Source organism: Amblyomma maculatum, unplaced genomic scaffold (genome assembly GCF_055883805.1).
Source record: "Amblyomma maculatum isolate TAMU_Amacu unplaced genomic scaffold, ASM5588380v1 scaffold_13, whole genome shotgun sequence".
NCBI lineage: Eukaryota > Metazoa > Arthropoda > Arachnida > Ixodida > Ixodidae > Amblyomma > Amblyomma maculatum.
Window position 1 is genome coordinate 37,301,363 of NW_028146738.1, and position 144,179 is coordinate 37,445,541.

The 144,179-nt window shown below is 46.9% G+C and overlaps 2 protein-coding genes and 1 pseudogene across 2 annotated transcripts; 1 reads left to right on the top strand and 2 right to left on the bottom strand.

The window, feature by feature from the left end:
* Positions 1 to 2,304: 2,304 nt before the first annotated feature.
* Positions 2,305 to 40,500, top strand: LOC146172582 (xaa-Arg dipeptidase-like). Its single transcript, XM_084586050.1, has 7 exons — positions 2,305 to 2,458; positions 5,900 to 6,107; positions 11,681 to 11,829; positions 15,427 to 15,576; positions 20,245 to 20,386; positions 38,070 to 38,315; positions 38,668 to 40,500. The coding sequence occupies exons 2-7, from the start codon at positions 5,900 to 5,902 to the stop codon at positions 39,009 to 39,011; spliced, it is 1,239 nt and encodes a 412-aa protein (XP_084442176.1). The 5' UTR covers positions 2,305 to 2,458; the 3' UTR covers positions 39,012 to 40,500.
* A 22,094-nt stretch (positions 40,501 to 62,594) lies between these two features.
* Positions 62,595 to 79,070, bottom strand: LOC146172583 (uncharacterized; annotated as a pseudogene).
* A 542-nt stretch (positions 79,071 to 79,612) lies between these two features.
* On the bottom strand, positions 79,613 to 114,856 carry LOC146172584 (uncharacterized). The gene is made up of 2 exons (XM_084585812.1): positions 113,894 to 114,856; positions 79,613 to 79,713 (listed from the first exon to the last, which is right to left on the bottom strand). The coding sequence occupies exons 1-2, from the start codon at positions 114,837 to 114,839 to the stop codon at positions 79,613 to 79,615; spliced, it is 1,047 nt and encodes a 348-aa protein (XP_084441938.1). The 5' UTR covers positions 114,840 to 114,856.
* Between the last annotated feature and the right edge of the window lie 29,323 nt (positions 114,857 to 144,179).

Here is a 144,179-nt window from a genome sequence, read left to right on the forward strand (position 1 = left end):
AGTAGGTATTGTTCGAGAACGAAGCTGCTGAGGACTTATTGCATTTGTTTGGAATGTTTTTGAACATACAATATTTAATAGTATACCGGTATTGATATCTACTATTCAACCGTCCGCAGCAACTAATGTTCTACCAGGAATGCTATAGTAGAGCGTTTCGAATTTATTTGGACCACGTGGGGTCCTTACTACGTTTGCTGAAATCGCGCGGCACACTAGTCTTTTCGTGTGTGCTCAGCATCGCAATGGAGACGGAATCGAACACGTGGCCTAGGGATCAGCAGCAAGCCATTGATCCGCCGTGGCGGGTGCAATATTGGGGTTGTCATACCAATCGAACTGGAAGATATTAAATGCGCTATTCGAAATTTATAATATTCGCACAAACTTACAGCCTCCTTTCATTTTCAGAAGTACAGAAGCGTACACTGTACTATCATTTCAGAAGATACAGTTGTATTAGAAACATTGAATTTTATAGACACTTAAAAAGCACGACATGAAAGTGCAGCTTTGGAAAACAAAACAGCGCACTCCTGACAAACCGACCAAGGAAGAGATTACAACATGGCGCTGAATTCAACGGGTTATTATATTGCAGAGCAACAAAATATATATGTTCGAAAAGTGGGCGGGAAAGCATGGGTAACAGCTGCTGAGTTTGCACGCCACAGAAAGATAATGTACAAAAAGTTGAAAAGACGCGAGATAACAAAGATGAACATAACAAAGCGTGACAACAAGCTAGACAAAATAATGGAAGGGCGCGATAAAATGAAGTCAATAGGTAAATACCACTAACAAATAACATTATGCGATGACACAAAAACAAAATGCAGAAAAAGAATAAAAGGCCGTTAAAAAGGAGCACAACAATTAAAAGCGATAAAAGCCAATACGAGCATTATAAATAGAATACCTCCAACAACCAATGCTAAAAGGGCACTAAGAGCTAAAATATGCATAATTCGCAATCCTAAACAATAAAATTACTCTGTGCACGGCTCAAATAGTCTAGCACAATCGAGGGTGTTCTTGATTGTTTATGTTATGTTGCGCTAACAAAACGTGAGTCTCTGATTCTGCATTGAGCGCGAAGGCGCAGATAAAGTTGAATTTTTTTTTCAGCTTACCCAAAGTAGAAGGGCATCAACGCTATTCATCTATGTTTCACAAAAAAAAAAAAAAAAAAAGATGTCATGCATGAATGTAAAGTCGTGAGCAAAAGCCGTATACAAGACTCAGCCGATGGTGGAGCGCGAGAAAACTGCATCCCAACTTTATCTAGCAACAACTATCTATGATCGACACAATATTGGCAGTGCCTCATTTTATTCACATGCACGTGCCCATGTCACTGCCGGGGCGGCGTAGTGGTTACGGCGCTCGACTGCTTCTCCCAAAAATGCGGGACCGAATTTCGATCTCGGTGGCAACTTTTCGATGGAGGCGAAAAGCAAGGCGCCCGTGTGCTGTGCGATGTTAGTGCACGCTAAAGAACCCCAGGTGGTCGAAATTTCCGGAATCCTCCACTACGACGCCTCTCAGCTTTGAGACGTTAAACCCCACAAAACAAACAAAGCATGCGCCGGTGTCGATGTTTCTTATGCTGTCGCCAGATGGCCTTTTGATGCATTTTTTTCGAGCTCTGTCACTAGCTGAGTGTTGTATACCACTTTTGTTCAGTACTGTACGTTCCTTTGTACATTGTGAATTTCCGTGGTTTCCACTGCTGTGTGAAACAAAAATATTTCCGGGACACAGTCAAAACCTCAGTCGGACGTTTAGGCCGGAGAACGTTCCAGTGTGAAAACCTGGGGACGAATTTAGCTGAATTGAACCTGCGCTTTAGTTTCTGCGCGGCTACCTATGCCTTATCAATTTTAATGTAGTCGGAGCTATTTAACGGCGCACTTTCCCTTCCACGATATAGTTTGCTCTACAAGAGCACGCTTCCAGTGTTTTGTCACAAAGCGGGCTAGAAAAACACATCAGCCGCCTTCTCAGCTGAATACATGTCGACATCTCGTTATCGTCCGCCGTAGAAGTCGGTTGTTTTCTCTTTATCAGAGCATGTGCCCTGCCTGAGTAGGTTATCTCCTAGAGCTGCGACGCCTTTAGGCTTGGGCGAACGGCCTCAATGTTTTATCTCTGACGTCCTCAACCCGTCTGTGTTTTCCGGTCATGTCGACGCAGCGCTTCGTTCTAGTTCTGTACGCACCGACAGGTCATCATAGCAGAAAGCCACTCGCGCGTTGAGTTCTATGCGGGCAACAGCTGTGCGGGCTACCTGCAGGCACGGCTTATTATTTCTGCTCTCTCGCTGTATTCCACACGGTTTCCAGCACTGACCCGCACATCTTGTATAGTGGAATTCTTCATTGCAGCAAGCGTTCACCTGTAGCCCCATCATATCGCCATATCACTTAGCTGTAGCTCGAAGTGTACAGCCGTGAAGGTAAGTCTGCGCAGGTAATCTTTCTCCAGGCATAGAGGAGAGCCAAATTTTTCCGGTTCCGTTCAGATTTTGGTTCAGTTGGATACTCTGGTGCAATGTCGTTCTTGCTCTGAGCCGTCCATGCAAAGTGTGGGCAAAAAAGGATCATGTCAGATTCGTTAAATTGTTTTGTGCGTTGCAAATTGATGAAACAGAGTTTTAGTCATCCAATGATAAGAAAATATAATAAAGAAAAAATCTGGTGTGTTTTCGGAACACATAACGGAATGAAACATATCACAGAACGCATTCTCTATTCCTGGTGGTTCTACTGCTACAGTGCAACTGCCTCATCCTATCCGACGCCTCGAATGCATTGTTTATATTACTACAAATAACCCACAAATATCCTCTGCATGTAGATGTACATTGTCAAATAAAGCAACAAAATAAGTCGACAGCATTGGCCATCGTCACCCAGCCATCGTTGCATGCGGATGTGCGAAACTAAGTTATATCAGTAGGTTTTCTTGTGCAACAATTTTCTTAAATCTACATGTTTTATTTCAGTGGAGGTGACTCTGATTTGCTCATTGCTTTACTCCAAATGTTTTTACTTAAATAAGCTTTTCCGCACCAGCGCCACCTATCGGATAGCATACCCACCTCTCAATGACCATTGATATTCGCCGTGCGCAAGCAGCGCGTGAGACTGAATTTCAAAATATTTTATATCCATTGACGCAGCTGCCATTTAACTTGCCTGCGTGACAGAGGTATTATGGCATTATGGCGACTTTATATAATTTATACAATGATTTATTGAGAAGCTTTAATTTACACTTCATCATTCAGTAAACTGCATAATTAATAACGAATTACATAGGTGCTTTCCCGGCCGCTTTCCCCTAAGACAGGTAATCTGAGTCCATAGCGCTGTCTACCCGTACCTGGCCTCCTTCCCATGAGTGAATCCAAGCTTGGAGTCACGATCTGATTCGCTGGAAAGTGCACCTAGGGTTACTCTCAACTGCCAATAACCTTTCAATATTCACTGCTTTCACTTTTTCATTTTTGTAATTCAAACGGCAAAGGAGTGGATGCCATTCGACTGTGGGAGGTATTCAGAGAATGAGATAGCTTAGTGAGATTCAACAACGACCGTTTAAGCTTTTCATTTACAAATCAACATGAGCTTTCCAGAGGCAGATTGATATTCCTGTATGTCTTGCAGAAAGGCATTTTCTTGAGAAAAGTGCGTAAGAAAACTGCCTTTTTTGGAAAAACAAAATTACGTGTGTACTAGAGTTGTGGCAATAACGTAGCTGATGTGCGGTGATAGGTAGTGAAGAAAGAGTAGGCCAAATAAACACTAGCTGACGTGAGTAACCACATTTATCACGCGGTAAATATCATCTGTCCCTGAGCCAACGACGGCTGACATGGGTGGAAGTTAGTCAGGGTTATTTCTGAACCTCAGCTACCATTGAACAGTCAGAGCTAGTTGTGTTTGTTGGGGATTTAACTTCAGGAATCATTAGACCCAAGAATTTGGCATCGGCGCTTCAGTTACGAGGCTAGGTGTTTTTTGTCCCCACTCACTATGTGCGATTGCAGAGCAATTCGGTTCAGTTCCTGGGCTGTGTTCACGACAGCGCACCCATCGCTCATTGAGATCATGAAAAAATTGTTGCACGACGCACTTCTTAAGTGTGAAATGATGTCTTAGCAAATCATAAGAGCTTGGAAGAGCGCGATGACAGGTGCTATAAGGCCTAGATCGTGGCACATGTTTCCTGATACATAAGGCCAGAAAATGGCGTGGAGAAGCACTGGTGGAGAGGTTCACGTCCCGTGACAAAGGGTAGTAAGGAGGACTACTATTGACGAGGAAGAGAGATAGTTATTATTGAACGCGAGCACAAATTCTGTACGAGCATTTCGTGTAAGTATATTAGCAGGATCACCTGACATAGGGAACTCTATATTAGTCAATAACCCGGTATGCTGCTAGATGGCGCGGGAGTCAAATTGTTACTAAAGCCCCTTTAATTGTTACTTCCTTAAAAAGAAGCCTTGCTTTTGTAAGTGTGCGAAAATCGCTGCGAGGACAGAAAATGAGGCGATCGAGGTGAAGGTATTTGCGGACAGCGCGTTGTTTTTATTCAATTCTGAGCTCAAGATATAACCCCTAGCGCGTTTTTTTATACTTAGCCCATATGCCGGTGTACAGCGTTGCTTGAAGATTGAATTTTGTGAGTGAGAGCATGGAGCCCTTTGTTACATGAAATACCTCGTTATTTTGAGATAACACGCTCGAAAATATATCCAGAGGGAGGGGGAAAGGGATTGCCATGTAAGCTGCGATGTCGTTTGATAAGTAGTGACAGGAGCTAGTGAACCATCCGAACGAAACTCTTCGAAACCTTGGCAATAAAACTCTTTGGAAAAAAAAGTAGTGTCAGCCACCCTGTGCAAGAGTAACCTTGAAAGGCATGTTATTTGCCGGAGTAGTCAAATTAAATTTAATAATGAACCATTTAATTCCAAAGATCTGGTGTAAGAGCAAGAGTGAGTTCGAATCTGCCTGTAAGACGATGCCATTGTTTGGCTTCGTCATTCTCAAACCAGAGGCGCATAGTTAAAGAGAACTCTCCTTTGTGTGAGGGAACGAATATGCTTGTTGCGGTTGTGCCCCACGTGAGCCTTTGTCGTTCCCGTCTGTACCACGAAGCGCTAGCTTTTACATCGTTGTCTGTTGTGTAAGCCGCAGTCTAAATAAAGCAGTCAGGACGCCAAATACTGGTTTTATTTTTCTGCTAGCTAATGAGGCATTAAATATTACGCGGATCTCCGTAGGATTTTTGCCTATGACTGCAAAAGTATTTCAAGTGATTTTTTTTTTCTCGCTAGTTTCGGTTTGGTTTCAGCAGCCGAGAGATTGCTGTGACGTCACAATCAAGACTAGGTCACGTACGGCATGAAAACACAGCGATATATTCACGTGCTACTCCCTTGTTGTGATTCTTGTTTTTGAGGTAGGCTAGTTTTAGCGTTGTAGTGAATTTAAAGGCCACATGAGCAATTTTACCACCGTTTGTTTGCCTGTCACGTGGCCTAGACTTGATGTTGACGTCAGAGCCATCTCTAGACTGTTAAAACTGCAACTGCGAAAGAGTCGAAAAAAGAAATTCGATTATAAATTATCCAATGGTGGTAGGCGGATATCAATGGTGATCCATGCACAGTAATGCCTTAAGTATCATTACAATGGGTAAAACGAGAACCCAAAAACTAGGTGTCTGTACTAATTTAGGTATTTTTAAAGGTAGCGGCGTGGGTAAACGGTGTATTGCTCCAATATTTTTCTTTGTAGCTGTTGAGCTGACTGTTCATCAAACAATTCAGGGCGCAGGCTTATACGAAGCTACGCGGCGCGATTCAATAGTGTGTCTGTTTCAGATGGAACAGTATCGCTGCATCGTGCAAGACACCATCACATCGAAAGCTGACGCCCTCACTGCAATGGGCAAATACCTTTGGCGTAATCCTGAACTTGCATTTGCCGAATTCAAGGCGCACGACTACATCACTCGCTATCTGGATGATGAAGGGTTCCAGGTAGCGCGTAACTACGCGCTCCCCACAGCTTTCCGTGCTGAGTTCGGAGGTAAGTCTTGTCTTAGGCAACTGCACGATCTCATGAAATGGAGGTGTGCATATGGAAGAACACAGGTTTCCGAGCTGTTGTCTGCGCTTCGAAACTTCAAACATTTAAAACGGAGAGCAGTGGCTAAACATCTGCGATCATCTGTTAATAGACGCCCTTCAAGGAAGACATATTTGTTTACCAGTCTCATAAAGAAACCGTGCTGAGGCAGAGACCTGGTCAATTTGGTGCATCAAATTTCAGAAGGGAGAGCAAGGCAACAAACAAGACTATCTTTTCACAAATCCCCATATATACAACACGATAAACGAGACAAGAGAGAAAACATATAACGACACACATCAGCGCAGTGTTTGTCATTATGTGCTTTCTCTTGTCTTGTTTATCGTGCTCTAGATATGAAACATTGTCACCAACTCGCCCAACAACTGACCTTAAAAAATACACTGCTTGACATCAGAGTACAGCGTGAGAGACAGAGCAAGTGCAAATTGATAACCGAACGGCTTTACTGCATAACGAATGGCTTTTTGTACAGAGCTGGAATCATGCCACAAAACCATTGTCAGGCATGCACGGGATCACCTCCACTTTGCTCAATACCTCGCATCCGCAAGTTTATCACACTTATCTCCTTTCTCGTTAGTGAGCGCAACTCATGATGTATACTTACTTCCCATTGTCCGCATATAGACACAAAAGTTGGAAAATGTCCTTTCCAATTAATTATTTTTCCTTGCCTATCGATATCGTTTTGTCAAATAATGTCTTCTAATTTGTGTGCCCTGGCTACAATGTTTACTTCGTGTTTCTTTAAATTCCCAGGGGGGATCATTTTACCATAGGTGTCACTATGTTCAAGTAACCTCATGATCACATACCTATCCGATTGTCCAATATATTGTTTTCTTGGGATCTTATATATGATATCTTTCGCATTCACATTTTCACATTTTTTCTTGTCTTCCACGCCTTCAGTTCTCGTTTACTTTGTTGCAAAGGCTGATCCGTCTTCTTTTTTTTTTCATCGGAGGGAGGGAGGGAGAACCAAACACAATTTTCGCCTCGCGTTTATTTGTCACTACGCTTAGTCCGAGCGACACTTTGTGAATATACGGTATAACGGTCGAGCATTATTTTTCTACTGGTTGCCCTAATTCCGCTTTTCTCCTGATGATTTTAGCAGCTTTTCTGCCACTGATACTGTCAGGCTATCGGAAAAACAGCCGTCAATAAAGCTACCGATTAGCATACCATACTGTCAGCCAATTTGATTATGTAGGGATTCACAATTGTATGCCCATGCAGCAAGAGATAGTAGTTTTTTTTTTGTCTACGAGAAAGGAACATCACCAAGTGCACCCTCGGCTGCACTCACCGAAACTGAGATACGTGTGAGTAAACTTCAGATGCAAGGTTAGTGGGGAAATATGGAAATGATCGCGAGCATGCGCGATAATACTTTTTTGATATGACGTCGTATGTGAATTAAAACACGTCCTTCGGTACGTAGTAAAATGGTCCGAAGATTGAACTTGTGCCATCTGTTCTGTGTTCTCAACTAGCGTAATAGAGGGTTTACAAAAGTAAGTCTGGCACCCATGAGGAGCACGCTGATCCCGTGATGGCGGCCATATTTTGATCGTTTCATCCGTCAGCTCCGTGGCCTTCCGTCAGTGCCCGCCGTTCTCTCCGCGCTTGTCACGTTGTAACCTAGTGTACTGTGCTTGGACCGACCTTTCCATGTCAAGAGAAGACACTACCTGGTCGAGAGACCTCTCTTCTGCCCCTGGCGGTTTCTGTCAGCGACGCCTAGATGCGTATTTTGACAGCCGAGGCGTGGCGGGTCCCACCGGACGGGCTGCTGAGGGCCGTTACCCACTGCTCTGCGAGTAGTACAAGGGATCCCTCGTTGGTCCGCGTAACGTCATCCCTATCGAGATACAGTATTTGAAGTTTTATAATGTGGAGGATTTTTTTTTTGTCTGTATGCCTTTGCTATTTACTTTGAAGCCTATGCGAGACTATCGCGAGTTTGCTCGGTTTGCGCATCACCGTCGCTTCGTAGAAGAAAGCGAAACTTATCACTGGATCCCTGTTGGCTTTCCGGGTCGGTCTGACGCTCTTTGACTGTCCGTGTTAAGCTCTGACGAACCGAAGTTGTCTTCTGCGTAATTGATTAATTAGAAATAATAGAAGGTGCTCAAAGGTGTCAAATGGCTCGGAATGGAAAGGCAATGTTTGCTGATGCTTATTGGTGTAAAAAATGTAAAATAATAATTAGAATAAAAATAAATGATATGATGAATATAATAAATAAATAAAAGAAACATTAGCTAGGGTTTAGCTTTATTTATACCCGGTATATTGTGTAAGCAAAGTCGAGGTAGCTTCCTCCTCTCTATATGTTCCTTCTTCTTCTTTTGCTTCTTTTTATTTTGATTTTCTTCTTTTTCTTTTCCTTCTTTTTGTTTTTCCTCTTCTTTTTCTTTTCCTTCTTCGTCTTTTTCTTCTTATTCTTTTCCTTCTACTTCTTTATATTTTTCTTCTTCTCTAAAAGTCAAAGCTCAAACGCAGCTACCGGCCGGGTTTACGCGACGGGCTGAAACCTCGCGTAGTATTGCTTACGCAATACAACTAAAAATTTAAAACGTGAAGAAAACATCATCCGTGCGCGTGTGTGCGTGTGTGTGCGTGCGGAGAGAGACGCTATCGCGTCACATCCTTAAAGGCAGAGCTTAAGTGTCGCCCTAATTTTTTTTATAACAGTAGGATATAAATATAATTCTGATTTTATGAACCCAGCCAGTTGCACCACTCACAAACACTGCGCAGTAAGGTGAGTTGACTTTTAAAATTTCTTTTCGTCTCAGCCGAGTTCCTCTTTACCGAACCTTCACATCTCAGCGCTTGTGTATGAAATTAAGGCTTCAGATGTATACTATCTGACAGAAGAAATAAACAAGAAATCGGCATATTTACAAAATCAACTGAATTTCAGGTGGCTGTCAATTAGAGAACCATCGGCGGACTCAATAAAGCACACAAAAGTGAAACGCAAGCTTCGTTATTTTATCGGCCGCGCTGGTAAGTATTTATAGGCACAGAATAGAAACCTGAGCGGCGCACTCTGGACACGTACCGGATTTCGCACGCATCAGGTGATAACAGTTTTCGAAACAGGCTGCAACATGAGCATATATGACACGCTAGTGAAATGTCATCTTCTCCTGCTTTACAAGACGCCCCGGGTTTTGCACCCGCTTTTGCAGCCTAGACAACCGTTTTGCTCTCTGCACCAAGCACTACTATTTCGTACGAATGTGAAAAGTAGCTTCGGTAATCATTCCCTTGTCATAAGTCAAATACAGAATGGCGAGTGCAACCTATGTACAAATGGTTTCAAATGCACCTATTTGCCCTATACGTTCGTTATAGAGGCATTGCTCCTTCTCCCGTGTCTTCCATTGCAGCATAAGCTTATCCTTCAAGTTCACAAGGCACCAGCATGCAAAACAACCTTGCTGGTTTAGGTGATATTACGTTCTGTGATCTAGCTCCCAGTCAGAGGGACGTGCAGTAATGCTTTACATGATAGAAGTGACACCTGTAAAGCCAATTAGCATTGCAAACGAGCGGTCGCAAACACGCGTATATACATTGATTCCGTGCCCGTCTACGACGGTGCACTGGCTGCAGAAGGGCACGCAGCAACATGCTGGCATTGCGAACAAAGCGTCGTGCTAGCAGCGGCTACTGAGATGAAGCTCAAGAGCACAGATTGTTGGGCGAGTTGGTGCATTGTAGACACGTTCTAGCGCATATGAACAAAGACGAGAGAGATGTGGACAACACGAGCGCAATGTTGTCTTCATCTCTCTCGTCGTTGTTCATATGCGCTAGAACGTGTCTGCAATGCACCAACTCGCCCAGCAATCTGTGCTCTTGGACTACTGAGATGTTTGAAACAATCGCTTGTGAGCATTCCAACGCAGCTTGCGGTGCATGCACGGCTTCCACGCACGTTGGCAGCACTCTGTGGGAGGCGCGGGCGGACGCATAAAAACGTGGCCGCCGTGCACAGTTTGTGTTTCTTTCACTAGATGGCGCTAACTTTTGTAAAGCGTGTGTTGTCCTAGAAGATGAACAACCTATTGACCCACATGTTAGCGTTTCTGGACATGGGACGGGAAAGAATAAATTACAAAGGCAGAGCGTTGCGCCGTCGTATTATTTCTCGTACAGAGCTTCGCTCCTTCCCTCTTTAAGTAAAAAATTACATCAGGCAACTGAAAGACAGGCAGCAATTCATCAGGAAACCCCGGCAGTGTCTCGTACATGGAGTTGATTCTTTTGGCAGACTTGATTCCATTTATATAATCAGCCCCTTTTGTTCCTTGGGCAAAAAGTTAACACTTACAAAAAAAGAAAGAACAAAACCTGCTTCATCTCGCGAGGACATTCCTTTCTCTGGTTCTGAGTGCAGCTATACTCTAAGAAGAAGCACAGAGAAGGATCATACAGCTGTCCGCATTTCACGGACATACAAAACATATTATGCAAATCTATAAAGCTGCTGGCACATCTTTGTCCCCCCTGCACGCATCTCATTCTTCCGACCATCAACAGGCCCTTGCGGAGCGAGCGCTTCTTTACGCGGCGCTTTGTTCGGCAGCAGTTCGGCGCGCGCTGACCCCTTTGATAAAATGTCTTCGCTTGTCGAAGGACCAGGAAAATCTCTCGCAAGCGCAAGGTCGAAAACGACTCAGCAGCGCGACGTCGATGGCGTGATCCAACGAGCCAATCCTTTTCGTGTTTTCCTATGTTCCCACTTCTTCTCCTACGAAACTCCAGCGCGAGCGCAAGTGGAGTTTTGTCTCGCTATTGACGCTGGAGTGGCGTCTGTACACAGAGGCCTCACTATAGAATCTTTGAGAGAACGGGTCCAATGTGCAATCGCATTAAAAACGCGATCATATTCGCCTGGCTTTATAGAGTTCCTATCTGGCATCCTCCTTGCACGCACCTAATGCTATGTAAGACAGGCATTCCGCTCTGAAATGTTCAACACTAAATGCTGAAGAGAACGACGACAACGATGTTCAACGCCTGACGGTCAGGCGTGCGTTAGTATTTACTCTTTTTTATTTTGGTTTTTCATATTTACACTTCCTTCTATATTCCCTAGCATTTATTTTAATTTATTTTTGCGATGTAGTTATACATCTCAAAATCTAATATCTCTGCATCCCAATTCTTGGCCGATCCCCCTGTGTGGGTATGTGCCATAAAATTAGAGAAGAACAACAACAACGACGAGAACGCTCGCTCCAACGATCGTGCGTGTGCTGACTCAAGCTCTACGACTGATCGCCGAACGTTCCCTTGACTGTTCACGGCGTAGTGCCCTGTGCAAGGCCATCTATTACAGCTATCCTTTCCTCAATTCACATAGTCGCCGTAATCTTCCCAACCAGACATTGTAAATATGTGGCTCACGCTGAAACAGTGCAGCCATTCTCAGCGCCTGCTTTGTTAAGCGTTTTTATGTCATGCGTCACCACTTATTACAGGCGGAGACGTGACGGTTGTTGTCCTGTGCGAATACGACGCCCTCCCCGGCCTTGGACATGCCTGCGGTCACAACCTTATCGCACAGAGCTCAGTGGCTGCGGGTATCGCGGTTAAAGAGGTGCTGCAACAAGCGTCGCTTCCCGGCAAGGTGAGCGTCATCGACGAGGGAAATAACGGGAATGTTGTTTACTCGACGTATCCGCGCTTCCGGGGGAAAATTCGTGCGTGTAACTGTGACTTCGATCGAACTGCTACGATACCTCATATAAAGGCCGGGCCCGATAGTGCGATTGGTGCGCTTTCCTTCAGTCCCGCAAAACGGCCCACGCAATGGAATGTCTGCCCGCCAGTTTACATTTTCAGTGGTTTTCGGTGCTCAGACTGTCACCCTGCAACCGTAACGATCAGTTCGGGATGAACGTGAATAGACTTGGACAAATGCTACGGAGAAACTGAATGTTACACCCGATATTATGAATAAGGAAAATTTTGCAAAAACTGCTTAGTTCTCGAAGGTTTTTTTTCTTAGAAAATTCTACAAAGAACCAACACGTCGGGAGCCATTGACTCCCTCTGAATGATATCCATTTCAAGTGAAGATGTGAGACTAAAGCACACAAGCTGAATTGCTAACTAAAAAAGGCCCAGAGGACAGTAAAACTTCAAAAGACGAAAAAATGTCACCCCGGGAGGAAATTTCTAATAATCAGGAGGCGTGCAAAAGCTTTCAATTTCATTTCATATCAACATAAGGAAGAAACCGTTCTTTATTCAGCGTTCAGAGTCGTGTCATACCATTTTTCCTCCACTTTAGCATGCAACTGATAGTCAAGTTGGAGGCTACTTTGCGATAGGGATTCGAAACAAGACGTAATGTTGTCTGTGTATTATTTGTATGTCATTAAATGGGTAAGAGGTGTCCACCGAGAAGTGAGAGAGACAATGCGCCTTTCCTTTCATCCAAACAAAGCAATTTTTATTTCGTGGTAGGCTTAGATCGCCAACCTCTGTGCCAGTCTCAGTGCTGAACCGTCAAGCGAAACCATGCTTATATATATATATCTCTTTCGATGAAGTATACCTTAAATAGACTGCGCTTTGTAGGTAGTTTTGTAAAAAACGGGGGTTTGTGAATACAGGATCGGCTTTGTAAGCCTAAGCCCATAAATAAATGTTTCGCTAAATACCTTATGCAAAAGTTCGTTTTTCAAAGAGTATAGTTACTACAATCAGGTGCGGTGAATATGGTGGTTGTTTTACTAGTTGTAGAGTTCCGAATGGGTCATTATTTCAAAATCATGGCCGAGCGTATTTCTGTGAAGAAAATTCTTTCCTTGTTTTGAATATCTATCACGTTCCTCTTCACAGCAGCAAGTATCTTTGAAGATGAGCCCTCAGAATAATACCCTGTTACTCTGGTTGCGCAAATGAAAAAAAAAAATCAGGTCATGGAATAACGCGCAAGCCGGTTTCTTGAATTGATATCTTCATGTCACTTTTGTGTTCTATATTCATATCGATAATAATGCAAAAGCATCATGTACTATAACGAGACAAGCAGGTGGCGCGAGTAGATTCACTTTTATGTTCGCAGATGTTCATTAAATTGCGGCGATGAGAAGAAAATTAAGCAGCCGTTATCCACGAGCAGCCACGATGCTTCAACGAATACACTCAAACCCTTTTGCGACTGGTGCCAACGCCACCTCAAACAATCCTCGGCCCTGAACTGTATGCGATGGCAGTTTTCCAGGCTTGCTTATGATACCGCTGCTCTTCGTACATCATTGCAGATGCAGGGTAGAACTAGGGGAAGGCGATGGATGCAAACTACGAAAAGGAACCGAGCAAGAGTTGAGGGGGAGCATCAGTTCGCAAGATAACGCTTCGACAAGACGGCTTCCTCTGGGCAAGACAAGGCCCCTTGTCGAAACACTGGCTTGAGAACTGCTGCTCCCCCTCAACCTTTTCTTGGTTCCCATTGATATCGTTCAGGATGGTGTCGAACGATTTCATATTGGATATAGAATACATATGCTGGTAGAGTTGGAAGCTACTTGGGACAAGGATTAGAAGCGACAACTTATGCGTTTTCAAATGTATGCTTTCTCCGACTTTCGTATCGAAATTGTGTTAAAACAGTTCTTCGTACAACGTTCCACGAGCGGTGTGACTCTAGTATCATACGTTTTCTCGTTGCTAGCATACATCTTCTAGTCAACTTTACAAGGATTGAAATCAGCAACATATGCAACTCCAGTTTTATGCCTTTCCCGACATTTGTATTGAAATCGTGATGCGATGTTTCGCCGTCCAGCACTCCGGGTGTCATACGATTTCTTGTTGGATACAGGATACGCGTCCGAGTTAAATTGGAGACTCTCACGACAGGTATTCGAAATGCGTATATGAGCACCTATAACTGTATGCCTTCAAACTGAGATTTCGGCGATTACAGCTCGCAGATTCTGCGTGAAGCTTGGAAATATGCTTAGAATACGGAAACACATACACCGAATAAAATACCAGTAAAGCCAGTAGCTTTAATGCACGTCGAAAGACTCACTCGAAAACGTTTAACATGAGGTACTCTATCTTGTTACTTTGGGGTACAAGGTCGCAGGTCATGTCAACCATCTTGGTGGCGCCACTCTTGGCGACCAGACAAAAAGGGGAAGGGGAATGTGGGAAAGGTTACAATGGCCGGCACCAAGCAAGTCGAACAATATAGACCGGCAGGGGTCCGCAGATAATTCGAGGCTTCAGGCTTGCCTTTGGCTATTAGAAAGGGTTGCCGAAGCAATAGGGCTGGTACCGTGCAACTACGATGTAAGCCCAGGCTAGGCATGGAACTACGCACCAATGGGGCGCAGTGAGTACTGCTTGTCGCAGGGGCTTTAAGCAGAGGGCCGCCGCAGTAGTTACAGTTGTGGCAGCAGGCAGGCCAGCTGTGAACTGCTGCAGGGGCAGCAGTGCGGCGGGTTGAGCAGAAAGACCGCCGTTGCCGGCGGCGCGCAGGGGGACCGTGCGTCCACAGGTGCACGGGAGTAACCATGGCGGTCCATGGGGGGTGACCGCCTGTGCACCGGGTTAGTGCCCGGGTGGCCGGGGCTGCGCTGAAAGTGCAGCGAAGGATAGCGCCAACAGTAGCCCTTCTTGTGGCGTGGTTGATGTCGCTGGCTTCTATTGCTTTTCCAGCGCTTTGTGTTGTTGCCTAGTGTGCGGAAAATGTCATGTTCAGTTCGTTTAGAGGAGGACAATTTCATTCTGCGGCGGCGCACCTGCACGGCTTTCACGCCTTTTTCTACTGTTAGAGTGCTTCTCTCATATTGTTTTGGTTATTTTTTTATTTTCTTCTTTTCTTTTGTCGTGTGAGCAGGAAGTCTGACATTAATGCTCTGTATCTTCTATAAATATATGAGGATAGTTTCAGCGCCAGTTCTATAGGTTGTTTTCAGCTGTTCGCGCTGCCTCAATTTGCTAAAGATAAAAGATACCATGTGCTGAGAATGTAAAGACGACAAACCGAAATAAGAGGTGATATGAGAATCAAGACATGGTTCTGCCTTCCTCTTACTTTCGGAGTTTCTTTCTCATATATCCAGATCAAAAATAACCTCATACCAAGGCACAATTGTTGACTGACTTGCAACTACACCCATTAAACGCGATGGAGGATCATCTCAGGTGAAAGCACCAGGCCTTACTTTCAATTTTCAGAATGAAAGCCTTCCACGTTGCGCAGGTCGTAGTATTGGGAACACCGGCCGAAGAAGGCGGTGGAGGCAAGGTGCATCTGCTCAAGGCGGGAGCCTTTAACAGCGTCGACGCTGCCTTGATGGCCCACCCTAGCACTCGCAACGTGGCAGCGTGCACCACCACAGCCGTCGCCAAGGTAAGCTGAATCTCCGGTGCCCTATAGGAAGCGGAGTAACGCGATCTTTTCAAATTTCTCCTCAAAAAAGAGAGTTCGGTATTCTGCGGAGGTGCTCATTTTGCACATCAGCGTCCACTATCCAGAATGTAGCTGTGACTACGTTGGGCCATTTTTATTCCGCGTAAGATTTCTTCCCATAATATATTCCGACCCCAGGTGGTAATCGAGTACACGGAACTTTCAAAAGTAATATAATGGTAAAATCAGACAAGTACGTAAACTCAAACCGCCAAGCTGAGTAGAAACGAGGCTCCGTCCCGGTTTTCGCTGCTGGGTTATGTTTCTCTCACGCGAAAAATTATTGCTGTTTATCCAGGCTCCTGGAATGCGAATTCATCTCCTCCTTGGCTTGAAATATACCTGCCTAACGTGCATTTTAGTTTTACACTTATTAAATGCAGCATGTTATTTATGCCATACACTAGGCTAGTTTGACTTTTATGAATCGCCCCGCCTGCATTCATACATTCACATAGGTGCCTGTTAGTTGGCTTTGTATCCAAAGGAAGCACTTGGATATTGTTACTAAGTCTGGGCGTTAGACAAAAACTCAACGGCCTGTAGAGTGGCTGTTAGATTCCTCAGACATTTTGAGTGAATGAATATGACAGCGGCTGTTAATGTAAACAGACACAAGAGCTTGGTGGGAATACAGCGCTAGCTCTCAAGACGAGAGAGAAGACTCTTGTTTAGTGGTTCCGTAAATACGAATCAACCAGCCCGCTCTGCCCTCTTCTAGACCTCTAGTTATTAAAGCTAAAGGCTTTTAATCTCAGTGGCGTCTAGGGGGAATTTTGGACCCGTGATTTTCATCACATTTACCTAACATTTATTGATATACAGTGTTCCCAGCTCTATAACATGCCAGGATTTTCTTGGGCCCTATTCTCGACACGTATGGCTGCTCTTCGGTGCCATATTGTTTCTCTGATTGGTTCTCAGAATAGTCACAGGTTTCAAATTTGTGGCACGACATTTTTATCTGTGGAAATGGCTTTCTTCAGTGACATCAAAATGAAGTGTCCTTGAAAAAGGATTTTTACCACAGCTATTCATGCTGCCTTGATGGTAAATGTAAGTAATTGCGGGGGAAAAAAGAAGGTATAAATGGCAGACAGGAAAGCATATGTGCTTGTATTATGAATCGAGGGAAATCTACTCCTTGCTATCAAAGGACGCGTCCTGAAATCTGATTGGCAGACATTCGTGTAGCTGAAAATACGTCATGGATACACATCATACGGTGTTGTCAAAATGACGTTTCATGACGGAAAGAATGTGCTGTCATTGCTGTAAATGGCAGAAGTTGGGCGCAAAGTTTGGGACCACATTGCGGCCAGCGCGTAATAACATGGCGAATTTGACATGGAATATAGGCGCCTGGGAACTCATTCCACCGTATGGCCTTCGGCGCAAGAAAAGTGGAATAAACGTGTTTTCAATCAATCAATCAATTAGTTTGGTAGACAATTACTCTGGGTGGTGGAGTAAGCTGAGATATCGAAGCAGCGTCATAAGCTGACATATCTTGTTGTAATTACAGAAGGTATTGAAACAACGTGTCAAGGGTACTTTTCAGCTGCGCAGCCTTTTGGAGGAAGAGTAATGAAGAGACAAATTTACAACCGCACGAGGGCACTAGCTGTTCTCTCATTGAAAACGCTTTGCACTAATAGAACAACCGCATATCCGCGCGGTTTTTGCCAAGCGCAGCAACGGCGATCTGCTAACTCGAGCGGTTGATCAGCGCTTGACGAGGCATTTTAGGGAGCACCGCTTATCGAATTATCTCTCTGGACCGTTCGTGAGTGTGAACACCTGAGGAGTCATATGGTGCGGTGGCAGTCAAAGAACTTCGCTGCGACAGGCAACGAGAGATAACCAAGGGCTCCCTTGAACGTTCGTCCTAAACACTGTCTTTTTGTCTAGCACTGTGCATTCAGCCCAATGTTAATAAAATGAAGAGCCTTACCACGATGGAAAAAAAGCATATTTACTGGCAGCTTTTTTTTCAACAAAGTAATGTGCGTGCCACGTGCCATGTGCAGTATTGGTGAAACGTACTGAAGCCAAAGGATTTCCCTCTCAGCCTCAAAATGAAGCCGTTACGGTGCCATTAAAGCTTAAACGGTCGTGAAATGGTTTGAGGCAGTTGCGTGCTGTAATGAGGAATTATTTGCTGGCATTTTAAAGGGAATTTGGCATTTATTGATGACGTCATGGCGTCATTTGGCGGCTTAGAAGAAATTCCTTTATCTTCAGGTCTTTTGACCAGGACTGTACATGGCACATGCTTGCTTCCTACGTGTAATATATTTCGTGTAATGTTTTGCTCAGGCATGCATGCAGCATCAATATTTCCTTATTTTCTTTCAGAAAACAAATGTAAGCACTCCAGAGAACGTTATGACGATACGCTCTAACCTTATAATGTTATTTTTTATGCTGATTGCTTCTTTTCAATGCAGCCAGAAAATAATCTCCCTTTATTCCTTTGCATTTCACTGTTTCAAGAGTAAGGGATGCGCGAACGCCCAGTCGCTCTAGCTTCAAACGACGATTTCGTGAGTCAGCATTTTTTTTTCATTTTTCTCCGATTGTCTCCTTGCGTGTGTACGTTAGCCTACTTGGCATTGCCTACTTAACCTCCCTGCCATTCCGTTCTTCAGTTGCTCTGTCTCTCTTTCTTAGACATATTACGCGTTTTTCGCAGGAGCCTTACGCGCGCCAGCGCATAAAACTTTAACTAAGTGTAAAGCCCCCGGCGCGTGCCTTCAACTTAGTCGATTGTGTGTGTGTGTGTGTGTGTGTGTGTGTGGAAGGCGCTCACGCACACACACACACACACACACACACACACACACACACACACACACACACACACACACACACACACACACACACACACACACACACACACACACACACACACACACACACACACACACACACACACACACACACACACACACACACACACACACACACACACACACACACACACACACACACACACACACACACACACACACACACACACACGCACACACACACACACACACACACACACACACACACACACACACACACACACACACACACACACACACACACACACACACACACACACACACACACACACACACGCACACACTTTCTGCGCTCGTGTCCGCAATCTACACACCTCAAGTAGACAAACGATGTTAAAAACTGAGACAGATTCAGTAACCTGACTGTAGCTAGTCATAATGTGGCTGTTCGAAACAGGTGGGCAGCATAGCCAGTAGGTAATCTAATTGATACTTAAGTAGTATGAGCTTTGTCCTCGAACAGGGCCGATGCCTGCTGTGTGGGCGCCTCTTCACCAGTGCCACAGATACTTCAAAAATCTGTAGATTCCTTCTTTTACGAGGAGGTCCTTAAACGTTTTAGTTCCTGCATTAAAATGCCGCTGATAAGGAGATGTGAAAGGCTATCGGCGCTTTAGAAGCTTTGCCACTTACCATTCTGCGCTACTCGACTGCGAATATTCTGTTGCCATTCTTGCTCTTTAGCTGTAACGCTCGTCGCGTCTCGTAAACTCATTCAGCCTCTCCGTGCGTAGCTGCTGCTGAATTTCCCAGAGCAATTATATCATGATACACTAAGTTGCAACCCCGCAAGATATTTCACTCGCCCTCACTGCAACTCGAGGAGTTTGCACCGCGAAATGCACCGCAGAGGCAATTGGTTCCTGGAGCGTCGCCGTTTTTCAGGCGCCAATATATAATAGCAGTCGAAAATGCCTTTTTTGTATCCTTTTTTCCGCTTTTTGTTAACAATGCTTAACCCGATTGTGTGCTTACGTAACCTGACACAGGTCTACCGCACACGTCACGCGTGCGTCACAGTTTGACCAAAGTGGCCAATAGTCTAGAATAGGACCCCTGGACTCCCGCATTTTTCAGCGGGAAATTGTTTACGAATGGAGCTTAACGCACATTGTTAAAGTGTAAGATAACGTACCAGTGTTGCATCGGTTGTCGACCGTGATGCGAGAGTTTTCTCACCGGAGCAATAGTAACGAATTGAAGCGAATAACTGTTGCGGGCTGCCCTGTGCCACCGCCATCAGCAGCACAACAGCCCAGCGCCAAACCGTAAATTTATTATGTTCAACAAGTACCCGCCCGGAAGTCAGTTTGTCGGCACTCTCGGCTCTCTCACCGCAAATGTTCGGCGCTGAAGTTCAGTAACTTTATGCGGCGTAACATATCAGCGCTGCGATGCGGACCAGCAGAAGCTCCTGCTTCCAACGCCGTGTTTCATTTATTTCTCCGGGCAATAGTAAACAGACATTGAGCTCCCCGACGTCTTTCCCAGAGTATCTGAAAGACTGTAACGACCCCTCCCACCACACAGCTGCACTCAATTACCATCTTCTTTACTTTCACGGTGTCACCTTTCGCAATAAATTTATAGTTTTTTTCCTTCTTAACCCCTCCTCCCATAATGCCCCAGGGAGACCCTTCAACTTAAATTAAGATGTCTACTCAAAATATGAGCTTAACGCCAGGTATTTCTATAGATTCCATCTGGAAAATTTACCGATTGCCGCGTAACTATTGTTCGCTTCACTTCAATGCAGTACGCGGTAATGTACAAGGGACGCCCCACTCATTCGGCAGCTTCGCCCTGGCAAGGTCGCAACGCCTTGGACGCAGCCGTATCTGCTTACACCAGCGTGGCGATGCTCAGGCAACAACTCCGACCGGAGTATCGTGTTTCAGGTAAGCGTATAATGACGCATTAAGGGCCTGTTACACTGGCACGACACGAAGCCGGTTCGGTCGGCCGAAACCGTGTCTTCGTGATATCTACGTCTATCTCACACTCAAGGCAGCTCTCGGCGTACGGACGCCAACTCCTGTGTCACACTAGCGAGACAACGTGCCAAACCTCCTGCCGACACAGTCTTCTTGTCCTCACCATCAGTTTTTTGTCATTACACTGCTGTCATTATATAGTGGAGGAAGGGTTTGTTGTTTTTCTGCGAACACATTTGGTGAGAAGTTTGCGGCAGCCAATTTCTGACCTGCGAAGCGCAAGCTCTCGAACTTGAAGCCCGCAGCTGTGACTTTGCTTATGCCCAACAACTTAGACAACTTGGTCAAATATTTAGGGGAAACCTTCAAGCTTGAGTAATTTGTAATAATGGAGTAATTGCTCATTGGCATGCGCCTCAGCGCAGCCATGCAACTACAAAGGAAAGCTTGATTTGCGCTTGTAAATGCAAGCTACTGTGCCTGTATATATTGTCACAGAAGCCAGTGAAACTGGTTCAGCAGGTTTGCTAGGACTAAGTAAAAGCACCGGCAGCATCAGGCACGTAACCGACTGGCGGGCGAGCACTGAGAGCGAAGAAGACGAGCGCGTGCCAGTCTCCCGAGCTCGCCACATGGCGGCGCCAGTACGATAACATTGCGGCATTGCCCCTGCCGGTGGAAAAGGCATCGTCCCAATGCCGAGTGGTGAGGTCGAGGATAACCGTAGTCGGCGAGGATGCGCGTTCACATCAAGTAGTTAAAGGAAGCAAAGAAAAAAAAACACATGTACCTTGACCTAGCGGGAGTAGAAGGGCTTCATTCTGGCGACATGTACGACTTCCGATTGTGCTTGCCGTCGGGATGAGCGAACAGTTCCTTGCGGGGTCACTTCGTAGGTGACGTCGCTGAGTTTGCGTTGTACTTCGTACGGGCCGAAGTAGCGGCGCAGAAGATTCTCGGAGCGACCCCGCTGGCGAACAGGTGTCCACACCCAAACATGATCGCCAGGGTTGTAAATTACCTCCCTGTGACGAAGGTTATACCGTCGAGCATCTTTAACTTGCTGTGTCCGGACTATCAGTCTAGCCAGCTGGCGAGCGGCCTCGGCATGCTGGACGAATTGGTCGGCACCGGCAATCGATGGGTGGGCAACATCTGGCAGCAGCATTGCATCCAGCATGGTGACAGCTTCGTGACCGTACACCAAACGAAACGGTGTAAAGCGGGTCGTTTCCTGGACTGCGGTGTTATACGCAAATGTTGCATACGGTAGTATCTGGTCCCAGTTCTTATGATCTTCGTTGACGTGCACAGAAAGCATATCGGCGATCGTCTTATTGAGTCGCTCAGTAAGGCCATTCGTCTGAGGGTGGTAAGCTGTTGTTCTGCGATGACAAGTGCCACTGAGCCGCATCACTTCCTGGGTTAGAGCTGAAGTAAATGCCGTGCCTCTGTCAGTTAAAACGATTGCGGGGGCACCGTGACGAAGGACCAGATTAAAGATGAAAAAGTTCGCAATATCAGTAGACGTGCCGCTGAGAAGAGCTTTCGTCTCACAATAGCGGGTCAGATAATCTGTGGCAACTATAATGTACCTGTTGCCCAATGATAACGTAGGAAATGGCCCGAGCAAGTCCATACCGACTTGGTGAAAAGGTACTAGCGGAGGAACAATAGGCTGCAGCAGGCCGGCCGGCTGGACAGGTGGTATCTTCCGACGTTGGCAATCACGGCACGTCCTAACATAGCGCTGAACCATAGCGGCAAGCTTGGGCCAGTAGTACTTTTGTCGTACTCGTGCCAAGGTGCGCGAAAAACCGAGATGTCCGGCAGAAAGCTCGTCGTGGCATGCCTGCAAAACGTTGGTACGGAGCGGCGTTGGGACAACCAGCAGATACTGAATATCTGTGGAAGCGTAGTTTTTCTTGTAGATGACGCCGTCACGCAAGCAGAACGACGACAGGCCACGCGTGAAAAGGCGAGGTGGCGATGAGGCGGTTCCGTCGAGGTAATCGATGAGGGGCCGCAGTTCGGTGTCGTCTCGCTGCTGTTGAGCGAGATCTGGAGTCGAGAGAGCGCCGATAAAGACGGAGTCATCTGATTCACTTGAAGAACACGGGATAGGGTCTCGGGATAGGCAGTCAGCGTCACTGTGTTTCTTGCCGGACTTGTACACAATAGTGACGTCGAACTCCTGTAAGCGGAGACTCCAGCGGGCTAACCTGCCTGAAGGATCTTTAAGGTTCGCTAACCAACAGAGTGAGTGGTGGTCGCTGACCACTCTAAACGGCCGACCATACAAATACGGCCGAAATTTTGTTACCGCCAACACAACTGCAAGGCACTCCCTTTCGGTCGTAGAATAATTCGCTTCGGAACGAGACAGGGTGCGGCTGGCGTAAGCAATCACCCGCTCAACGCCTTCTTGCCACTGAACGAGAACTGCACCGAGGCCAACGTTACTGACGTCGGTATGCAATTCTGTGTCGGCGTCCTCGTCGAAGTGGCCAAGTACGGGCGTTGTTTGAATGCGCTTGCGAAGCTCCTCGAAGGCCCTTTGCTGCTCGTCGGCCCAGATGAAAGGCTGGTCGTCCTTTGTTAGACGAGTCAATGGTTCCGCTATTCGGGAGAAGTCGTGCGCAAATCTCCTGTAATATGCACAGAAGCCAAAAAACCGACGCACGGAACTTTTATCAGTGGGGGTCGGGAAAGCAGCTACGGCAGCCGTCTTCTCTGGATCAGGGCTAATTCCCTCAGCACTCACGACGTGACCCAGGAACTTGAGCTGTTGGAATGCAAAGTGGCATTTTTCTGGTTTTAGTGAGAGTCCGGCCCCGCGGATGGCATTTAACACGGCCGTCGATCGTTTGAGGTGCTCTTAGTAGGTCGCAGAGAAAATGACAACGTCGTCAAGGTAGACGAGGCACGTCTGCCATTTCAGGCCGGCTAGGACAGTGTCCATCATTCTTTGAAAGGTTGCGGGAGCGGAACACAAACCGAAGGGAAGCACCTTAAATTCGTACAGTCCGTCAGGAGTAATGAATGCGGTTTTCTCTCGATCACGTTCATCGACTTCGATCTGCCAGTACCCACTGCGTAGATCGAGCGATGAAAAGTATCGGGCGTGGCGAAGTCGGTCTAACGAGTCATCGATTCGAGGCAATGGATAGACGTCCTTTTTCGTAATTTTGTTAAGCCTCCTATAGTCGACGCAGAATCTGAGTGCTCCGTCCTTTTTAGCGACCAGCACAACTGGTGAGGCCCATGGACTTGTGGACGGCTGGATCACATCATCGCGGAGCATTTCATCAACTTGCGCCCGAATAGCCTCTCGTTCTTTCGGCGATACTCGGTAGGGGTGTTGGCGGATAGGGCGCTCAGTGGGATCAACTATAATTCGATGTTTGGTTACTGACGTCTGTTTCACTTTGGAAGTGACGGCAGAGCAGTCACGGTAAGTGTCCAGAATTGCTTGAAGGCGGCGTTTCTGGGTAAGAGACAAAGCTGGGTTCACGTCAATTTGAACAGTATGTCCAGTGCTCTCGGGAGGGTTCTCTTTGGCCAGCGAAAGGGCGCAATGGGCGGATGGCGCACTGACTTCGTCAAAATAAGCGATAGCTGTACCTTGTGGTAAATGGCGGTATTCGGCACTAAAGTTCGTTAAAAGTAGTTCAGTTCGTTTATTACTCAATGAAAATACCCCCCGAGCGACGCAGACTTGTAGGCTCAACAATAAATTCACGTTCGTTTCCGCGAGGCCTTGCAAGGCGGGGGGGTTGTCGCACTGCACTGTAACAAACAAGCTGGTGCGTGGAGGTAGAGTGACATGGTCGTCGCACACTCGGAAAATTGGCCTGTCTGTGTAGTCGTCGCTGTGCTGTCTGTACTCGTCGGAAATTGCGCGATGAGTGGAGAAAGTCACCATGAAGTCACGGAGGTCGATGACTGCGTCGTTTTCTCTAAGAAAATCAAGTCCGAGAATCAGGTCCTTGGAGCACTCTGCTAGCACAACAAAGCAACACGAGAAAGTTACGTGGTGAATCTCGACGCGAGCGGTGCACACTCCGAGCGGCGTTACCACATGCCCTCCGGCTGTCCTGATCGGGGCTCCGTGCCAAGGAGTCAGGACTTTTCGCAGAATGGTAGCAAGGCCATGACTCATAACGCAAAAATCAGCGCCGGTATCTACAAGGGCAGTCGTGTTGTGGTTATCAACGACTATCGGTATCTCGGCGGAATGCAGCTCACCGTCGACAAAGTGCGGCGTGTCAGGGATCGTCGGGCTGACGGGTCGTTCGTTGCGTCGAATTACGGCGTCGAAGGCAAGCTTCTGTGATCGTCGGGAGGTCGTCGGACTCGTTGGTGGTGTGGTGCGTCGATTGGGGGCGTCGGAGGAAAGCTTCGGCGATCGTCGAAAAGTGGTCGCATTGTTCGTCGGAGCGAAGGGTCGGGGGTCGGTCTGTGTGACCGAATCGGTGAGCGGAGGATGTTGGTCGTAGTGTCCATCGACGGCGGCCCTACCCCCGAGGGTCGCCGTCTGCAGTTTTCCCGGTGCGGACTTGGGGACTGCCTGAGGAAAGCACGGCGGCTGGTGGAAAACTGTCTCGGCGGTGGTGACCTGGACTGGCGTCGCTGGAGGGACGCAGGTGGGACGTGGTCGCTGAGGTATTGGTCGATGTCCCGAGGTCGTTCTCCATAGCGCGGCCGAGGGGCATTCGGGGAAAATCCGCGCAAGCCCATCCGACGGTACGGGCAGTGGCGCAGAACGTGACCGGCTTCGCCGCAGTGAAAGCACAAAGGCAGATTGTTCGGCGTGCGCCACGCGTGTGCTTTGCGAACGGGCGGTCGAGCTTCAGGCACACCAGTCGAAACTGGATATTGGGGTGGAAGACGAGCGGGAGGAGCAGGGTTGCAGGGTGCCAATGGTTCAGGCGCAGGGGTACGCAACACGTCGCTGTACGTCATGATCTGTGGCGCAGGCGGCTGGGGCGACGGTACTGATGGTACTGCTTGGCGGAGCTCTTCGCGAACAATATCCGAGATGCCCCCAACACGTGGATGTTGTTCGAGAGAGGGCAGCTTTTGCAGCTTTTCGCGCACGATGCTTCGGATAAGTTCGCGAAGGGCTTCCCTGTCGTTTCCGACCATTGGCAAGCGGAAGTCTACGGTAGCGATGTTCGCAGAGCGATCAAAATGTACAAATCGCTGATTCAAGGCACGCTCGATGCTTGTTGCTTCTTTCGTAAAATCAGCAACAGTACGTGGAGGGTCACGTACAAGGCCAACGAACAGCTGCTGCTTGATGCCTTGCATAAGGTAGCGCACCTTCTTTACCTCCGACATGGACGGATCCGCCCGGTTGAAAAGGCGAGTCATTTCTTCCACAAACATTGCAACGCTTTCATTAGGCCACTGTGCTCGGGACTGTAGAGCGAGTTCGGCCATCTCTTTTCTTGTATCGTTGCCGAATGTTGCGAGCAGCTGCCGCCGGAAATCCTGCCAGGTGGAAGTGGTAGCCTCATGGTTTTCGAACCACATCTTGGCGGCGTCTTCTAGTGCGAAATAAACATTGTGCAATTTTCGCTCCTCGTCCCACGCATTAAACATAGCGACCCGGTCGTAGCTGGTCAGCCAGTCCTCAACGTCTTCAAACTTGTCGCCATGGAACGGCGTGGGCATACGTGGGGTATGGCAGATCAGCTGCTGGGCACTCACGGGAAGCTGAGTGGTGGTCTGAATTGCCTCTGTAGTCATCGTGGTTCGCGGTGGGGAAACAAGAGGACCACACTCGGGTGCTAAGCCTCTCAAGCGACGGCTCGCCTTGTGCACAGGTGTCGTGTCCACGGTGTGTAGATGGGCGTAGGGGGCAGCCAGAGGCTCTTCGTACATGGGATCTACCCCGCACCTCCACCAAAAATGTCACAGAAGCCAGTGAAACTGGCTCAGCAGGTTTGCTAGGACTAAGTAAAAGCACCGGCAGGATCAGGCACGGAACCGACTGGCGGGCGAGCACCGAGAGCGAAGAAGACGAGCGCGTGCCAGTCTCCCGAGCTCGCCACATGGCGGCGCCAGTACGGTAACATTGCGGCAATATATTTCATATGCCTTCTACCACATCGTCACTCATCGTGACCTTCTTTCTTCTCCCCTTACCCTTCTCCAGAGCAGCGTAGCAGGCCAGATTTGAATTATTCCGGCCAACCTCTCTTTCTTGGAAACTTTGTAGTTAAAGAAAAAATCGTCTTGATCCGGGTATCAAACTCGGGACATAACGCCTTTCCGGGGTAGTGCTCTACCAAGTGAGCTAACCAGGACGGTCCGCGGATCAGATGGTAGGGCGAGAGCGAATCGATCAATAACTTGAAGTGGGAATGGGGTTGGTCGCCTATTTATTGGAAACCGCCGAGGTGTAGTAAGTGGAGTATTTGTTAATAAGGGAGTGATTACTCACTGACATCCACAAAAGCGCAGCCATACGCCTATAAAGGAAAGCTGTACAGCTTTCTCCGAAACTTCGTAGTTAAAGAAAAATTCGTCCTGATCCGGAGATCAACTCGGCGCCACCGCCTTTCTAGGGGAGTCGCTCTACGACCTCAGCTAAATAGGATGGTCCCCGAATCAAATGGTAGGGAGAGAGCGAATTGATCGATAACTCGAAGTGGGAAGGCGCTGGTCGAATATCTAGGGGAAACCCTCAAGGTGGAGGAATTTGTAAGAAGGAAGTAATTACCCATTGTTATTCAACCAAGCGCAGCCATACGGCTACAAAGGAAAGCTGTACATCTTTCTCAGAAATTTCTAGTTAAAAGAATGTCGTCCTGATCCGGGAATCAAGCCGGGGCTGCCGCCATTCCGGGCAGTTGCTCTACCAACCAAGCTAACCAGGACGGTCAGTGGTTCAGATGGTAGGCCGAGAGCGCATTGATCAACAACTCGAAGTGGGAATGATGTTCGAATATTTGGGAGAACCTCCAAGGGTGGAGTAATTTGTAATAAGGGAGTAATTACTCATCGATATCCACCCAAGCGCAGCCATGCGGCTACAAAGAAAAACTGTGTAACATTCTCCGAAATTTCGTAGTTCAAGAAATATTTGCCTGGTCCAGGGATTGAACCCGGCACCAGTGCCTTTCCGGGTCAGTGGCTCTACCAACAGAGCTAACCAGGACTGTCATCGGATATATGGCACGTCAAGAGCAATTGATCAATAACACGAGCGACTGCCCCAGAGAGGTTATGGTACCAAGTTCGATCCCCGGATCAGGACGGAGTTTTCTGTAATTGCCAAGTTTTGGAGAAAGCTGTACATATTTCCTTTTTACCCGCATGACAGCGCTTTGGCTGGATGGCAATGAGTAAGTACTTCCTTATTAACTTAGATCAGTTCAGTTCAGGCGTTCAGTCGTGTCCGACTCTTCGTGACCCTATGGACCATGTCACGCCACGCTTTCCGGTCTCTCACTATCTTCTTAACATCACATAGCTTCATCTGCAATGCCTCGAGAATGCCATCTAATCATCGCGTTCGCTGCCTACCCCTTCTCCGGCGACCCTCAACCTTTCCCAACATCAAATCTTTCTCCAGCGACTCCTCTCTTCTCATCAGATGACCAAAGTAGCTGAGCTTTAACTTTAGAATTTGACCCTCCAATGAGCAGTCAGGGTTTATGGTCGACAATATCGACTGATTTGATCTTCTGGCAGTCCAAGGAACTCTTAAGAGTCTTCGCCAGCACCACAATTCAAACGCGTCAATTCTTCGGCGGTCAGCCTTTTTCACAGTCCAACTCTCGCATCCATACATCACAACTGGAAGGACCATAGCACGGGTTATACGGATCTTGGTCGCTAGACTAATGTCTCTGCTCTTTACTAGGCGGTCAAGGCTAACCATTGCTCTCTTTCCCAGAAGCAGGCGTCTCCTAATTTCATGGCTGCAGTCTCCTTCCGAGGTAATCTTGGCGCCCAAGAACAGAAAATCTGTCACAGCTTCCACTTCTTGTCCATTGATGCTCCAGGACTTGATAGGGCAAGACGCCATGATCTTCGTCTTTTTAATGTTCAGTTTAAGCCCAAACTTCTCACTCTCTTCTTGTACGCGCATCAGAAGTCTCTTGAGTTCCACTTCACTTTCTGCCATTAAAGTGGTATCATCCGCATATCTAAGGTTGTTGATACGTTTTCCAGCAATCTTCACTCCAGCTGAAGACTCGTCCAGACCGCCCTTCCTCATGATGCACTCTGCATATAGGTTAAATAGGCAGGGCGACAGTATGCAGCCTTGCCTCACCCCTTTCTCAATCGGAAACCAATCAGTAAGACCATGCCCAGTTCTGACTGTGGCCTCTTGCCCTTCATAAAGGTTCCTGAGGAGACAGATGAGGTGAATTGGAACTCCCATCTCTTGGAGAGCTTGCCACAATCTGCTGTGATCTACGCAGTCAAACGCTTTCGCATAATCAATAAAGCAGAAGTAAATGGGTTTCTGGAACTCTCTTGCTTTTTCCATGATCCAGCGAAGGTTGGCAATTTGGTCTCTTGTTCCTCTGCCCTTGCGAAACCAAGCTTGCACGTCCGGAAGCTCCCGATCCACATACTGCTGCAGCCTACCTTGCAGGATTTTTAACATCACCTTGCTAGCATGCGAAATAAGCGCGATCGTGCGGTAGTTGGAACAATCTTTGGCACTGCCTTTCTTTGGAATGGGGATGTAAACTGACCTCCTCCAATCCTGTGGCCACTGCAGGGTTGTCCAAATCTTTTGACATAATGTATGCAGTGTGTTAACAGCGTCGTGGTTGAGGTTTTGAAGCAACTCAGCTGGAATACCATCGATTCCGCTAGCTTTGTTCTTAGCAAGGCTGGCTAAGGCCCATTCAAATTCACTCTTCAGGATGCCCGGCTCGAGATCAGTAATCACAACCGTCCTATGTTGGGTTTGCACATCCGGGTCCTTCTTGTACAGTTCTTCTGTGTATTCCTGCCACGTCTTCTTTATCTCTGAGGCTTCAGTGAGGTCCTTGCCTCGTTTGTCCTTTATCACGCCCAGCTTAGCACAGAAGCTTCCTTTGATATCTTTGATTGTCTTATACAGAGCTCTTGTGTTCCTTAATTGGCTGTTGTCCTCAACTACTTGACACTGTATGTTCAGGAAGGCATTCTTATCTCTCCTTGCTATTTTCTGAAAATCCACATTGAGCACCTTGTATCTTTCTCTTTCCCCCATACCTTTTGCCATCCTCCTTTCCTCGGCTATTTGCAAAGCCTCTTCAGATAACCAGTTTGCTTTTTTGCATTTTTTTTGCTTTGGAACTACCTTAGTAGCAACTGCTTGTATTATATCACGAACATCAGTCCACATCTCTTCGGGCTCTTTGTCTTCTAGATCTAATTCTTGAAATCGATTCCTCACTTCCACAGCATATTCTAATGGAATCTGATCCAGATCATACCTGAAAGGCCTTCTAGTTTTCTGCGCTTTCCTCAATCGAAGCTTAATTTTGGCAACAAGAAGCTCATGATCGGTGCCGCAATCGGCCCCAGGCCTTGTTTTTACTGCTTGTATAGCGCTTCTCCATCTCTGCCGGCAAATAATATAATCGATCTGATTCCTGTACAGACCGATGGATTAACTTAGATAACTGGTTTCAAATTGTGAAGAATTGCATAGGGAGGCACATTCAAGCGTTTTTCTAAGCAAAAACGCACAAGGCAAACTGCCCTTTGCGAGCTATTGGGGCGGAAGCAGGCACCTGGCAGAAGTTAGTGGGATCTGCAGTCGGTTACTTTTTTTTTTTTGGGGGGGGGGGCGGAGGGTTAACGTCCCTAAGAGAGTCAGGCTATCAGAGACGCCGTAGTGGAGGACTCCAAAAAGTTCGACCACCTGGGATTGTTTAAATATGCACTGACATCGCACAGCACATGGGCGCCCGGGTTTGCGTCTCGACCGAAGAGCGGCCGCCGAAGCCGGGATTTGATCTCGCATTCTTGGAGCAGTAGTCAAGCGCCCTAACCACTGTGCCACCTCGGTGGGGTGCAGACGGTTACTATTCAAGACCTTTGGTGTGTTGCGAGCGCGGCTGCAGTGGTTGAATTTCTCACCAACGGCCTCCCTGGAGCCCACACTGCGTTTCCCATAACATTGAAGACTTGTTTTACAGCATACCCCATGGCAAACTAAATGTTCCGATGCGTGAGCTGATTGAACAGCAGGACCAAGTGGCCTTTCAAAATTCATGTGGCGTCTCTGATGCGGCCCTTGAATTTTTAACAATTTTTCTTTCTTGCACTGTTGTGTGTTGTAAGGATGCTGTGTACGTACAAAAAAAAAAGAACCTTTTTAGAGGCTGGCGTAGCACCAGTATTGTGCCAGATATTTTAGCGAAATTTGACAACACGCTGCAAGGCTTTTTCCTTGACAAACGTGTGCGAAAATATTTTGATATATTGGTAAGTCCCTGATTCTTTTTAATCTTTCACGGAGTCACTCATTCCATGTGGATGTAAACTAGGTTTTGACATATTTTAAAGCTTGCTCGAGTGCTCTTTGTTTTACATCGAAACTATCCGCTAACCACTCGATTAGAGTTTTAGAACTCCAAATAACCTTTGACGCTTTAATGCTTTACGCCTGGAAATAAGAAGTCCTTATTACCATATGCTCATCTGCTTACCCACAAATTGTCAAGAGAGGGATTGATATGAACTGCTTCCGTAATGCACTGCAATCGAGTTGCCGCTACAGCATGAAGCCGAGCTTAGATAACCAGATTGAATGTTTGGAGGCGACCTGTTTTCCAAAACCGCTTTTTAGGGCGGCGGCAGAAACGTTGCTGTAAAAGATTAAGATTGGAGACGTTAAAAACTTTGATCCAAAGAAAACAAAACGTATTAATGCCTTATGTACATAGAGTTCCCACCACCATCAAAGCGTTTGCTGGAAAGCAGAGCGTCATTGTTGCTTTTTACTTCTCCCTGTAAGATTTAAAACCTGTGGTCGTGCGTTGCACGTGGCAGGAATTGTCGTCCTGTCCTCGATGCAGCATAAAAAACGCTACGTCACGTGTGCCACAGGTGGGGCATACAAGATTCTGCTTACCTGCGAAAAAATTGTACATCGGCGAAACAGGCCGGTGTATTAATGAAAGGCTAAGAGAGAACAACAGCTCTTTGACCCCTTCTGGCGGTGTTAACTTGCCTGGCCACAGCTGGGAATACGGCTGCTACCGGTGTTTTAATGTGAGCGTTGTTGGCAAGGCAAAGGAAAGGTTGGCCGCAAAATTCTTGAAGTGTTTCTTATTAATATGCAAGCGGATGATTGCAAAAGCACACCTTCTATCTCTGTGATGCAGAAGGAACTAAACTTCATATCGCAATGGCGCTAGAGCACGGCTTACCTCTAGAATGCAGTTATCTTACGACTGAGCTGCGCATGCTCTGTTACCTTTCCTGGGAGACTGCTTGACTGCTTTCCATAAAGCACAGTTGTTAGTCCAGTCGTGTGTGCCTCACCTCTTCTTTGTCTTCCGTCTTTTGACTGTTTTTGTTCAATAACTCACAATGCGCGTCAAGACACAAGAGGCCTGGTTACATGACGTCCAAAATCATGCCAGAAAAACGGCGTACCTTGGCACAAAAGATTAGCGCCGTGCTTCATTTCATGATGCCGTGTTGTGCAGTTTCCCGCTTGCACACAGGAGAAAGTTTGCACCCCGTGGTGGGAAGAAACCCCACTCTTCCTGACGGGCTTTCACAGACAAAACGCCTATGGGGGAACGGAAGTAGATATCCTTGAAGCGTGTCGGAATGAGCAGCCTTCTGCTCTTGAAAACATCAGTCTATTCCGTATAGCCTGCTCTTTGAGACGTCGAGATATGGTTTTAGCTTATATGCTGTTTCTTTTTTTGAAAACGTTTGTGTGAAAACCGAGGAGGCAGTTGGGCTGATAGTAGACTTAACTATAATAGACTGGGCTGATAGTAGACTTAGCGCTTAACTGTAGGCTATCCAGCTTACAAAGAGTAAACTTCTGATATTTTGAATTATGCCGTGCAGTGCTGTAGCAGCTGAAATCTTCAGAATGCACAGGGCCGCCCACGGGACCGAACGACAGCTGTTGGTTTTTCTACAGATGCAAATTCAGTTCTCTTCGCGAACATAATTCTTCAAATGCAATAAATTACCACACAAAAATTTCTTACGTAATGAGCAACGTTGCGTGTAGGTTGGCTTTAGAAGTTGCGACGCACATAATCCCGCACCGACTAGACGTTTGAGTGTAAGCATACTCCGATCTAAGTGCAAGAGGATCGGCAACTCTAGTCTGGCTCCAGCGAAATAATCCCTTCTTTGTCACTTCTTTACCATCTACTTAATTCATTTCGTACTGTTTTATGCACTTTGAAAATTTAACGCGCAATGAAAATCTATGGTTCATTCGCAATAACTGCAAAATGCTGTTGTCATTTCGAACGTATTCAACGGCCCTACGCATTTTGGCGGCTCGAGCTCATATATAAGTCCGAGATTATTCATTAATGATACTTGATATACATACATATATATATATATATATATATATATATATTATGTATTCTTTGTCGGTAATGAGGTACGAAGGGGCGACATGCCGCAAGACGATGTTGTGCATGAAGAACTCCGCTGCTTCGGAAACTATGGCACAAGGAATTGCCTTTGTCTCAGCGTATTGAGTCAAGTAGTCAGTAGCGACTGCTATCCATTGGTTTCCCGCCTGCAACAAAGGGAAAGGGCCAAGGAGATCCATGTCAATTTGGTTGAACGGAATACGTGGTGCTCTAACGGGCTTGCGAAATCTGGCAAGCTTAAGGGGCGGTGTCGTACGGTGCGGGCATTCACGACAGCTTCTTACATAGCGTTTCACAGCTGCGGAGAGTCCTGGCCTGTAATACATGCTGCGCATTCGAGCCAGCGTGTGTTAAAAACCCAAATGAACAGACGTTGGTACATCGTGGCAGGCGAGGAGAATATCCGCATCGAGCTCGCATGGCACTAACAGAAGGTAAGCTCTTTCTTGGCCCTGGGAGTTCCTTTTATACAAGACGCCTTGCCGCATACAGAAGGAACCAAGGTGCCGAGATAAGCGTCCAGGGAGGGTTGTACCACGCCCTTCCAGATAATCCATGAGTGGAACGATGTCTGGATTAGCTCGTTGTCGGTCCCTGAGCTCAGATGCGCTTAGGAATACTAGAAAGCCGCTATCGCCATCGCCTGCAGCATCGCCAGTGTCAACGGGTGCTCGAGGCAGCGTGTCGGCGTGTTCGTGTTTGCGGCCTGGCTTTTAAACAATAGCTATGTCAAACCCCTGAAGTCGTAAACTCCCGCGTGCAAGTCAGCCAGATGGGTCTCGAAGGTTTTCCAACTAGCAAAAACCATGACGGTCCGTGACGACTTTAAATGGCCGGCCGTAAAGATAGGGGCGAAATTTTAGAGTGGCCCACACGACTGCAAGGCATTCTGTTTCCGACGTTGAGTAATTCGTTTCGGCACGACAGAGAGTGTGGCTAGCATAGGCTATTACTCGCTCAATCACGTCTTCATGCTGAACTAGGATCGCGCCAAGAGCGATGCTACTGGCGTTCATGTAGACATCGGTATCTGCCACTTCACCGACGTGCGCCCGAACAGGGGATTTTTGAAGGCGCTCGCGAACCAAAGAGAATGCCATCTGCTGCTCAGAGTTCCACACAAAAGAGGTGTCCTTTCTTGTGAGGCGAGTCAGAGGTTCCGCAGTGTGAGAACAGTCCTCAGTGAACTGCCAATAATAAGTGCACAGACACAGAAAGCACTGAACAGCCTTCTTGTTAGCTCGAGTGGGGAACCGTGCGACGGAAGCAGTCTTATCGGGATCTGGGCGCACCCCGTCAGCGCTCACAACATGACCAAGGAACTAGCGTTCTGCATACCCGCAGTGGTATTTCTGAGGCTTCAGTGTGAGATCAGCAGAACGGAGGGCTACCGAGACAGCTCGAAGTCATTGGCGGTATTGGTAAAATGTTTCGGAAAACGTAACTATGTCGTCCAAGTACACAGGACAGATCTGCCACTTGAGGCCAGTGAGGACGGTGTCCATCATCCTTCGGAATGTAGCTGGGGCAGAGCGGAATCCAAATGGGAGTATTTAGAATTCATACAGGCCATCTGGAGTGACAAATGCGGTTTTTTCTCGGTCTCGTTCGTCCACTTCGATTTACCAATAGCCGCTTTTCAAAAGGATATAATGAAAAATACCCAGCACGTCGCAATCTGTCCAGTGAGTCATCGATGTGAGGCAACGGGTATACATCTTTCTTTGTCACGTTGCTCAATTTCCGATAGTAGACGCAAAATTGGAGAGTGCCGTCTTTCGTCTTGACCAAGACGACTGGTGAAAACCACGGACTTTGTGAAGGCTGCACAATGTCATCATCCATCATCTCCTGAATTTGCGTCTGAATAACTTCCCGTTCTTTGGCAGACACACGAGAAGTCTGTTGTCGTATCGGGTAAGCGTCGCCAATGTAATGATGCGATGTTGTGTGATGGGCGTTTGTAGAACCTTCAAGGAAGAAGCAAAGTGGTGCTTGAAGTCCAGCAACAGTTGCTCCAAGGCCCGCCATTTCTCTTTGGACAAATGACAGTTATTGTCGATGTCGCCAAGAGATGGTTCGTTTCGACTACCGTGGATGCAAAACATAGCGGATCGTGTGCAACAGGATCAGCGAAAGCGATAGCAGTTCCCGGAAATATGTGCCGGTGCTCATTATAAACATTTGTGACAAGGAGTGCAGCCCGGCCATTTTGAAGCGACGGTAAACTTCGAGCCGCGCAGATGCCTTGAGCATGCAGGACTGAATGGTTCGCCTCCGGTAAAGCATCGCCGGCACGGAAATCGTCGTAGGAAACTTCTACAAGAAGACGGCGACAGCGGCAGCGAGACGCTCACGGAGGAACCGCGAGTGCGGCATTGCGAGGACTGCTACTATCATGTTTGACAGATAGACAGAGTCTATTTCGCAGGTCAATAACGGTTCTTTACTCTCGCAGAACGTCAGTCAGAACATGTATATAAATAAATATATATATATATATATATATATATATATATATATATATATATATATTAGTGCTGAAATGTATATTCCGTCGACGTGGTGTATAGAGACGGCTTCTCGTTTCAAAAATGTTTTTTCTCGGCTGTCGACATCTCGAAGACTGGATCGGCCACCAAAAAAAGGCAGACTGGATTTGTCGGCGTCCTCGGACTCAAAACCTGTCACACTGGGAAGAAATCTAGTTTCTCGGTCGTGTTGGTGTCACTGGATAGTTTAACAGCTTGGTCTGCAACAGACATGGTCTACCAACGAGTTGGCCAACCGTCGACGTCGTGTCTTGCTGGTCTGAGAGGCCCTTTACTGGCTGCTGCAGTGCCGAATTATGACAATGATGCAGTTGAACTTGTGTGATTACACTAGATTAGGCACCACCCGTATATTGGAAATTTTATGGATTGTATTGTTTAGCACAATTGTTTGAAAGTGTAGCTCCTATTTTCTCAACTCTAACTACGTCCATATGAGCTTGTGATCATGCTTTAATATTTAATTAGCAATAATTATGCACTTTTTCGAAAAACAATACTGGAACCTAGCTGCTACAAAAAAGGAGAGCGCTTAAGCATGGCCTTATATCAGACGATGTAGCCCTTTAACACCGCCTTTCAATTCCGCAAATATTTTTATGCATTCGTTTAAATAATAAAAATATTAAAATTACTTGAACATAAGTACATATCCCAAACACACGTTACTAAGTTACACGCAGCACAACGCGTTCACTGTGGTGCCCATCTAATAGGCTAATGTGGACGCCCATCTAATCTAATCTAATGTGGACGCCCATCTAATAGGCTTGGTACCAACGACATTTTGTAACCTATCCCTTCTGTGCCCTCCTGGCTTGCGTGTGGCCTGCGTTCTAACCGGAATGCCAAGTATAACTTATTGTATCGCTATTATTTTCTGAAAAACAACACAATGGAAAACGTCGTTGCCAATTTTAGCTACATTCGCATACTTCTCGAATTCGAAAGCTTTATTTGAAATTTCTGGATCTTTTTTACCGAGCGCCGCAGGACGACATCGATGACAACGGAGACGCCGCGCTTTCAGCAAATCGAACTTCTTACGCTCACTAGGTGGCGGCTGAAGCCGATAAAACTTTATTCAGAATAAAGGTTAAGGATTAAGGCAAGTTAGCTAGCGTGCCGGCAGGCCGTGAAGACCTTTGCGACGCCGGCCCACTCGACAGCCTTGAACTGAATGCCCGGGTCATCCATCGCTGAACCATCGCTCATTCCAAGGTTTTTGAAGAGGAATATAGACTTTGAACGCCCATATCATATGGTAGAATTTGTCGTTCTCGCAACAAAAACGGCAAAAGGGATTCATTTCCTTTTTTATAAATTTTGACATGTCATTTATAGCTGTCTCCGTATTTAGCTGTCTCCAAATAACTTGCTGGTGCCTAGTGAGTGTTTTATGGGATGGTGGACGTGGTCTTCCTATTGCTCTGTATTGTGAAATGAGTTCGTGGTATGATATGAATGGCTTACTGAAGGTTTCCACTTGTTTACTCTATTCGACACTCGCACGGCTAATTCTCAAGCGTGTTAGTCGGTAACCTAACTTTCTGGATTCTTCACATGAGCTGAGGTCCATATTTCGATATCTCTCAGCAGGTGAGATTCTCATTATTTGGTGAGTATTTGTGCGGCGCAATTAGATACATTACCTCTAGCAAAGCTACTGATCTCCAACTGGAGGGGTCGCCCACAATGGCAATAGTAAATGTGATGTACGCGGCGATGGCGGCCTCCTCTGCGGCTAGCGGTCTGGATGTGAAAACCGTCTCCGTTATAACCAGACTGGTTATGGTTAGGTCAATGCTGGAGTGGGTAACCCAAAATATAGAATACTTAAGATCATGCGCGTTTTATTAGGACTTCCTGAAGCCAGCTCAGGGTCTTGAGCAGGTTACCTTACTGGGCCGAGGTGCGCCAACAAAACTGAAGGACACTGTGGCGGTGATAGTAGCGAACTTCCAAGTCGGCCGTCGAGGATCAGATATTCACTCCTGCTCTCAGCCACACTCAATTAAACCTACAGAGGAACTTCTGTGATGAGGTGTCAAAAGCCGCTGCAGCCGTGCACGTAGAGTGGCAGAAAAGACCATCGGAGATGTCAGCGCTCGTCCCTCTAATCAATTTTTCCTCTTCTTTTCTAGTCAAGCTACATGCATTCACAATAGCGATATGAAGCAAGTCAACCAGCAGAAAGTCAATCTTAAATAACCCAGTCATTTGTGCAAGGTTGAGACATTCGATATAAAAATGATATCACCTCATATCCAAAAGTTTAAACCCGCAGCTTCGAGCCTGGGCAAATAAAGATTATACATTACGTTAGAAATGAAAAACATATATTCATATATAGCAATTGCTTTACATTTCTTGCCTTCAAAACATTTCTACTGGCATGTAAGCAAACAATTCATACTTAGTTAAATGTAAGTTCCTTCACATCGTCCTGACAGTTTCAAATTACGTATTTAGCACCCCTGTATTTCGCAGGCATCCTTCGGAAAGGTGGCGACCAGCCAAACATAATTCCCGCAGAGACTACGATGGAGTTTGACGTGCGTGCACCGCAAGCATCTCAACTTGACGAACTTGGACGCAAGCTTCGGGCGTGCTTTGACGCCGGTGCCCTGAGCTCCGGATGTGACGTCAGCGTAAAAGAGGCAATGCCTGCCTATAAAAACTTGCTACCCAACGTGACCATGGCGAAGATATACAGAGCTCACGCTGAGGAACAAGGTAAGCCTTTGCCCTTGTAGTGAACTGACTGTGCGCTGTGCCTGTGTATGGTCTCATGCTATCCCAAGGACTCTCTCGAGAGTCTCTTTCTCATGCAGAAGGCGTTCAGTGTTGCGCAATTTTTATTTTTGTTTACATTTTGATAACGTGTTGTACCGGGTGGGTCTAAAATGTAGCCCTTGTTTTATGCACCGAGTGATGAAGGTGCCTTTAGTACCACGTCGCGCGGAGAGATAAGGTTTGGGCACAATTCGCGAAAGCGCAAATAGTTTCCGTTTTTCATGATTTTTAACGGTGTCAGCTTTAAAATTGCAGCTCATCATGATACGCATGTGTAACATTTTCTTTTCAGGGCTACTTTTCCCAGACGGTGACGTGTCGCCAGCAAGCAGCGCATCCACTGATGTAGGCAACGTGTCGCACGTGGTACCCACCATTCAGCCGTACTACATCTTGGAAGCCGCTACCTCTGGGGGAAATCACACAGAGGGCTATCGGGACGCCTGCAACGATGAGCGGTCCTATGGCATCGCACTCAGTGTTGGCAAGGCTTTGGCACTAACAGCCATCAGGGTGATGACCGACGCAGAGGTGCTGCGAAACATATGGAGGGAATTCGATAGCTCTCATGCGCCAGCGCAAGAGTCTACTAGATACGACAGAAGTAACTCCTTGGCAGAAGCATCCAAATTGTAGCAGACGTTAAACTAAGCGCGATCGGAAAGGATGCATAATGTCGCCCTAATAAACAGATGAAAAAATGGTGATGAAATACCTACTGCGCGGCACTTGGAAGGTAAAGAAAAAGAGGTGCTTTAAGAAAAGCTCCGAATTTGGACCACGGGAGGTATTTTGACATGCACTAAGGTTGCACAACACACGGACGACTCTTGAAGCTCATGTTCTTCGAAACACGGTCTCCGCGGCCTCCTTATACATGCACTGAATACTCGAATGCTGTGACCACAAATTCAAAGGTTGATATTTTCTGTCCAGCTCAAATCTGCGTAATTAGCTGCGAATGCCGAGCTTGGAAGTTGAAAGCTTTATTCTGAGAAGGAAACTATCTGACTTTTTGTAGCGCTATAGTTTTGAAAGGCACCGTTTGCAGGTAACTTTTCTGTGTTCGGTGTTGTGAGCAATAAATCGCGGCCGTGGCAGGTTGGCAGGTGGCATTTGGCAGGTTAAAGGACCGGGTATTGATTATTTGGCGTGTTGTGCGATGTCACGACATGGCAGGAGGCGCTGCCAACTCGGACTTCCCCTCCGAGATGGGAATCGAGCCTTCAAGGAGCTGAGTCCGACATGCGACTCTTAGGCTACGCACAAACATTAGTTGTGGTTCATCTTCGGTTAAGCATGGAGAGAAGCTCTAGCTTCATGTGGCTACGAATACCAAAGCTTTGTTTTTTGCTCGGCTGGTTTAACAGTGATGTTTGCCTCCAATGCTGGGCTCCGCTCCCCCGTTTCAAGCATACGGCTAGCGGCGCGGCGTCGCGGCTATAGCGCCTCCACGACAAGTCGCGCACAGTGGCTGTGCACGTAACCTGTGACATTTGATTTTTGGTCTTTACCTTTCCTAGTCCCCCTGTATGTTACTTAAGCTTTGACTGTGGCTAAATTTTGAATGTCATTGTAACACATGGTGGTCTAAGTGCTTACACCTCGTAGTGAAGGTACCGCTACAAAGAAGTCAACGGCCACGAGCGCGAAACGCATGCTGGAGTGAACTTAGCGACACCAAAATTTCGATACTGTACAGAACATTTGTTGCTACTTCATACTGCTTGTCTCCAGACCATTTGCCATGTACTTTCCCAATACTCTTGTAATGCGGCTGTAGTGTTGAATTTTTTTTTATCTGTGCTGTGTACTTTTGCTCACTCTTTAAGTGATTTGCACATATTTGGATTGCTGTAATGAAAGAATAGATATTCACTTAACGCGACGCTAGCTTTCTACTAAATTAAGCTCAATAGGCAGAAATTGTTCGTTTCATTTCATTTGGGAATTTTTGTGCCTATATTGTCAGCACTGTGTGGCACTTCATATTTAGCACGAATGCACGTGCTGCTTGTTCTTCATACTTCTCTCTTGTAGATGCCCATTTTAATCGCAAAGTGTTACTCACTTCAGTGTGTGGTCCGGCTTCAAATCTCCAATAAACCTTGAGCGCCAAGTCCGTCCTGACACATGGTGGAGGTGCGTCTTGATTTCCCCGCTTCCTCGTCACTGGCATCCACCTGGAGATTTGTTTCGGTCGCCGCTTGACCGCTACCACCATCGTCATGACCCAAGAGGGGACCGCCGATGTTTTTGGTTCTTGCCATTCCACCCCAGCTTCCCTTGCTACTTGGACTGTGAGCAGCCGTCAGCGCTGCGGTCTCCGCGGCGACGAAGCTGATGACTGGCTTGACAGCTACGACCGCGTCAGAACCTTAAACAGGTCGGACGACTTCCTTAAACTTATAACGTGTCGATTTACTTGAATGATATGGCCAAACCTTTTTTCGAACCAGGAATCGACAATTCGGGACTGGGTCCCATTCAAGAACAAGTTACGTAAGATATTCTGCGCTCCTGCTGTTCAAACGGAATCCGCCATGAAGAAGCTGGATACTCGAGTCGAGCGACGTCCTCACACTTTGTCGGCTTGTAAATGACACCATGCCAAAAGTCGAGCGGGTCCAGCACGTGTTTAAATGAAAGCTGAAACGTTTTTCGCAAAAATATTAGTTGTTTACGGAATTTTATGGTTTTTTGTACGCTGAAGGTTATCATACTTAAAAAGGGCAGAAAAGAACATAAACAGCAGATTTAACAAGAAAACAAGCACCACCTCCAATTAGCTTGGCCCATCCTGACGTAATTCTCGGGTATGCCAGGCCGGAATCGACGGTGTTGCCGCGTGCGCGTTGCTATCAGGCGACTTGACAGCTCGATTTAAAATGTTATTGATTATCTGAACAATGTAAAAGACCTTCGACACTTTACCTACTCGTTCGAGCAAACAGCAGTTCCAAAAAATGGCGCTACGAAGGATACTGTCGAGTACATCGACAGCGAAAGCGAAGTCAGCAATTTGCGCGAGTCGGAAATCGGCCCCTGAGTGCGAAAAGCGCACGGGCTAGCACGTTTTAACAACTGCCCTTTACACATTAAATCACATTTCAATAGCAACAAATGGCATAGACATTGTCTAGAGTGCAATCCTATCTCACAGTGCGTTTTAAAACCTTCGAGTATAGCCCAATGGCGCAATGACAAATGCGGACATACTACAGCAGCTGCCCACCCCGTCTTTGCAGCTTGGCGCAGTGCGCTGTTAAACGTAACGCCGAAATTTGTGTTGCTTCAGCCGCATCATGAATTTATACAACTTCACAGCACCGGCAGCGTCATATAAAACAAACTTACCGGAGCGGTGCCGGCAGCAAGCACGGCGGACGGGCCCGCTCTGGCCGAACGCACTCCCTGGTCGTCGCTAGGCCTTTATAATTTCGTATAGGCGCCACAGCAGACGACGCTTAGGGATTGAGCAGCGCTTTAGTAAACAGGTCACTCAAACTGCCTACTGTAATTAAATTTGCCTCAAAATGATATGAAGATATTATTAATTACGGCGCCGCCTTAGCAGAGGAGTTAATGTGTACATGAAGATCAGATGAGCCGCGACGCACCGGCGACTGCCGCTATAATGCTGTGAAGAGAAACTTGTTTGTGTCGAAGTTATCCTTCCAACATCTCAGTACGGGTCAGCGATCCTCAGTAATGGGTAATATTTGTGACATTCCGTTATGCATGGGCTTATTTATGAGCACAATAGATTTCAAAACGCTTTCTAGATGCTTGAGCAAGGGATCCACGAACAGCTTGTCAAAGGAGCGGCCAGAGCGACATATGGAGGCAGTGATGCCTTCGGACGATGCTTCAGCGCGCTGTTGCCGCGCGAGCTGCACGGCATTCGAGACACTGCGTTGTAAATGACTATTGCAAATGTAGCTTTGCTCTACCGATCATGCATTTCGTTCGCTGTACCTAAATGGTAATTGTTGACCTAGCTGAGAACGAAGGCGAGCTGTGTAACAACAGTGAGCCGCGAATCGCGTTTAAAGTTAGGTATATCCTCGGTAAAGCGTAACAACTGTGAAGCCAGCCATGCAACAATGGTATTCACCTAATTAGGTGCAAGAGCAATCACAGAGCTGCACCCGAATTCAGGTGGGCTGATTTAACTGGAATTCGAACTGGCCGCAGTCGGTGCCAAGATTCGATTATCGTCGCTGTCGCTGCCAAGATTCAATTAAATCTTCAGTACAAAACACAGCTCATTCCAAGGGCAATATTTTTTTTTTCCTTTTCATGACATAGACCCATGCTCAAAAGTTTCTGATCTTGTGGAAAATTATAAAGCACCATGTCGCCTAGACCACTGATGTTCAGAATGGAAAGCCATGCTGATAGCCACTAGTCGTTTCACGCACTCCCAAAAAGGTTTGTTTTCTAATGACAGAAGCAAAGTAATTTTCGAACATCGACCAACGTTTATTTCACAAATGAGCAAAAGAGGCTCACTAGTCGGAGGGCATCGAAGCGCGCGGAGCGACGCTCCGCAACAGCTGCGTATCTGCTTGTTGACGTCGTGGAATTTTTGAACATGCAGAACTTTCAGCCCACGACGGGAGAACTGGAGAAAACAAACGGCACCAGCCGCAGATTGCGCTGATCCGTCGATCGCTAAAGCGCAGAATAAAGCCAAGCAAGCGTGCAAAACGCACGGCCAGTCTAGCCGGCCGGCCGGCATTCCGAGATTGACGTCACATCCGCTTGTTCCCCAACTTCGGCGCAATGCCCCCCCCCGCTCCCGGAAGTGACGAGGGAGTGACAGTGGCACGTTTTTAAAAAGCGATTTCTGTTTTTCTTATCGATATACTTCGGAACAAAACAATGCAGCGGTGGAGTAGCGGTAGAACACCCGCCTCGCATGCAAGAGGACCGTGGCTCAAATCCCGGTGCCGCGCAATTCTCCAACGGATAAAAAAAGTCCGTGTGTAGATGGAATTGCATAAACAGGTTCGGGGTGCGACCTGATGCCGGTGAACACCTCCGGCAACGCACTCCCTCACCAGAAGAGGAGTTGGCCACCCTGGTGCAGTAATTGGCCGCTACCTCTCATGATTAGTTCCATAAAACCCCGGCCCTCAGTCACCAGCAGCTGCGGAACAACTGACCACGGCGGTGGTCAGATCTGTCACGCAGCAGAGGGTGCTGCGTCACCGAAAGCAGAAAGGAAGGCTTGAAAAGCAATATGCAAAAGACTAAGGTAATGTTCAACTTCCCCGGGAAGGAACAGCAGTTTACGTTAGGTAGCGAAGCACTGGAAGTAGTAGGCGAATATGGACAGGTAGCAACCGCAGATCCGGACCATGAAAGGGAAATAAGAATAAGATCGGGATGGAGCGCATTTGGCAAGCACTCGCAGATTATAACTAGCAGCTTACCGGTATCGCTCTAGAGGAAAGTATAAAATAGTTGCATCTTACCTGTACCCACCTATAGGGCTGGAACGTGGAGGCTAACTAAGAGGGAAGTTGAGGACAATGCAGAGCGTTATGCAACGAAAAATGGTAGGGGTAACATTAGGAGATAGGAAGTGTGCAGATTGGGTTACAGAAATTGCTCACGTTACTGACATTCTAGTGCAAATCAAGAAGTGGGCATGGGCAGGACATGTAGTACGAAGAGAGGATAACCGATGGTCGCTTAAGGTAACAAACTGGATTCAAAGGGAAGAAAAGCATAAGAGGGGGCGGCAGAAAGTTAGGTGGGCGGATGAGGTTAAGAATTTCTCAGGGGTCAAGGGGATGCAGCTATCACAGAACCGGGTTAATTTGAGAAATATGGGAGAGCCCTATTGCCAAAACCAGTGCCCACCAGTGCCTCCCAGTGCTCATGTCGCTGCACTGGCTCTACCTGCCGCGGCGCCGTGATACTAAACCTGGCGCCCAGCCCGTCCTGTTTGTTATTACTGCGGCTACCGGGGCCATATTGCCTGTTTCTGTCTTCGCCGACTCCAAAATGAACGCCGCTGCTACGACTCATTTGAAGGACTATTCTACCCGCTTATCCAGCAATAACCACAGTTGATTCCCTGATTATCCTCAATGTTCATCACCCCCTCCAGAATGTTCCCCAGCGCCTCATGGTTACTGGCCTTCCAGATGCTGTTTCCCATTGCCTTTTCGCCACTCAACCTCGCTGCTTCGCCAGGCTTCTTTGATGCCCCCTGCAATGAAAAAACGAACTACTGAAGTTTTAGGAGAGAAAACTGCATTCTTACACCATTAAAAAAGTCCTCCGGACCGTCCATTTAACAAGACATTAGTTTGGATTAAAGGTTTAAATATTGAGGCTTTGATCGACACGGGTGCCGCTGATTCTATTCCGACCGTATTAGGGTTAGAGCCCTTCAGCTTGGCGGCTAGCTCGGTGCCCTGCAGGCTGGTCCCACAGGGCGACATGAACAATGCTGAGATCTTCGCTGAAGGAGTAGGCCGGAGCTCAAAGGGCAGCATCTCCACCAGATGTCACGTCATGTTGACAATGAAGTTGGCAACAAAGGAGGTGGCTTGAAATTCACAGGAATAAACTCTTTATTGGACTGACTTGCGCCCGCAAAAGAACTCAGCAATCGGGAGCGGCGATAGCAGCAAGAGTCCTCGGCGGTCGTAGATCTATGAATGCGCACCCTTCAACGCTCAATTTAAAGGCGGCAAAGAAACATCTAGATAAAGCCTCAAACGTTGACCAGCATAACCTGGAACATAGTAGAAACACATGTGAGGGGCTGGAATTTTCTAGATACATCTCGACAGATCTTGCGCGTAAACAGCTTTTAAAGCTGCGTCTCGCGACGATGAGTATGAACCAACTAAGAATACAGAAACGATCCGTGCGCATGAATTGTAGTGATAAGGGCAGCATACCGGTAGCTGTTGAGAAAGAACAAGTAATAGTTCCCAAGCAATATTTTCGCTACTTTGTTGTGAAGCATGAGCTTAGTTTGCACCAATAATACAAAGCAGTGTCCAAGCACTCTTATATAACATAAAAGCGCACGTATTTGCATACCGATTTTTGCAGGATCTGGCCCGTAGTTAATTACAAGTGCGATCGAAAAAGCATAAGAAATCGCTACAGCATGCTCATATCATTGGTACCTAAAACCACATGAAAAAAGCATAGGTCCGCTAAACACTGTACGCTAACTTCTTCGTGAACGTTGAAAAGTGACAACAAATAACATGTAAACAAAAGACGAGAAATTATATTGTGTAAACAACAATGCAAATTTCATTTGCCTTCTGTTATTATGAAAGAGCTTGTGTTGAAGTTCTATCGAAAATCAGTAGATTCAACAGTTGGTTAAAAGTGGACAAACCGTGATTCATAAACCATTTTTGTAAAGGATAAATACTGGGTTTCCCAACAATTCGAGCCAAGGGTTTAAAAATAAGGTATTTGAGGTAGGCCAGCAAAACCAGTTTCATACAGCTGCTAGCCGTCTTGGGGACTAAAGACGATTATGTTTGTAATTAACCAATGTTTTAATTAGATTAACTTTATATATTATTAAATAGTCACTTTAGACAATAAATGCGATTTGCAAAGTTGTAGGGCATGTTCAGAAACCCCCTCCGTTACTTACTGTAAGGAAAGCGTCAAGTGTATCTTTTTTTCCGAGCTCCAAGGAAATACCGCGAAATACAAAAAAAAAAACACGTGACTAGCACATTCGCGTACCTCGATTGTGCTCCTCTGAAACGACGTCTCAGTTAACAAAATCAGGCGCGACCGTCACTCGGCGGCCCAGTTGCAATGGCGTGCTGACATGTTGGCAACGTTTGGAGTGAGCTCGCCGCGCTTGCTGCTACTTGAGCCAAGGCGGATGTAAAATGGTGGAGAAGGCTGGGCCCAAAAACGGTCTAGCGCGACAGCAGCACAGCCACTTTGGGGGGGGGGGGGCGAAACACTTAGATAATGAAATTCAAAAGCACAAATAAAAACGCTATAAAACAACGTAAAGAAATAAATATTTTAATGCCACGTTTTATAAAACAGGTAAACTATTTCAGCAAAACATTACGCCGCATTTTTAATTTTTTGCAACGTTCTTGTTACGCCCCCTGTTGATGAGTGTGCGGTGCAGCTTGACTTTGCAGGCCTTGTTCCGGCACCCGGCCACAGTGGCCGCGGGAGCTCACGAAGCGGTTTCTTATCGCCAGCTGTGTGCAATAGCGCGCCTGGTAAAGCTTATAAATTTAGCTCGCCGGTCTCAAAATGCCCCTTTTGGGAGTTTTCGTCGTCCTTGCTCGTCGCTTCTCTGTCACCATTTTGTAAAATTTGCACCCCGCCGCACCGCTGCGGCAGTTTTCTCGGTTTTGTCGTTTCCTTCGACGTGCGGCCAGTGCGAAGTCTTTTCCCGTCTTTGCACGCTTCGCGCTGTTCTTTTGAAGCGCTTAGCGCTTTATTTCAAGATGAGCTTGCAGCATGTGAGGAAACGATGCGCCGTGGCACATCGCGACAGCATGGACAGTACCGTCGGTGTCAAGCTACACCGCTTCCCGCTGGACTTTCACAGATGAGCTCTTGTCAGTGTCGTCTGCTACAAGGCGTCTGCTCTAGGTATGCTCCGAATGCTTTCTTTGGGCTGTTCGCTTCTGTTTCTGTAACCAGTTCGTGCGCACGAGGCTTCATTTTTTCGGGGATATTGATGTACTACACTACAGGGCACACACTTTAAGTGCTGAGCTGTGCGAAAGAGGCCCACCATTTGTCTGATTTATGGTGAGTTTCATGCAGCCGGCTATCGCCAGCGTTAACTTGATACCGGGCTCTCAGGAGCAACCACGCGCATGCCACTGACCGGAAGGCCAATTTAAAACCAATTGTGCTGTCTGACAAGTCTGAGCACAACACTGTTTAGTTTTCCAACACCGCGAAGCCAATTTGACCCTCGCAACTGGTAGTATCGAAATTCAGCCACGTGTATATGCGTGGCCTTGAGGGTGCTTTAACTGAATTCACTCAGCAGGAGTTACTGCCTGTCTTGTTATTGCTATTGTGCATATGCATGACCGTTAGGGTAACTTTAAACGCACTTCATTCTCGTCAATCTTAACCATAGAAATGTATAGCTACCCGCATGGCATGAGGACGAGCGCACGTAACCGCACTCTTGGGCGCTGAGAGCTTGGGGCAAGCATTTGCTACTATAGTTCAGATATAATGGAAGTATATTGTACTGCAGTTAGCATTGACAGGAATAATGACGCATTGGCGTTTGGAGTATGCAGTATTCCTTACGGCGCAATTGTGAATAACGTGCACGTTGCATCACGTCCAGGTGCCGAGCGTGGGTGCAATTCTGCCACAACGTCAGCCTGGAGAAGAAGACACCATGGCAGCTGCGAGACTTGCGGGTTTGTTCCAAGCACTTCGAACCGTCTGCGTATCTGTCGTCAAAAAGGCTGCGACCCGTGTTGATGCGCCTACTTATGTCATGTCATGTTTGCCTCAATTGAAGCTGTCTTAGCACTGTCTTCTATGCTTTTCAATTTCCTACCTTGCAACGTTCGTGGAACTGCAGGGCTTTTTCCTATCCGCACTGTGACCATTGAGATGAATAGCCAGCTTAAAGAAACTACTGCTTGAGCTGCCTGTGACCTGTATTTTTTGTTGGTGTGCTTTATCACTGTATTTGTTTGGTTGCTGTAATAAACCATGAACATGAAAACCATACTTGCCGTACACTGTATTGCAAACTGTGCACTTGAGCCTGTGCTTTTTGCATCATACCTTGTACTCAAAAGTACTAGCACCAGTATTTCCACCAAGGTTTCCACTACGAATCATGCATGATTGCATGCTTAGCCAGCCAAAGTAAGCCAGCGTCTGAAAGTGTTGCTGCCTTTCTATGCTGCCTTCTTTGCCAGTCACTTTCATTGGGTTCCGAATTGCACATTAACAAGGCCATAACTAGCAGGAACTGGAGCACATTTGACTGGCAAAGGTTGGTGCGCACTGAAAGGCAACCTTCATGAGAAACCGGCTTGAAAATGCGGGTTCTAAAAAAGACCACCTTAAAATTCGCGCTAAAAACATACGTACGCGTGACGTCATTCAACGACACTCATACGTAGTTGACCCCCAATATGGCGGTGCCCATGAGCCGCCATTTTTTGGACCAATAGGCGTCTATGGAGCCTTCGCTACCATGGTATATCTACCTTGCTTGAGCTGTCACCTGCGTCGGCGCACAGACTTGCGCGAAGAAAGCATCGCAGTAATATCCGTCTGCCGCTGCAACAGAGGCGTGGAGCCACGGCCGCAGTTGATTTCTTTCGCTCGAACCACGTTTGCGAGCAACACAATCGCGGCGTGCGAATTCGCTAATACGTTTTTTTTTCTACTTGGCGGGCTCCAAAGAAAACCAACTATAATGGCCGTGTCCTCTTTTCTAACGGTGTTCCTCTTCCCCGTGCACCATTTTTCCATGGACTGTTGTCACTTATGTTTTCATGCGCTAAAACTGCCTCCGCTCTACCTGGTGGCGTTTCTCTTTCCTGTGGCATGGGAGCCCCGCTCGTTGGAACCCTTAATGATACATACTCTCAGATGGCTTTTGGGCATTATGCGCGCTGATAAGTCGCATCGCTGTCAAAAACTCGTAATAAGAGAAAAGTAATAAATACCAGTACAGGATTGTGTTAGGCACGAACACACAGTCTCCACCGCATTATTCGTTCTGTGTTTACAGGAAGCCTTCTCTGATTTCGGTTGGGAATAGTTGGGGAAGTTGTTCTTTTTGAACACTAAATATCTCCGATTTGCTCATAATATTGTCTTGCTTAGTAATCCAGAGGTCGGAATGCAAATTTTGATTTATGATGCAGACACTCGAAGCAGACCAGTCGTTTTAGAAATTGACAAATAGTATTCATAGCAATTTTAAGGATAGAGACTTTCTAGACTTATGGGCTGCGGAAATGTGCGCAGAAAATATGTCTTGGCATAGCGGGCTATTTCTACCTTTATTCCTTGGAATTATACCAAATCTGGCAGGCTTCAAGCTCATTTTAATAAGGTCGCATCACTCAACCCTTCGTACACAGGGCTCGTAAAATCCGGTAATAATTCTCTTTGTCTAGCGTAATAATAATATAACAATGACAACAACAACGGAGTCAGGGGCACTGATAATGATCGTAGTAATGACAGAGGCAGTGAATGTAGGTGAAAATAATGATGACATATGTATGGACATATATTATGATAAGATAGCCAAATATAATAAAAAATAATATGCCTCTGCCCGTGCCACTAATTATAACGGGCATAAACAAATATCGAGAAAAACGAATTGGGATTGTTCCAAAAATCAACGGAAATAAAAAAAGAAGAAAAATGTAATAAAGAGATAAATTTTAATATCCAGCCCAAACGCCGCCAAGAGAATGGGCTAGCTCTTAACGGGATTTTATTTTATTTTGCTTATTCTTGTTTCTGTTTTTAATTTCACGCATGGTGGTTGACATGGTTTCTTAAGGCTAACAGATTTTTTTAGTTGGCGCCATAGGTTGTAGAGCTAGGGGTGAATAGGAAGAAGAGCTTGGGTGCAATGTTGGTGGATGTGGATAAAATGCTTTGAGGATGACGAGGCTTAGGTTGCTACATATAGCGGCTGGTTGGCTTGGGCGCTGAAAATACTATGATGAGAATAATTATTCCCCCCCCCCCCCGCCGACCAGCCCGGTGTTTTTGTTTAAGTTGTGTTGTTTGTGTTTTTCTTGCACTCCTGTTATGCTTTAGATTAATAGGCTTATCTTTGGAATTGAAATTAGGTCGTTCTGTGCCATAGACAGCAGACAAGCCCTGCCACGGTGGCAAAGACGATGGGGTTGACGGAAGCTGAGGACGGAGTCTAAGGCTGTGGCGAGCACCTGGCACCAAAAATAAGGGGGATGGCGTCCAAGGGACAAGCCGTCAGAGATTGGAAATTCTGTGATTTGAAATAAGGGTGGTTGAAGCCTTGGTGGAGAGAATTAGGAGTGAGGGGAGGAAGTGGTTGGGATTAAGTAGTTTTAGAGAATGTGGTGATTAGGGAGAGCTTGGGGAGCTGCGTGGTTGGAGGTAACCTTTAGATATTTAGTGCTGAGACGAAGTTGTGAAATTCTTTGAACTTAGCGGACCTGATTTTAACGAGAATTGTTTTATGAATTTATGTCGGATGGACTCTTGTAGTTCTCGCCACCGCAGTGTAGGAGGAAAAATAAAGAAAAGAAAAAGAAGCGGACTTCGGGAAGCCCATCCCCCGTCTCCCAGCATCCCCCTTGTTATATTATTTTTTTGATGGGCTAATTCTAAACAGACTGTTTGCAGAGACACCCAGCCTTGACGTTCTGGTTGCGTATTTGAAGTTCTTGAAGGTCCCGGGCGTAGTTACTAGCCTCCGCCCGCGAGCCTTTCGGTGAGCGACTGACCAACCTCAACTTACCGGATGTTGCTTGTGCGAGCTCACCTGTCTGATATCCTGTAGTAGGATAACCAGTGTAAAGAGTATTGTGAAATGGCCATTGCCCTTGCCGAGCCTGAAGTTGGTTTGAGGGGCCGGCAGATAGCAGTACTGCGCAGCAAGGCAGTCCTAGCGTGGCTTAGTCTCTCCCACTCGCGTTAGTTGGGTACGCTAAGTGAGTATGCAGCGCAGATGTCGGTATATTGCAATCGGCTGTGTGCCACTTGAGGGGCCCATCACGGGTAATCCGCTCTGATGGTATGGAGGCCAGAGTTCTTGGTTGTTGTGCTTGGCCTTATGATGTAATTTGCTTGGGTATAGCCCATAAAGGAAAGGTGCCTTGTTTGTGTGGCCTGGCTGGTTGGCCTTGCTAAAGCTGTGAGTTGTGATTCTGTTGGGCCTGGGGGCAGACATTCTCCTTTTCCCCTCCCCAATCCTCCTTTCCCAATCCTCTCCCTTCTTCTTTATTCAGTCTTATTCTCTTATGTGTTAGGGGTTATGTTTGGTTTTTAACAGTTGGTTATAGTTTGGAGGGATGTCTGGCAGGAGCAAGGGACGGGCGATAACCGCAATCACTTTTAGGTTTTGTGTAGGAGGGAACCAGAGGCGAGAAGTGGAGTAAAAATATTATTATTGAAGGGATTGAGAGAGGAGTGGAGAGCAGAAAAAAATAATATTAACATTATTCTAACAATAGAAAAATATTAATAACATATCTCGCAATAATGAATAAGGAAAAAAAATTATTTTTCTCTCCCTCCCCCCCTCTCTTCAACCACCTCCCTTCATTTTTTTAGGTTGTGGATATTAGGTACGAGGAGAGGCCACAAAGAAGTAAGAAAAGAGGGAGAAGGAAATGAACTGTTTTGATGTTGGAGGCCCCCAGCTGTCATTCCTCTGGGACATACTTTAAAGCTGCGTGATATGGTGGGAATATATCTGAGCCAACTCTTCGTTGATTCTTTTGTTTATTATGTCCTCGAGGACCTTATACGTTTTTTTCATTCTTGGTAACTCCTGGTGTGTGCTGCGCTGTGTCTTGAAAATTTGCGGGTGATGGGCTGCCTTTTTGTTGCCTGAGGGAGCAGGCTGTAAGATAATGAGCAATGCTTTCTGTCTAAGCCCCGCATTTACACGTGTTGTTTGTGAGTTTCAATCTTTTAGGGTAGTGTGGAAGACGTCCACGTTCTGTAATTAAATGGGTGATGTAGTAATTTGATGGAAAGTGGGGAGGGATATGTGATAGATTTTTATTCATTTGTATGTATTTGAGAGCCAATGTTGTGCCCATTTTTTGTGCATTTCTTTACGAAGGAGTGTTTTATGTGTTGTTTTGTGGCAGGTATGTGGAGTGCTGTGGCATGTTTTGTTGCGTCTTTTGATGCTTGGTCTGCTAATTCGTTACCTATTATTCCAATGTGCGCTTTTACGAAATGTAGTGTGATGTGATTTTCTGATGCTTTTTGGTAAATGGATTTAATTTTGTTTATAAGCAGATTTGCATTAATTGGATTTTTCAGTCCTTGTTGGGTGGATGGACGACCTGTTAGTATAGCGATTTTGTTATGTTGAGAGTTTGTGGTGTAATGCATTGCTTGTATTATGAATGTTGCTTCCGCTTCAAAGTTTGATGAGTAGTTGGGTGATTTGTCTTTTTGTCCTCAAATAATTTATGATGTGTATTAGGAATAACTATTGTATCATCTGTGCCGGTTTCAAACTCTGAGTCATTGGTGTATATGTAGAGTTCTCAGTCTGATGTAGTTTCTTTATTTTGTAAAGAATTTAGCTGGGTGTGTTTTTCGAAGGTCAACTCTGGTGGTAATGCTATCTGAGTTGAATGTGATATCGTTTTTGTTGTATGGGGTTTTGTTGTGCAGTATGTTGAATAGTGTATTTTTCTTTCCGATGGCTATGTGTTCGTTTTCCAGGATTGGGAGAGCTATATTGAGTGATGTTCTAAACGCTTTTGTTATTTTAAGGAGGGGAATTCAATGGATGATTGAAGTTTGATTAAAATTACTGAGCTAGCTGTGTACCAGGTTGGGGAGGAGTAAACTATTAATCTTTCGATTACGGGGATGTAAATGTCCCGTAGGTCTATAGGTGCCATGCCGCTTGTGCGCCCTATAAGTTGGGATGAATGATAGTTTAGAGTCGAATGTTATGCCTAGTATTTTAAAGTTAGGTTTATGGCATATTTTGATTTGAGAATTTAATTTTAGGATGTATTGATTGGCATTTGTTGCTGACTGAGAAATTTACTTTTTTGAGGACTGAATTCTATTTGTTTTGAAAGGGCCCACAGTTGAATAATGGTTAGAATGTAAGTGGAGCGTTTCTCCAGTAATTTCCGTTAATGTCCGTCTACAGCGATTGTTATGTGGTAAGCAAAAAGTTTGGATTTGTGAGTGTTCTGGGAGAGTAATGTTCAGTAGATCCGTGATTGTGATATTCCAGAGTAGTGGGCTTAAAACGTTGTTCTTGTGGTGATCCTTGGGGAAGGTTGTGTGTGGTGGTTATTTTCCCTGTATGGTATGAGATAGTTCTGTTTGTTAATATTACCGCTGTTAGTTGGGTGAGGTTTTGAGGGCAGTTGTGTTGGTTCAGAAATGTAGTTATGTGGTTTCGTTGGATAAAATTGAAGGCATTTTTTATTTAAAGGGAGATGATTAGAGTTGTGTTGTTGTTTGATCTATTTGCTTTAATTCGCTTAAGGATTGAGTGTAAAACTATAGCGGCTGATCTGTTGTGAGTGAAGCCAAATTGGTTAGGAGGAAAGAGGTTGTGCGTATATAAGAAGAAATAAATACGATTTTTAAGGAGTGTCCTGAGAATTTTTCCGAAAATGAAGTTAAGTGCTATGGGCCCACATTGATAGGGTGGGGAATGATTAAGAGAGAATTCCTTTTTTTTTTACTTAGGATTGCTTTAGATTGCTTTCATGGAGATGGGAAATGTACTAGAGAAAGACAGGCGTTGAATATGTTTATGAAGAGTTGTGTGTTTTTGCCATATAGTGTTTGAATGAATGGTGTTGTTAGGTTATCTGGGCCTGGGGCTATGTGTTTTTTAAGTGCATGTACTACTGCGTCAACTTCTTGTTCCGCGAAGGGAATGTCTTTGGTTATTTCAGCTGCGTGTTGGTTTGTATTCGGTTCATTTACGAGAGGGTTTGGGTCTGGATGGAATGGTTGAAATATAGGAGCGTCTCCTTTGAAACGGGCTGGTAGCAGTTGCTATCATGCTCATTTTTTTCCCTCTTTTGTTTCATTGGTTAAAGATACCATCATTTTATTTATTGAATCTTTCTTCCTACATTACTAAAATACGTTACTTTTCTGCTTTTAAGCCACCAATCTTCCAATCGCTTTCTGCTAGCTTCCGCCGCAGCTTCATTCAATCGGCCTCCGGTATCTCTAAATAGTCACTGCGCCTGCATCAACTTCCGGATGGATACCATCACATTCGAGTATAAGACGGTTAACTGCTTTTATTTATACATATACCTACAGCGCCCGTTGAGGGCATTTTGTATAAGGGATACAGTATAAAAGCATACATCGTCATGCATATGACAACTTGCAAAAGAAACAATAAAAAGGATAAAAAATACAACGCATTCCATTACTGAACAAACTCATAACAAAAGAATCATGAAACCAAGAAAGACGCAAAAATTGCATAATAAAAATAATGAAAAATAAATGACATAATAATTGAATAATAAAAAATCGTATACAAAAACCAAATGCTTTTGAAAACGCACAGCAGCATGCAGCAGCACGCACAGCACATAAAAAAAGGTTAATTTAACAAAATACGCGACAGAACATTTTAACGCGAAGATTGCGGGGCTGAGGCAACTTCTTCTGGCAATTTATTCCAGTCATGCACTGTTTTAGGAAAAATTGAGTTTTTAAAGACATTTGTGCGGCATTGGTACCATTGAACCTTTAAAGAATAATCTAAACAGGAGGAACTTTCATGTATAGATCTTTAGACAAACTTGTTGCGCCTATAAAAATTATTGTGAAATTGTGTTTCTTCTGTTTCTCTAGATTTGTCACCTACTGCACATGTGTCATCTTTATGGTTAAATTTCTTTTTGTAGCTGCTTGTTATAAGGCACCCTGATCTAGCCACAAAAAGTAGGGCACTGGTTCTTGAGTTATCAAAGAAAGCTTCCTTCCTTATCTGCCTTTTCCACTTTCAGTATAGTTCTACACTCTGTTTTTTTTTTTTTGTAGAATTTATTCAATTTTCACCTTCTGTGTTTTTCACCTGCTGCTTAACGTTCTTTGTGACCAGCATACTTACTCGTTAGTTTCCTAGTTCTTTTCCTCCATTGTGAGTCAACGTTTTTTAGGTATAGGTATTTAAATACTTCAGCTGCCCACCTGTTACTGTCCAATTTCCTCAGGTGTTCCTCATATAATATTTTACTCTGATCTTCCCGTACATAAAAAGATGCCCAGCCCATATCTCCCTGTACCGCCTCATTTGTGGCTTTGCTGTGGGCGCACAGTGCTAATCGTCCGAGGGCTTTCTGATTTATTTATAATGTCGACTGTACCTCTGCTTTTAGGTACAAAATCGAATTTCCGAAAGTAAGCCCGGGTACCATAATTCCTTCCCAAATAGCACCTGATGCCTGTTGTATCCCCACAATTCCCTATGCTTCATTATTGTGGCATTTCCTCGCCCTTTTGCCCTAAGTGATTGCTCATGCCTTTCAATGTATGCCAATCCTTCGTTTACCCATATATCCCGCGATATTTATATTCTGCAAGTCTGGGTATTTTATGGCCTTTTATGTTAAGACCGGGATCAGTTGAGAAGTTGAAAATCATCAGACCCGACTTATCTGCGCTAAAACAAAAGCCTAGAGCGTCTCCTCCGTCCCCGGAATACTTAACGAGATCTTATAGCAGGAACTGAATTATTTTGCTCTTTTAAATCGCATGTTTGCACGATAAGAATAGGGTCTTTAGAACATTGCCGCACATAGTTCGAAGTCTAAACTTTTTGTTGTGAACTAACAAAGTTATTTCGTGGGCTAGTTGATTCCTTTTTTTTTTAAGCCGTGAGTGTGGCATTCGAACTTCCCTTATCATCATCATTGTTCGTCTTTGCTTTCTGGAACTCTCGCGCTGTACACTGGGCTATTCTCTTAACAAAGACGTCCATTCGGGCAGCGCTCACAAAGATGATATTTAACAACGCGAATTAAAGAACGCACAAGCGCTAAACTCCGCCTAGGTTTCTTTTTGTCGACAAAAAGAATGTTCTGCACTTGTGCCACAGGCTTAGCAATGTAAATAAATTTAATCGCAGTCATACCCTCAGCTGACGCCTAATGCTAGTTTTAGGAGCGCGACACATGCTCGGACCAAGTAGGTGCATTTCGGCATTGAAAACAGATATCAAAGACTAACTGGTGCAACCAGGCGCACTCTATAAAAGGTAACCCTAGCAACTAACGTGCTAGAGTATCTATCCTATTGGTCAGGGTCAAGGGTAAAACGAGGCATATAATGTGGGTGCACAAAGTTAAAGGGAACCGAAGAAAGCACAGGTTCGCAAGCCACAGTTTCAACAAGTGTACTTGTCTCTGCCTGGGTCCAAAGGTACTAGAGTTGACGGGACTGTCACTCCACGGCTTAAAACAAGTCCACTTCTTGAAATGTTGGCTTCAGAACTGAGGCTCCCATGAGCCTTTGTTCAGTTTAGTTTCGCCTTCCTACTACTAAACATATTTATTTTCAACAGTAGAATCTTACTTTCGCTCAGACTTAAAAAAAAAAACGGCAGTGAGCGGATAGATGAAAGCTTTTTTTGTGTACGCAGACGATTTCCTAAGTTTTTATTTTGCAAAAAGAAAGCCATTTAGAGTACAACGCTCGTCATATCTGTTGTCTATTAGTGTCCCTACCTTTAATCTACGCTGTAAATATTTATCTAGTAACAGCGCCAAGAGAGTCACCATAGATCGCTTTGCAGCAGTTGTTTTCTCTCTGTCTAACTTGAAGCGAATTTACTTATCTTTACTCATAGTATGAAGTTTTTTTGGCGCTGTTATTCATCTGGTGCTTCAAGAAGAAATTCCGTCTCGGCTTTATGATGCGACCTTTGGCACTGAAGAAGCGTTGTCATACTCACGTAGGCACGACAAGGACGGCAACAAGGTGAATACTAATCGCCAAAATCTATTTTTACCTTAATGAGCCTCGTTCGAATGATAGCAGTTATTTGCATATTGACCCCTGAGTTTCGCATCATGCAAAAATACTAAACAGAAATTTTTCTTTCGCTTCGTTTTCTACTTCTAGCCATTTTGCACCGATGCATCCTTGCGTTCAAAGTGGTGGCAAACACCAGACATCTCCTGACCACTGCCAAAGATAAGAGTTCGGGAATGGACTGATACCAATTTATGTATGGTCTCCGTTTCTTTAGCATCTTCTAAATTTGCATCGGAGATGCGTATTTCCTAATGTGCGAAACATGTGAAAGCCAACTGCAGGTGGTTTTTCTTTCCGTTCATTGCGATTGAAAAACGGCACTCAAGGAGAAAATTAACAGAACAGAAACTACCCTGCATTCATTACTGGCTTTATTATGAAAGCTAGGAATTTGATTTGACAGGTATTTCCTCCTCGATGTGCTGAAATCGGTAAACAAATACTCGGTGGTAAACAAATTTCGGTATCTTTTCTTTTTTTTTAAAGCCAGATCTTATACTTTGCTTTACGATTATGTTTGTACTAAAAGAGCTATGAGTAAAAACAGTAACTTCATCTTGTTGGTGGGAAGCAAGCACAAGTAGGGTCTTTGTAGATGTTTGTTATCATTGCTGTTACCTTGAACATGCGGGCCGTCAGAATTGCTCATCATAGCAAAAACGCATAACGGTGGCGCCAGCTGGAAGAGCTCCACATAAGTTGCAATTCTGGCGGCCTTCGGAATGAGGACAAAGCTTGATCTAGAAGATGGAAACGTGCATCTGCGTTCACCTTGCACTAAGTTTGGCTTCACTTCTACCTCAAATAAGTGATAGTTTCCTAACACTCATTAAAGTGGCGAAGTAAATTTGCATGCCACTTTAGCAAGCGAACAGCATCATGTAAAAAAAAAAAAAAACTAACCATCTCTTTTTTGTTTTCAGCAAGAGTCGCTAACAGTGTCCTCCTGTTCGATCGCCAGGAGAGCGCTGTTATATCGTCGGGGGCCTTCGTTAGTGTGGACCCTTTTTCTCTATAAGGTAAGCTAAGTAAGCACTCTAGACTCACATGAAAAAATTCACGCAGAAGCCACCAAAATGATTATTTAAGCAAGCGAAGAGCTCTCTGCTCAACTGTCAGTAAACGACCTTGGTTCACTGATATACATCGCAAGTATGAGCAAAGCTCTTATAATATTATGCTTAAGACTTTAAAGAGGTTTAGTGATTCCTGCTGACTTTATTATGGAATGTTTTGGAGCAGTAAACAAATATTTTCACCAGGCAATGAACAATGTCACATTTATTTGTTGTAGACGCTGTTCTCTTTGTTCAGCACGTGCGCCGTAATACGTTGGTGATGTACCGATAATTTGGTGTAGATTACGCACTCTTTATTCATCACACGTGGTCCTAAACGTTTGCATGATTCCCCAGCACATGAACGAAGGCGTTCGTAGAGTTCTGTTTGGATGAGGACGTGTTTTATTTGCATTATCGAGAACCTTTCTTCCACTACACCTGACACTACCGTAAAAGCACTCCTTCCTCGCTCTAAGGGAAAGCTTCTAAAGCTGTGCACTGCATGCGACAAGTCACGCCATCCTTCCCTCTCCTTTGAAACTGGCCAATTTGATCTAATTCACTTCTCAGCTTCCATTCTCGGCGGTCTGCTTTACCTTTCGGTGACTTCCTTTTGTCAGTTTCTGGCAGTGTGTGATTTCGCTCGCTTCTCTGACTACAGAGCCAGGACCTTGGCTCTCCTTTGGCTTTTGGTTACCTCGTTGGTTGAGATGAAGAAAACTACTCACGGTAACCGACACAGTCATTCCCTTTAAAAGGATTAAAGTATAGCATCCAAGCCCGTTTTTATCTCCTCAGAATGGGACAACGGTGGCTACATTTAAAGGCAACGAGTGGCGTCATGGTCTCCGTTCCCCTCTAATTTAATGAACAAACAATTATACACTTGTTCTCATTCTCTTCGCAGACGTCTCTGTCGATTTGTTATCCAAACGGCAAAATCGCAAGCAGGATAATACCGAAACGGTCCCGTGGTTAGCCCCAGCTAACTGGTGCCTCCGCATCGGCGCGCTGTTTTTCGTTAGCCATACAGCATATTCAGATTATATGTGACCAGTCCCGCATTTGTACTCCGTGCCGCCATCATTACTTGCATATTTGCAAAAGTGTAGAAGTTTCCAAGAACTTCCGGTATATCAGTTTTGCTTTTACAAAATAATTTTTGACAAGTGTACCGCGTAATGATCGTACCTCATGGTTTCTGGCTGGGAGGAGTAAAACAAGATATCCGACAGTCTGGGCAAACGTTGGGCATATTTGTGCTGCATCATAGTTGTATTTTGTTTACGATATTACCCCGGCCTATGCGGTCATCATCATCATCGTCTTCGTCATCGTTGTGGCTATTGTAGGAAAGCCAGTGTATAGTAGATTAGATCAAAACTTGGCACGTGTAGCGCCCCAAGTAAACCCCATTATTGGCCCCAATATTGGGGCTGGCTTTCCCCAATAATGGGCTGATGGCGGTCCTTTGACGGCGTGCTACTTAGGCAGCTGTTAGGATCAATAATGTCCCCAGACTTAAATATCTTATAATGTGTGCGGTTCGCCAATCATCTGGAACGCCACTACTGCTCAGAGATTGCTGGAATAAAAATGATAGCAATAATGCCGACACTCCAGAGGTTAGCTTCAGAAGTTTAGTACTTATGCCATCAGGACCGGGGCTAGAGTTTAATGGAAGCCTATGAATCGTACGAAAAACTCCATTTGTTTTGATAGTGATAGGATTACAATAATAAACACTGAATGGATCAGAAAGCTGAATGTATCTGGAGAAAGGCGACTCATCTGTAAATACATTACTGAAACGATTATTTAACTGTTCCGCGCAAGCTTCAAAATTATATTTACGTCTTTTAGCATTAATAACTCGCTTGCTTCTTTAGAAATTATTACGGGCCAAACTTTTTAGGGGTTTGTTTTCACAGGTTTAAAAGCGTATGATTGAAAACGTAATCCTTTGCTTCTTTTGAGATTTTTTCAGCAGCAGCTGACAGTTCCTTATACCTTTGCCAATCACTGAGTAGCCTTTCTACATGCCCTTCTCTTTCGGTTCAGGTACTTCTTGATTTCTTTAGTGAACCATGGAGCATCAACTCTGGTCTTGATCTGAAGTTCTGGCGCGCAGGTTTCTTAAATTTTCTTCAGCTTGTCGCGAAGCATTAAAGAGTTTTCATTTGTTTACGTTCTTCAAAAAAAAAATGAAGGAGTGCGGTTTCCAAGTCAGCCAGCATTCGGCGCATTTTGACTTGTTCCCCTCTGTCGTAGTTCAAGATATATTTTTTAGTGCCTGTTTTATTGTGAACCTGTATGGGGTGTGAACAGTGACGAAGCTATGGTCGCTTACATCTTCCAGCACGTGCGCGTCTGCATCATGAGGTTGATTAGTAATTTTGAGATCCAAGATATGTTTCCAACGGGTTGGCTGGTGCGCCAGCTGGGTTAGATTGAACAAGTCAAGAGTACGGCAAAAGTTGTAACAGTGAGGCCACCTTCTTTCGGAAGAACCAAATGATGTACGCCAGTCAATTGCAGGATAGTTAAAATCTCCTCCAAAGATAAGGATGCCGTTCGGGAATTTATTAAAGATGCACTCTATGGCCCAGTGAACAGTCTGGCGGCCGATAGCAAGCACCGATTACGTAAGTGATATAACTAAACCGTAAAGTCACACCACAGTAGTTCAAAGGCCGTGTCAAGAGGAAACAGAGACGGCTGACAGTCGCTTCTTACCGCGATCATGATGCCTCCTCCACGCGAAGTGAGTCTGTTTTTACGAAAGATTGATAAGTGGCTTGCGAACAATAGTTGACTATTTGGTACGTCTCTTGTCAGACAGGTTTTCGTGCCTGGGACCATATCAGCTCCACATGTGTGCATCATTGCTTTCGTCATGTAAATTTTGTGAAGTCGGCTGCCGAAATTGACCAATAGGATGGATACTTTACATACAAATTTTTCTTGGTGTTCATTACGACCTGTTTGTCACATCGACGAGATGTTATGCGTAGAAACCAGCGCAGAAACCAGTATAACTTGGCCAGTTGCAGCGTCATAACGGTACAAATTGCCATGAAATTTGAGTTTATTGAAGTGGACAGCATAGCGCTCATTTTCAGTTTTGTTACTTTTGGCGAAGTCCCGCAACTTTTTACGTTTCAAGTGAACTTGCAGGGAATAGTCTTCCTTATAAGGTTCCGGTATACCTTAGACAAGCACGTTGTTCCGCCTTGTTCGATTATTTAAATCGTCAACGACATTAGTCAGTTTACTCTGCGTTCGCGATAATGAGCGCATGACATCTTTATCAGTACCGCTGACAGTGCAAACGTCATCGTTAATTTTTGGTACACTACTCACACTTCTTTAGATGACACCAACTCTGTCCTTCAAGTCTTTAATGTCCTGCTTTATTTGATCGAGTGCTGTTTTGGTGCTGCGAAAGTGCTCTCCATTTTCAGTTCGAAATTTCTTCATCAATATCAGAAAATCATCTATCTTCAGTCCAGGGTTAGCCTCAACAGCGCCAGCCCAGAGTAGAACAGCATCAATGCGTATGAATGCCAACATTGTCGATGGTTTGGGGAAAAGACCGCTTATGAAGTAACATCCTGCACTGAAGCGCTGAGGTTGTCTTTACGCACAACGTCGAAACGATATAAAGGCACCTATATAGGCTCTATAAGTGCTTACATCAATACCCATAACGTTACTCAGGTACAGCAATGCGAACCACAATGGGGATCAACGACCACATAAAATCGACTACAGTATTAAAGGTAATAAGGCATCATACCTAGAACAATGAAAAGAAGAGGCGCCCAGCAGTCTCCACGCGTGGTCGCAAATCCCAGGGAAGCAGAGGCGATACACTCCTTAAGTAGCTGTTGGTGGCGCTGTTCACGACGATAACGATGACGTCTCTTTCCAGTGCAATATTTATCACAAAGCTGCCAGCTTGCTTCAACCAGAACAGTTAATCGTGTGGTCGTTTCTTGATGTCTAGATCAGCAGTTGCCAGACGTGGTCGCAAATCCATTGCACCTGCAAAATAGACTTTTCTATATTCTGCTGGTAAAATAATCACGCAACCCTAAACTGTATTTCTGCCAAACTCTCCTGATGTGTCAACAAAGGTGGCAGAGGATCTCTATTTCGAGAACTCGGCATGTTGTAAATTAATGGTGATCAGATATTTCAAGCAGCAGAACATCAGAACTTCAGAAAATGTCGTAAGCTCATTTTTATCTCACTCGTCTCCCCTCTTTTTTTCTCCTACCTATAATGTCCGAGAACTGTCACAGCTTGTGTTGGCAGCTGTCCTTTATTAAAGGTTCAGGGATTGTGAGAACTTAAAATAGACCATACAGAGCAGCCATATATGATAATTATGGTGTCATACCTTTGAGAGTAGAAGCCTTCCCTCATGAATCCATTTGATGCATTCGGTGTTGAATACCTTCAGGTCAGAGACATTGGCCTCCGTCAACAATGTCATGTCAGGGTGCTCTTTGCCATACCAAAGTAATGGTATCATCACATTATTCCAGCGATGCAATGGTGGCAGTTCATTCAATGTCACTTGCACAGGCCAGATGCTATATTTGGATGGTTTGAAGACGGGACTTCCATCAGAGTTCAAAGTGAGTGTTAAGTCATGCTCACCTATACCTACTTGACTACGTACTGAGTGCTACTGTTCACCATCTGTGATATCAGTCATAACACCACTGTGAGGGGGTGCACACCTTAGGGTGGTCATGACTGCGTGACTTGCTGTCTAGCTTGACAATATGGTAGAGAGCTGCTTCTGTAGTGGCAGACGAAAAAAAGAACTTCCATCTCACAGCAGTTCATGCCCAACGTGCACTTTGTGCAAACAGTACACTTGGATTTGGAGCTGCCTTCGTTTTTCGGCACTGCCATTTGATTCAACCAGCAAGGAAGTGCAGTATGGGCAGTAAAAATCGAAAACAATGTCCGTCATTTCCACACCACAGAACATTTTAAATAAATATTCACTTTCAGGAAATAGTTTTTTGCCCAAGAGGTTGTTGAACAACTGAATTGCCTCAATCGCTGTCCACGACAGCCCACGATTAATGGCAACATGCAGCAACAGCATAAATGCATCTTCTCTATTAAGAGTACCCCCATTAATAAATGAGGAACTCAGCTCTTCTGCGTCAAAAAGTTGACTCGGCTCCGCATTCACCCAGTCGTGTAGGTTTTGCGGTGATGGAGGAGATACCGGCGATGTTTCATCGGGAGATTGAAAAAAGGAACTCCACTCATTAGAAGATTCATTATTACTGGTGAACTCGGACGAAGAAGGCGCGCTTCTTTGGTTATCGTGCAGCGAGTCCTCAGAAGGTGACAACGGGGCAGTCTCAATTCCCACATGCGTAGGCGAAGATGAAGGACGGTCGTCCTGAAGCGGGTACTACCCGAGGTGCTGGAACGTCGACGGCGCTGTGGCATCGAGTGTTTCCCTGCCGGGTGACGTAGGCATACTTCTGTGGTCGTCCTGTAGCGGGCCCTGCGAAGTCGACGCAGCTGCAATAATCTTTGGAAGTTGCGTGAATATCAGCGAATCACCAGCGTTCAAACGTGACTTCGTTGCCTTTGGTACGCAGTCGGTTGAGTCTGGGTCGAGGTAAGTCTTGCGCCTCTTACGTGGAGCCGTCGGCTGTCAAAATCGAGCTATGTCGTTGGTTTAGATGGTTGCTAGAACCGTCCGCGAAACGCGTTAGCATGGAGCCAGTCAGCACTAAACAATTACGCTGTCGAGGTCCGTGAGGAAATCTCTGGCAGGCCAGAAATCCAAATCTAAATCCAAACTCCAAGAGGAGACGCCAGCCTCATACTGAAAGCCTCATAATTTATCAAATTATTAGTTTGTATTGTTAATGTAAATAGTTTTGCATGTTATGAAAAAAAAATAGTTGTAATGATATAAAATGCATAGCTCTCTTCAAGAAGACTGTCTGTTAGATGGTAATTGGATTTCTTTGTGGCGCAACATACAGGCTCGATACGTCCGTAGTTTATTGCACTTGCATGTTTTCTCGGTCTCCGTGATCGAAGTAGTGTTGGAGCGTTGGCGACGTTCGTGACTTTTTCGGACCAAGCAGCGTGTGCGAATCCAGGCGACACAATTTCGCGCTGGTGCGCTTCGTTGAAGACACATAAGACAGTCGACTGCATGCTATGCCTGCCGATGCTATATTAGACTTCATTCCCAAGCATGAAGTAGATTTTCAAAACAAAAAGACATACAGTGCGTACTGGGACGACCCTGAGGACGAAGAGAATAGAGGAGAATATTTCGTGCAAATTGTGAAGCTTGCAAGTTAGTGAACCTATTGTTCAACGTTTTCTTTGTACAGGCCCGTTTTTCCTATTTTTCACGATCGGGAAAACTACAACCGCATGCCCTCAGTATACAGCGATCCACACAACACAGATTTTATTGAATGCGTTTAGACCATTAGGTGTGAATGAGAAGATGTGCAAAAATCTGGCAGTTTAAATCTGTATAATTTGGTTGCTGTTACTCGCCGCCAATTATTCCTGGATTACATGGAATAAATGCATGAAATTACGTAATAGGTCCCTAAAAAAGGAGCTACATTTAGGCGAGATCGAGTGATACGACCAGGCGGCGTGGCAAAAGCGATCATCGGTCGCTCCGGATCGCGCGTGATTATTTTATTTCTTATAGCCTACATGATTGCAAGTGCATGCAGGTATCTGTTATACATCACATTAGAGTATGCAGGGCTATTTTACATGCACATAAGCATTAGGCATTCTTTCTAAATATTTCCTATTCCTGATGATTGAGCTGTTAATATGGGTAATAGTTTCATGCCTGGTTTCAACTGCTTGCAGAGTCAAGAGCAGAGATGGAAGTAAACCTCGCCAAGAAAAGATTGGTAGTCCCTCCAAAAAACAAACCTGACTTTGAGGACAAAAATGACATTTCTGCTGCTAAGAAGGCTGAAAAACAGGTGCCTTCCTTTCCGTGGTAGCTGTATATTGTGCTTGTGGTGATATAGCATATGTGAGTGCGTTTGAGCATGCATTGTCTCTTACTCCATGTTTTATCATTACTGTAACATTTCCTTGCAGCAGGCTGCAAAGACAAAATGACAGTACCAAGCGCAAACAAAAAAAGCAGTTTTCACCTGTGCTTGGGAGATATGTACAACACACATTGCCAAGCAATGCGGCCGCATCCGCTGATGGAACATGCACCTTGAGCGAAAGGGTGAGGTGAATGTTTACGATAGTAGATGATAGTTGATGCTGAAAACTTCAGTCATAGATTTGCTGCTTTTTAGTAATTTATAAATTATGCTTTTGCTTTTGAATTTGTAGTACCACCTTACGCACTATTGAGAGCTACAGTTGCGTTAGAGCTCAAGAATGCAGAAGAAAAAAATACCGCTCAAATGGCCGTCGAACCAGTTACATCAATGGCTTCTCATGACATCGCAGTTAATTCGTTACCGTGACGCTGCAGACAACTGGCAGGTGCCTGTAAGAAGTGGGGCTAATTGTTATATGTGTTGGATAACATTTTCATCCATCAAAGTAATGTCTGCAATGATTGGTGTGATTTACGCATGGCATAAGAACATCTTGACTATATTAAAAGCCCTATGTAAAAGCAGCTTGCAGCTGTAAACATGGTGCTATGTCACAGTCCTTATTTGGTGTTTACAAAACTTTTGTCATTGGCAAAAACGGAAGAGTTGCGATGACGTTAATACTTGCCGCTCGGAGGAGAGCGCAGTATCATCTAAAGGTTTCAAGGCTGCCGAAAAGAAGGCAAAGCACTAGAACTCAAAATATTATGGCCAAAAAAAGCACATAGCCTCATTAAATAAGCATATGGCTTTCCTTGAAAGCAAGACTACAAAGCAGTTGATTTCGTTAAGGTCATATACCTTCAGCATCTGATTTTGTATTGGTGTGAGCATTTTATGTATTCTAAAAATATATTCTGTTTTTCAGGCTAGCAGATGCTGCAGTAGGTAGCAGATGGCGAGCATGGTACGTCTGCAGAAAACCGTAGAGGACATGGTGCTATATGGCCTTGAGTTGTAAAATAATGTCGCTTGAAAGCGTGCACTTATGTGGGCCAAAAAAGGTGAAATAGCTATTGTTTGTGCTCTTCAAACTTGCAGATATGGCGCGAATGGCCGGCGCAGCCGCCGTGTTCGCAGCAGCTCCAATGGCCGCAGCAGACCTAATTGTCACAGCAGCCCTCGTGGCCGCACCAACCCTTGTGATACACCACCTACCCTGGCCGATAAACCAATTGGAAAAAGCCAGGAGGCTAGCATGAACTGTAAGCACACAAGGAAATTTTTCTGATAGTTTTTCTGATTTCGTCACATACAAACACTTCGTTAAGGTGAATAATTTTGATTTTTTATTTTGCTAAAGGGTCGTCACAATGTCTATTGTATCTGGCTGTACCTGATACATTGCATCTGGATGTACCGTCTGTTGCAGAAGTTTGCGTCCCAACGCGCCGGGCAGAGGAGCAGTATCGCTCCAGAGAGGCGGCGCTGCGCCCGCCGGCGCTGCCTGGTGACGTAGCTATAAAGAGTGAGGAGGCTTGTTCTCTTCTCCTCATCCCGAGGAACGCGCCGGGCAGAGGAGCAGTATCGCTCCAGAGAGGCGGCGCTGCGCCCGCCGGCGCTGCCTGGTGACGTAGCTATAAAGAGTGAGGAGGCTTGTTCTCTTCTCCTCATCCCGAGGTTGATATCAACCTCGGGATGAGGAGAAGAGAACAAGCCTCCTCACTCTTTAAAGCTACGTCACCAGACGGCGCCGGCGGGCGCAGCGCCGCCTCTCGGGAGCGATACTGCTCCTCTGCCCGGCGCGTTGGGCCGCAAACTTCTGCAACAGACGGTACCTGATCAAAATGAATGGTCAAGTGAAGGCGCCGAGACCACTGCAGAAATTTCTATGCTAAATGCAGTAAATTCTAAGTGTAAGTAAATGAAGAATTTCAGTCTAGTTATGCTAAATGGGTTGATGGCTAAATTTGGTTCACTCACCATTATTAGAACCTGTGCATGGTTTAATTTCAAATTTGAAATTTCACTGTCCTCACTTTTCTGGCTACTATATTTTGAACTAGTGTTTTGTATTGTTACAGCTGCCTGTGTTTCAACTGGCTTCAGTTCAGATCACTCGCTGGGCCCTCATTGACGTGAGAGTATATAATTTCCTCTAATTGAGATAGCTATAAAATGCATGAATACTGCTTTTAAACTACACTTCCCTCGGAAGTGCTACATGTTTTGCAAAATATTCATCTGTGTATGTTTCATTTTATTGTTTCATCCTCAAATAAAATTTACATCACTAAAGAGCAAGCTAACAAGCTTTTCAAGAATGGAAAGCCTACTATGATGATTAGAGAAGCTGCCCAGGCAATTTGGGGCCTCAAAACACTAGCAAAAGGAAGTGTAAGGGGAAATCTAGGACCGACAAAAATGGGCAGCCATGAAAAACCAGCAAAGCAGCTGACTCCTATGAAGGTGCAAGCTGTATATGGTAAACTTATTTTCAAGGCTCCTATTCGGGACCGTTGATGTAGCATCGTGCAGGAGCACGACACTCGGCTTGTCTTCCCGTCAGTGCTCCCGTTCTTGTTCTGCACTGTTACCTCAGGATGGAAAGCTATTTTGGATATACTGTTTTGTTGCAGGTTGCCTGGCCCACTAGGGAAAAGTGAACGGCGTCGACGCGTGATCGGCAAAGAAGAATGTGATGTACACGCTAAGCGAAAACGTTCAGGGCACAAAGACAAAATTGTCCAAGGATCTGTAGGTCTAGAGCTGTATACTCGCGCATACATTGCCAGTAAATGTTATTACATGAAAATCACAACTGTTTCTAATTTTCAAAAAGACCAAACAACCAAATTCCAGCAAGCTAAGCTGGAAATAAAAATCATTTTCTTGTGCGAAGTTATTTAATGTTGAAATCAGGCGTAAAAACCACCTCTACGTGGCAGTTTAGGTGTGCGCGGAGTATCTGTGACAGTTTATCACGTGTGAGCTGGATGCGTCGCTTCAAGAAAACAAACCACGATCTATCTGCGTCTGCTTAGAAGCAATATTTATTGAGACGGCGGAGAAATAACAAAGCCAGATGTTCCGGCTGCACGATTTCAGGGCCCACGAGTTCGTGCCAACTCACGGAGCCTGCGGCCGCGAAGATATAAGGGCGCAATGAACCACGATGCAAGTAGAACGTTATAGGCGACGATGCCTGCTTCGCGCAGCTGCCACGGGGTCGTCACAAGAGACTTGAGCTTTGGAGATGGTGCGGGAAACATGCAAGAGGCTGCCGTCCTAGGCCGACGCATCGCAAGCTGTGGTTCGTATCGTCGCGACGCTCCATCGTCTACGCTTCGGAGGCCGAGCAAAATCGCCTCAAGCGAGACCTCTGATGAGCATTCCTAAAATAAGTGCCTACTAAAACATGCTCTATTGTCACTTTTTCGTACCTTGAAGGACATTAAAGACTAATAGAACCATTTTCCATTATCGTAAAGCCCTCCTGAGTGCGAAATTGTCGGGTGCGTGAATGATTATTGTTGCCTTGTACCTGACCTTTTACTGTTGTTTATTGTTGAAGCAAATTGCTTTTTTAAGCTGTACACCTCTGGTTTCTCGACTGCAGTTATTGACTTGTGATAGAGATAGTGCGTCTTTCCTTCCTATGAGCCATTCCGTTAGATGTGTTTTCCTTAACTTCTCGCATGAACCGCAGAAGGTCACAAAATGGCTGGAAATGACCTATACGGCGCGGGCCAGGTTTCCACAGAGATAGTGTGAGAGATACTACGTCTATGCTTTTTATAAACTATTCCGATAGAGCTCATATTTGCGCCTGATTTGACCTTTAGCTGTGCACATGGGCACGACCCCTAACGGAACGGTTTATAGGAATAAAAGCCGATATATCTGTCACACTTTCTCTGTGGACATTTACACTGCGCGGGAGTAAAACCAGAAAGGCAGACGGAGGATTCATAGTGGAGGGCTTTGCAGTAATTTCTACCACCTGGCTGACATCACACAGCACAATAACGCCTTTCTGTTTCGCCTCCATCGAAACACAGCCGTGGTGGTCAGGTCAGAACCCGGGTACTTTCATTCAGATTTAAGGATACAGTTTTCAGCGCAAACACGCGCCCAAAGGAAAGAAGAAGAAGGAAGACTGTAGGGACGAACACAGCAACGTTGTGTTCGTCCTTATAGTTTTCCTTCTTCTCCTTTCTTTTGCCCGCGTGCCTTTGCGCTGAAAACTATGTCCTTAAATCTAGAATACCAACTAGCCCAACAATTAACTCTACTAACTCTACTTTCATTCAGTTGTCCAGCCCACCGCGGCGAGACCTGTCACATACTATGTGACACATCTCGCATGCTGACTGAGTATGAACTGAGGTTTGGAAATTGCCTTTAACGAGGAGTGCGCCACCGACACAGTTGTCCGCTTCGCAGTCACGTGCGCCGTAGCGCCGACCATCACTCGAACCGCTTGCTCTGGCCGGTTGTGTCTGGTTGGTGTGAGTACGTTCAGTTTAAGTCCCAGTATTCTCGGGTAGTCCCAGACTACTTGGTGACAGGTGTCTGGAGTTCAGTTTTCCTCGGGCAGCCCAGAAGCTCCACCCACCAGAACACTCCTGAACGGCGGCCATACTTAGTTGGACTCCGAGCGCATTCTGAGTATATTTTGTGATCCTGCATACGATATCGTGAGCAAACAGACACATTCTCTCTAAGGAGCTGTAAAAGATCTGAATCCCGCTTCTTCGCTTTCTTCTCTTGAATTTCACTACACACGGAAGCGTTTAGAAGCCCAAAAACGGACTGCTTGTTCGTGCTGTCCAATTTTTCACCTGCCTCACAATTTATTCAGCGCGATATTAAAACATCGCAACAGAACCGCTTTGTGCTGAAGCAGCTAACGCTTCATAAAAATCTTTTGCAAACGCTTTGTCTGATTTCGAACGCAGTGAGCTGGACCCGCGGTACAACTTCGTGAGCAGCAGTGGCAAGTAAACCCTGCCAAACTGGGTTCTGTAAAACGCTTCGCGTTCAGGCATGCCACGCTCTGTTCGCGAAAAGCACTGATTGATTTCTGTTATCTACCTTTAGTATTACACGCACGCCAAATCAAAAACATGCTCGAGATGCCACTGCGAAAGAAGTGAGAGTGGTGGCTGATAGTTGGCATGTCTGCTAGCACTTGTAATACTAAAGATAGACAACCGAGGCATGAATCAACCGGTGCTTTTCGCGAACGGAGCGTGACATACCTGAATGCGAATTATTTCACATAATTCAGTTTGGCAAGGTTTACTTGCCGTTTCTGCTCCCCCAGGTCTTCCAAAGGCGCAGCTAGCTGGCTCAAAAACTGACGAAAGCGTTGACTTACATCAAGGTTTAGCTGCTGCCGCACAAAGCGTTTGGCTAGCAACAGTTTCAGACCTGAGTATTGACAACATCGCGGAACCGGTAGCGAACTAGACACCACGAAAAATTCACTCTCGGGGGTTTGGACGTTTACGTGTGTAGTGAAATTCAAAGCAAGAAAGTGAAGCCGCAAGAATGAAATGTCTCATAGCTTCTTAGAGACAGTGTCATCGTTTGGCGCACAATATAGTAAAAAGGAAAACGAAAAGTAAAATACGCTCGAAGTCAAACAATAAATTCCCACCGGCCCAGAAGCTGTGCTGGTGGGCGGAGCTTCTGCGCTGCACGAAGAAAATCGCACGCCACACACCTAACAGCAAGGAGTCTATGACTGCCAGGGACTGAAAATCGAACGTACCCACTCACTTTTCAGGTACACCTGGCCAATCTTTTTATCTATATTAAGCGTTGCATCACTAACCGTAACATATAAAATGCGTCTGCCATCTTTGCAGGTTGCTTCTTCATCCAGTAACTCAACGCACGACATCATAATGAGCGGTACCTATTTTATAATGACATAATAGGATGGAAGATTTGCTTCATTTGATCAGAAGTAATTAAAAATCTCTGTCTTTTCCAGCAACAAGGAGTCAACTATAGCAGCATTCGCAGCATGGGTTCTCATCCACATCAGTTCATTTGAGTAAATGACAATCTAAATGGAAAGTGGAGGTAAATTTATTTTGAGGAAGCTAATTCTGTGGTGATGCGCACCAGAAGAACGACTGCGAAGTCTCCTCGTTTGGCTTTTTGTCCCAACAGATAATGCGGATTTTAAAATATTTCTGAATAAATTAGCCAAGTGGTATATTGTTAGAAAAAAAGTACTATTAGATGCCACTTACGTACTTTTTAATCGAAATAAAAGAAGAGAAGTGGACATGAGAAGTGCATGTAGGGCGAAGAGAAGACAAGGGATGGTCTCAAACAGGAACCAATTGGATTACAAGGGAAGGAAAGCGTGAAGAAGCTAGCAGGGGTCAAGTGGATGCAGCTAGCACATGGTCGGGTTAATTGAAGAAACATGGGAGAGAGCTTCGTACCGCAGTCGGCATAATAAAGCTGATAATGATGATTATGAAGTGCTACTTCATGCGTTAAATTACAGCACGAATTAACGATTGGGAGAGCCGAGAGAAAATTTCATACACTACATTTAGTGATACAACCCCTGATATTGATAAGAAGTGCGAAGGATGTCGGTGGTGCTCGCCGAAGAGAGGAAGAGGAGGGTAGCGGCATCCCAGAAATAAGGCGCGCCGGTACGAGAATGATGAGGAGGGTAGCTTCCGCACTGTGCCACTGTGCATGCACACGCCCCCGCAGAGCTGACCGATTGGAGCGGGAAAGCACCTGCCGGCATCGCATGCGCAGGACACGAAAGTGGGTTCTGCATAGATCGATGCTGAACTTTGATGCGTTCAACTGAACACTGGTTGTGTTCAAAGCAACGATCGATCGCCCGCTGCTAAATCTTTCACTCCATATTCGGTTCAGCATCATAGAACCCCTGTAATTGCGTTTTCAATGACACTGGCTTGCCTGCCCGAAATATGTGCATACGCGCTTCAATATCTCATAGCACATGCTGTACAAAACTCTCCTAAACACAAAAAGTAAAAGCAAAACACTCTCCAAAATCCAGATCCTCAGCCCACGCCGGCTGTTCATCTTCAATCCAAAACGCCTGCTACTGTTGAACATCACGTCCTCCTCGCGCAGAAACTCAAGTTCAGCAGCGGAGTCCTCCAAAGAGTTCACTGGATACTTGTCTTACTTTGTGGGGCCCCGCTCCACGGACCTTTAAAAGCAGCGGCGCACCGCCCCCCGGCATCCCCTTCCCTCAACTTCCGAGAGGAAACCGGCCCTTGATCGGTCCCCGCTCGAACGCCTTAAAAATAGGCCCGCGGGTGTCTCGCTCCCTCTCCGCTCTCCTGTTGCCCGCTTGCTGCCCGCTTCCTGGCTGCTCTCCCGGCCTGACAAGGCACAACCCCATGACTCCCCGGTCTGCCCCACAGACCTGCCTGCCCCTGAGTGAGATAAACATGTTTGCTTCACGGCCCGCTACGTGTATGTCTTGCGTCTTCCTGAAGAAGAAGAATCGTCCACAAAATGGCACCCAACTGGGGCTTCATTAGCACCCATGTGGACAATTTCTCTGCCATCGTGGGAACGCACGGCAACGCTCACGACGGACTTCCTTTGTGTGATAGGCGCGACGCCATTTTAAATTTAGCGTTATCGTGCGTGTATACGAGGCGTAATGTTGTATAGTTGTGTTTGTGCAGTGTTTTAATTTGGTATTGGTGATGTGTGTGTTTTTAGTGTCAGGCAGTTTGTGTTTGAATTTTTACTTTTTGCATATATCGTACAAAGACGCGAGGGTTTGCGCCGCGATTAGCCTTTACGACCGGCCTGCTGACGCGAACTAGTATTTGTGCTTGAGCAGTTCGGATTTTTTTCGGCTAGCAACTGTTTGAGTGAGGCTTACCGCCGAGAAAATACGTGGCAGCTAGGGCCGCCGCTTCGGATACCGTTGCATCCGGGATTGAGGCAAGGTACCGGACAGAGCCCGCACAGTTTCCCAACTCAGCCGCTCCTATGCAGCACATGAACGCAATATTTCCGTGTTAGCCCGTCAGCTCGGTTCGGTGGCAAGCGCTAACCAAGCCGCAGCTGCGGCAATAGTCTCGCGTCCGCGGATAAATGTGGAGGCTCCCTCTTTTTCCTGCTACACGGACGTGAAGTCAGTTCACGAGTTCTTACAAGAACTTGAGGATTATCCGATAGCACTGAGTTATCCAAATGACGCGGTGCTAGCGCAGGTGATTCCAGTAGCGCTTGCTGAGAGCGCAGCGCGATGGAGTCGCTACCAGGCGGCCAGTCGATGGCAGACTTCACAGATCGCTTTCGCGCCGAGTTCTTGCCGCCCGATTACGGGCGCCGGATGCTTCAGGAGCTCGCGTTGCGCAGACAGCACCCAGAGAAAAGCCTCCACTAGTATGTACGCACAATGCAGGAGCTCTACAAGAGGGCAGATCCCACGGCAACTGATCTTGATGAGGTCGCGCGCGTGATCGGGCAGGGCCATCCGCGCTTCAAGCCGTATTTGCGAGGACGTGGTTTTGAAACCTCGAGGCCCTAGCACAGGAGGCGAAAGTAATGCAGGCGGATTTACTCGCTCAATTGCGCTACCAGACACCCCCAGGGCAGCCGAATCGCTAGAGCTGCGATGCGCCTGGGCCAGAGGCCAAATCTCCGCATTGCGCACCAGAGGCGCCGACGTAATGACAGTAGGGCAAGAAAGGCCAGCGGAAGACTCCACTATTATGTCTTGCTCTTTCTTCACCTCTACGCGTTCGAACAGCGGCGTCGATCTGAGCTCGGCAGCGACGCCCGCGGAGGCGCGGAGAAATGGGAAAGACGGTCCCAACCACTCCGTGGAACGCGGAGTCCCCCGACCGCGCAGCAGGTAAACAATCGGCTTTGCTGGAGTGGCAACCAGCCGAGCCACGTGGCACGCGAGTGTCAAGCAAGGCATATACAAACAAACGCGGACCGCCGGCGGTGATAATTGGTAACAAAAACCTGTCGCCGTCCGCGGGAGAAATTCGCGGTAGCCACGGCAGAAAATGGGAAGGGTAATCCCACGCCGCGTCACCGTCGACTACACCGGCGGAACAGAGGCTTTTGTTCTCCTCGCCTCTGAGCTCAAGGAGTATTGTCGCTCTCAGGCCCTATCATGCTAGTGTGGTTAGCTGGTCTAAGCTACCCTGCACTCGATGATACGGGCTCAACTCGGTCACAGGTCGGTGACGATGTGTTCCAGGTCTGCCATAGATGTAACATCCGCGTCAGGCCAGCCGAAACCCCTTTGAGCTTAGCAGCCGGGACGGCAAAAGCTGCGGGAGCAGTGCGTATCGTGGTGCGGTTTGACGGCAGAAGGCGGAGGCGTCACTTCGACCACCTGTCAGTCTTGGCCATATCAGTCATTCTGGGAAGGGATTTTCTTTCGAGTAAAAACATTGTGCTCGGCATGGGAAACAATGGCTATGCTACAGACCCTTCACCCCCTCATTCCCTTGGTTAGCGCAGCCAGGCAAGATTCATCGTCCAGCCGGCGCGCTCCCACGCTTGTGTGGCAGACTGCTCCCCCGCGACGTTGAAAGAAGGTAGCCCATTAGAAGCAATTATTGCGTCCTTCTCAGGACCCGGTAGTCAGCGCCGAAGGCTTGTCGAAACTTTACTACCATTTTCAAATTGCTTCACAGGAAAACCGGCCAGAACCGTCTTGCTTCAGCACGAGACTGAAACTGGTTATGCGCGCCTTTAAGATGTAACCCGTGGCTGTTAGAGAGCATAAAAGACAGCTTCTCGATAGTGCCCTTGACGAGATCATTGATACCGGCGCGGTGAAACCCTCGAAAAGTCCCTGGGCGTCCCCAGTGGTTCTAGCGCCGAAAAAAAAATGCTTCGGTGAGGCTGTGGGTTGATTATCGAAAGCTCAACTCACTAAAGCCTACCTTTCCAGTCGATCGAAGCTGTGATGTATGCGTTAGGGAACGCAAGGTTCTTCACAGTCCTGGACGAAAGCAGAGGGTACCTGCAGATTGCGGTTGCGGAAGGTGACATTCTGAAAACCGCATCCACCTCTTTGAATTTACTCGACTCCCGTTTGGTTTGTCTAATGCCCCGAGCACGCTCATGCGATTGATGGGCATCGTGCTTAGCGATGCAAGGTAAACTACGCGATGGCGTACCTCGACGACGTCGTGATATTCTTACAGTCGTTCAAAGAGCACCTCATTCACCTCAATTCCGTTTCTGAAAGAATGAGACTTGCCAGTCTAACGATAAACCTAAAGAAAGTGCAGTTGGCAACAAAAAGAGTGAACCTCTTGGGCTTTGTGCTGGATGATGGCACTTTGAGACCGAACACTGACAAACTGCTGGCAGTTCTGAACTACCCCTGCCCGATGGACGTGAAAAGCTTACATAGGTTTTTGGGAATGGTTGCTTTCTACAGGCAATTCATCCCTAGTTGTTCAGAGCTCGTAAGGCCGTTGAACCTGCCATTGCGTAAAGGATCGAAGTGGGTCTGGGGCAAGGAACAGAACGACGCATTTGTTCTCTTGGCTCGCGCGTTAGCGAATACCACTATTCAGCGCCTCCCCGATCTGAACAAGCAATTTGTCTTGCAGACAGATGGTATTGATTCCGGTGTTGGAGCTGTTTTTGCGCAACTACGTTGTGCAAAGCGAAGGACGACAGCTGACGCCTGAAGACCGTAGGAGTAGAAACCGTCTTGCCTTCTAGGCAATCCACCAGGTCTCTCAACAGAGGTTCTGAGCGCTGCTGCTGTGCAAAACTGGTGGTGCTTACCGGTCCCAAAAAGATGTCGCCGTCGTCTTCCTTCAACGGGGCATCAATAGGAGCCAGCGACAAGTATTCTGCGTCTGAAGGCTTGCGACCAGACTTGTACTCCACCACGACGTCGCATTGTTGCAGGCGTAAACTCCACCGTGCAAGGCGGCCGGAGGAATCTCTTAAGGTGATGAGCCTGCACAGGGCAAGGTGATCGCTCACAACCCTGTATGGTCCGTACAAATAGGGGTGAAATTTTGATGTGGCCCAAATGATGGCAAGACGTTTTCTCCGGTGTCAAATAATTGGTTTCAGCTTTCGACAGTGAACGGCTAGCCTAGGCGATAACTTTATCTTCTCCAGCCCTATTCTGGACGAAAACAGGGCCAAGACCCAAACTGCTTGCGTCGGTGTGAATTTCTGTCTCGGCGTTTTCATCAAAGTGGTCAAGGACAGGAGGGGACCGCAGGTGGCACTTAAGTTCGGCGAAGGCTTTTTCTTGCTGCGCTTCCCATCGAAAAGCTACGTCTCTGTAAGCTGCGTCAACGGTCCGGCGACGTGCGAAAAGTCGCTCCCAAATCGTCCGTAGTAAGCGCACACCCCAACTAACATGCATGGGCACGGCTTTCTTATCGGCGGGCGGTGCAAACTGCTATCGCAACTGTTTTTTCTGGGTCTGGCTGAACGCCATCCTTACTAATGATGCGACCTAGGAACCGTAGTTACTCGTAGGCAGCTTTGCATTTTTCTGCTAACAATGTTAGCCCTGATGACTTGATAGCTTCTAGCACTGTTTGAATCTTTTTCAGGTGGTCTTCAAAGCTCGAGGAGAAGACAACGACATCATCGAAGTACACGAGACAATTTTGCCACTTATGCCCACCAGCATTGTTCCATTACTCGTTGAAACGTCGCTGGTGCGGAGAAGTGGCCAAATGGCATCACCTTAAACTCGTAAAGGCTGTCCGGTGTGATGAATGCGGTCTTCACTCGATCTCTTTCACCAACCTCAATTTGCCAATAGCCGCTCCTCAGGTCCATCGGTGAGAAGTACCTCACATTGCAGAGCCGATCGAGTGTGTCGTCGATGCGAGGAAGAGGGTAAACATTCTTCGTTATGCTCTTTAGGCGGCGGTAGTCGACGCAAAAACGAAATGTCCCGTCTTTCGCCTTCACCAGAACCACTGCCGCTGCCCAGGAGCTCTGATGGCTTCATAATATCGTCACGAAGCATTTTATCGAGTTGCTCGCGGATGGCTTGGCGTTCTCACGGCGATACGTGTTAGGAGCTTTGGTGCAGAGGTCGGAGGTGTTCGTCAGTTTTAATGCGGTGTTTTGCAACTGGTGTTTGTCGCGCCTTAGATGGCGACGAGAAGAACTCACTGTAGGTTCGGAAAAGACTGCGAATCTCGTACTTTCTGCTGTGGGGTAATTCCGGGTTGATGTGATACCTAGGCTGACAAAATATGTCGGGTGCGTCTTCCAAGGGTTGGTTGGAGAGGGCGAATACATCTCGGATGTCTGTTAATTCTTCTAGTAAAGCGATCGTCATGGCCTTGCTAAGGCGTCGATATTCTCCAGTGAAGTTCATGACCAGTACCTAAGCTTGTCCTTGACGGAAATAGACGATGCTTCTTGCAATGCCAAGTCCTCTATTCAATAATGCCTGAGTGTTTCCTTTGACTACCCCTTCCGTGATTTTGATTCATTTTGTACCCACAGGGATGATGAAGCTTGATCGGGGCGGTACGGTCACTTATCCGTCAATGACGTTGAGAATGATCTGATACGTTGTAGTTCTCGTAGCAGGTATGGCTTTGTCCGTCGATGAGCTTGGATCGGAGGATGATGATCGCCCGATGTTCGTTCGGAAAATATATACCCAGAGTCACGTTGCGGGAACACTGCTGTAGGATGACGAAGCTAGCAGTGTAGCTACGACCATTTATTGTAACCCTTGCGGTGCATCGCTTAGATGGCGTATTAGGATTACCACCAGCGGTGCGGATGAGCAGGCCATCCCAAGTGGTCGTCACATTCTTGAGCTGGGTGGCAAAAGTTCCACTGATGACAGAGTAGTCGGCTTCGGTGTCCACTAAGGCGGTAACCGTGCGTAGTCGACAGCAACGGCGAGGTCACTTGTTTGTGACCTTGTACTACATGTTTGCTTCGGTTTTCAATCTCTCCTACTTCGTTTGCTCAGGTCGCGGAAAGGACAGACTGTTGTCATTTCACTGGGCGTCGGTGTTAGCTTAACGCATGGTCGCGTTGGCGTCGATGTCCTCGTCATGTGTAGTGGCGGGCACATCGTAGCATGGTCAATCGTCGTAGGCGGTGGAGGATCCTCATTTGTTCGCCGCTAACCCGCTTTGCCTCCAAAGGTTGCTGGCTAAAGTTCCCCTACGGTAGCTAGGGGACCATCCTTGCACGCAACCGTGGCCCGGCGATGCAAATCAGGCATTGTACGTTGATGGGGAGCGTGACGGATGTCTTGACGACGATTGCTCTCCCTTGTACGGGCAGTGACAGCGGGTGTGTCCAGCCTCACCACAATGAAAGCAGAGCGGTCGGTTGTTAGACGTTCTCCAGGCGTCATGTTTCCTGGGGCTTGGAGATCGTTGGTAGACTTTGCGGGCGGGGGCCAAGGGGTGGCTTTCGTGAGCAGGATCGTAGCGACGAGGGTTTGGGAGGCCGCGTCGGGGTGCAGGACGACAAATCAGCAGAATAGTTTATCGCTGCTGCTTCTTGCACTGGAGCCGTCAGAGCCATCGCTTGAGGAACGCTCAGTGCCTGCTGGACTTCTTGACGACAACGTCCGCGACCACCGCCACCTGGGGTATTTGGGATGATGGCTGCAATCTGCGGAGCTCCTCTCACACGGTCTCCTGGAGGAGGTCCAGAAGACTCTTTCCTCTCCCAGATGCGCTGCGGTAGGGGCTTGCGTAGACCGGTTGGAGTGGTCGGTCGTAGTTGTGCTTTCTGGTGTCCATTGTCCTCTCGATGGTCGACGCTTCAGTTTCGAATTTTGCCACGTTTTTTTTTGCGAATTTCTGACAAGCCTTGCAAAAATCGACTCTTTACCGCCTCGCATTAAAAATTTCTCTCTCTCAGCTTTGATCAAGTTAGGGCCGGCGAGGCGAAAGAGGCACTTCATCTTCTCAAAGTAAGCGAGAATGACTCGTTCGGGAGCTGAATTCTTAATAGGAGGAGAGCCTGAGTTCTTTCCTTCTCGGCGGAACTCGCAAAGGCCATTAAACACTCAACTTTGAAAGTTTCTAAATCCTTCAAAGAAGTCTCGTTATTTTCAAACCAAACTCGGGAATGTCCTTGAAGAGCCAGGTAGACATGTCTGAGTTTCGCTGCGTCGTTCCAGACGTTGAATCACGCCACGCGATCGAAAAGGTCCATCCAGTCTTCCGCATCTTCAGTGGGCAGTCTTTAGAAAATGGGGGGCTCCCGGGGCGGCACGAAGACAACCGGTGGTGTTGACTGGATCATTTACAATGCTAATGCATACAGGGGTCGAACGGGGTCAGGCAGCAGACCGTGTTCGGGTGCCCTTGAAGTCAGTGGCTGGCTCGGTGATCTGTAGGCTGGTCCACCACGGCGACAGGAACAAGGCTGAGGTCTTCACTTGAAGGATCAAAGGCACCAGATGTCGCGGGGTGGCGACAAGGTCGACGACACAAATGAAGAGTCTATGAGTGCACTGAAGAAACTCATTATTGGGCTGGCTTGTGCCCGCAAAAGAACAAAGCGGTTCTGCGGCGGTGATTGCAACAATCGTGCTCGGCGGTCGTCGAACAAAGAATGCCTGTCGCACATGTCAACGCTCAATTTAAAAGCGGCTAAGGACCATCCAAAGTCGCAACCTTAGTAGCATAAATGGCACATTGTGGAAACATACGCGAGAGGCCAGAATCTTTGAGAGATATCGGCCATCTTGCGCGAGAAAGAAACCCATAAAGGTGCGTCTCGCGACATGGAGCAATAACAAATAAAGAATACAGAATTCATATGCTGCCAGAATCAAAGTGCTAAGGATGTAAGTCGGCGGCTGCCAAAAAACAACAAATACAGTTTTGAAGGTTTCGCTGCCGTATTAAAAGAGCACAAATAATTATTTTGCCTACTCTTGATTGAACTCAGCTAGTGTTGAAGTTCTATGGGAATTCAGCTGATTCAACAGGTGATCAATTGCCGACCAATAGAGATACAAAATTCCTTTTTGTAAGACGTCTATACCAGATGCTCCAACTAACTTGAGCCTTTAAAAATAAAATATCTGAGGTACGCCAGCAAAACCAGTTCCATACAGCTGCTCAACGCCTTGGGTACTGCAGGCAATTATTATTTTTGCACTCAACTAATGTGTTAAGCATTAACTTTCTATAATATATTAGTCACTTTACATAAAAAATGTGGTTTGCAATGTTAACGAGAGGTTTTAAAAACCCCCATTCCGTTAATCACTGCAAAAAAAGCGTCAGGTGTATATTTTTTCCGAACTTCAAGGAAAGACCACGAAATGCAAACAAAAAACATCTCGTGGCGAGCAAATTCGCGCATCTCGATTGCGCTCCTCTCAAATGTGCTCTTAGTGAAGGAAGTTATGTGCGACCATCACTAGATGGCCAAGTTACAATGGCATGGTGACATTTTTGCGATTGTAAGGTTGAAAGTTGGGCGAGTTGAATCTTTCTCATATTGAAGGTAGCGCAGAAAACGAAGACCAAGGATTGGGACACAGCACGAGCCCTTTTTTGCAAATAAAACTTTTATATAGTTATAAAATTTACAACCATTTCAGTTGCGAAAAAGCGCTCGTGATGCGTGCTTCTACTCCTTGGTCCTTGTTTTTAGCGCTACCTTCAATATGAATGTTAGGAATGGTTAGAGCGAGCTCACAGCGCTCGCTGCTACTTGCGCTGTCAACTGCGCCGACGGACAAGCTTACAGGAAGAAATCAGCCCAGTGATATACGTCGACCGCTGAACAGAGCCGTGAAGCCACGACCGTAATTGATTTCGTTCGCTAGAGCCACGTTTGAGAGCATTACAATCGCGGCTCGGGAATCCGCTACCGCGTGTTTTTTCTACTGCGCGGGCTTTCTCTGGAGCCCGCGTAGTACAAAAACTTTTATTGGTCGTATCCTCTCTGCTGACGCTGTTCCTCTTCTCTAGGCACCGCTTTCCCATGGACCGTTCTCACTTATGATTTCATGTGCTGAAAAGCCCCGTTCGTCAGAACCCGTGATGATATGTGCTCTCAGATGTCTTTTGGGTCATTATGCGAGTTGATAAGTCGCATCGCTGGCAAATACTACTAATAAGGACGTAGTAATAAAATACCAGTGTAGGAGTGCGTTAGACACGAACATGGTCTCTACAGCGATATTGGTTCTGTGTATACAGGAGGTGTTCACAGATTCCAACTCGGAAAAGTTGGGAAAATTTTCGTTTTTAACACACTAAATATATCCGATTTAATCATAATATTGCCTTGATTAGTAATTCAGAGGTCGAAATGCCAAGCTTGCAACCGATGATGTAGACACGCAGAGCAGATCAGTGGGTCTAGAAATTACCAAAAAGTACGCAAAGTAACTCTAAGGCCAAAGTCGCATCTAGTTTTAAGGGCTAAACGAATTTCCGGAGGAAATATTCTCAGAAAATGTTCGCGAATACTGAGAGTTTAACAAAAAGATATGTCTCTACCGGGAATAAATTCACTGTACCTCCGATCCCCAGCCGAGCGCGCTAACCACTAATAAACTCAGGCCTATTTCTTCCTTTATTGCTTGAAAATATACCAAATCTGGCAGGCTTCAAGAACGATTTAATCAGAGCGCATCCCTTAGCCTGTTGTACACAGGGCTCGAAAAAAACAGGTCCTCATTATTTTTGCCGTGATGATAATATAGCAATGACGAAAGATGGAATCAGTGACAATGATCATAATGTTAGCAGCAGTGACAGTGATAGTGCATTTAGCTGACAATGACGATGGCAGTAGCGATAGTGACAGTCATGACAGTAGCGGATGATAATGACGGTTATAAATTATTTCGCTTACAGCCCGCCGTGCTGATGCAGTGGTAAGGGCGCTGGACTACTGTGTCCAAAGGCGCGGGATTGAAAAGCGGCCGTGGCGGCCGCTTCTCGAAGGAGGCGAAAAGCTAGGCTCCTGTATCCTGTTCGACGTGAGTGTATGTTAAAGAATTTCTAGCCGTCCAAATTTTGCGGCGCCTCTTGTAGCCTGAGTCGCTTTTGGACGTAAAAATCCTCAAACCTAACTTAATTCGTTTACAAGACGCAAGGCTCACTATCTGCCAAACATTCTACGTGGACCTCTACCACTCCGCATGGGAAGAGAGGAAAATAGAAATGAAGACAGTAAGAGAAAACCGTCACAGAGTGCAATTAGCTTCGTTTAATAACTTAATGGGGGAAGCCTTTACTCCTTTTCTTCTACCAATATCAAGCGCATTTGTGTCCATCTTAGAAATTTAATTATTTCTTTAAGTCTTAGGCAACATCATCTCAGGATTCCTCTCCTTGACATGCGAGACTGAACTGACTTGCACGTGGCCCTAGAGGCTTTTTATAGGGACTAGGCCTAACTATTCATAATGTTGAAATTGTGCAGACATCAGAGCCTACTGCAACGTCTTGACCAGAGAGGTTATTTCCATGTCAAAACCTATTGCAAAGACTAGCGAACACATCTCGCGGAAGTACACATCTCGCGAACGTGAGATCTTAACTACGGGCCTAGAAAGCCTTCCGCTTCAAACGATGTGCCTATAGAGGAACCTACGGAGTATTTTTTGACCACATAGGGACATTTACCATACACTGCCATAGCACAGCACACGGATGCCTCTTCGTTTCGCCTCCATTGCAACGACGATGCAGTTAGTGAAAACCGCCCCCTGAATAGTGGCTTTCTCTATTTACGCTCTTAAGCAGAATTAGGTGCTGTCCTGTAACCTTTATTGCCTCGGTAACGCCCGTAGATATGATAGACGTCGAACCTTAGGAGGCCGTCACGTAACATACCCAGTGTTTCTGGTAAGCCCACCAGTAATTTTCACAAAATAGGCTTTTAGATATATTGAAGCCAGCTTCTGCAGCACCATACTGCAAGTGATGGCACACATCCAATAAAAGGTCAACAAGTGTACTACTATGGTAAATAACAATTTCCTGGGTATTACCTTAATTATTAAGGCTTGGTGCAGTGCTGCAGTTACTTATTCGTAGCCAGTAGCTAGCAATAAGCAATAATCATATCTATTTTTCATATTATCATATTATCCAAGTACATCTTTGGCCTAACATGAAACTCATATAAATGTTGGTACCTCTGCTCCTTCAAAACCGAACGCCCCTTACCTGTTTCCCGACACTTCAGATCACCCCTGCTGATCTCCCCCATCAAGGAAGGAAGCAGATCCCCCTCCTTCATTTAGGGCGTCAGCGCTGGTCACTGAGCTGGTTCTTTCAGAAGGCGGACGCTTGGACCAGTTAAAGCATTTTCACACAAAAACAGAACCACAGAAAAACGGAACCAGCGCAAGAAAGGACAACGCAAGACGTTCGCTAACATCGAGGAAGGAACTGCTTGCACTTTGAAGCCATCACTTTTGTCACAAGTGGATGAAGTCGAAATTGCATAGAGCTAATTTTGTTCACAAAAACATGACTGATAGTGCGAAGCTTTCGCGATCGGAATGCTTATTTGCACGCTGTCATGGTTTTGTAGATAAGGCAAGCTCAGGTAATGCGAAGGCCAACAAGATTTTTGCACTCAGAAAAATACAAACAGAATACTTCAAACGCAGGTCTACAAACTTTCGCGGTAGCAGTGTTTATTTACAGGTGTTAATGGCAACTTTATAAACAGATAGAAGATTTTGCAACAGTCAAGTCCTTGGCCTGAATAACCTTTTTCAAACAGCCCATCTATATGCGTTGTTCTGATTTATGATTTCGTGGTTTAGGAGAATGACCAGTACATCAGAGGGATCGAAGGCAAGCGGCACGCATGAAGTCTTTAGCTTCAAGTTGAGGTAGCGAATCAACACCTTCTCTGACACGACACAAATGCCAGGTAGGCTGTTCTTTATACAGCGCAGAAAACATTCACGCAAGGGCCAGCGCAAAGCTTGAGCAAGTGGATCCGCACAGCGTTCAATTGTTCGTCTTCCACACGTCGCTGGCACCAAAGAAACAAATTGTACACCATGTCTACGTTCCTCCGGTACCGTGTCAACATATCAAGTTCCGCTACCAAGCAGTATTCTTAGCTGTGCGCGCATCACTTCGCACCAATTCCAGTTCGAAGACATGTCAATCCTGCTTTTCCGAGGGATGAGCTGCTTGTTCCATGGTCTTTTGAGCTGCCCTCGCCTCGCGTAGTGATACGATTAAGTACGCGATGGTGTGCGCCGAAGGCTTAATAGTACGCCGGGAGGAGGTCGAGTCAGTTGCGCTTGCTGCGGAAGCTGCAGAAGGTGTTTCGCATGACACCCCACACAGCCCGTCTTGGCCATGACCCAAAGATTCCGGCGAGTTGTGTTTCGATCCCGAGCGTCGTTCTCCGCTTCCCTGGCAATAACGAATGGGGTTGCCCCTTTCAGTCGTCGGGACTACAGTCAGCTGGGTTCCTTCTTCACAAGTCGTCTCGGAGCGATTTGTACAGCCCGCAGGTTGTATGGGCGAAGGGCACTCTGAACGTGTCACAGCTTCGCCAAAAGGCCGGAAAGAATGTCCCCGAAAAACGACATTCCCTTTTAATTTGTGAGGCTGCTGGTGAACAGCTCGGCTTCCTTGATGACTTTGTTCGAAGTGGCTGCCTTGTATTGTTTCTGTTCTTTCCGTAGGCGCGTCTTCAGGAATGACCCGAGGGTAAAAACAGGGTAGTTCGGAACGCATGTCCGTCTGCTGCGCGCATAAGCATGGAGTCTTAACCGCGGGAATTGATAAAGGTAACTTCGAAGGTTCCGTGCCTACCTCCAGATGCATCGAGGCTTGTCGGCCCTCACTTCGTGGTCTGAAGAGACGTGTGCTTTGGTCAGTGGTGTCTTCTGGAACATTAACCATCAGTCCACCAGTGGCTTGGTCGCCCGGGACGTCACTGTCAGCATGGTCTGTAACGTTGCTCTGGGAACGGTTGGCCATTTCGGTACAGGGTTCTAGAAGGCTCCAAAACTATGTCTGCTTCGTCGTCTTCTGATTTTTCGTTAGCACGCGATATCCTTGATGACAATGTGGCATCATCCACTGTTGATGGCGCGAGGTAATTGCTTCATGGGGTATCATTGAGTGAAGGGCCTATGGTGACGCTCTTAGCGCGCAGTGACATTGTGCCTTTGAAAGTGATTATAAAAACATTGCGAAGCCCATTTACTGTATGATTCTCGAATAGTCTTAGTTTTCCCAGGCTGAGATTTGTAAGCAATGGAAGGGAGTGGATGCTGCATGGAATTAAGCAGTGAATTTATTGTTATATTTTCTTCCAGTTGATTACACTCACCATATGGTTATCGTAATGTCATCGAGTCTGTTTTATTGAGTGTACTAGCAGCAACAGCGCGGGGAGTGGTCGGCGAAAATGACCGACAAATATGAGCTTATGTCAACCATAAAGTCTATGTATACTGTGCCATCATTTTAAATATTTGACGTATACAGAGAAAGAAGAGAAATATTAAACTCGGAGAATTCATGAAAATGTAAATATTTGGTTAAATGTAAGCTGTGACCACCAAGCGAAACAGAAACGCAGCGGTGTGTTTTGAAATCCAGTCGCTTTGTCCAAGAGCATGTTCACCATGACAGGTGGCGGTGGCTCTGCGACCAATAGCGTGACAAATTCTGATCGATTCGTGACTAGGTTAAATAGTTCGCTAGCATACAATTAGACCTGAATCCCATGGCATGCCATGGGATTCAGGGCGGCGTGTAGGCCCGCTTTGTTAATGGGCCATCAAATGCATTCAAGTTATAAGGAAAAGGCGCAATTTTACATGCAACCGCAACATCGACGCCGCAGTTCCAGCACCCTGCGATGGAGTTTGCAGCTGCACTCAAGTCCGTTTTGTCTATTCGTATGAACTCGGAGGCGGTCAAGGAATGCTTGGTGCAAAAGGCACTGTCATGGATGTTATAATAGCTTTAATATAACCTCCTTGGCGGTTTTAAAGAAGTGAGCATTTGCATCACACTGGGCTCAACACGCTCTTCTTAACTAGTCTCGCTTAGCATCCATGAGTATTCAACTAGCACGAATCCAACACTCCAGAATAAGATTAAGTATTGTTGGTTAACAAATTACCGTGCCTCTGCCGCAAAGGTTAGTCAGGCGAGCAACCGTCTCTTAGGTAGGAGGTGATAACGAATGTGCATTAAGCAGCAATACATTAGTTGGGTCAGTATGGTTGAAGATCTACTGTACACCGCACAGAAGGGCTGGTGCGTGCATATACTAAAACGTGCGAACACGAATTTTTGCAGACCGTCGAGGCATGATAAGCCCTACTCATTGGAGGCCGTGCGCCTCGACGTCGCCTTATTTTTTTGCATACGTGGCCCTCATCGTTCAATCCCGAGCGGGACCCGTTGGCACAGCCTGGCAGTGTCGCTCTCGCAGTAAGCCGTTCATTTTCGCTTGTGGCCTTCTCGGTTCTCGTACATGCATTCTTATTCCTCAGAATGGTATGTGGTATGCCAGGTTCATGTAATGAATACTATTTGTGGATGGCTTCCCGAACCCGCACGAGGACGCAATAAAAGTCAGGTGTGCAGCGAATGATCAGAAATTAGTAGCAAGATATGTGTGGTAGAACAATATTTTGGGTGTTTAAACAGGGCGTGAACTTAGTTATAGGAGCCAAAGCTTTTATGTGCAGCCCAATAACGTTCTTTTTTCCATGCCAACACAGATTCACGACGGGCTATTAATAAGCTGGATTATGAGATGAAGTGACGTATTTGTCTGTCTGCACTACAGAGAGGAGGCCTAGGCAGCGCTGCAACGCTTATCTCATTGATGACTATGAGTGATGAGAGTGGGAGTGTGAGCGCGAAGAAAGTTTCGTCTTATAGCACAGGACATAAGGTAATATCATCCCATCTGGCACCGAAAATGACGTCAAAGGTCAGGTTGACAAGTCCTCACGTGACGTCTGGGCGAATACTAACAATAAATATAGTTAGAAAAATGGAAATGTCATTCCCACAACGACATATTTCATAATGCCTCAAGACCAACGGCCAGGAAAATTGGAAATTAGATTTTGTTCTAAATTGGAGATTCAGCACAGAGGTGCTGCTAATGGCAATGTCTAGTCTGCATCACGGCGCGCAGCAGCGCTTTGGATTTCGATGCTTGAGCACCATATCTTCAAAAGCTCTCTCATTAAGGCAACTCGTTGAATGATTGCTTACCAGGCGGAGCCCCCGACACTTGTTCAAAGCTGGCTCAAGAAGCCCGCTTGGGCTTAAAGGGGCTCTAAGAGCTCGCGATACAGTTTCTGTATGCCTAGTATGTGAATGAATGTTAATTTGAGACAACCTTCCAGGAGAATTTTGAAACGCAGAATTTGGAAGCACAGTTATTTGCTTTCAAAATTTGAATATCTAAGCCTTCGCGGCTTTCCTCCTCTTTTCAACTTTTTAGCATGCGCAAAGGCTGGCCCTCCTCCGCGGGCCTCGCCCACTACACGTAACAACTGACGCATTCGTGCTTTTACTTTTCTGCTTAGCGCCGCACGCCGCAACTTCCGCTTTGGCGCGCTTGCTTGCCGATGAGCAGCCGTGGGTACCGCGTCGTCTGCTTCATCGTCGCCTGCTTCAACTCGGAAGTTTTGTTGCCATGCTAGACATCTCTGGCGTTGACCTCACCGTCGATTTTGTGCTACGTCGTGTGCGCGACGGCGGCAGGAGAGCTCTAGGCTGGACTGCCCACTCTCTGAGTTCGCGAAGGCAGTTGTCGAAGCGTGTAATTGTCTCTCTTGACGGGACATGAGCGGGAGGTTACTACAGTGTGCAGTCCCTGGCTGCAAGTGTATTGCTAGTGGTGGCAGAAAAATCATTCTGCATAAAGTGCTCCAAGACACCGACCTCCGAAAACAGTGGCTACAGCTCATGGAACAGCCAGCATCGGCGAAGAAAGTGTTTATCTACGTTTGTGGACGGCATTTCTCTCCCGGTGAGTACAATTTTTACCCGGATGTGGTTCGCGATTTTGGAAAACCGACACGACTGCGTCTGCGTGAAGGAGCAGTGGCAACGCTGTTTCTTCCAGCACTGCCATTAAGTGTAAAACGAAAAGATGGTTATATTAGCTTTAGACGCGCTATCCCAGTACAGTGCGGAAGTTTTTTTAAAACTCAGGCAGCCTTGCTCGGCGTTGTGGTGCGCATAAGCGGGATTTGTCATGATCGCTGTCAATTACACTACTCAAAATAAACTAGCGGCGAAATTACGATAAGAATTTGATATTTTTTACTGTTACGCTAGTCGACCACGCGTCCCCATATAAGCCGTATACTATCGTCGTCTGGGTTCAACACCGGATTCTTGAACGGCGTGTACTTATCGGGGTCGAGTCCCATCTCAGCACTCATTTGCCGAAGCTGCTGCTCGAACTCGGGGCCCATAATATCCGAGCCGCAGCGAGGGTATGAGATATCAGCGAAAGAGTAGAAATTCAGAGTCGAGATTGCAGAGAGCCGTTTTCCAGGCGTTGCCGAGGAAAACCCTCTCATGCACCTCGCTCGAACCTTGAAACCTCCGTGTTTAGGCTCCTCTTGCGTTTGACTCTATACAACAGCCCTTCGTGAAAGATAATAATTGATACTAAAAAAAGAAAAGGGATGAGGAGATGGGTACTGCGTGTTGAGCGCAGTGATATTTTTCAGGCGCGGATCGGCGTCAGCTGACAGCAGGAAAACGGAGAACGCGCGCGGACAGGAAGTAAACAATCTCTGTTCGGTGCCTGATTATAATCACAGCATGGCTTCCGCCCTGTATCTTTCCTTTTTACGCCGTGCGGTGAATGTACAGAGCGCACCCTGAAGTGTCACACGCTTGGTGCCGCATCCAAGTTGTCCAACCGCGGCGGCCAGGAAAGAAACACGTGAAAACGGAGATGGGCGGTTGATAAAAGAACAAAGAATGAGGAGGAACACTGTGAGGAATGAAGAGATGGAAACAGAAACAAAAAGTGCCAAGAGGCTTTACCTGCTTTGCCCTCCAGCAGGAAGGAGAGGTGGGGGTCTCGAATGAAACGTTACCACACGGTGTAGTCGCTTAGTCGCTCAAAGATGTGGTTTTATCCCTAAGCGATTGACTGGTGATTCGAAGTGTAAGTGTTGGTTGACAGGAGTTATACAGAGCTAGAGTTTTAATTCTGAAAGGAAGGGAGGGGGGGGATAAACTGAAAAACCAGCGTGCGCGAGTGCAGCAGAGTAACGAGTGACACAGTTCGGCAAAATGTTACAAGTGGCCCAAAATGCACATTTATTTTTGTCCACGCTTTTCCAGGAACAGCAGGTGCAGATCATCAGCCAGCTGAATGGAATGGAAGTGGACCTCACAGGAGATGGGCGTTGCGACTCCCGCGTCTCCAGCGCCAAGTACTGCTCGTACAGCATTGTTGTCATTCATACAGACTATATCCTACAATGCGCACAGGTAAGAATATGAGAGGCAAGGCAATGCTGCGGTACGAAAATTGGCAAGCTGCAATTCATAACAACTGCGTGTAGTCAGCTGCAGTGTCCAATAGCGCGAGGATGGGGTAGGAAGGCTTGGCCTCAACTTAACGAGCCTCACTGCACTTTTTAACAAAAGGTGAAACTGTCTGCATAATATTAAGATAAAATATTTTCATCCGCACCAAGAGTGCCCTTGGCAAGTGTTGTTTCTTCACTTCATTACGGGTTTCTTTCTCGGCTATGTCATATGTGAACTTGCAGTTATGTGCGTTTGTGTAGAAAGATTTTTTCCGTGAAGTTCAAGTTGCATTACCTACCCCTTAAATGTATCATTGGTTGACAAATGCCAGAATTGTGAGCTGTGTACCTGCCAAGCAACATAAAAAATGAAAACTTTACCAAGAAAACCTAGAGAAAATAAATTACCCCTGCTCATTAATTGCCTGTTTGCAAGGAGCTCATGCGGGCATTTGCTGTATGTTCCATTATGTCCATTATGCTTATCGCATATGTGGTTAAACAGGCTGCACCACATGCTGATGATTTAGGTCACCATCACCCAGGGCCGGTGCAGCAACATAGTGAGCAAGACTTGTGATTGCCTGGATCAGTGGTTCTATTGCTTCACAGCCCTTCGAACTGTTCACGTCTTCCAAATTCTTCTTAAGACCAGTGCAGAATAGTGTTATGACCAATGTTAGCACTAATGTTTAAAGCAACTACACACGTCTTTAGTAGTGTGCCAAGCATCAAAGTAGTGCTGTATGTGCGGTTTGCAGTTTTGAAATATGTCCGGATAGCTTGTGGCGGTCTGTAGATAGATTAATTAAACCTCCTTACATAATAATATATGTCAGCAAATATACCTCTTCCCCAGTAGTTTGCAAAGGTAAAACATTTTGTAATTGAATTGTTCCTATTGTATATAGACGAATTTGTTTTTTTATGTACACACATGTACGTGTGTGTACATAAAAAACAAATTCGTCAATGTACAATGTCGATGTCCTGCGGTGGTCCTGTATTGGAGGAAGATGAGGTGTTGCAGGAGAAGCTGAAGAGGAAGAGGAAGCTGGTTTGGCTCTATCTGGGTGTGCTAACGACCAGCGCATCTAACACCCGCCCTGTAAATGAACCACGTAACAATATATATTAACAGATTCATGTGCTCTCAAGAACCTGAACTCCATTCTGAAGAATTCCCGATTTTTGAAGGACTTTCCACAATTGTCTCCCAAAGCCCAAACATCTTCCCTTGAATCTTTACACAATTAGGTCATCACGTTTGCTCCCAAATCAGTTGCATACTCGAACAATGGGATGCAAAAAAGGTAAGTTGAATGAAAGAGAAAACTAAGAGATTATTTTTCACTCCAGTGTGAGTATGCAGTCCTGCATTTTTGCATGGCATGTGCAAACAATAAATCCTTGCATGAAGCTTTTAATGTATGTACATTATATTGGTAATATAAAATGAACAGAGGTCACAAGAAATAGCACACAGTGCAAAAAAAAACTGAAGTTCACTTATGAAATCTCGTGCTTCATTTGCTCCATTTTATTTTGCTCCTTTTTTCTTCAACTTGCTAAGCAGCTCATTAGAACTTGCAACTAAGCAGATTGTTTTTAGTTCATGCTATGAAATAACCCTGGAGGGCTGAAACATTGCACTGTGACCGATTTCAAGCACCTCAAAACAGTCTTTCTCATGGTGTAGTGCTGAGGTCTGGAGAGAGAGAAAATGAATACAAGCGTTTTTTATTTTAATGTGAGGATGGAGCAGCTACAATGTTACTGGACACATTGGGTGCCTTCTTTTTCTTTAAGTTGGGCTTGACTTTAACCTACTTAGAACAGTGCTTCATCTGAAGCTCTCATGTTAACAGGCCAGGTAATATGAGACCTTACAATTGCAATTCACTGTGGTCGACCATGACATCTGCCAAAAAAGTGCCCACCACGTAACTCTACCCCAGTTTCTGCACAAAGTACTTACCCAGTGCACCTGACGAGCCAGTTGCCACAATCCTTCCATCCTGATAGTAAATACGCTGCTGTAAAAAACTGAACTTATCTTGGGTTTTTTTTTCTCGAACCTCGGAAAACTGCCATGTTAAAGGTAGTTTTCATTCATGCACACTTCTGGCATTCTATGGATGCTTCATATAATATGGTAAAAACATATTTTCTAAACCCCTTCAATGGAAAAAGTGTGACGGGAGGCTATAGACTGCACAGGCCACCCTAGGGTCCTCATTGGAAGTCATTGCTTTTATGTTAGGATAGGCAGATGGGATGAAATAAAGAACAGCGCACCAGGAATACATTAAGAGAGAAAAGACAAGAACTGAGACACTGCAATGACACAAAGTTGAGGGCAAGCATGGAGGGATGGCTGGAAAAACAACTCGTCCCTGTTTTGCGCTCCTCATATTGGCGCAGTCCCAAGCAAAAGGTCGTTTTTAAAGAACCAGAACTCACCATAGCGCACGTTTCCGACCCCTCTAGAACTGTCTCGAATGTCCCTAACTTACTGTATTGAAATCTGCAAGAATGCTCACCAATTCATGACATGGACTGATGATGATTGCTGTAATAGAACAGCAGGGAGAACACGTGTGGTTCATAATATGATGTGTAGCCCAAGTCATACGTTCATTTTGCTACTTGAGAATAATTGCATCATAATCTTAATTTGGTATAAAGGCATTGGATATAGAAACTAAGGTAGAAGCAATTTCTGCTGCTGTGATCTCAATATGATGCATAACGGTTCCTTATAGTAGCCCCTAGTCGCCATAGGCTTACAAGTAGGGGACAAGAAAAACATTTTTTTCCAAAGTATGAGAAATTATTTCCTACTTACCTTCTTTTTAGGTCACATCTGCCTGTTATTTATTTCACTGAAAATTGCTCAAGGCTCCAGGAACAGGCGAAAAAAAGGACGGACCGCTGGAAAGTAAAAGTGGAGAAATCAAGAAAAGAGCATTCCAGTGCCACTCCAATGAAAACGAAGCCTACTTTTGAAAAGTTAAAACTTTGTTCTACCTATACTATACAAGAATAACTAAGTGAATCATTGTATTCTCGATTACTATTTCATGCAGCATACGTCCACAGGCTCCTCCAAGATGTGGAGAAATGGTCTCAGGGTTCTTAACACAAACAGCTGCAAGCACACCTTCAGAGCGCTACTTTATGACTGATGCCTATGAAAGACCGTCAAAAGAAGAACTAATTGCTGCCCACAGGCACAGATCTGCGCTTTATCATACGACTGTCAGTATAACCAAATGCTCAACAGGCTGGCATCAGCGCCGCAAATCTTGCCCGCTGGAGACGAAACAATTGTTTCAATATGCTTGCTGCGGTAGACAATAGTTGGAGCGCAGTTTTATATGACTTTTTTGTCATAGTGAGTGCAGTCTTGTTTCCATGTCTCTGTGTTTCGCTTGTGATTGCGGCCAAGCAAAAGTGCACATAAAACATGTTGCTGTTTGCTTATCGCGGCAACTCCACATGATGTGCGACCGCTTCCAGGGCCTTCAAGTATTGCATCAAAGCTGCCGCTTAAAACAAGCAGGAAACGTAGAGCAACTTTGTGTTCAGGGTCTGTGTAAGGCTAGATTGCGAATAATTATGCCGGTCAGAGTTGTTTAGATTCTTGAGGTCAAGCTGGAAGTAAATAGAATTAAAGTGAGCTGACCTCACAAGTGATTATATGTCACATCTCTTTTTTCACGGGCTTGCTTTTACCCATCCGTTAAGCTGCACAGTTTACAAGACAACAGTGTAATTGTGCTGATTATTATTATGTGCGCGAAATAATTCTGTGTTCTTGGCAGTAATTTATACTGCTGAGCGACTAAGAAAGCACAGCGCTTCGCCGAGGAAGAATTTTTTTTAAATAACGTTGTTTATTGCCTCAGGGCATAATGAATTATGCTCTAAAACTTTTATCTCGAAATAAATTTGTATTCTTTTCCTCCTCATCGCTGCCTGTCATGTGAAACATTGCAAGAAGCAGATACAGTACGCGTATCCTAATACATGTTTACCGCGGCGGGTTTTATCTCTTCGGCTCAACCGCTCAGTCGTTTGTGGGGAAACTGCATACGGAGTATTAATATTGGGGTAACATTTATTTGCTTGTAGTACGCTAGGTAACGGTGCCTAATTCTTTGCTGCTGCTGCTTACAATGTGAACCCGAAGTCTTCGCCGGTATCAGGGACCGAAAGCCGCCAACGCCGGCACAAGATACCGCGGGTTCGCACATCGCGCACGGCCGAGCCTGGTGGGAACAGTTGTATTAGCTAATTTTCACTATAAGACGAACGTTTATACGCTAAAAACTTAATAAGAGACAAAATGCAACCTCCGTGAGCAGTTTGACACAATCAAGTCAACAGTTTAGACGATATGATTTTAAAATCCGCCACAGTAATGATGCATCAGAATAATGACTAACTCACTGCACTTTTGGAACCGTCATCGTTTATCTGTGCGCTATGTACAGGCTAGTGAACACATTACTTATAAGCGTATGTTGTCGGCTTGACTCGATCCGAGTTGCGTATGTCGGTTTGGTGAACACGGGAACAGAGCGTTTGCCTCCGAAATTTTGCTGCACTGCGTACAGCGCGGTGCACTGGGGCACGGTATTTAAGGAACTGACCAAATGCTGCAGACCGGTCAGCGGACTTTGAAGTCCCTTTCGCATTGGAGACACAGGAAACGAGAACATACACATGCGGAAAGCTCCCCACAGGGAACTGAAACGAGGTCGCTGCGCGCGACCGCGACGTTGTAGCCGTGGTGCCCGCGCAAAGGGCAGCAAAGGTGCGCGCGCGAGACCGGAAGTGCAAGGAAAAAGCTTTCAAAAAATGTTTCTGTCTGCAAAACATCCTAACTTTCTTTCCTGATACCTACAAATTAAGCGTATATCAATTATTTTGGCATAACTGGTAGTTCAATGAATACATGACATCTCAAAGAAACATATCAATAGTCATTCGAAAACGCTAATAGGTAGTAGCGTTGCACAGAGGAGGAGAAGGATGGCAAAAGTGGAAGAAAAGAGAGCGCCAACTTTCGAATAGGATTGTGGGACCTGTACTGCGCGTAGACGTGTGTTGTTACGTTCAAATGTGTATCGCGGCATAATGTAGCGACTGAGATAGTTTGTCAGCAATGCTGGGGAGGACTTGGAGGGCGCCTTTAATAGCGAAGCACACTATTTCAATAAGCAATCATGGTAGCCGGGCTAGCAGCTGCACTTGCCTTGACTTTTACCTTTGCGGCTTTGTTACGAGGTGTGAAGGGCAAGCGCAAATTATCGTGCGATGATAAATTATAGAACTATGCAACGAGTAAACGTTCTGGTGAAAACGATAAACAAGACACACTGAGTATCTCTTTTCAATTTCCTTTTTTGTTTTCATTGTTTTTTCACACAGTCATCAAATCGATCGACGTGTAGGCTAGCCTAACGCCGCGTTATTGTCAACGCCATCAGTTATAACGGCACAAGTAACGTACACTGTCGGTTTGAAAACAGAATAATTGGTCATGAAAGTGTTTATTTGTATTTGAAAAAGATTTTTTTGTAAAAATATGGACAGGTGGCCATAATAAAAACTTCTATCATGTTAAGAACAGTATGCAAACGAATAGATTTACCACACCAGTCGAGTCTCAAACTGTGCGTGGAGGGGGAGTGACATTCTAAGCATTTCGGGGATATTTCGGAGTAGCGGGGTCTTGGGTACTGTGGAAAAGTAAGGGCGAAACTGTTGTTCCGGTAAGACGCGTAATATTAACTCTTCTCCTGACGGGTTCTGAGTAACATAGAAAAATTCTAGAGGTGAGGAAAATTTTAAAATCGATTCCCAAAACGCCATTTCGATTGAGATTTGGCATGCGAGGAGCCCCAATCGAGCCCTTTCCCAGTGGAGTCTCCTTGAAGCCTATCAGTGCTTTTCTATTTCGCTATAGTCAGCTCTATCTCATCATGCTCTCTCAAACCATGGACACACTCTGCAATGCGACAGAAAACGTTTTGAGTGCACGTAATGCGGCTTCGGATGCCCAAATAAAGGCAGTGCAGCTAGCTGAAGCCGTAGGTGGTGTGTGCGCCAGCGTTTGCAGCACGTCCCAATGAGAAAGAGGCACAAGCCCTCTCCTGCATGAGCGGCGCGAGCATTGCGAATGGTGCTGTATTTGTTGAAAGTCGACTTCTTTAACCCCTGTACTGGTATGCATCCCGCCATGTTGGATACTAATCCTCTACTACCGCGTGTAGATGAGAAGATAAGGATACACAAACATGTCACCTAACGATGCTCAGAGAGCTCAAGTATATCGCGAAAACACCCATTGTTAACCGTAATTTGTGAAAAATCAATCCTACCATCTTCTCCACATCACAAGCGGCAGCGAGATTATACGTACCTGACATATCGTGTCTGCCTTACGAAATGAGATGTGATCTATTTCTGCTTTACATGTTTTTACTTCAATTCGATTCGGCCTTGTTGCCCAGATAATATTGGCTGTCGCCGTTGGGAGGGAAACGTCACGAGCGTGCCTGTGGTAGGTGGCATGCTTGAGCGCTGATTGATTGCTTTGCTGTGTGACGTCACAAGACAAAGTGACGTGGCTCAACTGGCAAGGATTGCCAACTTGGGCAGCTTTTTTGAGATGGGGAACGAACGTGACCATTGGGGTCTGCTGTCAGACACGCTATATAATTCTGCCGCAAGGTGCTCTCGTGCTGCTTGGCTAAAGCGAGGCATTATCCATACTTCGGGTGGCCTTTCACATAATGTCGCAGATTACAGATGTATGTTGATCAGTATACGTGACATAACAGCTGCACAAATAATGAATCAAAAATTAGGCGACCAGCATTTTCAGCAAAAAAATGCTGGTGAGCGCAGGTTCCTCTTTTGTTTTGAAATACCACTGTGACAATCAATATATTCGGCGATCTTTGTTCTGGAGGCTCACAGCTTATCGATAACGTTTCTGCTATTGTCAAGGACGTTCCATATTGATTCTTTTAAGACAGTCTTACTACCTAATCCTAGCAAAGGAAAAAAATTAGAAGAAATATTTTGCTGCTCATCGGAACCTTGCACCATTCCATTTGACACTTCAAAACAATGTCTTGTAGGATCCCATAGGTGTCCCAAAAAATCACAATTAAAACAGCAGTCCAAGAAACTTGAACGTGTCATGTGCACGCATGGCGCAGGTGTACCCACCGAAGCGTGACCGAAATCTGGCACATTCATGCGCTGTGGCTGAAAGGGCGGAGGCATCTCCACGGAGCCTGGTGTCCTTTCCGAAGAGTGGCGGTTTCAGTGATAAATTCCGCTACTTGTCGAAGCGAAGTGAATAGGTTAGCGAAGGACCTTCGTGAACAGATCGCTTGCGAATTGTTCGGCGCACACCGACCCTGACGAATCGAATCGAACTTGTCTAGTGACGCCCGCGACTGCCCAGTGTGAACGCGCCCTGTACTATTGGTCTCGAGATGGAGCAGAGTCGCCACTTTGAGGCGCCATCGCGAACCCTAGACAGTGTGGATGCATGTTCGCGTTGCGTGCCATCCCGCAGTGATTTATTTGCGCCCATACACCGTGTACAAGATTGTTTACTGTTTGTTTCACGGTTCCTGTACGCTTTTATATACCAATGGGACTCTCGCAAACGAAATGTGTACAGGCTATCATCCCACGCTCCATTAAAAAGAAAAATTCTGTCCATATCGAGTATGTCATGTTAGATAAGTACATCATAATTAATCGCAGTCTTCGACAATTGAGATTCTCTGACATGTGGCGTCTCAAACGAAGTGGTGGTGCCGTTAGGCGCCCTGTCAAAGCAAAGCAGGTAGCTGACTTGAGTACACCTCAGAAATCAGAAACGTTCAGAAATCGTATATTCCCTTTTCTGTTTTACACATCGCAGCTACTGAAATATGCGACCACAGACTGCTGCGCAGCAGAATGAAGCTTGAACAGCCCCCTCTGTGCCTTCTGTTTGCGCGAGAGTTGTCTGAGTAAATTTTATTTCTTTTTCTTTCCTTTTTGCTCTCAAACTTTCATCGCGATGTTTTAGTGGTAGGGCACTCGACTGCTGAGCTCGAGAAGGGGGGGGGGGGGTTCAATCACGGTCGTGTGGCAAGGCGGTGCTCTGCTTTGAGATTTCACTGCTCGGCACTGAAGCCCACCACAACATCGTCCGTCATAGCCGATGTCGATTTGTGCGTTAAACCTCAAGCATTTTCTTTCTTTTTTAGAGGTTGAAGGCTTCAGTCTCAGGCTGGAATGTTTGAGAAAGATATCTGCCAGCAGCTAATTGTTGCGGTAAACATTACATAATACACCTAGATCAATATACTTAATTCACTAGCCAAATGGAATCGCTAGAATCCCTTTTCATCTGTGTGCCGTCTTCCGAGGAAACATGTTTAAAGGGGAGTAAAAAAAGCTTCATATGGGCTTAACTATCGATGATTAGATCGGAATTTAATAAATTTTTATAGTCGAAAGATGTGATGTACTCCATTTCTTTTGGCATAGTTTTATATCCTGCACCTGTTTTGGAAGTAACCAATATTTGCTTAGCGCAAGTTCGAGTCCCTAATCAATAATTAGAGATAAAAAATCTTCAGCCTCTCAAAATTCCTTTCCAGAACATGGCAGTGCCCAAGTTCGGTGTTTTTACGATTTCTTCGCAGCGTCTGATTCGTTGCAAGGTTCCCTCACGCAGTGAAATTTTGCTGTCATTGTAAAAAAATTATTACACTACTAATTTTTTATTACACAACATCACACACATCAGAAATCCTTGTACTTTCTCATCGGTCTCATCTCTAATCAAAAGTCTCAAAATATCTAATTCTTCAAGATTACACGGAATATATACCAAAATTCTAAAACACACTTAAGACGCCACTAGCATCATCCTCTGCCATATTTTCAAACTCTGTATAGAAACTGGTGAAATTCCGCATGAATGGAAGATTGGTCAAGTAATCTCCGTGTATAACTCTAGTGACAAACCTCCGTCAGTAACTACAACCCCATATCGCTAACAAGTGTTCCATGGAAATTTCTAGAACACATAATTGCATCTAACGTTGCCTTCCACCTGGAGCGAAACGGTTTTTTCTGCCCACACCAACACGATTTCAGAAAAGAATTCTCCTGTGACACAATAATCGAATTTTTTTGAAATTCGAATTTTAATCGAAATTGCCAGACTTACTGCATATTCATTGATTTCCCTCGTGTATTCGATCGCGTCACCCACAACTGTTTCATAGCTAAATTGTCATTGCTTAATTTAGACAACCTCACCCTATCTGGGATTCGAAACTTTTATTTCGCTAGCAGTTCCTGCATTCAATAACTTTTCAACACCCCTTAGCGACGTAACATCTGGCGTTCCTTAAGGTAGCGTCCTAGGTCCTTTATTATATTTATATACATTAATAATCTCCCATTTTACATAAGATCATCTGTTCGACTGTTTGCAGATGATTGCATGATTTATCGTAAAATTTGTTCTCTCAGTGACCATGTCATCCTACAGTAGGACCTGGAGTACGTAACTAGCTGGTGCAGATCAAGGCAAATGACTTTTAACATGAAAAAATGCAAAATAATCACAGTCAGTCGAAAGCATTCGCTCTCAACCTACGATTATTCACTCAACAGGATTTCACTAACACGCACATCTTATATCTCGGCGTTCATCTTACAGCAAATCTTTCATGAGCGACGCATATTGAAAATATAACCGCCAAAGCATCACCACGATCGGTTATCTAAAGCAACATCTATATAGCGCACCCATTTCTACTCGCAAGCTCGCATTGTTAGCTTCCGTTCGCCCTCAACAAAAATATGGATCTGTCATCTGGTCACTGTTGTGGACGCCACTGACGACAGCGCCCCAAGCGGCAAGCTAACCAGGCGGACCGCCGGGAGACCCTGGCATGGGCGACCGCGCCAAGCAGAACGAAAACGGGCGCCATTACCTGATGTATAAACAGTTATGCTTGTTATACCGGCTACGTCTACCACATGGTGGCAGCAGTGGGATAACCAACGCAGCGTGGCACCCAGAAGGACAGCGAGCCCAACGTAAGCGGCCACAGCGTCATGCCAGACACTCGCGTCGCGAATGAAGAGCGCGCGAGCTGCACTCCGAGAATGACGTTCAACCCGCTCGCCGTGGAACTGCCGACAAAGCTCGATTTCCGCAAGCCCGAAGACTGGACACGATGGCACCGCAGGTGGAAACGCTACCGACTCATCTCCGGTCTGACACGACAGGACGAGACGACGCAAATCAACACATTACTCTACGCCATGGGCGAAGAAGCGGAGGACGTGCTCGCTGCTTTGAAACTGACAGACGAACAGATGGCATCATACTCCGCCGTGGTGAGTGCTTTTGAAAAGCATTTCCTACCTCGAACGAATGCCATATAAGCGAGAGCGCGATTTAACTCTCAGAAACACGAACAGCATGAAAACGTCGACGCATTTGCGACTGAACTGTTCAAGATCGCCGAACGATGCGATTACGGAACTCTCAAAGACGAACTGATTCAGGACAGGCTCGTGGTCGGCTTGCGAGACGTAAAGCTCAGCGAGAGCCTGCAGCTTGACGCAGAACTCACTCTCGAAAAAGCAATCACAGCTGCCCGCAATTCAGAGAGCGTGAAACTTCAACACAAGGAAATTCGCTCCATCGAACAGCCAGCTCTCGACATGGGAGAACTTCGGGGCCAGATAAACGTCAAAACTTGCCGGAAAGAAGCAAAGGTGCCTTTCAGGTCGCGGCCTCAACGTACACACAAGACGGGAGACGAACGCTGCAAGTGGTGTGGTGGTGTGCGTGTCCACACGAAGACACAGAGTCCCGCGATAGACAAGACGTGCAACCAGTGTGGGAAAAAAGGTTACTACGCCCGCGTCTGCATGTCTAAGCCGAAGGGCCAGACTTCGAGTATTCGACAACAACCAAAAGATCTCGGAAAGCTATATCTAGGCGAAATCAAAGTGGGAGTGAACACGCCGTGGAGGATTACTGCTACCGTGAACAACTTGCCTTTTACCTTCAAAGTCGATACCGCCGCGGATGTGACTGCAATCGCACCCGACCAGTACGTCAGAGCCGTCATGGGACCCATCAAGTCAACGCAACAGCTGTTGATAGGCCCAGGCCAGACAGCGATAGCCACTGTTGGCTACATCGATGCAACAGTCACCTGGCGGAACGCTGAAGTCCAAAAGCAGTCTTCATCATCAAAGGATTAAAAGAATCGCTGCTCAGTCGACCAGCTATAGAATCACTTGGGATTCTACAGCGCCCTCTTGAGCTAGACGAAACCCATGATACCCATCACGTCAACGCAACGGCTGTTGATAGGCCCAGGCCAGACAGCAATAGCCACTGTTGGCTACTTCGATGCAACAGTCACCTGGCGCAACACTGAAGTCCCAGAAGCAGTTTTCATCATCAAAGGATTAAAAGACCCGCTGCTCAGTCGACCAGCTATAGAATCATTTGGGATTCTACAGCGCCCTCTTGAGCTAGACGAAACCCTCGCACAATCAACTCATGTCCCCAACTTCTTGGCATCATACCCAAAGCTAACGTCTGGGCTTGGAGTCATGAAGACTTAGTACAGCATCAAAGTCAAAAAGGATGCTGAGCCATACGCAGTCAGTTACCCTAGGCGCGTGGCTCTTCCACTGCTTCCACTTGTGAAGAAAGAACTAGAAAAGATGGAAGACTTGGGAGTCAGCCAGAAGTTCGAGCGAGCAACCAAGTGGTGTTTTCCAATGGTTGTCGCACGAAAAAAAAGAATGAGCTGTGCATCTACGTGGACTATGCTCAACTCAACCAAAAAATAATACACGAACGTGTGCTCATGCCTACGGTGGACGAGTGTCTTGCAAAATTAGCAGGTGCAACAGTTTTCAGCCGCCTAGATGCACGAGCAGGGTACTGGCAGGTGCCACTGCCCAAGGACTCTCGCGAATACACAGCCTTCATCACACCAGTTGGCAGGTTCCAGTTCCTGAGGCTTCCCTTCGGAATCTCCACAACGCCAGAGTTCTAACAACGAGAAATGCTCCGTGTGCTCGAAGGACTAGATGGTGTGAGTTGTCTACAAGATGACATCATTGTCTCAGGGAAGACAACTGAGGAACACGACACCAACCTACTGCTGGTGCTGAGGAAGCTGGAAGATGCAGGTGTTACCTTCAGTATCGACAAGTGCTCCTTTCGACAAAGAAAAGTAACAATCTTAGGACATGTCGTAAACTCAACAGGAGTCAGCGTCGACCCGGAAAAGGTCAAGGCCATAGTCCAGCTCGACCCAACATGTGATGTGTCAGAATTCAGGTCTTTGTTGGGCTCTGCAAACCACATAGCGAATTTTCTTCCAGAGCTAGCAGACTTTACGAAGCCTCTCAGAGACTTGCTTCACCAAGACGCCGACTGGCACTGGGGCCCAGCTCAGCAGCAGAGGTTTGACAAACTCAAGCAAGCTTTAAGCAGGACGCCGATTCTCACTCACTACGATGCTCAGTCGCCTCACACAGTATCTGTGGATGCTTCCTCATACGGTCTTGGGGCTGTACCTCTACAGCAGTCGCACGAAAAGCTCCTATCTGTGGCATATGCATCACGCTCCATTACGGATACAGAACAAAGATATGGCCAAATCGAAAAGGATGCACTGGCAATCACATGGGCTTGCGAACAGTTCCGCAAATACCTGCTCGGATCACCCTTTCACGTGGAAACGGACCACAAGCCGTTATTACCGCTGCTGACGACTAAACGAATTGACGAGCTGAGTCCTCGCCTTCAACGTTTCATGATGCGCCTTTTGGAGTACGACTACACCATTATCCCATACACCCGGCAAAAAGCTGTACACAGCAGACCTTCTGTCCCGGAAGCCATCTGGGAAACCAGCAGACAACGAACTCTTGAGAGTGCAGTGCGCGAGTTTGAAGAAGTAGCACTTGAACAGCTCCCTGCTTCAAACCAAACGCTGGGCAGAATCAGGGCAAGCATCCAGTCAGACGAAACACTTTCCAGGGTGGCTGCCTTCTGCACTACATCATGGCCAAATGTGCATGGGCTGTCACCTGACCTGAAAGGTACGTGGAGGTGGCTAGTGAGATTTCGCTCGTTGATGGTCTGCTATTCAAAGGCAACAAAATAATCATTCCGCCAAACATCAGAGTAGAGGTTTTGAAAAAACTCCATGTAGGCCACTTGGGCACAACGAGGTGCCGAGCGAGGGCAAGAGAATGCATATGGTGTCCAGGCATAGGCAAGCACATTGAAGACTACGTGGAAAAGCGTCCAACATGCAGAGAGCACAGAAAGCCAGAAACAGAACCCCTGCTTCTAACCCCATTGCCAGCACACCCTCGGGACACAGTCGGCATGGATCTCTTGACGCTGGAGGGGAAAGAGTATGTTGCAGTAGTAGACTACTACTCCCGATTTTTGAGCTAGAACAGCTGCCGAGGACAGCTACTAAAAACATAGCCCTAGTCTTGGAGCCAATGTTTGCACGGTACGGTGTTTCACGGATACACCGCCGCAGTGCCGTCACATTAAGTACATCCCCGTAACAATATGCACAGCCAACGGGCCGCAGTTCACTTCCACAGAGTTAAAAGAACTAGTGCATCACTGGGGAGCCTCACACACAACCTCAAGCCCTTACTACCCGCAGAGCAACAGCATGGCTGAGAGGGCTGTGCAGACAGCAAAGCAGCTTTTGTGGAAGTCTTCCAACATACACGAAGCGCTGCTTGCCTACAGGGCCACACCCAGCGTGGAAGGGTTTTCACCACGAGAACTCTTAATGGGTCGTCGTCTGAACACCACACTACTAACCACTTCGAAGCTGCAAGCCCCCAAGTGGGACGACAGCGAATTCAGACAAAGTAATGAAGCCTACAGAGCTCGTGCAAAACTATCACACGACACCCGGCACAAGGTACGGGAGCGAGAGTGCTTACCACAAGGCACATTGGCGCGCATCCTCGCTGGAGCTGCATCACATGGCGTGGTAACACAGCCAACATCAGAACCAAGGTCCTACATTGTACAAATCGACAGAGGACAAGCAAGACGTACAGCAAGACACCTGCAACCGTTGCAGGACACGAGCACCACAAGAAGTGGACGTGTTTGTAAGCGTGCAACATTAAGCGTATGCCATTGAGTACCGCCGGGGCAGCATGAACAAGGTGGCCGACGCTTTACCGTGCGCACCATGGAAAGCTGGTGGGAGCGTATCAGAAGCGCAGTACAGCACTGCTGAAAGCGGCATCGCCGCTATTGGAGAGGAGGAGAGGGCGGACGCAAGTACCGTGCCCTGCTTATTTAAAGAGAGAAAGGAGGAGGACAGAGGACCCGCGCTGTGCTACGAGAAAGAGAATGCGCAGCAGTTGGCGGCGACGGCTCGCCTGCCAAAAAGCGAGACAGAGAGAAATATACCTTGGGGAGTAGCGGTCAGTAAAAAATAGCTGATTGAGGCCCAGAAAGCAGACGGCCTATGCCAGCGAGTGCTGACACAGCTTGCGAGTAGTGCAGCTTGCACCGGGAACGCTGCGGGCAAGTACGACGCGTATCTGCTGGGCGATGATGGTTTTGCTGCTCCGCAACATCCCCCAACCCCCTTCATGGGTCACTTCCTTGTCGTGGCGGAGAGGCTTGCGAAATTCGATGAAGTCATGAGCTCTGCTGTGTAGGGCCACCCAAGATAGACAGGTCACGGCAGAGAGTTCTGACAAAATGTGATTCACTGGAGAAGGTAATGGCAACCCACTCCAGTATTTCCTGCCAAGAAAACCCTATGGCCAGTCACAATACCAACAATGATATGGCACTGGAAGATGAGGCCCCCAGGTTGGAAGGTGTCCCACATGTTACTGGGGATGAACAAAGGGCGATTTCTAGTAGCTAAAGGACGAATGAAGAGGCTGGGCTAAAGCCAAAAGGACGGTCAGTTGTGGATGTGTCGGGAAGCGACCAGAAAGTCCGATGTTGCAAGGAGATATATCACATAGCAACATGGAATGTAAGATCTATGACGCAAGGTAAACTGGATGTTGTCAAGCGAGAAATGGACACATTGAACATTGATATCTTGGGTATCAGCGAGCTCGAGTGGACCGGAATGGGAGAATTTAACTCCGGCGACCATTATGTCTTTTATTGTGGGCACGAATAAAAGAGAAGAAATGGGGTCGCTCTCATAGCAAACAGAAAAATGGGCAAAGCAGTGCTAGGGTACAACCCCAAAAACGACCGAATGATTTCACTTCGAATCCAGGGTCACCTTTTCAACATAACAGTTATCCAAGTCAATGCACCAACCACTACTGCTGAAGATGACATTGAGAGATTTTATGCGGACCTGCAATGCCTTTTAGACCGCACTCCATCATCAGACGTCGTTTTTTCTCATAGGAGACTGGAATGCTAAGGTCGGGAGTGAAGGAATATAAGGAATTACAGGCAAGCTCGGTCTTGGTGAGCCAAATGAGCTGGGCAGAGGCTAGTAGAGTTTTGTAGGAAAACAACCCGACCATAGCGAATACGCATTTTCAACAGCACAAGAGGCACCTGCAGACATGGACGTCACCGGACGGTCTGTACGGGAATCAGATTGATTATATTCTTTGCTGGCAGAGATGGAGAAGCGCTATACAAGCAGTAAAAACAAGGCCTGGAGCCCATTGTGGCACCGATCATCAGCTTCTTGTTGCCAAAATTAAGCTTCGATTGAGGAAAACGCCAAAAACTAGAAGGCCTTTCAGGTATGATCTGGATCAAATTCCATCAGAATATGCTGTGGAGATGAACAATCGATTTCAAGAATTAGATCTAGAAGACAGAGAGCCTGAAGAGATCTGGGCTGATGTTCGTGATACAACACAAGAAGTTGCTACTAAGGTAATTCCAAAGCAAAAGAAATGCAAGAAAGCAAACTTGTTATCTGAAGAGGCTTTGCAAATAGCTGAGGAAACGAGGATGGCAAAAGTTATGGGGGCAACAGAACGATACAAGGATCTCAATGCGGATTTTCAGAAAATAGCAAGGAGAGATAAGAATGCCTTCCTGAACGTACAGTGCCAAGCAGTTGAGGACAACAGCCAATTAAGGAACACAAGAGCTCTGTATAAGACAATCAAAGATATCAAAGGAAGCTTCTGTGCTAAACTGGGCGTGATAAAGGACAAACGAGGCAAGGACCTGACTGAAGCCTCAGAGATAAAGAAGAGGTGGCAGGAATACACAGAAGAACTGTACAAGAAGGGCCCGGATGTGCAAACCCAACATAAGACGGTTGTGATTACTGATCTCGAGCCGGGCATCCTGAAGAGTGAAGTTGAATGGGCCTTAGCCAGCCTTCCTAAGAACAAAGCTAGCGGAAGTGATGGAATTCCAGCTGAGTTACTTCAAAACCTCAACCACGACGCTGTTAACATTATGCATACATTATGTCAGAAGATTTGGACAACCCTGCAGTGACCACAGGATTGGAGGAGGTCAGTTTACATCCCCATTCCAAAGAAAGGCAGCGCCAAAGATTGTTCCAACTACCGCATGATCGCGTTTATTTTGCATGCTAGAAAGGTGATGTTGAAAATCCTCCAAGGTAGGCTGCAGCAGTATGTGGATCAGGAGCTTCCGGACGTGCAAGCTGGGTTTCGCAAGGGCAGAGGAACTAGAGACCAGATTGCCAACCTTCGCTGGATCATGGAAAAAGCAAGAGAGTTTTAGAAACCCATCTACTTCTGCTTTATTGATTATGCGACACCGTGTGACTGCGTAGATCACAGCAGATTGTGGCAAGCTCTCCAAGAGATGGGAGTTCCAATTCACCTGATCTGTCCCCTCAGAAACCTCTATGAAGGGCAAGAGGCCACAGTCAGAACTGGGCATTGTCTTACTGATTGGTTTGCGATTGAGAAAGGAGTGAGACAAGGCTGCATATTGTCGCCCAGCCTAATGAACCTATATGCAGAGTGCATTATGAGGAAGGCCGTTCTTGAAGAATATTAAGCTGGAGTGAAGATTGCTGGAAAACGTATCAATAACCTTAGATATGCGGATGATACCACTTTAATGGCAAAAAGTGAAGTGGAACTCAAGAGGCTTCTGATGCGCGTACAAGAGAGTGAGAAGTTTGGGCTTAAAAAGACAAAGATCAGGGCGTCGTGCCCTATCAAGTCCTGGAGCATCAAGGGACAAGAAGTGGAAGCTCCATCGTTTTCACAAGGAAGAAACAAAATTACGCATATTCCACACGACGACATGCCCACATTAGCAGGTCAGGTTATATCAAGCACCTAAATACAACACTCCATTGCTACATACGGCAGTGAGAGCGGCCTGCTTCGAGTAGTGTGAGAGAGGTCGACTCACAGCGCGAAGATCGGCCGCATGGCAAGCAACAAGCAACAGCTTGAAGAACCGTTAAGACGAAGAAGTTACACTCCCATCCCTCCCAACTCCCCAAGAACCCAAACAGCGGCCGAGAGCCATCCCTTCCTTTCAATAAAGGCTTCATTCATTCATTCATTCTTTTTCGTGGGCTCCAAGATTACCCCGGAAGGAGACTGCAGCCATGAAATTAGTAGACACCTGCTTCTGGGAAAGAGAGCCATGGTTAGCCTTGACCGCATAGTAAGGAGCAGATACATTAGTCTGCCAAACAAGATCCGTATAACTCGTGCTATGGTCTTTCCAGTTGTGATGTATGGATGCCAGAAGTGGATTGTGAAGAAGGCTGACCGCCGAAGAATTGCGTTTTAATTGTGGTGCTGGCGGAGACTCTTGAGAGCTCCTTGGACTGCCAGAAGATCAAATCAGTCGATATTGTCGACCATAAACCCTGAATGCTCATTGGAGGGTCAAATTCTAAAGTTAACGCTCAGCTACTTTGGTCACCTGATGAGAAGAGAGGAGTCGCTGGAGAAAGATTTAATGTTGAGAAAGACTGAGGATCGCCGGAGAAGGGGAAGGCAACAAACGCGATGGTTAGATGGCATCCTCGAGGCGCTGCAGATTAAGTTATGTGATGTTAGGAAGATTGTGACAGACCGGAAGGTGTGGCATGACATGGTCCATAGGTTCACGAAGGGTCGGACACGACTGAACGATTGACCTGAACTGATCTGAACAACCCCAACTTGATGAGGCAGAGGCGATTACATCCTCTTTCCGACTCGTGGTCCTCCAAAAGGTGCAGAAACGATTCTTCCGGTACCTTCATCACTCAGCGCTGGCAGGCCAGGGCAGCGGCAGTAAGACTTACGACAAGTTAGGGCGTGTCACGACCTGGCGAGGTGTGAGAAAGAATGTGTTGGGTTGCGAACGTACAGTGGTGGAGTTATTCCCCCTTGGGAAGCTTTTGTCGGAAAAGTATTTGGGAGAATCGGTTGGAGACATTCACTCGTTTCGGTTTCCCTTCCGACACGATTACAGACAATGCTTCGTATTTTACAAGCAGTCTGTGGATCCTTTTCGGGCGCTTCAAATCCGCCACAGGAAAACGAGTCCCTACCCCCCTCAGAGCAACATAACCGAGAGGGTGAATCGGAACGGTAACAATATACTGGTCGCGACGACCGAGCAGCACAAAGATTGGGAACGCATAGCTGTCCGAACTGGCATTCACCTCTAGAACAACCGTGAACAGGACGGAGGGTATGACACCAGCGTACTTGAATTTTGGGCAAGAGATCGCTTTTCCGCTAGAGATTGCCCTACTTGACGCGGTTGGGCCCGCGCCCTCTCCGCTTACGCAGTACGCGGCAAAGCTCCGCGAGAGCTTTAACGCAGCACAGCGCGCAGCTGGTGAAAACCACGATGTCGCGTGCTTGGAGAAGGCGGATCAATACAACAAAGGTCGTCGTCACGTCGTTTTCAACACGGGTCCTGGTACTGAAAAGAACGCACCCGCTTAGTAACGCAACGCGTGGTTTCGCCGCGTCGTTAGCGCACAAGTTGGTTGGACCGTTCGAAGTTACAGCACAGACTACGCCGCTCACCAACCAGCTGCGGTTGTTGACGAGCGGTGAAACCGCCGGTCCGGTGCACGTCGCAGACTTGAAAGCTTACCACCTTCTCAAGACGATAACTGCGAAGCGGTGCAATCTCAAGGCGATGCAGCGTTCTCCCCCAAGTAAGGCATACAGGTAGCAACCCGGTTCACAACCGATGCTATAACCTTAGACAAAGGTAGTGCACTACTTCGTCTAATGTCTTTGCTTCTTTCGGAATGGATTCTGATAAGAATTTACAGCAGCCAGAGGAACACCGTCACTCGGGCGAGAAACTGCACCCAGCGCATGGTTCAAGGAGGGGCCACGTAAACGGGGGGGAGGGGGGCACCCTCCTAGTTTGTCGTGGTTTGTGGCTCATCATTGTGACCAGCGCGGCCATACTGGCCATCTTCAAAGAGGCTGGTTTTAGAGCCCGCTTCCCAGGCCTTTAGTACGGGCGCCAGGGAGCACGATGTGCCTGGGGCGGAAACACCTGCTGAAACCGAGGATGTGACCGCTGCAGGAGAGGGACCAGCCGGAATGATTCCTCCACACCTGCTGCTTCCCTGCCGCCATAATGACCAGCTGAGATGACACCCCGCCAGAACCAGCTGAAAAGCTTACATATTGGACAGCGACCCAAGCTCTGACATGGTCTGGCTGTTGCCGGGCCCTGGGTCGGACGCTGAGGCGCGCCGCATCGTATTTGAAGGGCGCGTCGCTTCCCGGCATCCAATTCCCTCAACTGGCCAGGGGAAAGCGGTCCTTGATCGGAGACCGCTCGGTCCCCGTAGAACGAGGCGCATGGGCGTCTCGCTCGCTCTCTTCGCTCTCCTGCTGCTCGCTTTCTGACTGCTGTCTTGACCTGACAGGGAACGACCCCCTAACCCCCCGATCTACCTAACGGGCCTGCCTGCCCCTGAGTGAGATAATGATGTTTGCTATACGGCCCGCTGCGTGTGTTTCTTGCGTCTTCTTCGGTTAGAGGTATCGCCCACAACATAAATTCGCTCTCCTCTGAACAAAATATTGTTAGGGTTTATTTACAGAGCGATTCTGCACCTTAGCCTGATGTGCTAAGTAACACATGGTGAGCTTCTTCTTCTTCTTCTTTCTCTATCCCGGAGAGCCTCTTTTTGCACTTCCTTCTCCTCTTCTGTGCGCATGCCTGACATTTCCCCCTTCGCAGACGAAGCCCCTGGGCTTTCAGAGTCCCGAGCGAGAGTGGCAGCGCTTCATTCTTGCGACATGAACTACCTGTGTTTTCCGAGAGGGGCGACCGTGGAACATTGGCGAGACACGACGTAATTCAACTCGTTGATGCGTTTGAGCACAGTAAAGGGACCTGTGTAGTGCGACAACAGCTTCTGGGACAAACCACGCTTGCGGATAGGTGTCCAGAGCCACACTAAGTCGCCGGGAAGGTAGGAGACATCCTGACGCCCATGATCGTAGCGCTGCTTAGAGCGGTCCTGCGAGGCCAGAGTGCGTAATCGGGCGACCCGGCGAGCCTCTTCAGCGCGGCAGAGGGTGCTCGAAACAGACGGCTCGGTGTCGAGAGAGAACGGCAAAATGGTGTCAAGAGCACGTCGAGGCGGACGGGCGTAGAGGAGGAAAAATGGACTATAAGAAGTTGTCTCATGCTTTGAGGTGTTATAGGCGTAAGTAATGAAAGGAAGCACGTCATCCCAGTTCTTGTGCCGCGAGTCAACATACATCGCAAGCATGTTTGTCAGTGTCCGGTTTGTACGTTCGACGAGGCCATTTGTCTGCGGATGGTACGGCGTAGACTGACGCAACTGGCAAGTACAATAGCGCAGAAGCTGTTCCACAACATCTGCCGTAAACTGGCGGCCTCGGTCACTGATAATTACACGAGGAGGTCCATGACGGAGGACGACAGCGTGAAGAAGAAAGAACGAGACGTCAGCAGCGGTGGCGGAAGGGATGGCGGCAGTTTCACAGTAACGCGTGAGATGATCAACGCACACGATGACCCAGCGATTGCCTTTGGACGAGCAGGGAAACGGGCCTATGAGGTCAACACCCACTTGCTCATATGGTGTGGTCGGTGGTGTCACCGGATGTAAGTGGCCCGGCAGAGAAGTCGTGGGGAGCTTGAACCGCTGGCACTGGACGCAGGAGTTCACGTAACGCTGAGTCGTTCGACGCATATTTGGCCAGTAGAAACGTTCCTTAATGCGCGTAAGAGTCCTGGCAAACCCCAAGTGCCCAGCTGTAACGTCATCGTGCATAGAGTGTAGAACAGAGGAATAGAGGCTAGCCGGAACGACTAGCAGAAAGCGTGCATCGCCAGACGAGTAATTTTTTCGATACAGCAAACCATCACGAATGCAGAAAGGGTTCGCAGATGCCGGATCACGAGCTTTTTTAAAAAGTGCTACCAAGTCTTGATCTTTTCGTTGTTCTCGCTGGAAAGTGGCAAGATCCGGAAATTGTACGGAAACGGCGGCAAGATAGTCGTCAAAGTTGTCATCGCAGAGGGTAGTTGCGAGAGGCACCCTCGAGAGGCAGTCAGCGTCAGCGTGTTGGCGACCACTTTTGTACGACACTGTAAAGTTGAACTCCTGAAGGCGTAATGCCCAGCGGGCCAACCGACCGCAGGGGTCGCGTAGATTCACCAGCCAGCAAAGCGAATGATGATCGGTGATGACTGTAAAGGAACGTCCATAAAGGTACGAGCGAAACCGCTGTACGCCAAAAACGACGGCAAGGCACTCTTGCTCTGTCACGGTATAGTTGCGTTCAGACTTGCTAAGGGTGCGACTTGCGTAAGCGACAACGTGTTGGTTTCCGTCATGCCGTTGTATGAGCACAGCACCCACGCCGATGCCACTTGCGTCAGTGTGGAGTTCAGTGGGAGCTGTCGGGCTGAAATGACGCAGTATGGGCCGCGAGGTAAGAAGAAACTTGAGCTGGCGAAACGCAGAATCACATTCAGGAGTCCACTTGAAAGGAATATCTTTCTTCAAGAGGCATGTGAGGGGGTAGGCTACGTCAGCAAACTTAGGGATGAAGCGTCGAAAGTAAGAGCAAAGTCCCAGGAAGCTCCTGAGTTCTTTCACAGATTTGGGCTCTTTGACGCAGCTGACAGCTTCAATCTTCTGTGGGTCAGGCCTAACACCGTCTTTGTCAACCAAATGCCCAAGCACAACGATCTGGCGTTCACCGAAGCGGCACTTCTTAGAGTTCAGCACGAGACCCGCTTTCTCCATGCAGTTAAGGACCACAGCTAAACGGCTGTTATGCTCGGCGAAGGTCCTCCCAAAAATCACTACGTCATCTAGGTAACACATGCAAATTTGCCACTTCAGACCACGCAAAAGAGTGTCCATAAATCTTTCAAATGTAGCCGGAGCGTTGCATAGGCCGAAAGGCATCACGTTAAATTCATATAACCCATCGGGAGTCACGAATGCCGTCTTCTCCTTGTCTTTCGGATGCATCGGTATCTGCCAGTATCCGGACCGTAAATCAACAGATGAAAAGTAGGAAGCTGAATGGAGGCAGTCAATGGCATCATCAACACGTGGGAGCGGGTAAACATCCTTCTTGGTGACAGTATTGAGGCGGCGATAGTCGGCACAAAATCGCCAGGTGCCATCTTTCTTTTTCACGAGAATCACAGGGGCGGCCCATGGGCTAGATGATTCCTGAATGATTCCTCTTTGCATCATATCACGGACCTGTTCGTCAATTATCTTACGTTCTGAAGGTGAAACACGGTATGGTGTCTGTCTAATCGGGTGTGCAGATCCAGTGTCGATCATGTGATGGGTGCGGGAAGGCGGAATCGGTGGTGGCTGATCTCGAGCAAAGTCGAACACGTCCGCATGTTTCATAAGAACCTCCATTAATATTCGCTGGTCGTTGGTGGGTAGCGATTCATTTATCATAGACTTAAACTGGGAATCAGCATGATTGGGACGTCTAGTTGAACGAGCAACGCCGTCACTGAACGCGGCGATGTGCATAGAAAGGCGTTCTTCAAAGTCGGCGAGTTTCAAACCACGTGGCAATACGGCAGGTTCATTGGTGTGGTTGACAGTCCAAAGCGTGGTACGGCCCTCGTTCACTCGGACAACGCTGCGGGGCACCAACACACTTTTTTTGGCACCGGAAAGGGAAGTGGGTTCCACCAGAGCGTCAAAGGCATTGGGAACCGCACCCGAAGACACAACTGGGACGAAGATGGCGGACATCGCCGGAATGACGGTATCTTCGAAGACAGAAAACACTTGGACCGCCCGCGGCGATTCTTCTATGAGGGCCGATCGAAGGCTGGGGCTTATTGATATCTCGCCACTGTTGAAGTCGAGAGTTGCGCCACACTGCTGTAAAAAGTCAACTCCTAGAATAACGTCGTGCGTAGAGCGAGGGAGCACCGTCAATTCAGTTCTAAACTCGTGTCCAGCCATCGCTACATTTACATAACAAATACCAAGCGGAACCAACGATTCTCCCCCTACACCTCGAAATATGACAGTTCTATCTCAGCCAAACATAATTTTGCGGCCGAGACGGTTATTAAAATCTAAGCTCATCACGGAAACTGTAGCACCAGTATCCATTAAAGCCATAACACAAACACCATCCACTAACACTTCCAAGCAGTTCTTCAGCATAACGACCGGTAGAGGAATTGGCAATATCGATGACCTGGCGACCGCACCTCCATCGGCCGCACACGCTAGTTTCCCGGTGGCGGAGAAGAACGGCGGAGAGAAGGCGATTGTCGGGAGCGGCGGGCAGGAGGAGTCAGGCTGCGATCAGAAACTGGCGAGTCGTTGCGTGGTGGTACGTAGCGGTAGGAGCCCGAAGGAGGAGGATAGGTCGGGTCATGGACTTCTGGGCTCACAGTAGAACGGCGATTTGTCCATTGGCGCTGGTAGCGTGATGCCGGGTTTCGGCGGCGGCAGAATCTGGATATGTGGCCAAGTATACCACAGCGGTAACAGACGGGTGGTTTAGTAGGAAGGTTGAAATAATAGGCCTCGGTAACAGGATCGCAGCGATCAGCAAAGTCCAGCCGCTGGGGTTGTTGCGGAGGAGGTGGCGCCCTGTAGTGGGTACGAGCTGGGGGAGCAGGGCCATATGAGTCGTTTCGGTGGTCACGGACGGGAGGAGGAGCGGTAGAACGCCAAGAAGAGCGCTGGATGGGAGCTGCCTGCAGGGAGCAGCTATCACAGGGGATTGCACTGCGGTTCACATCTTGATGGCGGGAAAGCTCATCACGGACAATTTGGCGAATCATCTCTGCCAAATTCGGAGGCTCTTGTGAATGCTCGTGAGAATCCACGCTTGCAACAGTGGTCACGTTAGGCAGACGGCCGAATTTCGGGGTTATGCGACGCAACTTTAAAGTTTCGAAAGTACGACAGTGCTTGATCACGGCCGCGGGAGAATCTAAGTTTTCTTTTGTAATTAAAAAGTTATATACATCCACCGCGATGCCCTTTAAGAGGTGGCCAACTCTGTCTTCGTCAGACATGCTCGGATTGACCGCTTTGCAGAGTTTTAGGATCTCTTCTATGTACATTGTACATGTTTCACCAGGCCCTTGGGCTCGCTGGAATAAAGTCTGCTCAGCGCATTTCCGTTTTGCCGTGGTATCCCCAAAACAATTTCGAAGCTCTTCTTCAAAACGTTCCCAGCTCGTTAGAGACGCTTCATGGTTCTCAAACCATGTCAGGGCTGTGGAGTCTAAGAAAAAAACAACATTTGCCAGCATTACAGTAGCATCCCAGCGATTGTACTTGCTCACCCGCTGGTAATTGGTGAGCCACTCATCCACATCTTCGCCAGCCTTGCCAGAAAAGGTCCGCGGCTCACGGTAATGCTGCCATACGGGTGCCGCTGGACCTGGCTGCCGTGCGTCGCCGTCCTGGATCATTGTGGTGGTCAAAGGGGGAAGCCCAGCGAGTCGTCGGCTCGGACGCGGTAGAGAGGAATCCGTGGTGATCTTTGCAGCACCTCCACCACACTGTTAGGGTTTATTTACAGAGCGATTCTGCACCTTAGCCTGATGTGCTAAGTAACAGATGGTGAGCTTCTTCTTCTTCTTCTTTCTCTATCCCGGAGAGCCTCTTTTTGCACTTCCTTCTCCTCTTCTGTGCGCATGCCTGACAATATTCCTGAGGATCTCCGCCAAAAAACGAACATGCGGTCTGCGCTAAAAGTGCTTTTCCGACGACGATGGCAGAAAAGCGTCAACTCTCCACGAAACAGGCATAGATCCTTCCCCGTGCACAAAAAGAACACATCAAAAACAGGGCGCCGGAAACCAAAGTTTGAATTCGGGAAAAAAAGATGTCAGAAAGGAATTGCAGCTAAACCAATATCATTTTTGTCAGGAAAAACGACACGCAGAAGGCAGATCAGAGCAGCAGAGACGCAGCCGGGAGTCCTCCGGCCAGCAGGTAACGATCATTCACCCATCCCGACATGCTGGCGCTATTCACAGGGCACGGATGGAGTGAGGAAGGGGCTAGGAGGCCGAGTGCGTGTGTCTGAAAAAAAGTCGCCTAAAGAAGCGCGCAATCCTGTTCTTTTAATACAGCCAATATTTTTGTCATTCTTGTTTAGAGATCTAGGTCCCGTGATATCAATCCACGAATAGTAATGAAAAAGCAATACTTTCCAAAGACGTGCAGTGCGGTGGAGGATACCAACGCAGACTGCGCCTGTTATGAATGCTGTCTCAGCCGAGGTTCCCAAACTTCCAGCAGATGAAGGCAAGAGCGATTGGGCTGCAGGCGAGAGGCGGCTATTGTGGAAGGCGACGGCGAAGGGCGTTCCATTCCCAGATGCAAGATTCATCTCTACAGATCTTGCGCTACAAAGAAATGATAACGCTGCATCTCGTGACAATGAGTATTAACAAAGCATACAGAATTGCTCCATGTGCTAGAACTGCAGTGATAAGGCCGAATACCGGAGGCTGTTGAAAAAGAACAAATAATGGTTCGCGGCGTTATTTGCAATACTTTTTTGTGAAGCATGAACTCAGTGAGCACCAACAATAGAAACAAGTGTCCAAACGCTTTTCTCGACTAGAATACAGGAAACGCAGCGAATATACTAGATTTAGTCTTAACAAATCGATCTGACATAGTATCACCAATAACATACCTTCCGGGCATCAGCGACCACTTGCTGCTGCACCTTGACAGTAACCTATCTCCTACGAATAACCTTAAAAAGAAAAAAGATATACGTGACTACAACAGAGCAAACTTTGAGGCGATAAATAACGAGCTATCTTCTTTTATCAATGTTTTCTTTGATAACTTTAACAACCGTAGTGTGCAAACTAACTGGAGCATGTTCACAACTATAGTGACCCAACCAACTGAACAGTTCATTCCCCTTCGCACGGTAACCGATCACTCAAACGCTCCCTGGTATAATAATCACATCAAGCATCTATCTAACAAAAAGAAACGCCTCTACCGTATCGCGAAGCTTTCCCCAACTAGCGAGCGATACGCTTCATATACAGTTGCGTCCCATATGTACGTGCATGCGCTCAAAGAAGCTAAAATGAAATTTTACTCACGTGTACTGCCCTCTATGCTAACCACAAATCTGAAAAAATTCTGGCGTGTCATTATTCCTTCCACTGATGATAGCATCGCGCTAACTTACCCATCAAGTGACCCCGTTCCTTCCGACGTTTGTGCTACAATTCTGAACCGCGCATTTACTGACAACTTTACAACCATATCTGATGTACCTATGCCAACAATACACTATTCAAACTATTTTATCATGCCCCCAAAAACCATTGATATGCCAGGTGTCAACAAGCTTATTGATGGTCTCAGTTTTCACTCTGCTCCGGGATATGACTGTATCAATTCACAGTTCTTAAAAAACACTTCGGCTTATTCTTCTATAATGTTATCAGAACTTTTCCAGCAATCACTTGATCATTCAACACTTCCTAATGAGTGGAAAATCGAAAAAGTGGTTCCAGTCTACAAATCCGGCAGTAAAGCATCCCCTAGTAATTACCGTTCAATATCCCTTACTAGTACCTGTTGCAAAATGCTCGAACATATAATGTACACTAACCTTGTTAATTTCCTCGAATCGAAATCGTTTTTTACATCAGCGCAACATGGTTTTCGGAAATCTTACTCGTGTGAAACACAGTTAATAACATTTACACATGCTCTGCATCACATTCTAGACATCTCATCACTAGCTGACTGCATATTCTTAGATTTTTCTAAAGCGTTCGACAAGGTCTGTCACAAACTACTACTTCACAAACTATCAAATCTGAACATTGACTGTAACTTATTGAAATGGATTGAATGTTTTTTACTTAATCGCTCACAATTTGTCTCTGCCAATGGTTATAATTCTAGCTTTACAGAGGTGTGTTCTGGAGTTCCACAAGGTTCCGTTCTTGGTCCTCTTTTGTTTCTGATTTACATTAACGATCTTGCCTCTCTTGTAAATTCTCATATTCACCTTTTCGCCGATGATTGTGTCATTTGTAGAGAAATAACCAATGCTAACGACATTACCTTACTTGAGTCAGACATTTCTGCTATTGGTAAATGGTGCAAGGATTGGCTAATGCAGCTAAATATTAACAAATGCAAAGTGATGCGCGTATCTAGAAAAACTTCCTCCCCACCCCACTACTACCTCGATAACATTTCCTTGGAATCAGTTCCGTCATACAGATACCTCGGCGTCCACATTACTAGTAACCTCGACTGGTCCCTCCATTACGAGAACATAATTAAAAATGCTAATCGCGTGCTAGGCTACTTACGTCGCAACTTTTATAATGTTCCTTCTCACCTGAAACTGTTACTATACAAAACATTAATAAGATCGAAACTCGAGTATGTTTCACCGGTATGGGACCCTACTCATGTGAACTTAATTACTGATCTCGAGATGGTCTAAAATAACTCTGTACGTTTTATTCTTGCTAACTACAACCGAACAGCCAGTATAACAGCCATGTAGACTAATTTGTGCCTCCCTCTACTGACATCGCGCAGAAAAGTTTTCCGCATAACCCTGTTCCACAAGTTGTACCATCATCCCGCTCTTCGTGATCGCCTCATTCCCCGTCCAATTTATGTATCCCATCGCATTGACCATCAACACAAAGTTGGAATTTTATCATGTAACACGAAATGCTTCTCGCAATCTTTCCTGCCGCGAACCTCACGAGACTGGAACCACCTTTCCGCAGAAATTGTTGGCATTACTAACTATGAGCAGTTCCGCGTAGCTCTAGCTAACATTGTATACTCAGGTGCTATTTGACATTCATGTACATACTGTACTCTCTGCCAACCACCATGACAGGCGGGTGGCTATCATCTTGTCATAGATCTTGCAAATTGTGGGTGTTAGCGAGATAGGCCGCAAAGATTCTAGACTTGTGGGAGGTTTCCCAGCCTTTGGTATTGTTACCACCACCGAGTGTTTACAGCCGAGTGGAATGTCTCCTCCTTGCCATACCTCCTTTACCACATCCAACAAGCCGTCAACTGCAGCTCCTTTTAAATTCTTGAATACTTCATAAGGAATATCGTCATGTCCAGGCGCAGTTTTACCATTCGCCTCTTCTATAGCAGCCAATAACTCCAATTTGGTAAATGGTAATGTTATTCCTGTTTTATCAACCGCATCCACTGTCGGTGAAGGCGCCGGATAATGTGCGCGGTTCGGGAAGGAAAGGGCAGCAGCCTTATCTGCAAATTCCTCTGGTGTAAGCTGTAATGCGAGTCTAATACTTTCTGCATGATCTTTAACCTGCCGCCTCTTTTCCATGCCATGGAAAGTACTCCAGAGGGCCTTGTTAGTCGTTCCTGAGCCCAAACGACTGCACCACTCATCCCATCTCCTATGAGCCAGCTTTTTTTCATATCGGCGTGCCTGTGCCGTCACTCTGTTTACCTCAATTTTTCTTTGCACGTCTTCAGGATGGCGACCAGCCTGTATCTCGGCCTGTTTTCGGCGTGCCCAAAGTTTTAGTAGGTGCAGGTCGGGAGTTGGCTGATCTTCGTTCACTGCAGTTGTAATGGTGTGATCCTTGAGTACCGTTTGAAGCGTGGTAACGAGAGTATTCGGGCTAACTGAATGCGTTCGAGTATCCTGCCGTACACCATCCCAATGTGTAACAGAAGCTTTCTTTCGAATTTTCTTCATATGTCCCAAATTAAGACCAATACTAATGGGGACATGGTCACTACCCCACGCATCTAATTCCGCCTGCCATTGTGGTGCACCAGGGCCCTTCCACCACGTCAAGTCTGGTGAGCGTGTTTGTGTTGCAGGTAGTGTTGCGACTCCTGGCTGATTTAGCAGTGTAAATTCCCTTTCTGTGAAGGCACTATGAACTTGATCACCCCTTTTAGAATCATAATCATATCCCCATACGGTGTGCGGAGCGTTAAAATCTCCACCGATTAGTATCGCAATTCCAGGGTATGAATGGCGAATATGCTTAACCCATCCAAGATTAAGTACTGTGTTTCTTGGCCGAGCGTACACGGACACTAATATAAGGGGCGTTTTGTTCGAACGCGGGAGTACAGCAACTACTTCCTGCTGAGTGTTGCACCACTTGCTCAAGTCAAGTGGCGTTTGGGGAATGTTGGCCCTAATATAGACGGCAGCTTTTCCTGGTGTTTCGGCCTCTGCTTTTGCTCGTTTATCAGGGATAGAAGGACACTGGTACCCTATATATCCTGTTATTGAATATAACCTATTGTGCTCCTGTATCAAGAACGCCCATGAATGCAGCTTGCCGTACAATAATTTTGTATTTATTTCCCCAACTAAATTAGAGAGCCCTCTGCAGTTCCATTGTGTAATCTGTTGCCACTTGTTTCGGCTACTTTTATCCATGATGTAAGCTGCTCTGAATGAGGTGTGTCAGTTGCGTAAGTGTGTCCAGTACCGCCTTCCAAATAGGTATGTTATCGGCAGGTTTACAATTCGGAGCATCCACTAACCTTGCTGTCGTACTGCCTGCAAGCGTTTCTTTCTGTTTTCTTTCGCTTTGTACAATAAATGTGGTTTGCAATGGTGGCGAGAGGCTTTAAAAACCCCATTCTGTTAATCACTGTAAAGAAAGCGCCAGGTGTATCATTTTTTCTGAACTCCGAGGAAAGATCCCAAAATAAACAAAGAAAAAGAATCTCGTGGCGAGCAAATTCGCACATCTCGATTGTGCTGCTCTCAAATGGGCTCTTAGTGACGAAAGTCAGGTGCTACCATCAGTTAATGGCCCAGTTACAATTGCATGCTGACATATTTGCTAGTGTAAGGTTGAAAGTTTGGCGAGTTGAATCTTCTTCATATTGAAGGTAGCGCAGAAAACGAGGACCAAGGAGTAGGACACAACACGAGCGCTTTTTCGCAAATAAATCTTTTATATAGTTATCAAATTTACAAACATTTTAGTTGCGAAAAGTCGCTCGTGTTGCCTCCTTCTACTCCTTGGATGGAACGAAAAATGGTAGGGGCAACATTAAGAGACAGGAAGCGTGCAGAGTGGGTCAGAGAAATAACTCAAGTTACCGACATTCTAGTAGAAATTAAGAAGAAATGGGCATGGCCAGGACATGTAGTGCGAAGAGAGGATAACCGATGGTCGCTTAGGGTAACAAACTGGATTCCAAGGGAAGGAAAGCATAGCAGCGTGCGGCAGAAAGTTAGGTGGGCCGATAAGGTTAACAAGTTCGCAGGGGTCAACTGGAGGCAGCTAGCACAGAACCGGGTTAAGTGGATAAATATGGGAGAGGCCTTCGCCCTGCAGTGGGTATAGTCAGAATGATGATGATGATGAGGACACTTTAGTCCTTGTTTTTTGCGCTACCTTCAATATGAATGTTAGGAATGGCTAGAGCGAGCTCGCCGCGTGCGCTTCAACTTGCACTGTTACCTGCGCCGACGGACAAACTTGCAGGAAGAAACATCACAGTAATATATGTCTGCCGCTGAGCAGAGCCGTGGACCACGACCGTAGTTGATTTCGTTCGCTCGAGCCATGTTTGAGAGTACCACATTCGCGGCGCGGGAATCCGCTAGCGCATGTTTTTTCTACTGCGTGGGCTTTTTCTGGAGCCCGTGTAGTACAAACATTTTATAGGCCGTGTCCTCTCTGCTGACGCTGTTCCTCTTCTCTATGCACCATTTTCCCATGGACCGTTCTCACTTATGTTTTCATCTACTGAAACTGTCCCCGCTCTGCCTGGTGGGGTTTCTCTTTCCTAGGCCATGGGAGCCCCGTTCGTGAGAATTAACCCGTGATGATGTGTGCTCTCAGATGTCTTTTGGGCCATTGTGCGTGTTGATAAGTTGCATAGCTGGCAAAAACTACTAATAAGGAAACAGTAATAGATGCCAGTGTAGGAGGGTGTTAGGCACGAACACAGTCTCTACAGCGTTATTGGTTTTTTGTATACAGGAGGTGTTCAGAGATTTCAACTCGGAACAGTTGGGAAAATTGTTCGTTTTTATCACGGTAAATATATCTGATTTGATCATAACATTGCCTTGCTTATTAACTCAGAGGTCAAAATGCAAAGCTTGCAACCGATGATGTAGACACGCAGAGCAGATCAGTGGGTCTAGAAATTACCAAAAAGTATGCAAAGTAACTTTAAGGCCAAAGTCGCATCTAGTCTTAAGCGCTGCGCGAATTTCCGTAGGAAATATTCTCAGAAAATGTTCGCCGCATACTGAGAGTTTAACAAAAAGATATGTCTCCACCGGGAATAAATCCACTGTACCTCCGATCCCCAGCCGAGCGCGCTAACCACTACTAAACTCAGGGCTATTTCTTCCCTTATTGCTTGAAAATATACCAAATCTGGCAGGCTTCAAGAACGATTTAATCAGATCGCATCCCTTAGCCTGTCGTATACAGGGCTCGTAAAAAACAGGTCGTCATTATTTTTACCGTGATGATAATATAGCAATGACAAACTATGGAATCAGTGACAATGATAATAATGATAGCAGCAGCGACAGTGATAGTGCATTTAGCTTACAAGGACGATGGCAGTAGCGATAGTGCCAATCATGACCGTAGCGAATGATAATGACAGTTATAAAATTACCTCGTTTACAGCCCGCCGTGCTGATGCAGCAGTAAGGGCGCTGGACTATTGTGTCCAAAGGCGCGGGATTGAAAAGCGGCCGTAGCGGCCGCTTCTCGAAGGAGGCGAAAAGCTAGGCGCCTGTATCCTGCTCGATATGAGTGCACGTTAATGAAATCCTAGCAGTCCAAATTCTAGAAGCCCTCCGCTACGGCGTCTCTCATGGCCTGAGTCGTTTTTGGACGTAAACCCCCTGAAATCTAACTTAATTCGCTTACAAGACGCAAACGCTCACTATCTGCCAAACACTCTACATGCACCTCTACCACTCCGCATGGGAAAAGAAGAAAATAGAAATGAAGACTGTAAGAGAAAACCGTTACAGGAGTGCAATTAGCTTTGTTTAATAACCTAATGGCGGAAGCCTTTACTCCTTTTCTTCTACCACTATCATGCGCGTTTGTGTCCATGTTAAAATTTTGTTTATTTCTTTAAGTCTTTGGCAACATCTTCATCTCAGGATTCCTCTCCTTGACATGCGATACTGAAGTGACTTGCACGTGGCCCTAGAGGCTTTTTATAGGGACTAGGCCTAACTATTCAGAATGGTGAAATTATGTAGACGTCAGAGCCTACTGCGACGTCCTGACCAGAGAGGTTATTTCCAGGTCAGAATCTATTGCGAATTCTTGTGAACGCCTCTCGCGGAAGTACACATCTCGCGAACGTGAGATCTTAACTACGAGCCTAGAAAGGCTTCCGCTTTAAACGATGTGCCTATAGAGGAACCTACGGAGGATTTTTCGACCACATAGGGTCATTTACCATACACTGCCATAGCACAGCACACAGAAGCCGCTTCGTTTCGCCTCCATTGCAATGACGAAGCAGTTAGTGAAAACCGCCCCCTGAATAGTGGCTTTCTTCATTTCCGCTCTCAAGCAGTATTAGGTGCTGTCTTGTAATATTTATTGCCTCGGTAAAGCCCGTAGATATGATAGACGTCGAACCTTAGGAGGCCGTCACGTAACATACCCAGTGTTTCTAGTAAGCCCGCCAGTAATTTTCACAAAATAGGCATTTAGATATATTGAAGCCAGCTTCTGCAGCACCATACTGCAAGTGATGGCACACATCCAATAAATGGTCAACAAGTGTACTACTAAGATGAATAACAATTTCTGGTTATTACCCTAATTATTAAGACTTGGTGCAGTGCTGCAACTACTTATTCGTAGCCAGTAGCTAGCATTTATCATATCAGTTTTTCATATTATCATATGATCCAAGCAAATCTTTGGGCCTTACATGAAACTCATATAAATGTTGGCAACTCTGCTCCTTCAAATCCGAACACCCCTTATTTGTTCCCCCACACTTCATTCTGATCCCCCTAGCTGATCTCCCCCATCAAGGAGGGAATCAGCCCCCCCCCCCCCCCCCCCCCCCCGCATCTTCATTTACGGCGTCAGCGCTAGCCACTGAGCTGGTTTTTTCAGAGGGCGGACGCCTGGACCAGTTAAAGTAATTTTAGGAAAAAAGCACAACCAGCGCAAGAAAGCAACGCAAGATGTTCTCTTACATCGAGCAAGGAACTGCTTGCACTTTGAAGCCATCACTTTAATCCCAAGTGGATGAAGTCGGAGTTGCATAGAGCTAATTTTGTTCAAAAAAGCATGACTGACAGTGCGAAAATTTCGCGATCAGAATGCTTATTTGCGCGCTTTCGTGGTTTTGTAGAAAAGGCAAGTTCAGGTAATGCGAAGGCCAACAAGATTTTTGCACTCAGAAAAATACAATCGGAATACTTAAAACGCAGGTCTACAAACTTGCGCGGAAGTAGTGTTTATTTACAGGTGTTAATTCCAAGTTTTTAAAAACAGATTGAAAATTTTGCAATAGTGAAATTGCTCGCCTGGATAGCCTTTTCAAACAGCCCATCCATAAGCGTTGTTCTGATTTATGATTTCATGGTTTAGGAGAATCACCAGTAAATCGTAGGGATCGGGGGCAAGCGGCACGCATGAAGGGTTTTGCTTCACGTTGAGCTAGCATATCAACACCTTATCTAACACCGCTCCAATGCCAGGTAAGCTGTTGTTTATACAGCGGAGAAAAAATTCATGCAAGTGCCAGTGCAGTGCTTGAGCAAGTGGATCCGCCCAGCATCCAGTTGTTCGTCTTCCGGACGCCGCTGGCACCCAAGAAACAGGTTGTACATCATGTCTAATTTCCTCCGGAACCGCGTCTACAAATCTATTTGCGCTGCCAAGTGGTATTCTTAGCTGTGCGTGCATCACTTCGCACCAATTCCAGTTCGAAGAGTTGTTAATCCTGCTATTCCGAGGGATGAGCTGCTTTTTCCATGCCCTTCTGAGCTGCTCTCGCCTCACGTAGTGAGACGATTAAGTACGCTATGGTGTGCGCCGAAGGCTTAATAGTACGCCGGGACGTGGTCGAGTCAGTTGTGCTTGCTGCGGAAGCTGCAGAAGGTGTTTCGCTTGGCGCCCCACACAGCCCGTCTTGGCCATGACCCAAAGATTCCGGTGAGTTGTTTTTCGATACCGAGCATCGTTCTCCGCTTCCCTGGCAATAACGAATGGGGTTGCCCCTTTCAGTCGTCGGGACTACAGTCAGCTGGGTTCCTTCTTCACAAGTCGTCTCGGAGCGATTTGTACAGCCCGCAGGTTGTATGGGCGAAGGGCACTCTGAACGTGTCACAGCTTCGCCAAAAGGCCGGAAAGAATGTCCCCGAAAAACGACATTCCCTTTTAATTTGTGAGGCTGCTGGTGAACAGCTCGGCTTCCTTGATGACTTTGTTCGAAGTGGCTGCCTTGTATTGTTTCTGTTCTTTCCGTAGGCGCGTCTTCAGGAATGACCCGAGGGTAAAAACAGGGTAGTTCGGAACGCATGTCCGTCTGCTGCGCGCATAAGCATGGAGTCTTAACCGCGGGAATTGATAAAGGTAACTTCGAAGGTTCCGTGCCTACCTCCAGATGCATCGAGGCTTGTCGGCCTTCACTTCGTGGTCTGAAGAGACGTGTGCTTTGGTCAGTGGTGTCTTCTGGAACATTAACCATCAGTCCACCAGTGGCTTGGTCGCCCGGGACGTCACTGTCAGCATGGTCTGTAACGTTGCTCTGGGAACGGTTGGCCATTTCGGTACAGAGTTCTAGAAGGCTCCAACACTATGTCTGCTTCGTCGTCTTCTGATTTTTCGTTAGCACGCGATACCCTTGATGACAATGCGGCATCATCCACTGTTGATGGCGCGAGGTATTTGCTTCATGGGGTATCATTGAGTGAAGGACCTACGGTGACGCTTTTAGCGCGCAGTGACATTGAGCCTTTGAAAGCGATTATTAAAACATCGCGAAGCCCATTTACTGTATGATTCACGGATAGTCTTAGTTTTCCCAGGCTGAGATTTGTAAGCAATGGAAGGGAGTGGATGCTGCATGAAATTAAGCAGTGAATTTATTGTTATATTTTCTTCCAGTTCATTACACTCACCATATGGTTATCGTAATGTCATCGAGTCTGTTTTATTGAGTGTACTAGCAGCAACAGCGCGGGGAGTGGTCGATGAAAATGACCGACAAATATGAGCCTATGTCAACCATAACGTCCATGCACTGTGCCATCATTTTAAATATTTGACGTATACAGAGAAAGAAGACAAAAATGAAACTCGGAGAATTCATGAAAATGTAAATATTTTGTTAAATGTAAGCTGTGACCACCAAGCGAAACAGAAACGCAGCGGTGTGTTTTGAAATCCAGTCGCTTTGTTCAAGAGCATGTTCACCATGACAGGTGGCGGTGGCTCTGCGACAAATCGCGTGACAAATTCTGATCGATTCGTGACTAGGTTAAATAGTTCGCTAGCATACAATTAGACCTGAATCCCATGGCATGCCACGGGATTCAGGGCTGCTTGTAGGCCCGCTTTGTTAATGGGCCATCAAATGCATTCAAGTTATAATGAAAAGGCGCAATTTTACATGTAACCGCAACATCGACGCAGCAGTTCCAGCTCCCTTCGGTGGAGTTTGCAGCTGCACTCAAGTCCGTTTTGTCTATTCGTATGAACTCGGAGGCGGTCAAGGAATGCTTGGTGCAAAAGGCACTGTCACGGATGTTATAATAGTTTTAATATAACCTCCTTGGCGGTTTTAAAGAAGTGAGCATTTGCGTCACACTGGGCTTAACACGCTCTTCTTAACTAGTCTCGCTTAGCTTCCGTGAGTATTCAACTAGCACGAATGCAACACTCCAGAATAAGATTAAGTATTGTTGGTTAACAAATTATCATGCCCCTGCAGCGAAGAGTAGTCAGTCGACCAATCGTCTCATAGGTAGGAGGTGATAATTAATGTGCATTAAGTAGCAATACATTAGTTGAGTCAGTATAGTTGAAGATCTACTGTACACCGCATAGAAGGGCTGGTACGCACATATACTAAAACCTGGGAACACGACTTTTCGCAGACCGTCGAGGCATGTTAAGCCCTACTCATTGGAGGCCGTGCGCATCGACGTCACCTTATTTTTTGCATACGTGGCACTCATCGTTAAATCCCGAGCAAGACCCGTTGGCACAGCCTGGTAGTGTCGCTCTCGCAGTAAGCGGTTCATTTTCGCTTGTGCCCTTCTCGGTTCTCGTACATGCATTCTTATTCCTCAGAATGGTATGTGGTATGTAGCGTCTATGCCAGCTTCTTATAATGAATACTCTTTGTGGATGGTTTCCCGAACACGAACGGGGAGGCAACAGAAGTCAGGTGTGCAGCGAATGATGAGAAAGTAGTAGCAGCATCTGTGTGGTAGAACAACATTTTGAGTGTTTAAACAGTGTGTGAACATTGTTATAATAGCTAAACCTTTTATGTGCAGCCCAATAACGTTCTCTTTTCATTGCCAACACAGCTTCACGGCGGGCTCTAAATAAGCTGGATGATCAGATGAAGTGACGATTTGTCGGTCTGTACTAGAGAGAGGAGGCCTAGGCCGCGCTGCAACGCTTTTCTCATTCAAGGCTATGGGTGGTGAGAGTGCGAGTGCGAGCGCGTAGAAAATTCCGTCTTATAGCACAGGACATAAGGTAATAACATCACATCTGGCGCCGGGAATGACGTCAAACGCCAGGTTAACAAGACCTCACGTGAGGTCTGTGGACATGACTCACAATAAATATGCTTGGAAAAATCGAAATGTCAGTCCCACAACGAGATTTTATGGCGCCTCTAGACCAACGCTCAGGAAAATTGGAGGTTAGTTTTTGTTCTAAAATGTAAATTCAGCACAGAGGTGCGGTTCATGGCAATGTCTAGTCTGCATCACGGCGTGCGGCAGCGCTTTGGTTTTCTATGTATGATCACCATATCTTCAAAAGCTCTCTGATTAAGGCAAGTCGTTGAATGCTTGCTTATCAGGTGTTCCCCGGCACTAGCTCAACGCTGGCTCAAGAAGCCCGCTTAGGCTTAAAAGGGCTCTAAGAGCTCGCGACACAGTTCCCGCATGCCTAGTATCTGAAAGAATGTTAATGTAAGATAACCTTCCAGCAACAATTTTTGAAATGCGGAATTTGGAAGCAGAGTTAGTTGCAATCAAAATTTGAATATCTGCGCCTTTGCGGCTGTCCTCCTCTTCTCAACTTTGTAGCATGAGCAAAGGCTGGCCCTCCTCCGCGGGCCTCGCCCACTACACGTAACAACTGACGCATTCGCGCTTTTACTTTTCTGCTTAGCGCCGCACGCCGCAACTTCCGCTTTGGCGCGCTTGCTTGCCGATGAGCAGCCGTGGGTACCGCGTCGTCTCCTTCATCGTCGCCTGCTTCAACTCGGAAGTTTTGTTGCCATGCTAGACATCTCTGGCGTTGACCTCACCCTCATTTTATGCTACGTAGTGTGCGCGACGGGGGCAGGCGAGCTCTAGGCTGGACTGCCCATTCGCTGAGTTCGCGAAGGCAGTTGTCGAAGCGTGGAACTGTCGTATTGACGGGACATGATCGGGAGGTTACTACAGTGTGCAGTCCTTGGCTGCAAAAGTACTGCTAGTGATGGCCGCAAAAGCGTTCTGCATAAAGTGCCTCAAGACGCCGACCTCCGGAAACAGTGGCTACAGCTCATGGGATAGCCAGCATCGGAGAAGAAAGTGTTCATCTACGTTTGTGGACGGCATTTCTCTCCCGATGAGTATAATTTTTACCCGGATGTGGTTCGCGATTAGGGGATCCCAACAAGACTGCGGCTGCGTGAAGTAGCGGTATTAAAGCTGTTTCTTTCAGCACTGCCAGTAAGTGTAAAACGAAAAGATGGTGCTAATATTAGCTTTATAGACGCGTTATCCCAGTACAGTACGGAAGTTTTTTTACAACTCAGGCAACCTTGCTCGGCGTTGTGGTGTGCATAAGCAAGATTTGCCATGATCACTAGAATTACACTACTCAAAATAAACTAGTGGCGAGCTTACGATGAGATTTTGTTATTTTTTACTGTTAGACTAGTCGACCGCACGCACCCGTGCACCCATATAAGCCGTACACTATCGTCGTCGCGGTTCAACACCGGATTCTTGAACGGTGTGTACGTACCGGGGTCGAGTCCCATCTCAGCACTCATTTGCCGAAGTCGCTGCTCGAGCTCGGACCCCATAATATTCGAGCCGCAGCGAGGGTATGAGATGTCAGCGAAAGACTAGAAATTCCGAATCGAGATTGCAGAGGGGTCTTCAAAGCGTTGCGGAGGAAAACTCTCTCGTGCACCTCGCTCGAACCTTGAATCCTTCGTGTTTAAGCTCCTCTTGCGTTTAACTCTATATGATACCCCTTCGTGAAAGATAACGATCGATACTAAAGAAAGAAAAGAAGAAAAGGAATGAGGAGAAGGGGACTGCGTGTTGTGCGCAGTGGCGTAGTTTGTCAGGCGCGGATCGGCGTCAGCTGACAGCAGGAAAACGGGGAACGCGCGCGGACAGGAAGTAAACAAACTCTGTTCGGTGCCTGATTGTGATCACAGCATGGCTCCCGCCCTGTATCTTTCTTTTTTTACGCCGTACGATGTTTGTACAGAGCGCACCCTGAAGTGTCACATGCTTGGTGCCGCGTCCAAGTTGTCCAACCGCGGCGGCCAGGAAAGAAACACGTGAAAACAGAGATGGGCGGTTGATAAAAGAAGAAAGAAACAAAAAGTGCCAAGGGGCTTTACCTGCTTTACCCTTCAGCAGGAAGGAGAGGGGGGGGGGGGGGGGTTCGCGAATGAAACGATACCACTCGCGTGTACTCGTTTAGTCGCTCAAAGTTGTGTCTTTATTTCCTAAGCGATCGACTGCTGATCGGAAGTGTAAGTGTTGGTTGACAGGAGTTATACAGAGCTAGAGTTTTAATTCTGAAAGGAAGGGAGGGGGGATAAACTGAAAAACCAGCGTGCGCGAGTGCAGCAGAGTAACGAGTGACACAGTTCGGCAAAATGTTACAAGTGGCCCAAAATGCACATTTCTTTTTGTCCACGCTTTTCCAGGAACAGCAGGTGCAGATCATCAGCCAGCTGAATGGAATGGAAGTGGACCTCGCAGGAGACGGGCGTTGCGACTCCCGCGTCTGCAGCGCTAAGTACTGCACGTACAGCGTTGTTGTCATTCATACTGACCATAATCTACAATGCGAACAGGTAAGAATATGAGAGGTAAGGCAATGCTGCGGTACGAAAATTGGCAAGCTGCAATTCATATCAACTGCGTGAAGTCACCTGCAGTGTCCAACAGCGCGAGGATGGGGTCGGAAGGCCTGGCCTCAACTTAACGAGCCTCACTGCACTTTTTAACAAAAGGTGAAACTGGCTGCATAAAATTAAAATAAATTATTAATTGAAACAACTTGCTTCATCACGAGATTGAAACTGGTGATGCGCGCCCTTTAAGATGTAACCCGCGACAGGACTGCAAAACAGGTAGCAGTCCTTTCGGAAGTTCTACCTTTTTTTTTGGAAAAAATATATTTTTTGAAGTAGATAAACATATATATTTCACTGTGTATTTTTTTTTATTGTTACATCTTCAAAAGAAAATTTACATCACTAAAGAGCAAGCTAACAAGCTTTTCAAGAATGGAAAGCCTACTATGATGGTTAGAGAAGCTGCTCAGGCAATTTGGGGCCTCGAAACAGTAGCAAAAAGAAGTGTAAGTGGAAAGCTAGGCCCGACAAAAATTGGCAGCCATGAAGAACCAGCAAAGCAGCTGACTTCTATGAAGCTGGAAACTATATGGTAAACTAATTTTCAAGGCTCCTATTCGGTACTGTTGACCACAAAGTAATATGAATGGATTCGTGCAGGAGCACAAGAAGAGGAAACGACACTCGGTTTGTCTTCCCGTCTGTGCTCCCGTTCTTATTTTGCACTGTTACCTGTGGATGGAAAGCTATTTTGGATATACTGTTTTGTTGCAGGTTGCCTGGTCCACTAGAGGAAAGTGAACGGCGTCGACGCGTGATTGGCAAAGAAGAATGTGATGTACACGCTAAGTGAAAAAAATTCAGGACACAAAGAGAAAATTGTCCAGAGATCTGTAGGTCTGCAGCCGTATACTCGCGCATAATTGCCAGTAAATGTTATTACATGCAAATCACTACAGTTTTCATTTTTCAAGAAGACCAAACAACCACATTCCAGCACGCTACCTAGGCTAGAAATGATGTACTGATGGGGTTTCCAATTTCCAGCTGAAAATTTTCCTTTTCCAGCTAGATTATGAAACCGGAAATGGTTCCAGCTGGAATTATTCCAGCTCGAAAGGTTTCGAGCCGGACTTGTTTTTCAGCTGGAAGTATCTCCGGCTTCATAATTCAGCTGGAAATAAATATCATTTTCTTGTACGAGGTTATTCGATGTTGAAATCAGGCTTAAAAACCACCTTTACGTGGCAGTTTAGGTATGCGCGGAGAAACTGTGGCAGACGTTTGAGCTGGATGCGTCGCTTCAAGAAGACAAACCACGATCCATCTGCGTCTGCTTAGAAGCAGTAATTGTTGAGACGGCGGGGAAAAAACAAAGCCAGATGTTGCGGCTACACGATTTCAGGGACCGCGAGTTCGCGCCGACTCACGGAGCCTGCGGCCGCGAAGATATAAGGGCGCAATGCACCACGAGACAAGCAGAACGTTAAGGCGACGATGCCTGCTTCGCGCGGCTATCACAGTGTCGTCACAAGAGACTTGAGCTTTGGAGCTGGTGCGGGAAACATGCAAGAGGCTGCCGTCCTAGGCCAACGCATCGCAAGCTGTGGTTCGTATCGTCACGACCCACCATCGTCTACTCTTCGGAGGCAGAGCAAAATCGCGTCAAGCGATACCTCTGATGAGCATTGTTAAAACAATTGCCTACTGAAACATGCTCTATGCTCATTGATTCGTACCTTCAATGACATTAAAGACTAATTAAAACCATTTTCCATTATTGTAAAGCCCTCCTGATTGTAAAATTGTCGAGTGCGTGAATGATTATTGTTGCCTTGTGCCTTAACTTTTACTGTTCATTGTTGTAGTAAGTTGCTCTTTTTTAAGATCTACACCTCTGGGTTCCTCGAATGCAGTTCTTTACTTGTGATACAAATAGGACGCCTTTCCTTCCTATGAACCATTCCGTTAGATGTCTTTTTTCACTTCTCACATGCACTGCTGAAGTTCAAATCATGGTTGGAAATGACCTTTAAGGCGCGGGTCAAGTGTCTACAGAGATAGTGTGACAGATATGGCGTCTTTCCTTTTTAAAAGCTATTCCGTTAGAGCTCATTTCCAAGCCTGATTTGACTTTTAGCTCTGGACTTGGGAACGATCACTAACGGAACGGTTCATAGAAATAAAAGGTGCTGTATCTGTCACACTTTCTCTGTGGATATTTAAGCAAGGGAGAAAGGTGGGAGTGAAGCCAGAAAGGGAGAAGGAGGGTCCGTAGTGAAGGGCTGCAGAGTAATTTCTATCACCTGGCTGACATCGCACAGCGCACGGACGCCTCTCTGTTTCGCCTCCATCGAAACACAGCCGCCGGGGGTCAGGTCAGAACCCGGGTACTTTCATTCAGGTGTCGAGCCCACCGCGGCGAGGCCTGTGACATACTATGTCACACTTCTCGCATGCAGGGTGAATATGAAATCAGGTTTGGAAATTACCTCTAACGAGGAGTGCGCCACCGACACAGATGTCCGCTTCGTAGTCACGTGCGCCGTTGCGCCTACCATCACTCGAACCGCTTGCTCTGGAAAGTTATGTCTGGTGGGCATGAGTACGTTCTGTTTTAGTCCCAGTATTCTCGGGTAGTCCCATAGTACTTGCTGACAGGTGTCTGAGTTCGAATTTCCTCGGGCAGCCCAGAAGCTCCACCCTCCAGAACACTCCTGAACCGGCGGCCATATTTAGTTGGACTCCGAGCGCAATCTTAGTATATTTTGTGATCCTGCATACGATATCGTGCGCAAACAATGACACATTCTCTCTAAGGAGATGTAAAATATCTGAATCCCGCTTCTTTGCTTTCTTCTCTTGAATTTCACTACACACGGAAGCGTTTAGAAGCCCAAGAACGGACTGCTTGTTCGTGCTGTCGAATCTTTTACCTGCCTCACAATTTGTTCAGCGCTGATATAAAAACATCGCAACAGAACCGCTTTGTGTTGGAGCCGCTAACGCTTGATAAAACGTTTTTTCAAACGCTTTGTCTGATGAAACAAAACAGCGCAAGGAACGGGACGAAACACGAAGGAAAGGAAACAAAGACACAGGCGCTGACTAACAACTGAAATTTTATTCCGAAGCAGGACCCATATATAAGGTACAAAGAGGGGGTGTGTGGCCAAATGCAATCCTGCACAATCACGGAAACAGTGTAGTCACGTCCAAGAGTAAAAACGATAAAAAGGTGAACGGCCGAAAAGACTAAAAGCAATAAAAACCACGGTGTAAGATGCCGGGACGGAAAGTAAAACCGAAACACAGTGAGTTGGGTCCTTGGACGAATTTCGTGAGCCGCAATGGCAAGTAAACCCTGCCAAACTGGGCTCTGTAAAACGCTTCATGTTCAGGTATGTCACGCTCTGTTCGTGAAAAGCACTGATTGATTTGCGCCTCTGTAATCTAAAGTATTACACGCACGCCAAACCAAAAAGGTGCGCGACACGCCACTGCGAAAGAAGTCAGAGGGGTAGCTGATAGTTGGCATCGTCTGCTAGCACGTGTAGCATTAAAGATAGACAACAGAGGCATGAATCAACCGGTGCTTTTCGAGAACGGAGCGTGACATACCTGAATGCGAAGTATTTTACATAACACAGTTTGGTAAGGTTTACTTGCCGTTTCTGCGCCCCCAGGTCTTCCAAGTTCACAGCTAGCTGCGCTCAAAAACAGACGAAAGCGTTGACTTACATCAAGCTTTAGCTGTTGCAGCACAAAGCGATTCGCTAGCGACACTTTCAGACCAGAGTGCTGAAAACATCGCGGAGCAGGTAGCGAACTAGACAGCAAGAACAATCCATTCTCGGGGGTTAGGACGTTTACGTGTGTAATGAAATTCAAAGCGAGAAAGTGAAGCCGCAAGAATGAAACGTCTTATAGCTGCTTAGAGACTGTGTCATCGTTTGGCGCACAACACCTTAAAAAGGAAAACGACAAGTAAAATAGGCTCGAAGTCTAACATAAAATTGCCGCCGGCTCAGAAGCTGTGAAAGTGGGCGGATCTTCTGTGCTGCGCGAGGAAAATCGCACGCCGCACACCTAACAGCAAGTAGTATATGACTGCCAGAGACTGAAAATCGAACGTACCTACTCACTGTACAGGTACGCCTGGCCATTTTTATCGATATTAAGTGTTTCATCATTAACCGTAACATATATAATGCGTCTCTCTTCTTTGCAGGTTGCTTGTTCATGCAGTAACTCAACACATGACATCATAATGAGCAGTAGCTATTTTATAATAACATAATAGGATGGAAGATTTGCTTCATTTGATGAGAATTAATTAAAAATCTTTATCCTTTCCAGCAACAAGAAGCCAACTATAGCAGCATTCGCAGCATCGGTTCTGATCCCCATCAGTTCCTTTCAGTAAATGATAATCTAGAAGGAAAGCGGCGGCAAATTTATTTCGAGGTTAGTAATCCTGGGGAAATGCGCACCAGAAGAACGATTGCGAGGTTTCCTCGTTTGGCTTTTTGTCCCAGCAGATAATGCGGATTTTAAATTATTTCTGACTAGCTTATCCAAGTGGTTGTTATTGGGAAAAAAGTACCATTAGATGCCACTTACGTACTTTCTAATCGAAATAAAGATAGAAAAGTGGGCTTGAGAAGTGCATCTAGTGCGAAAAGAACACAAGTGATGGTCTCTAACAGTAACCAATTGGATTCCAGGGGAAGGAAAGCGTAACAGAAGGCGGTGGTGAAGAAGCTAGCAGGGGTCACGTGGATGCAGCTATCACAGGATCGGGTTAATTGAAGAACCATGGGAAAGACCTTCGCACCGCAGTGGGCATAATCCAGCTGATATTGATGATTATAAAGTGCTACTTCATGCGTTAAATTACATCACGAATTAACGAGTGGGAGAGCCGAGAGAAAATTTCATACACTACATTTAGTGATACAACCCCTGATATTGATAAGAAGTTCAAAGGATGTCGGTGGTGCTCGCCAAAGAGAGGAAGAGGAGGGTAGCGGCATCCCAGAAAATACGCGCACTGATGCGAGAAGGATGAGGAGCTTAATTCCGCACTGTGCCACTGTGCATGCACACGCCCCCGCCGAGCTGACCGATTGGAGCGGGAAAGCATCTGCCGGCATCGCATGTGCAGGACACGAAAGTGGGTTTTGCATAGATCGCCGCTGAACTTTGATGCGTTCAACTGAACACTGGCTGTGTTCAATGCAACGGTCGGTCACCCGCAGCTAAAGCGTTTGCTCCATATACGGTTTAGCATCATTGAATCCCTGTAATTGCATTTTCAATGACACTGGCTTGCCTGCCCAAAATATGTGCATACGCGCTTCACTATCTCATAGCACATGCTGTACAAAACTCTCCTAAACACAGAAAGTAAAATCAAAACACTCTCCGAAATGCAGACCCTCAGCCCGCGCCGGCTGTTCGTCGTGAATCCAAAACACCTGCGACTGTTTAACATCACGTCCTCCTCGCGCAGGAGCTGAAGTTCAGCAGCGGAGTCATCCAAAGAGTTCACTGAATACTTGTCTTACTTTGCGGGGCCCTGCTCCACGGACCTTTAAAGGCAGCGGCGCGCCGCCTCCCGGCATCCCCTTCCCTCAACTGCCGAGGGAAACCGGTCCTTGATCGGTCCCCGTTCGAACCCCATAAAACGAGGCGGGCGGGCATCTCGCTCCCTCTCCGCTCTCCTGCTGCCCGCTTCCTGGCGGCTCTTCTGGCCTGACAAGGCACAACCCCATGACCCCCGATTTGCCTGACGGACCTGCCTGCCCCTGAGTGAGATAAACATGTTTGCTTCATGGCCCACTGCGTCTATCTCTTGCTTCTTCCTCGGGTAGAGAAATCGCTCAAAAAATGGCACCCAACTTGGGCTGAATTACCACCCATGTGGACGATTTCTCTGCCGTCGTTGGGACGCATGGCAAGGCTCACAGCGGGCGTCCTTTGTGTGATAGGCGCAACGCCATTTTTAATTTAGTGTTATATCGTGTGTGTAGATGAGGCGGAATGTAGTATACTGGTGTTTGTGCAGTGTTTTAATTTTGTTTTGGGTTATGCGTGTGTGTTCAGTGTCGGGCGGTTTGTGTTTTAATTTTTACTTTTTGCATAACTCGTACAAAGACATGACGGTTGTCGCCGCGATTAGTCTTTGCGACCAGCCTGCTGACGCGAACTGGTATTTGTGCTCGAGCGGTTCGGATTTTTTTCGGCTAGCCACAGTTTAAATGAGGCATGTCGCCGAGAAAAGACGTGGCAGATAGGACCACCGGTTCGGATCCTGGTGCTTCCGGGAGGGAGACAAAGGACGGGACAGAGCCCGCACAGGTTCCCGACGCAACCGCTCTTATGCAGCACATGACCGCAATATTTCCGTGTCAGCCCGTCAGCTCGGTTCGGTGGCAAGCGCTAACCGAGCCGCAGATACGGCGATAGTCTCGCGTCCACGGATAAATGTGGAGGTTCCCTCTTTTCCGGCTGCACGGACGTTAGGTCAGTTCACGAGTTCTTAAAAGAACCTGAGGATTATCAGACGGCACTGGGTTCCCCAGAAGACGTGGTGCTAGCGCAGGTGATTCCAGTAGCACTTGTGGAGAGCGCAGCGCGATGGAGACGCTTCCAGCGGGCCTTACAGCAGATGGCAGACTTCACAGATCGCTTCCGCGCCGAGTTCTTTCCGCCAGAGTACGAGCTCCGGGTGCTTCAGGAGCTCGAATTGCGCAAACAGCACCCAGAGGAGAGGCTCCTCGAGTGTGTACGCTCAATGCAGGAGCTCTACAAGAGGGCAGGTCCTTAGCAAACGATCTTGATCAGGTCGCGCGCGTGATTAGGCAGTGCCATCCGCGCTTCAAGCCGTATTTGCGAGGACGTGGTTTTGAAAACCTCGACGCCCTAGCACAGGAAGCGAAGGTAATCCAGGCGGATTTACTCGCTCCATTGCGCTACCACCCCCAGGGCAGCTTAATCGCTAGAGCCGCGATGCGCCTGGGCCAGAGGCCAAACCTCCGCATTGCGCACCAGAGGCACCGACGTAATGACAGTAGGGCAAGAAGGGCCAGCGGATGGCTCCGCTATTCCTCGCGCTCTTGCCCCTACGCGTTCGAGCAGCGGCGTCGAACTGGGCTCGTCAGCGACGTCCGCGTAGGCGTGAAGAGAGGGGAAACACGTCCCCAACCGCTTCTTGAACGCGGAATACCCCGACCGCGCGGCAGGTGAACAATCGGCTTTGCTGGATTTGCAACCAGCAGGGCCACGTGGCACGCGAGTGTCAAGCAAGGCATATACAGGGAAACGCGGACCACCGGCGGCGATCATTGGTAGCACCAGCCTGTCGCCATCTTTGGGAGAATTTCGCCATAGCCACGGCGGAAAATGGGAAGGGTGCTCCCACACCGCGTCACAAGGCGACCACACCGGCAGCACAGAGGCTTTTGTTTTCCTCGCCCGTAGAGCGCAAATAGTGTTGTCGCTCTCAAGCCCTTTCATGCTAATGTGGTTAGCTGGTCAAAGCTACTCTGCACTCATTGACAAAGGCTCAATGCTGTCACTGTTCGCTGAGACACAGAGAGAAAACTCTATTTCAAAAAGAAAAGAAATAGAAAAAAAGAAAAAGGGGGGGGGGGGCAGTGAGTGGAGACTTCATTTCAAGACCCCAGTGGCCTGGGCTGCCGCTCTTGCCTGAGTTACCAGCCTACGCTGGGTCTCCAGATCATAGCATATCAGTGTGGCCTCCCACTGCGCCTCCGAATGGTGCATGTTTATGAGTGGAGGTTTGGGGCCTGTGCACCCCTATGTGGCGTGGTAGGCGGTGGGCTGCTCGTTGCACCAAGGGCATATTTCTTTGTAGTGTTCTGGGAACATTGTGTTTTATTGATGTAGGTTGGGGTAAGTGTTGGTTTGGAGCTGTCTCCATTTCCGCGTTTCTTGTAGATGTAACATCCGTGTCAGGCCAGCCGAAACCCCTTTGAACTTAGCAGCCGGGACGGCAAAAGCGGAGGGAGCAGTGCATCTCGTAGTGCGCTTTGATGACAGAAGGCGGAGGCATTACTTCGCCTACCTGTCAGGCTTTACCAGTTATTCTGGAAAGGTATTTTCTTTCGAGTTAAGGCACTGTACTCGAGATGGAGAAGAATGGCTATCGCTACAGCGCCTTCACCCCCTCATTCCCTTGGTTAGCGAAGCCAGGCAGGAATACATCGCCCAGGTGGCGCGTCCATGCTTGTGTGGCAGACTGCTCCCCCGCGACGTTGAAAGAATATAGCCCATTAGAAGCAATTATCGCGTCCTTCTCAGGACCCGGTAGTCAGCGCCGAAGGCTTTTGAAAACTTTACTCCCGTTTTCGGATTACTTCACAAAGAAACCGGGCAGAACCAACGTGCTTCAGCACGAGATTGAAACTTGTGATGCGCGCCCTTTAAGTAACCCGCGGATGTTAAGTGCGCATGACAGACAGCTTCTCAATAGCGCCCTTGACGAGATTATTTATACCGGCGCGGTGAGACCCTCACAAAGCCCCTGTGCGTCCCCAGTGGTTCTAGCGCCGAAAAAAATGGTTCGGTGAGGCTGTGTGTTGATTATCGAAAGCTCAACTCACTAACGCCTACCGTTGCGTACCCTTTCCAGTCAATCGACGCTGTGATGTATACGTTAGGGAACGCAAGGTTCTTCACAGTCCTGGACGCAAGCAGAGGGTACCTGCAGATTGAGGTGGCGGAAGGTGACATTCAGAAAACTGCATTCACCTGCCACCGTGGGCTCTTCGAATTTACTCGACTCCCGTTTGGTTTGTCTAAAGGCCCGAGCACGCTTATGCGATTGATGGGCATCGTGTTTAGCAATGCAAGGTTAAACTACGCGATGGCGTACCTCGACGACGTCATGATATTCTTACAGTCGTTCGAAGAGCACCTAATTCACCTTAACTCCGTTTTTGAAAGAATGAGACGTGCGGGTCTAACGATAAACCCAAGAAAAGTGCAGTTGTCATCAAAGAGAGTGAACCTCTTGGGCTTTGTGGTTGATGATAGCACTTTGAGACCGAACACTTACAAAGTGCTGGCAGTTCTGAACTACCCCTGCTCTATGGACGTGAAAGCTTGCAGATGTTTTTGGGAATGGTTGCTGTCTATAGGCAATTCGTCCCTAGTTTTTCGGAGCTTGCAAGGCCGTGGAACCTGCCGTTGCGTAAAGGCTCGACGTGGACCTGGGGCAAGGAACAGAACGACGCATTTGTTATTTTGGCTCGCGCGTTAGCGAATACCGCCAGTCAGCGCCACCCCGACCTGAACAAGCAATTTGTATTGAAGACAGATGCTATTGATTCCGGTGTTGGAGCTGTTTTGATGCAGGAACACGAGGGCAAGTTGCGCCCTGTCGCGTTCTCTAGCCTCAAGCTCACATCGACCAAGCGAAATTACTCCGCGACCGAAAAGGAATGCCTGGCGATAATGTTTGCATTGTCAAAGTTTGACATGTACCTAGATGGAGTGGTTTTCACCATGCAGACAGATCACCAGGCACTTCCGTAGTTAAAGAGGCTTAAAAACTCCGCAGGCAGACTCGCGAGATGGGCGCTGACGTTGCAACGTTACGCGTACGCCATTGAGTACCACCGGGGCAGCATGAACAATGTGGCCGACGCTTTATCATGCGCAACGGTGAAAGCTGGCAGAAGCGTATATGAGGCGCAATCCAGTACTGCTGAAAGCGGCGTCGCCGATACTGGAGCGGAGGAGAGGGCGGACGCGAGTACCGCGCCCTACCTAGTTAAAGACAGAAAGGTGGCAGACAGAGGACCCGCGCTGTGCTGCGAGAAAGAGAAGGCGCAGCAGTTGGTGGAGGCGACTGCTCGCCTGCCAAGAAGCGAGACAGAGAGAAATCTGCATTGGGTAGTAGCGGTCAGTAAATAATAGCTTATTGAGGCCCAGAAAGCAAGTCTATGCCAGCGGGTGCTGACAGAGCTTGCGAGTAGTGCAGTTGGCATCGGGAACGCTAAGGCAAAGTACGACGCGTCTCTGCTGGGTGATGATGGTTTACAGCTCCGCTACATTCCCCAACATGCCGAGGAAGAGGCTACTACATCCGCTTTCCGACTCGTGGTCCCGATAAAGTTGTGGAAACGATTCCTCCGGTACTTTCATGACTCAGTACTGGCAGGCCCGGCAGCGGCAGTAAGACTTACAAGTTAGGCCGCGTCGCAACCTGGCTAGGTGTGAGAAATGATGTGCTGGGGTGCGCCCGTACATGCCCTGTTTGCCAGGTAGCCACGCACGGACATGGAAGCTCTATGGCATGATGAAGCCGGTTATTAGCACCTACCCGTGGCAAGTGGTCGCGTGCGATATCATGGGACCCCTCCCTCGCTGCGCGCGCGGTAACCAATATATCCGGGTAATAATGAACCACTATTCGAAGTAGGTTGATGTATTCCCTCTTAGGAAGCTGGCGTCGGAAAAAATTTGGAAAAACTGTTGGAGACATTCACTCGTTTCGGTTTCCCTTCCGACACGATTACAGACTTACAGAAAATTCTTCGTATTTCACAAGCAAAGTCTGTGCATTCTTGTCGGACGCTACAAATCCGCCACAGGAAAACGAGTCCCTACCACGCTCAGAGCAACGTAACCGAGAGAGTGAATTGGAATGTTAAGAGTATGCTGGTCGCGACGACCGAGCAGCACAGAGATTAGGGACGCATGGTTGTCCAAACTGGCATTCGCCACTAGAGCAACCATGAACAGGTCGGTGGATATGACACCAGCTTACTTGAATCTTTCGGAAAGAGATCGCTTTTCCGCTAGAGAATACCCTGCTTGACGCGGCGGGGCCCGCGCCCCCTCCGCCGCGTCCCCTCCGCATACGCTGTACGCGGCAAAGCTCCGCGAAAGCCATGAGGCAGCGCAGCGCGCGCCTCGTGAAAACCAGGATGTCACGAGCATAGAGAAGGCGGATCAGTACAACAAAGGTCGTCGTCACGTCGTTTTCAACACTGGAGACCTGGTACTGAAAAGAATGCACCAGCTTAGTAACGCAGCGCGTGGTTTCGCCGCGTCGCTAGCGCACAAGTGGGTTGGGCCGTTCAAAGTTACTGCACGGACTACGCCGCTCACCAACCAGCTGTGGTTTTGACGACCGGTGAAACCTTCGGTCCTTTGCATGTCGCCGACTTGAAGGCTTACCACCTTCTCAAGGACGATAACTGCGAAGCGGTGGAATCTCAAGGCGATGCAGCAATCTCCCCCAAGTAAGGCGTACAGGTAGCAACCTGGTTCGCAACCGATGCTATAACCTTAGACAAAGATAGTGCACTACTTCGTCTAACGTATTTGCATCTTTCAGAATGCATTCTGGTAAGAATTTGCAGCAGCCAGAGGAACACCGTCGCTGGGGCCGGAAACTGCACCCGACGCATGGTTCAGGAAGGGGCCACTTAAACGGGGGGCACCCCCCTGGTTTTTCGTGGTTTGTGGCCCATCATTTTGACCAGCGCGGCCATGCTGGCCGTCTTCAAAGAGGCTGGCTTTGGAGCCCGCTTCTGAGGCCTGGAGTACGGGCCCCAGAGAGCAGATGTGCCCGGGGCGGAAACGCCTGCTGAAACCGAGGAAGTGGCCGCTGCCGAAGAGGGACTAGCCGGAACAATCCCGTCAAGCCTGCCGCTTCCCTGCCGCCATACTGACTCGCTGCGATGGCATCCCGCCAGAGCCAGGCGACAAGCTTACATATTGGACGCAGATCCGAGCTCTGACATGGCCCGGCTGTTGCCGGGCCCCGGGTCGGACGATGAGGGGGGGGAGATGTGGGGCCCTTCTTCACGGACCTTTAAAGGCAGTGTCGCGTCGCATCGTGTTTGAAGGGCGCATCGCTTCACGGCATCCCCTTCCCTCAACTGCCGAGAGGAAAGCGGTCCTTGATCGCTGACCGCTCGGACCCCATAGAACGAGGCACGCGGGCGTCTCGCTCGCTCTCTTCGCTCTCCTGCTGCCCGCTTCCTGGCTGCTCTCTTTACCTGACAAGGCACGACCCCATGACCCCCCGATCTGCCTGACGGCCCTGCCTACCCCTGAGTGAGATAAAGATGTTTGCTATACGGCCCGCTGCGTGTGTGTCTTGCGTCTCCCTCGTGTAGAGGAATCGCCCACAACATAAATTCGCGCTCCTCTTTAACAAAACATTCCTGCTGATCACAGCCGAAAAACGAACATGCGGTCTTCGCTAAAAGTGCTTTTCCCACGATGATGGCAGAAAAGCGGCAATTGTCCACGAAACTGCTCCTACAGCCGCGCCCAGGCATAGCCCCTTCGCCGTGCAAAAAAAAAACCTCGGAAACAGGGCGCAGAAAAACAAGGTTTGAATTCGGGAAAAAAAAAAAAGATGTCAGAAAGGAATTGCAGCTAAACCAATGTCATCTTTGTCAGGAAAAACGACACGCAGAAGGCAGATCAGAGCAGCAGAGACGCAGCCTGGAGTCCTCCGGCCAGCAGGTAACGATCATTCACCCATCCCGACATGCTGGCGCTGTTCACAGGGCACGGATGGAGTGCGGAAGGGGCTAGGAGGCCGAGTGCGTGTGTCTGAAAAATAGAGTCGCCTAAAGATGCGCGTAGTCCTGTTCTTTGAATACAGCCAATATTTTTGTCATTCTTGTTTAGAGATCTAGTCCCCGTGATATCAATCCGTGAATATTATTAAAAAAAAAACAATGCTTTCTAAAGACATACCGTGCGGTGGAGGATGCCAATGCAGACTGCGCGTGTTATTATTGTCGTCTCAGCCGATGTTCACGGACTTCCAGCAGATAAGGCAAGAGCGAAAGGGCTGCAGGCGAGAGGCGGCCATCGTGAACACCGACGGCAAAGGGCGTTCCATTCCCAGATGCAAGATACATCTCTACGGATGTTGCGCGACAAAGAAATGTTAACGCTGCATCTCGTGACAACGAGGATTAACAAAGCATACAGAATCTCTCCGTGCGCTAAAACTGCTGTGATACGCCCGCGTACCGGAGGCTGTTGAAAAAGAACAAATAATGGTTGGCGGCAAGGTTTTCTGTACTTTGTTGTGAAGCATGAGCCTAATGAGCACCAACAATACAAACAAGTGTCCAATAGGCTTTTATATAATACAATAGCACACATATTTGCATATTGCTTTCATATTCGTAGCAGAAGCTGTCCAATCGCTAATTAGAAGTCAGATCGGAAAATAATAATAAATCGCTATAGCATGCTTATTTCATTGCCACCTGAAACCACATAAAAACCATGAATCAGCATAAATACGATACCCTAATTTCTTCGTGAACGTTGTAAAATGACAAGAAAATAACCTGGAAAGAAAGCCAGAGAAATTTTATTGCCACTATGAGGTGAAAAGGTCGATGACACAAATAAATGGTCTGCGAGTGCACTGAATAATCTCTTTATTGGGCTGACTTGCGCCCGAAAAGGAGCTAAGCAACTCGGTGGTGGCGACAGGAATATACGTGCTTGTCAATCGTCGAACTAAGAATGCCTGTCGCACACGTCAACGCTCAATTTAAAGGCATCTCAGAATCATCTAGAGAAAGTCACAAACTGTTACTAGCGCAACCTGTAAACTGTAGAAACATACGCTAGTGGCCGGAATATTTGAGATACATATCGGTGCATATTGCGCGACAAAGAAACTGATAAAGGTGCGTCTGGCGACATCTTGCAATAAGAAAGAATACAGAATTGATATGCGTGTCAGAATCAGAATGATAAGGCAGTATGCTCGTGGATGCCAAAAAACAAGTACAGTATGAAGGTTTCCACGATATTACTTCCCCCTTAAAAAACATCGGCTCGATGTTCCAAAGTGAACAGCTTTTTTGTAGGGGTTATTTAGCGCATAGACAAGTAAAAGAAAGGCGAGACGTACACACACAAGCGTTTGTGTGTGTACGTCTCGGCTTTCTTGTACTTGTCTTTGTTTGCGCTAAAAAAAACCTATATCAAAAAGGACTACCAACTCCCCCAACTAGAAGTTTTAATTAACAAACTGAACAGAGCAACTTAAACATAAAGATTACAAAGTTTAAACACCATTCTTTAACGCGCCCAATATGGCTTCTGACGATGGTTGGTTGGTTGGTTGGTTGGTTCACAGGAAGGGAAAGGCGCAGTATCTGTCACACTTGCTCTGTGGACACCTGAACCGCGCCGTAGGGAAGGGATGAAGGTGGGAGTGAAAGTGGATAGAGAGAAAGGGGGGCCGTAGTGGAGGGCTACGGAGTAATTTCGACCACCTGGGGATCTTTAACGTGCGCTGACATCGCACAGCACACGGACGCCACTTCGTTTCGCCTCCATCGAAACGCAGCCGCCGAGGCCGGGATTCGATCCCGGGAACTCCGGCACAGTAGTCGGGCGTCTTACCACTGCACCACCCCGGCGGGGCATGCACAATTTCTGGGCGT

Bases quoted from the DNA above. Each gene is read 5' to 3' on its own strand.
- LOC146172582 (XM_084586050.1), top strand. From the start codon at position 5,900: ATGGAACAGTATCGCTGCATCGTGCAAGACACCATCACATCGAAAGCT. The intron at 6,108-11,680 runs GTAAGTCTTGTC...CACTTATTACAG, and splicing joins TTTCCGTGCTGAGTTCGGAG to GCGGAGACGTGACGGTTGTT. The intron at 38,316-38,667 runs GTAAGCCTTTGC...TTTTCTTTTCAG, and splicing joins AGCTCACGCTGAGGAACAAG to GGCTACTTTTCCCAGACGGT.
- LOC146172584 (XM_084585812.1), bottom strand. From the start codon at position 114,839: ATGATCCAGGACGGCGACGCACGGCAGCCAGGTCCAGCGGCACCCGTA. The intron at 79,714-113,893 runs GTGGTATACTTG...TGATCCTTCAAG, and splicing joins ACCACCCGTCTGTTACCGCT to TGAAGACCTCAGCCTTGTTC.